The sequence below is a fragment of the Podarcis bocagei genome (genome assembly GCF_964188305.1).
Source record: "Podarcis bocagei genome assembly, chromosome: 8".
Classification (NCBI taxonomy): Eukaryota; Metazoa; Chordata; class Lepidosauria; order Squamata; family Lacertidae; genus Podarcis; species Podarcis bocagei.
This window is the reverse complement of record NC_138133.1, coordinates 31183438-31308606: the sequence shown is the minus strand read 5'-3', so window position 1 is coordinate 31308606 and position 125169 is coordinate 31183438. Positions and strand designations below refer to the sequence as shown.

The window sequence follows — 125169 nt, the reverse complement described above, 5'->3', positions numbered from 1 at the left end:
CCCAGGCAGCATGACCAATGGTCATTTGAATCATTAAATCATTGTGTCATTAAATTCATATTCCCATCTGCAATCCAGAGCTTTGCAGTGGTAGGTGCTGATTCTACACTCCCGATTTAGTTCTTCTGAAGTGTGAGACTATCCCTTCCATGATAGCGATGGTCTACAGTTTTCATGAATAATTTCTTTTCATTTTCATTTTGAAGGACACATCCTCTCCTTTGCCCCTCAAGCACTATGGTTCTTCCCTTACAGCAAGACTATTTTGCTTATAGGAAGACTAGGAACAGAAATTAGCTTTCGCATTTCTGCTGCTATGCAGCTGTTAAAAATACAGAAGACTGGACAATACTACTTCCAATTGCCTAGTTGGTCACTATCCTCTGCAGATAAACTTCTAAATTTTCAGGTTTCACAGGACACGCATGGAAAGACAGTTACATTTTGAACGTAAAATGTCATAAAGCAAGAAAAAATGTTTTGCATTTGCTCTCTCCATTTAAAGAGTGATCATTTTTCTGAAGGTTATGCTGTGAGGTGAGCTACATTTATAAATCAACATATATTTAACAATGCTGCTTCTCTTAGACCTGGCTTTGAAGTCTGCTTTTGCTTTCCCTTGCTCATCCAATAGGAAGACACACACAAACACTTAAAAGTCAACCAGCAGCCTGACCTAGAACAATAAACCCGCACCTCAGCCAAGTGACCCAGTTCTTCCATGTAATCACAAAGATGGAAGGCAAACTGGTGAGCCCACAGAGTGAAAAATGATGCCCATTAAGATAATTAAAAACACTGTGTTCTTTTATCTCAGTTTTCCCACTCATTCCCTGCTTCTTTCATTAGCTTGCTAAAAAAAATATATTTTTTAAAAGTCCTGGTCTGTTCAAGAGGCTATCCTTCTTTGAAGGGCTTCTTACCATAACAGTTTGAAAATATTTCTGCCATCGCAAGTAGAAGAGTTTGGATTTGATATCCTGCTTTATCACTACCCAAAGGAGTCTCAAAGCGGCTAACATTCTCCTTTCCCTTCCTCCCCCACAACAAACACTCTGTGAGGTGAGTGGGGCTGAGAGACATCAAAGAAGTGTGACTGGCCCAAGGTCACCCAGCAGCTGCATGTGGAGGAGCGGAGACGCGAACCCGGTTCCCCAGATTACGAATCTAAAGCTCTTAACCACTACACCACACTGGCTCTGGATCATAATCTGGATTCAAAATTCCATTCCATGCATCTGCCTAAAACAGGGAGGAGAACCATGTACACAATATTGAGATCTTTGGAGGAAAAATGGGATGTAAGTGTAACATACCGTAATTATCATTGAAGGCTGCTGACAAGATCTTCCAAGCACAGTAAATAAAAATGTGTTTCATGATGTAATGTTAATTTTGAGTAGCTATATCAGAGTGGGGAAACGGACCAGTTGTTTAATTTCAATGTTGCATAGTACATATTGTTTTTTAGTCTTAGCAGGAAAGCTGACCAACTACAATTGAATAGTGAGTGGAACTTGCATTACATGTCAGTTCCAAAACGCTGTGCTGTCGTTCTATAATGGGTAAAGACCATCAACACACCGGATTTGCTAAACCGATCAGTGAATTGGCCCATCTGTTCTATTTTCATGCCTTTACCAGTTGCCTTGGTTTCTTCTTTTCAACAAAAACAAAAACTAAACTCTTTTATATAGGAAGTTTCTTTTCAGTGAAACCCCTGATTACATTACTGTATACAATTATCGATTTTGCCTACTAATCTGAAGATACACTCCATGTGCACACGAGATCCAGATTTGTTTCTAGGAGCACATCCCTATCTCTTGTTTATTAATAAGTCAGGCCCAACAAAAAGCTAAGTGAATACAAAAGAATCTAGACGCTGAATGTATTTGTCCCAAACTAGGAATTATTCTTGAAAGGCAACATAAAAATAGTTATAGTAAATACTTCTTGAAATATTCAATACACGATTGATTTTCATTTCAGGATTATTGTTTTTACTCATGTGAAAGAGTTCAATGGTTAAAATACTTCCAGTATTTCTACTGTCTCTAAATTCATGTTGTTATGCTGAGCTTGTACCAAGATTTTTCCAACTTGGTACACTTGCTTTATACCCTTCAACAATGGAATGATCTGGGCAGTTGTCCATGCTTTAGTAACATCCAGGCTTTAGTACTGTAATGTGCTATTTATGGGAATGCTTTTTAAAAGGGTTCAGAAACTTTCAACTGTTCTAGAACATGGCAGCTGAGCTGTTGGCAGGAACTCACCATTGTGAATATATTACACTAGTTTTAAAGAAACTGTGCTATTTCCAAGCCCAATTCAAGGTCTGGTTTTCACTACAGGCACCCTGAAGATCACTGATTCCTGCATGAACCTTGTATGGCAGCCAAAACAGTAATCAGGGAACCTTACTTGAATGCTTGTAGTGGTTAAGTGGGTGACCATCAGCTACTGGGCATTTTCTGCAGTTGTGCCCCACCTGTTGAACTTTGGCAGGAAAATTTGCCTTAATGTCTTCTTCAGGTGATAGGGGAAGTCCTCTCTTTTCACCTGGCTTCCAATGTCTTCATCTGTTGGCTTAACTGAGTTTGTTTTTCTGGTACTACATTGGTCTGGTCAATTGCTTTTATGGGTCTGCTGCTTCATTCAGCATGTTTCTACTTGGACTATTTATTTTGTACTGTTATACTATATATTATTGCGATCTCTGTGTTTTTGTATTTCTATTAAAGATTTTCTTGATTTACAGAAGTATGTGTAATGTCTCTCTCTTGTATTTCTCCCATGTAACCTTTTTCATTATTATTATTATTATTAATTATTATTATTATTATTATTATTATTATTATTATTATTATTATTATTATTATTATTGCAATCTTCGTGTTAAGTTTGGGGAAGGGCAGAAAGCACAGTAAACAGTTTCAGAATGAACGTGTGAAGAAATCCTGTTATCTGAATTAAGTTTTAATGGAAATTGTGCAATGTGCTCTGACATTTGTAACGTAATGTACATTGAAGTGTATTTGATGTTGGAGGGTTTCTGTCTGGCCTGATGAATGTAAGTTTAACTGTCGCTTGGGGCCTTAACTGACAGCTGTGAGGAAGGGTTGGCATTAGAATTCTCAGTATGCAAAGTATATAAGGTTTGCATATTTTGATTGTTGGGGGCAGGTTTGGAATTTTCAGTTAGACAGTGTGGTTGGCTGGAACTGGAGGGGCCAGAAGAAGTGCTGGTCAGCAGAGGGGAGTTGGTGTTGCTGGTGCTTGTGGAGTCAGCCAGAAGAAGAAGATGGCAAAAGATGATTGGAGAAGACGGAAGACCTAAGATGCACATGGAGTTGGTTGGTAGCCTATGATTTGATGGGTATAGCTGAAGAGGCTAAGCTGTTTTAGGCTGAAGAAACCAGGGAGAACCTGCAGTGCTTAGAGGAGAAGTGAGAAGCAGTCTGGAGTATAGGTCACTGGTGTCTGGCAGTAGAAACACCAGAGGGATGACTACCACCTCCGGGGCAAGTACAGAAAGGCAAAGTTGCATTTCAATAGGTCAGTAAAGGGTTGGGGAAAGAGGCTTCCAGCAGAGCCCTCAGTTATGGTGTTGGTGAGGCTTGACTGGGGTGGAGGGGTGGGTAGAAAGGGCAATTTTTATAGGGTAACTAGCTGCTTCCTTAAAACCACCTTAGCTTAACATTAACAGTTGAATATAAGCTGTTGGCATATAAACTGACAGTAACAAGTTAACATAGTTCATACTCATTTAATCATACAGTACTATTTAAAATAGTCAGATAAGCTTGTCCTAACTTTGTAATAAACATACATACCTTTTGTTAAATATAGCATTTGTATATGACAGGCTTTGTACTATGCCTGTACCCCACAGTTACAAGGTTATTGGTAAGGGTTTAGCGGAAAGGAGAGAGTCTGAATGGTGGCAGTGGCACAGATTAAGTAGAACCATTCAACCAAGGGGGGTGCTTTGTTATTACAGTGCAAGTCAATACTCGCCTTCCCTCCATAGAGTGTAGGAACATTTTCTCAAGCATTCCTGTCTTCAGTGTTACTATGGAAAATGCAAGTAATAGGTCAACAGAGTAATAATGTACATACAGCACTGCACAATATTCAATATGTTTGAATACACTATTCAGTTATACATCTTACTCTTGGGCTTGGTAATTCCTGACCAGTCACTATGCTGGCTGGAGTTGTTGAAGTCCAGCAACATCTGAAGGACACAGGTTCCCCATGTCTGCCTTGCTTCGTGTTTACCAAGTTTTCACAGTCCCATATGTTTCTAATGAGGAGCACATCACTACTGAGCCAACAAGTTAACCAGTTTGGAAAATTTGATCCTTACTTTTATCTATTGCAATTCCAATGCTTTAGTTTTTCAGAAAAACTTTCATATCCCACCATGTGCTTTAATTCAATTGAACTAAAATTGACCATAGACAGGATCTGCCAGAACAGATCTTGCACAACTTGCATTCATTACTCTTGTCCAGCCCCTCTGCAGTTCTTGCTTCTGAGCAAAATGATAAACCTGGAGCACAAATGGAACACAAAGAGATAAAACTGGAACACTAAGTAAGAAGCTCCACACCAAATGGCAATTACGGTAGTCTACCTGCCCTTTCTGGAGGGGCACTATTTTTCCTAAGTTAAATGCAAGCCCTGTAAAGGACAGGAGTGGCATGAGCACCAGAGTTGGGGAAAGACTTCAACATCACATTTCCACAGCATCTCTCAGCTCTCAACGGAGACAAATTAATAGTTTGTACTGAAAATTTAAATGCGAAGTTAAAAGGCTTGGGTTAAAAAAAAATAAAATTGCTTTGCTCTCCTAAAATGAACATATGCATTTGGAATATGGAATAGAAATCAACTTTATAGATTTCACCACAGCAAAAGTATGTAGAAGTATGTAAACCTACATTATGCACACAAAGTGATGAGAATTCTAGGGAGATATAGATACAAGGAATTTAAATTCCAAATTAAATCAAGTCCAGCCTTTCCCAACCTGGTGACAACAAAAATTCTGTCATTCCTATAACTATTGGAGATGTTGACTGGTTCTGATGGATACTGTAATCCAAATGATCTGAAGGGCACTAAGTTGGGGAAGATACAGACAGTATATAATACTAAGCAAAAAGACCACATTATCCTGAATAATATATTCATGTGTAAAAGTTTATTTCACAAAGAAATATTCTGGCATCAAGTCAATCCATGTTTCTAACCTTTCTCTTTCTATATATATATATATGCAGTATAATTCTCAAAACACAGGTTTAACCATTACACATCTGTTTACTAAACCTGTGGTTTTCACACATGAACCTTACACACCATTTTGGAAAGTAAGAGACAATACATCAGGGCTTGGTAGCTGGATCTTTGCTTGCAATAAAGCTTGTTTAAATAAACAGAGAAAAGAAGCAACCTAAGTTGATTATCCAAACAACGCAGGATAAACTTTTTGGGTCCATGTGGATTAAGGTGCTTTAGTATCAGCACAGAAAGCAAAGTATAGAAAAGGAGCGGGAAAGCACAGAGGATCTCATTAAAAATGCCAGTGAAGCAATAAACTGTTATCCTTCCATCCCCATTTATATTTCAGAACCTCAATGCTTACTTGGGATCACAAGGTTCTGGAAGAAAATAAACATGATGCAGTAATCTAACACATACACACACCAAGACAGTGTTAAAGATAAAAATATTAATCTCCCCCACCCCTCTATAACAAAGTAAGCTTCTAATGTAATTCAGTACAATATTCTAAAAATCAATGTAGATCCCAGTGTTAAAATTGGTTACTTGGAATCAGGTCACACAAAATCCCCAAACTTCCATGGGACACCAGGGTGTGATTTTAAGCATCTTGCTCAAAAGTACATTCCACTGAAATCAATGGGATATAATTCTAAACAGCTACATACAGGATCATAGGTACTGTTAAGCTTAAATATGAAGGATTTATATTAACTAGAACTAAACCATAAGCAAGTAAGCTTTTTAGGGTATCTTGGTCCAGGAAGATATCTGTTTACAAAATATTCTTTGCCACTGGTTTATATTAGATGAAATTTAGTTGGAAGTGCTTGTACAATATATCAGCTTACAATATAAAGAGGCTTTGGATCAGGTTGCAGTTACGTAATTCTTTAAAAAAAACCCATTGTGCATGCAGCATATTGGCAACAACAAAAAAGAGGTCAATATCTTCAGTGCTTACTTTTTTGGCATGTTGAATAGTCACTCGTATTATTTAGCAAATCCTGCTTGTCTATTTTACTGCTTTTTAAATGTTGATTAAAATGTTAAAAGTAGCAGCCAACAATAAAGTCACTATACAGTAACTAAACTGGGGGGGGCATGTATTGAAGCAAACTAAGTACCATATTTTTCGCCCTATAGGACGCACTTTTCCCCCTCCAAAAATGAAGGGGAAATGTGTGTGCGTCCTATGGGGCGAATACAGGCTTTCGCTGAAGCTTGGAGAGCGAGAGGGGTCGGTGCGCACCCACCCCTCTCGCTCTCCAGGCTTCAGGAAGCTATGAGCAAGCCTGGGGAGCCCGCGGGAGTTCCTGCAGGGCTCCCTAGGCTGCGGATAGCAGCCTGCCGCCCAGCGCGAGGGGCGCGCTGAAGCAGAGCGCCCCTCGGGCCGGGCAGACATCGGCCAGCCCCACAAGCTCGGGGAACAGCGGGGAGGAGCAGCGCCGCCATACCGCTGTTCCCCAACCTGGTTTGGTTTCCCCGACCTGGTTTTGGGGGGGAAATAAAGGGGGGGAAATTTCCTTTATTTCCCCCCAAAAAAACTAGGTGCGTCCTATGGGACGGAGCGTCCTATGGGATGAAAAATACGGTATGTGACTTAAACTCTTTCTGGAGGCAGTGCTAACATTTCAGTCCCTGAAACGGGGATGGTTAAGCATAGAAAATGAGTGGTATTGGGAGGTGCCGCTACAGAAAGCCTGACGAAGAACACTAAGTGCTTACCCCAGCAAACTCTTACGGCCCATTCCATGTATTTCTTTCTGTTCGGGGATGTATCTATTCTGTATTATTATTGTTGTTATTTATTAAATAAGTATACCGCCCTATACCCGCAGGTCTCAGGGTGGTTCGCAGGCTAAAATCACAATATAAAAACATAGAATCAAAATAAAAACAAAAACAACCCAATAACTACCGCCCAAAAAAACACATTTTAAAAGGGCACTGAACGTCAGTCAACCAAAGGCCTGGTTAAAGAGGAAAGTTTCAGCCTGGCGCCTAAAGGTGTATAATGAAGGCACCAGGCGAACCTCCCTGGGGAAAGCATTCCACAAACGGGGAGCCACTGCAGAAAAGGCCCGTTCTCGTGTTGCAATCCTCTGGACCTCTCGTGGAGGAGGCACACGAAGAAGGGCTTCAGAAGATGATGTCAGGGTCCAGGTAGGTTCATATGGAAGGAGGCGGTCCTTGAGGTATTGCGGTCCTGAGCCGTTTAAGGCTTTATAGGTCAAAACCAGGACTTTTAATTGGGCCCAGAAACTAATTGGTAGCCAATGCAGCTGGACCAGGAGCAGAGTAATATGCTCAAACCATCTTGTCCCGGTGAGCAACCTGGCTGCTGAATTCTGCACTAAGTTTTCAAACCATTTTCAGAAGCAGCCCCACGTATTGCAGTAATCTAACAGTAAGATTATCAGAGCACTGAATTATTATTATTAATCATATTTTAGTTGCTTTCTTCGCAAAAGCAACTTTCAAAAAATCCCAAAAGTCTCTGCAGGCAGTTTGTACACAAGCGTCTCTGGGTCAGAGCAATTATATGCAAGTCTGTTCTCCTAATCTCAGTGGAACTAATTTTCAGGTAAGTATTTGAGAACTGTGACCTAAAAAATATGTTCTAGCTGCAATTCCCAGTTCTACTGCATTTTTTTTATTATTATTTAGAATGGCTTGCTCTAAAAAAAGGTTACATTCATCAGTCATTAGTCTACATATAGATATTCCTCGATAATAACACTAGGAAGTACTTATTAATATTTTCAAACTGTTCAAGACACCCCACAAAATAAGGCAATCATTCTAGTGAATTTTCCTACTACTGAGCTGCATCTGAGTTTGCTTTCATGCTCCAATGATCTCATCAGAACTTACTATTAATAAGATTATCACGACTTTATACACTGCTTACTTACCAAAATGCCTTCTAAGTGGTTTAAAGTAGATATGTATAAGACTGCACTATCTGCTTCTTAATTTCCCTCAATGAACTCTACCTTATTTTTCGTAAATTTTTGAATGGAGGCCACTCTCTTCTATCAACCAATCAGTGCCTATATAAAAAGCTCATGTATCTCACTGAGCTTTATTTTTTCCACTTTTATATCAAGGTAACGGCTAGCATGTGGTGGTTTCTAGTCTATTGTTTCTTTGGCATTTGCTTATGAACATGATATTTCTACATATGCTCGTAAAACATTATTATTTGGACGGAATTTTACAACAGCAGACCACAATAAAACCTGTCAATCTATTAAAGTACAATAAAATATTTACAATGGGTGTGATTCAACTAACCAGCCCCATCTGTGGAAGCCCTGTGCTAGGATTTTTGTTTGCACAATGGGGCTTTCCCCCACCCTCTCCCTGTGATCCCCAAAATTGGTTCTGGGGAGACCAGGAGAATTCCCAAACAGTGTGTGGCGTGGAGAAGGGGAGGCATTGTTCCGGCTGGCAGACTGGAACAATTGCACAGATAGAACGACTGGAAAAGTGTGATGTTGAATTCCACCCATAGTGTTTTATCAACACTAGTGGAAAGATAACTTGCAATTTAATTGAATAGTTTTTCACCTCTGAAGGAATGATGTCAAAAAGAATGCTTATATTTTTTCCTCCCTTGGTACTTGACATATAAAACCCTAGTACATTCTACTATAACTTATCATGCTTGATATGTTTATAACCTGACATTTTAGTTTTACAATAGCCCAGAGACACACAAAAATTTAGATGAGTGGGCTCTGATGTGCAAAATACAGTTGCCTGTGATTCCAGGCTATGTTTCTATCAGTATTTCAGTACTTACATTTGTTCTGAGGCACATTCTTTGGCTACATTCTGTAGTCTAAACAAATAAATAAAATGGCAGTGACTCTGAAGTAAAGACTGCATTATTTCAATAAAGTGACAATACTTTTTCGTAGGGTTGTGGGGTTTTTTGTTTTTTTGGTAAGGCAAGACAGTACAAGTCCTTTCAAGAGAGATGCTTTGTTATATCCATAAACGGTAAAACCCCAGTGCGACTGTAAGGCATGTAAATACTGAACCTGGAAGAAAATAAGGGGGAGAAGAAAGAATGCATATTGTCAGATTTTAATCCTTTTGAAAATGAAAGTCTGGCTAAAGAAAAGTATTTTTAACGCTTAATCATTTTACTTGGATCTTGCCTGCACTGTTAGACAACATGGAAACCGATAGGATTTGCATGATTCAGGCTGGATCAAGGGGGCAGGGGCAAGATGGGGCACGTGCCCCTGGCAAAAGAGTCGCGGGGCTTGCTGTGCCTGCTCTTATGTGTGTGCCCCTACCCTAGACTTTTCCTTGCACTAGTGTGGAAAGAAGATTAAAAGGATCAGCGTGGTGTTGGCTTTCCAAGCTTTCCAGGTGCACACAACAGCAGCAAAAGATGCTAATATCCAGATACTAACCAGAGGTATCCGTGTTCTAAAATCAATGGATACAACTCCACTAGATAATTAGTAACTCTTAGACACCAAAAGCCGTCACACTTGATACAAAGAATATGAAACACGTGCATATGAGTACCAGACAACTGAGACAGTTACTAAGCATCTGCACCATGACAGAACTACATACCTGCTAAATATTTAATGGTGTCAAGTTTGTGCGATTCAAGCATTGTTTTCAGGCCTGCAACTTCAGTGTCTATTTTCCTGTACGTCTGTGTTAAAGCTCTATCCTGTTGGGCATGCTTTAAAAAAGAAAAAAAGGGAACAATATCTCAATACAGTTTAAACACTGCATTCACATCTCTAAAAAGCAATACAGTACTGTAACTTTTAACAGAGTGAGACCATCTAACAAAATGTTGCTCCCCCTTCAGCATTCCAGCTCCTCCATTGCACTCTCTCTCACCATGATCTTCTGTTCCCTCTCTCCAACAGGCAGACAGTATTCCATGCCCACTAAACATGCTCAGTCGTCTTTGGGCTGCTTCTGCAATTTTCCCCTCCCCAAAACTCTTTTTTTCTGCTGAAGGCAAGGTTTTTATTTTCTGCAATACTCTGCCAGTTGCTTGTGTCCAACATTATATTATGGTTGGACACTTATTGGTAGATTCTCTCCAGTCCACTTGGGAATTAGCTTAAAAAGTCACTTCTGCTAAGACTATAATGCACACACAAACCTCACTTCCATGCTGTGCAGTAAGAAACGGGATTTCCTTCTCACCTTGCGGGATGGAAGCAATAGGCAATCAGGCCAGCAAAGCAGAGCAAAGCACTCTGTCGTTGCTTCACCAATGTGATCTACTTCTAGACGCCACTGCAGGAGTGAAGCCACTTCTACCACTCAACACTGAAGCTGACTGGCCTCACAAAACAGGGATAACACACACTGTTTTGCCAGCATGATAGTTAGAACAGGAACACTGAGGACTGTGAGCTGGGGAAAGTCCAGTATGGCAGCGTATCTTTAGCCAATGGGTCAGAGGCTCCCCCCGCTCCACTATATAGCTTGTGTGCCTAACCTAGTAGTATCATCCAATTACCTTTCTCGGAGAATACCCAAAAACCAAATAAGAACCTAAGCAGTTAAAATGTTTCTATATATGGATGGAGTAACACCCCCGCCCCAATGTGAATGTTGCTGTTATAGCAAGAGCACTTTTTAAGGGGAAGGGCTGTAGCTGATGGATGGAGGTGCATGTTACACATGGAAAAATGCCCCCGCTTCAACCTCCACTATCTCCAAGCTGAGCTGAAAAAAGATTCTCTGGGCAGGTTTAAAGGTTACACTTTTTGAATGTTTCATCTGCGCAAGCATTCCAGCTTTCATCCTTCCTTTTACATTGTTCCAGGGGCTCTCTAAATCCCTGCAAGCCAATTTTTTGGGGGGAAGGGAATGCAGGAGGAGAAGTGGGGAAACCCTGCTGTGTAAGTTTGTGTGCCAGGGTTCCTTAGGCAAATCTCACCTTCTGTCTGAAACAGATGCAGTAGATCATTTATTTATGGCTGCAATTTTAAGTCATTTGTTTTGGGCGTAATCTCTTTTAATCTCAAATGGGACATACTTCAGAGTAAATGTAATTAAAACTGAACCTGCATGCTCAGATTTTTAAAGAAAAAATGTTTTTTTTAAAAATTTTCATTGTTGGCTAGTTTGATTGTAATAAATGCTTCCTACATGAAAATACCGAACAAGCAGAAACAAGCCCAATTTGATTTATTTTCACACACATAAAAGCATCCTTCCCACATACTTAAAGCATCTCATGTTCAAACAGAGAGAGTGCCAAGTAAAGCACACTATCTGCAATTATGCCTCCTTCTATATGCCCCCAAAGGCTGAGTAAATGCAAAAGGAACGATGGTGGTGTTATTCAGGCTACAGGTAGCTCCCAAGAGAAAAAGGTAGAATTGTAAACAGTGCGTTGAGGCTAAGCCACTGACAACAGAAGCACACCAGATGGCTTATGCTTTTTCTCTATTCATATCTCAAAACATGGCTACTTCAAATAATTATATATTTCATTGGGATCTTTTATAGAAGTCAGGGTAAGTGTGTAGTTAGGTGACCAGCCACATTCACTTCAAATATTTTTTACTAGAAACCCTCAAAAATCTGTGAGGTTTTCATTCATATTGCTAGTGGATATACCGTATTTTTCCATGTATAAGACTAGATTTTTTCCCTTAAAAAACAATGTCCAAAATTTTGGGGCGTCTTATACATGGGGGCCATCTCCCCCCATTTTCTTAAATCGAAGTCCCCCCAAATAGGGGGCGTCTTATACATGGGGGCGTTTTATAGACGGAAAAATACAGTATGTTTGTATTATGAATTAATCTGGTGAGTTAAAATATACTTGAACATGTACAGTACTGCACTAACTTACTGGGCTTAATTCACAAGCAAATACCTAAGATATTTGTCCAAATCCAAAATTCTGAAATATACAAAAAAATTAAGGCTGACTGTGCATAAAATTAATCTTCTAGTTTTGCATGCTTCAATCCCATCTAAGCTTCATGTTTCATATTGAGTTGAATCCAGCATAGACCTAGGAGAAGTCCATTCTGCTCACACACCCAGCAGTGTTCGATTCAACCCATTGTGCTTACATGGTTTTAACAGAAATTCACTATCGAACTTTAAGCATCAGTTAACTGCCATTTTGCACTTATTTCTACTTCTACCACACAGATATTTTAATGCCATTCCCATAATGGTGGTATGCATGTAAGCCTATACAACAGATGTGAAGAGGACTATTACCCTGATTGAGCGTTAAGTTCATCATTCTTACCAATTCCACTACTTCTGTTCTCATTTTCAACTGTTTCCTCTCATTAAGCGAGTACTGAAATTTAAGAACAATGGATTACCTTCCGTGTAAAATAACCAACACCCTTCATTCATGTGCATCTTTCATTAACACTATGAATGTCAACCCACCTTCCAGTTTTACTGGAACAACTTCTACTGCTCATTGCAATATAGCTCAGTTGGTTAGAACATGGTGCTGATAATACCAAGGTTGTAGATTTGATCTCTGTATGGCTCAGCTGCAAATTCCTACATTAGAGGGGGTTGGACTAGATGATCCTTAGGGCCCCTTCCAACTCTACAATTCTCTGATTCTTTTGTGTCAGAGGTAGAAAACCTTATTCAGAGCAAGGGCCATGTTCCCTCACATGACTCACATGACAAAGGTGGCATGGCCAAAGGCAAAAGCGGGCAGGTCAACAGGTGTTTTGCTTTTTTATACAGCAGGCTACCTCCCAGCTAAACAAAAATCAGAAGTTTATATTTACACTCACCATCCAGAGAAGCAAGAAGACCTACAGTTAAAGGACACAATCTAGCCAGGCAAAAGTACTTGAGGAGGGTTGCTGATGAGAGGTATGGCTGGGGGGGGGGGAGAGAAGAGGGGCATTGTCTGGACAGAGTTCAATGGGCCAGATGAAGAGGTCTGGAAGGCTGCATTTGACCCTGTGTGTGTTTCTCTACCCCCATGTGATGGCCATGCAAACATAGCAAGTTAACCATCACCCAAAATATCAGCTGTTGAGATTTAACATTCAACGCTTACAAACCTACAAAGAATTACAAATGCTCCTCAATACGTGCCAGAGGTTATTTTTGGACATTGCTTGTTATGAAGCATTTACAGGTTGGCAAAAGACAAGTTTTTTTATTTAAAAAATGCAGTACTGACAGCGTTCAGTGTTACGAAACACTCATCAAGATCCTAAAATGTAAACGTCAATTTTTTTTTCATATTTTGCAAGAGATTGGCATTCTACAAATGAATCTTGTTTTAAATCCAGCATTATGTCTAAACACTCTACACTACACCACCATTCCCACAGATGACTGCTATAATTCTTAATGCAAAAAGGCTAACAGATTAAAAATAATACTTTGTCTAAAGTTATACAGCATGGCAGTTTCTGAACAACCTTTCCTGAACAACCAGTGTGGTGTAATGGTTAGTGTTGGACTATGACTTGGGAGACCAGGGTTCAAATTCCCACTCAGCCATGAAGCTGACTGGGTGACCTTGGGTCAATTACTGTCACCCTAACCCTACCTCACAGGGTTGTTGTGAAGATAAATTGTGTGCAGGGAGAAGACCACGTACCCCTCCTTTGAGCTCCTTGGTGGAAAAAATGGAATATAAATGTAATACATCAATAAATCTTAAAGAAAGACTACATACCAATTCTTTTGTTCTGCTCTTTTCCAAGTTGAAATCTAGTTTGCTATCTGTACGAACTTTGGAAACTTCATCCTACAGATGGATTAAACAACAAATAGACATACAAATTCTTAATTTCTTAAGTAAAGCACTACTGTTTTTAGCTGTCCATCATTGCCTATACAGTGGTGCCTCGCAAGACGAAATTAATCCGTTCCGCGAGTCTCTTCGTCTTGCCGTTTTTTCGTCTTGCGAAGCACGGCTATTAGCGGCTTAGCGGCTATTAGCGGCTTAGCGGCTATTAGCGGCTTAGCGGCTATTAACGGCTTAACGGCTTAGCGGCTATTAACGGCTTAGCGGCTTAGCAGCTTTAAGAAAAAGGAAACAAACTCGCAAGACGTTTCATCTTGCGAAGCAAGCCCATAGGGAAATTCGTCTTGCGGAACGACTCAAAAAACAGAAAACTCTTTCGTCTTGCGCGTTTTTCATCTTGCGAGGTACCACTGTACTGGTTTATTTCAGATGTTTGGGAGTGGGGAGGAATTCAACCCTACCAAGCTCTTTCTGCAACTGAACTCCCGCAATACCGAGGACCGCAAAAGTGCCTAACTGGGAACTATACTCAAATGTTTATAAAAAGTATAGGTGACTCTAGATCCTGGTATCAATACAGCTAGGGAGGGTCTATCTTTCTAACAAAAAGTCATCCAACTTTAGAAATTAGCTGCCATAATTCTGAGCTCAAAACACAGTGACTGCAGCTATTATACAACTTCCTGTTACCTCAGTTACAGAAACACCAGTCAGCGAGTTACTTATTTAGCAGCTATAAATGGTTCAGCTCAGTGAGATGGTATTTTATAGTTTAACACCTGAACAATGGTTCCAACAAACCGACAATGCCACCATAAAGGTGCACAACAGACTACACATAAACAGGAGTTCATGAAATTCCAGTTTTATACAATTAAAGTGTTTTCATTACCCAAACAAAACAAAACAAAACACATTTTGATCCCCAAAGGGGATACAGGCTACATTGATAACTTAACTGAAGAAAGTGGCGCGACAAGAGCAGAGCAATAATACTGCAAGGAAGACAAAGAAGTGAACTAAAAGAGGGCAAGGGAGCACATCCAAAGGGCATCCCTTCATGCACATGCTTGTCTCAAGAAAGATGGTTGCTATTGCCATGCTCTACCTCTCAACAATAACTACCCCAAACCTCAGGCCACAGGACCGCATGTGTCTAGGGATGAGAGAATTAGCTCTGTTTTATTGCGCTTTAAAATCCATTTCATTAGGCTTTTAGTTCTTTTATGATCCATTATCCTGTTTTTGTTGTATTATACTTTAAAAACAGCAACCAAAACCTTATGTAAACTGCTCTGAAAGGTCTGGTCTGAAAATCAGTATAAAAATACTATAAATAGAGATACTGCTGAAGTTCACCAGCCTCAGGCCCAGAAAGAAGCTTGGGTTAGTCTCAAAGGGAGAGACAAGTATTATGAACCCAACTTCTCCAGCTTGGATTAAAAAGAAAGCCAGATAAGATTTTTCCCATTTCGTATGTTGGCTCAAAAGAAAGCAGCTACGATGAGTCATAAGCCCATCCCCTGTAGTCGTCTTTTATGTGGTTCAGTTTTCTAGACTAATGCTGTACATAGGTGTCACCCAGGAGAAAAATCCTGAATCTAGCATTGTGCATGTGTTGTGCTCCTTCCTGGATTAGCAGGTAGCTAGTCGAGAACATCACCTTTGACACTTGTTCAAAAGCAGTGGTAGTCTTAAAATATTTACTTACAGAAAGATCAGACATGGTTAACTAGAATATTATGTTCAGTGTAGTTATATTATTCAAGTCCAAAAAATCTTACCATTACTTGCTTTCTTAGCTGGTAAAGTTGAAGTTTTATTTTCTTTTTTATTTTGCATTAAAAAGAGAGAGAATACATGTTAAAACTACATAAGTACAAAATACAAAAATACTAATGCATACATATTGGTTGTTTTGATGTTACAGAGGGTCTAAGCAAGTGGAGACTTTGGAATTCCAAAGATAATATCTCCATCATCAGTGAACAACTTTGCCTATTTTGCAAGGATTGTGTTCAACTCACTTTCTCTACATTGTACCCAATAAGTTGTTCCTGTTAAATTCAAAAGCCATCTCCACATACTGGTTTCTATTCTTGCTTTTACTGTGATATTTCCTCTTCCAAGCATCCCAAATGCTTTACTAAATCAAAGGTTAATTAAAATGCAGTAACTACAATATTTCCCCTTACTGCTAGATGTGGGTTGAGGGGGTTCACAATCTTATCCAATGCATGTTGGATAAATAGACCTGGATGTTTTACCAAGAATGTTTGCCTTTACCTCATTTTCTGCTCGAAGTGCTGAAAATTCACTCTTTTCCAAAATAATCATGTCTTTTTTCACACCACCAATATGAGACATTATCTGCTGAAGAGCAATTTCCTTTAAAAGAAAAAAATTACTTCAGTCTAATATCACCAATGCCAATAAGATGTTTTCCTCTACTGTACAGCAAATATTTTAAGCAACTAGTACTCCAGTATTTGCTCTGTCTGAAGGTTTCATCCAGCACCCAACCAAACTCAAAGAGAGCCCTGTTTTTCCCAGTCTTCCCAGCTAATGTTCAGAGGAAGAGAAGGATGGGGATAATATGGGTGGAAAGGTAGAAATTTTATTGTGCAGTAGCATCTAGACCATACTGCACAATGAACTAGGTCAGGTGTGGGGAACCCGTGGCCCTCCAGATGTCCATTGTTCCTCATCATTGTCCATGCTAGCAGAGGCTGATTGGAGCTTGAATCCAACACCATCTGGAAAGCTACAGGTTACTTGCACTCAGGTAGTCTATTCAGTTCATGCATGAACATTTTTACATCAGTAGCCAGACCATACACTGGTGTTGCTGAGGAGACCAATGATCAAGCCCCTCAGGGGATCCACAGCTGCTGGCATCCCACCTTGAAACCACCCCTTTCCAAGGGTCACTGCAGGCTACTGCTGTCAGAATCTTATTGCCTGACTGGGTGTAGTGCAGCAAAGGTAAGGGGGTTTAGCACTGGACAGAAAATGAAGTAATATCAAACTATTAGAAAGGACATATCGTAATTGCTAACAACAAAGGGATTTGTTTTTGCTCCAGCTTTTAAAACAGCAATTAACAATAAATATTTAAGAAATTTCCACATTCATTTATACCTGTTGCACTTTTGTGACCATGTCCTTGTATATCACATTCATGTTGTTATTTATGATGTTTATTAAAGCAGACACAATAATCTCAGACTGCTGAGTAGTGAATCCTAGAATACAGAATATTGCAAAATTTAGAAACCTCTATATGTTGCTAAACATTAGCTATATACATTTCATATATAACTAAACAGAAACATAACATTCACATAAACAAAGGCTGCTGTAGGAATTATTTACAGAACAGCCTGAAGTTTAAAATGGAAGATTGTAGCTTCTTTAGAGCCTCTATGAAGATTTGATGTCCTATACAAGTGTATACATATCTAACAGCATAATATCACGGACATGTACTCAAAAGTCCCCCATTAGCAGGGGTTTAGGAATGCAGTATAAATAAATCTAGTCCTCCAAAGAGTTTTGCAATATTGGAACATGAGGAAAATTCAACAGTTTCACAAAAATTACATGAAAGTACTGGCACAGACAAAAGAGGAAAATACAGTTATCGCATGGAAATATTTTTGTGAAGTTACCAGATTTCATTCAGTTAGAGCTAATGCCCATAATCAGAACAACATGCATAGAAAGTGACTGCACTTTTGATTGAAGAGAAACAGATTTTTTTGCGGGGGGGGGGGAATCCACAGTTACTAATATCAATGTTTACAATTTACATATTAACAATCACTGCAAAAGAATTACCATTTTCTTCTAGAAGGCATACAAAGGCATGGGTGTCAAAATAAAGCTTCCTGTTTCCTGATGGGGGGAAACTACTCTTGTTTTCAAGTTGTGGATATGATGCATGGATATTCACATCTAATTTAAAAAAAAAGGAAAATGCATAAAAGTAGTTAAGTGTCAACAGTAGAACAATAGCATACTGATATATGTAATTTACAAATCCCTCCCCTGGTTTACCAAACAACTCTACAGGATGCAACCCCAACCCCACCACAAACACCCAACATAGGCAGGGCCGAATTTAGGTTTGATGAGGCCCTAAGCTACTGAAGGTAATGGGGCACTTTATATGTCCAGCTGTCCTTTGTTAACAATGAATTGTCACTGTTTTTTGTGTTGAATTTCTTAAATTACTTACATCATAGGAGCCTACACAACAACAACAATTTATTATTTATTTCCCCCCCCCCCCAATCTGGCTGGGTTTCCCCAGCCTATCTGGGGAAACCCAGAAAACACTGTTTTCTGTATGTAGAAAATACTGTATGGGAAAACACTGTTGCTGTATGTAGGTTTTATTTGGTTTTTATCTTATATTTTGAAAATGTACATCCAGTTCCCCCCAATAGAGTGGGGCCCTAAGCTTTAGCTTCTTTAGCTTATACGTAAATCCGGCACTGGGTGGGCAACAGGGCCCTGAAACCAAAACACATTTCACAAACATTTACGTATTTTATTCTCAAAGTAAGCAGGGGCGGCGCTCAAGAGGCAAACGTTTCTCTCGAGTTTGACAGCAGCCCTGAGAACCGAGTCCCAGAAGTCGCCGTGAAGCCCCAGCCTCGCCCCTTCCCCGACCCCTCCGCTCCGGGCTGGCCTTTCAACCGCTCTCACCTCGCGCCCCAGCGGCTGGGCACCGGCCCCCCGCGCCCAGGCTGAGGAAGCGAAGCCCCGTCCCGCGCCGGCCTCCCGGGAAGGAGCTCGCGCCGCCGCCGCCGCCCCGCCCGAGTCCCGGCGCGAGGGAGCCGGTGCGCTTCCAGTCTCCTAGGCAACGGCGGGAGCGGGCGGGGCCCGGCGGGAACGGGAGGAGGACGAAGCCGCGCGGCCCTCGCGAATCCAAAAAGCCCTTCCTCGCGCTCTCCACCGCCGCGGCGGCGGCGGCCGCGGCCTGACCTCTGACCATCACCCCGCTTCGCCTCCCGCTCGAGGTCAAGGCCTAAGGGCTTCTTCGCCTTGGTCGTTTCGTAGCCGCGTCATTCCCTCCGTCTGGCTGCCCAACCCAGCGGCGCAGTGGTTCCGGCACAAACATGTTCCGCCCTCCTCGCCAGCCGCGGAGGAGACGGGCTCTTTTCGGAGGGTGCTGATAACGCGCCGCCACCCACTTCAAGTGGTGCTGCTTCTGTGACACACGGCGCTCCTCGCAGGGGTGGAGACTGGGAGGAGGAGGAGGAGGGAGGCGTTGCTCAGCTCGCTCACCCTCGTTGACAGAGGTTGACGTTTGCCAGGGAGAAAACTAACTCGCTGCTTGCTCCGGGGCGTCCGCGGGGCCCCTCCAGGAATATGTGCAAGTCGTGTTCCCATGAGCTTTAATGGGGGGGACAGCAAGGCTTAAACCTTTCCAGAAGGGAAAACGGACGGCCACTGTCTTCTTGGTTTGTTTCGTCTCCTCTCCCCTTTCAGGGTTTTTCGTATACAGTGCTTTTTTCTGGGGGTACGCATACCCCTAAACATTTTGGGAATCTAAGTTTGACCTCATTGAGGGGCAGTATTTCAACATGAGTAGGAAAATGAGAGTACCCCTAAAAAAAATTGGGGGGGGGGAATGCACTCTCTCTCTGTGTATAAAAAAATTATTTGTGATTTTCAGTTATATATGTGTACATATTTATAGACACATAGACAAGAACACAAAGTCTACAGAAGTAACTTCTGGGTTCAGTTTTAAACATTGGGGAGAAGTGAATTGCTGCGAAAGGTGGCAACGAGGATGAGAGTTTATGATCTTTCTTACTCGATCTTATTTCATACTGCAAACATGACCCCTGTATATTGCAAAGGTAAAAAGATATGCACAGGTGTGAGGAAGAATCGGTTTATTGTCTCTTTTGCATATTGAAACAATTAAAACATTTTTTTAAAAAAATTGTGATTTTCAGTTATATACGTTTCAATAGTTTTACAGTCATTTTAACAGTTCAAAACTCGACTACCTTCCTCCTCTTTCTGCAGTTCCTTAAATTTATATTTATCATTTCCTGCATATTCTAAATTAACTTAACTTATTCTTTTATTCATCTACTTTATTTACTCTCATGAAGCAGCAGGTTGTTGCAGTAATCCTGCCAATTTACAATTTACATTTTTTTGGGTATATATTCAATTAAAACATTTCTTAATACCATTAAGTAATGGCAGTAACTTTTGATATGTATGAGTTTTCATGTAGTTTTCTTTTTAGTCTGAGCCTTTTACTAGATGTTAGAAGATTTCCTTTGATATTTAGTCTTCAAAGAATCACTCACTGCTTGTGACTATAAAAAAGACATTTGCAACGACTGAAGCTCACATCATCTGCATGCTCTCAGATTGTATGCAAGACAGAGATGACAAACACAACAGCAACATAAGGTGGCCAATGTTTCTATGGACTTGTGACAGGCAAAAGTTAAACAGGTGAAACTTTTCCAGGAAGGGAAAGCTCAATCTATTGAATTTCTATCATGCAGAAAAAAGGGGAAATGTACTGTTTTGTTTATTGAATTTATATCCCACCCTTCCTCCCCAATGTAAAATGTAATAATTATAAAGAGAACTTCAAATTCTGATTCATTATAATGATCACTATCCATATTATCAATTGAAATACAATGTGAAGGCCAGTCCTGCTATGCAGCAAGTTGAAACAGTTTGCTTTAGGCAAAACTTCTCTATTGTTTAGGAATCTAAATAGTATATTAAGACTTTTTAGATTATTGACCTTTTTGAGGAGGGAGGCATTTGGATTCTGCTTTTGAGCACATACATTGCTCTCTTGAATAGCGGACTTAACTAACTAAATTGGTGGTGCGTACCAAGAGGTTCACTATGTTGGCCCTGACTCTCGCTGGTGGACATCAGAATTCTGGTAAAAACAAGGGAGATCCTGCAAGCCTGAATTCTGCCCACCCCAGCTTGCAGAAATATAGCACAGATGAAATATTTGTAGTGGAAACGTACCAGATGCAATTGTTTTTCCAAGAGAAGAGACAAGTGAAGAGAACAAAACCTAGTGGATTTGGTGCTAATCTGTCTTGTGTAAGCATTCAGTTGTTCCAAAACTTTCCCACCTTCCTCAGAAAGAATGTTTATATGCTGTCTCTCTGCTGCTTCTCCCTTCTCAACACATACTGTTATATTGGTTGTAACAAACAGGTTTTCCACATGGTATTCTGTAAAGAAAACTGATGCTTCATGAAGTAACTCACTTGTGAACCATGTATGGAATATATATGGTTTGCTATCATTCCACCCATAGATGGCAGCAGTTTCTTACAAAGCTGTCTCCTAAGGCTATTTCAGGTCAATGAATGTTTTGGATACAAAAAGTCAAACATTGAGAGGAAATTTCTAAATTGTAGCTTCTCACCTGAAACTGGTGTTCCATTGGTTCACATCACTTACGGTGCTGTCCAAGCAGATATTTATCCTGCTCACATTTCATATATAGATTAACCAAACAACTGCTTCTTAACCTCACTGCATAATTTTCCTAATTGCTACCATTACCAGGGACCATTGCTACCATTACCAAGGGACGTGGGTGGCACTGTGGGTTAAACCACAGAGCCTAGGGCTTGTTGATCAGAAGGCTGGTGGTTCGAATCCCTGCGACGGGGTGAGCTCCCGTTGCTCGGTCCCAGCTCCTGCCAACCTAGCAGTTTGAAAGCACATCAAAGTGCAAGTAGATAAATAGGTACCGCTCCGGCGGGAAGGTAAACGGCGTTTCCGTGTGCTGCTCTGGTTCGCCAGAAGCGGCTTAGTCATGCTGGCCACATGACCCGGAAGCTGTATGCAGGCTCCCTCGGCCAATAAAGCAAGATGAGCGCCGCAACCCCAGAGTCGGTCATGACTGGCCCTTTACCTTACCATTACCCAGTAGCACGGTAAACCTCCTGGTTTTCCTAGAGCTGATTGCCACAGCTTCCTATATCTCCACTGCTATATATTGTTAACATCCCTTCAAAGATCTTGCTGTACTCCTTACCATATATTGTTATTTCCCCCTCCGAGAATACCTTCAATTGCTCCACCACATCTACCGTATTTTTTGCACCATAACACTCACTTTTTTCCTCCTAGAAAGTAAGGGGAAATGTCTGTGCGTGTTATGGAGGGAATGCCTACGGGTGGCATGCCTACGGATTTTCCTCCTCTAAAAACTATGTGCGTGTTATGGTCGGGTGCGTATTATAGAGCAAAAAATACAGTATCTCAAGCACCTTCCCTAAAGCAGGCATTTGCAACCAGGTAGTAGCTGTAGGCAAGGGGGTCCAGTTTGGACTTTTTCAGGATGCACACTACCACCTCTTTGGAAGCAGCAGATACCTCTCCCTCATGCAACAAGGCATTTATCACACCTTGGACCCATTCAGCCATGCCGACCCCAGCTAGCTTTAACTGACCAAGAGGAACAGCTTGAGGAAGCACAGGTCAGATATATTAGGGCAAGCACCTAGACAATGTCCTCAGGCCACAATAGCCAAAACTGATCCCAAAACACAGGGCCAGATGTAGCATTTGGCACCTGTCTTGACAGCTGCGGCATGTGCACTGACAAGCGTGGTACCAAGATCATTGTAGAGATGAGCATTTTTATCCTCAAAATGTTCAACAAAAGATTCACAGCAGGCGGTAGGCTATGGTCCGCCTTCAAAAGCTCTGCTGGATAGCTACTTGAAGATGTGTTGGAGGAAGCAAAATAAGTCTTTTTTTCCATCCTTGCTGCCGTGCAGCAGGTACAATAATGTGCTCTAACATGTTTGGTCAGCTTCACACAGCTTCTAACCATCTTGTACATCATTCCAAACAGTAATGGTCACCAACAGCAGGGGTCAAGGGAATGCAGCAGTTTGACAACAAATCTTTCTGGATTCTCCATAATAATTGAGTTACATCAATGCCAGAGATCTATTACTATTGCTATCACTGCCCTCTCTGCAATCTACAGTAACACTGTAGAGTGGCCAGATGGAAAAGAGAGCAAGGCTCTTTTAATAGTTGTGCAGAGGGGGGAAATTACAGGAGTTGGAGCTTGTCATGCTGCAGAACTATCAGAGATACAGGAACCCTATACTCTTTTTCATTTGGCCAGCCTATTGAACTGTTGTAAGAACAGCTGAAACAGAGGACAGAATGTACTTTGAATACTCAGGAGTTCTATATAAATGCTACAATGATGATGAACAATAGTCTGGAATGGTCCTGAAATCAGCAAAATGGTCAGTAACAGCTAAAAGAGCTGTTATAATGGCACAGTGTTCATGCGCACTTACAGTGCATAATTACACAACTCCATCCATTTTACTGTCAAGGATCCTGAGATCCCAAGATCTGCATGAGCATCTTAGCAGATCAGGAGTTTAGTCATCTTCAGAAATGGTTACTCCATCACACGAGGCATGATAAGAGAAGCTAGCATAGTCCAGTTGTTTAGCTCAGCAGCACATGAAATTTAGTATAGCTTTACATTCAGGGGCTAGGAGATAAAAGCCCTTTACTGAGACACCCAAGAGAGCAGGGTACAAGATGCAACATTAGCTAGCCGAGATCAAGCACAGAATCAGCCCAAGTCCAAAACATGATCCGGAAGCAAGGCCTGGAAAACAACCCAATTCAGCAAGGCAGGGGAACCAGAAGCATGATCAAGAAGCCAGAGACCTGTGCTTTTTACAGCAACTGTAAAAAGCCCTATAAGGGAGGCCTTATATACTTTGGCCCCTTAAACCACCCTTTCAACCCAGCCTTTCAACAGCTGCTGACAGTGAAGGAGCATTAGGGATTGCTCATTCACAAGTTGGCTGATGACTCTGGAAAGATGCAGATGCACACACACACACACACACACACACACACACACACACGTACACATGTATATATGCCGTTGCTCTCTGGCCTGGACCCAAAGCTGTTGCTGCTGGTGCTCTCAAGAACTGGGGTGGTTGTTTCACCTCTGACAGTTCTAGGGGTTCTTCATCAGATAGTAACCTGAAGGTCCCCCCAAGGGATCATCAGCACTGAATTCAGGAGGCTCTGCCGGCTTCTCAAGGTCATCAACCTGTAGGGAGTGTCTGGTTCATCCTCAAAGGAATCAGTGTGGCATCAGGCCAGAGCTAGGAATGACACACACTGGGTAACTTGGACCAAGTCACACACACTCAGCATAATCTACCTTGCAGAGCTTTTTGTAAGAATAAAATGAGGGAATTGCATACACTGCCCTGAGTTCCTTGGAGGAAATTTGGGGCAGGAATATAACAAATATATTTTCTTTCCTCCAACCCAACTCAGGTTTCTTTTCCTTGGATAGCCTGATTATAGTAGATGAATGATCCGGCAACTTAATGCACATTTAATTGATGGATGTAATTGTGTGCTGGATGGCAGCCAGTGGTTTTATACTAAAAAATTCAAGCTGACTAAAAGCAAGGAACATCTTTATTAGGAAGAATGTGGCAGATCAAACAGAGATTTAGCCTGTCGTATTACATCCCAGAATGTAGATACCCACCACATCCAAAGCAATTCTGTAAAGACAAGATGTATCGTTTTAGATTAATGAAGTTCAAATTCATGTTTCTGAAACCTTGCGAGAGAGGCAAACTTTCCATTTTCAATATTTGTGAGATAATGTTATTCTTACACACAATCCAGTAATGTGTTCCTTGTACTCTGAGTGGATGCAATTGATATGACAGAAAATAGCTGAAAGAGAGGGGGAAATGGAAAAAGGAAGCCAATTAGGATGATACTTTCATGTTCTCTCCAGCTGGTTGCCCATCACAGAGAAATTTAAAAAGAGCCGTTTGATAAAATGTTTGAAGCCAAAAGGTCTGTGGCAACTGGGTGAGACCCACAGCTGGCTTTGCTGAGCTAGGAACTCTACAGTCAGCTTTGCTGGGAATATGGGACATGTGAATAGAAATCTTTGGATGACTCTATAGTGCTCTTTCCCAACCTGGTCTCCTCCAGATGTTTTGGAATACAACTCCCATCATTCTTGACCATTGGCCTTGTTGGTCAGGTCTGATGGATGCTGCAGTCATAGAATCATAGAATTGCAGAGCTGGAAGGGACCACGAGAGTCATCTAGTCCAACCCCCTGCAATGCAGGAATCGCAGCTAAAGCATCCATGACAGATGGCCATCCAACCTCTGCTTAAATGAAGGAGAGTCCACCACCTGCAAAGGGAGAGACTGTTCCCCTGTCAAACAGCTCTTACTGTCAGAAAGTTCTTTAGTCCAGAGCACCAAGTTGGGGAAAAGCTTACCTGCTCCATATACTTAAGACACAGCAGTGACTAGGGTAAGAAATATTTCCTTTCCCCAATGACTCTTAGGAACTGTAAGTCTGCACAGGGAATATGGATCTCCAATAGAGAATTTTCAAGAGAGGTGTTCAGCAGGGCTGTCCCAGGACGTTTTGCTGCCCTAGGCAAAATTAAAAATGCTACATGTATGCACATGCACCACATGCACACTGCCTGAGGCGGTCCGGGAAGTAAAAGGGGGTGGGCATTAGTGGCAGTGGTTGGGTGGTGTCATGAGGCATCGTGCAGATCCGCCGCCTGAGCCAATAGCCTCACCTCGCTTCATTGTCAGGCTGGCCCTGGTGTTCACCTTCATGTGTTGCATGGAGCAACACTGCCCTTGCTGGCTATGGTCTCCCATGGCTAGTGCGCCTGCTAGCCAAGCAACACACACAATAATTGTGTAAAGGGACTCACCCTATTCATGCACCAGGGTGAGTGTGTAGAGCCCCTCCACACAAGGGGACGTTCCTGGGCTAAAGGCCACTCCCAATTCTTCCTTTGTGGCCATGGCTCATGTTTGCTGCTTTTTGAATTGGGAACTTTTTCTGCTGCCCTGGACAGTGCCAAATTCAAGCTGAAGCTGTAAAGAATCACTTGATGTCAGGTGATGGAAGGTTGAAGGCCCTGCCCACTTGTTGAAGTGGTCCATGTCTGAACCTGGCCTTCTAGCCATAAGTGATTCCTCACCTTAATTTACATTAAGCTCCCCCAGATGGTCATTGGGTTATTTCCAATGACAACAGATTATCTTGATCCCTTCTGAATTGGCTACATGGCAATATATATTATGAGTGATCTGGGGGCATGTACTGTAGGGAGTGGGGATGTCATGTAGAGATGGCCCACTTTCACTTACCATGTTGACTACCAATTTGAGTCAGGGAAAGAATAAGCCTGGGATATTTTGGGGAGTCTCTGCAGAAGGATAATCAACCAAGCACTGTCTGAGACTGGCAGGCATGCACCACTGCTACCCAGAAGCAAAAGCAGCTCATCCCCTTGAGCTTTGTTGTTACAAATACCGAGTACTGGCAAGTAACTGGGAAACCCCCAGGCTACCAAAACCCACCAGTTAAAGAATCGGTGTGCTGAACAACCTCCCATTTGACTGGCAAACCTCCAGAATTCCTTCCTAAATGAATGTTACCAGAGCCAAGAGAGCCTGCTGAGAAAGTGTCTCCAATCTCTAATCAAGACGGCTGTAACTATTCAGAGCGAGAAGAGGAACAAAAATTAACTGGCAACCGCTCTTTCTTTAGGCAATGGCTTTCGTTAGAACCTGGCTTCTCTGAAAATTACACAAACATTCCCTAAAGCACACTAAGGCAATTTCTAAATGATTATTAATGGATTTTGCAGTGGAAGGAGGAAAGCTAACAGGCAGCCTTTTGTTAATGAACCATGTTGCAGCTTTTCATTTAACATCAAGTGTGTCTGATGGGGAGAAGAAAAGCTGAATAACAAAAGAATTTGGAGTCTAGAAAGTGATTTAAGGATGCAGATTTCAACCATATGAATGTGCAGATTTCAACCATATGAATGTGCAGCATACATACAGCCACACATAACAAATCCAGGTTTTTTCAGCTGGTACAAATGGTGTTTTTCAGATACTCAAACATGGTACGGGAGAGCCATCCTTGCTCATGGTATACATTGAGAGAGAGAGAGAGAGAGAGAGAGAGAGAGAGAGAGAGAGAGAGAGAGAGAGAGATATGAGGTTGTGGGGTGCCTGGACCTTGCTCTAATTCCTGGGTGTCAGACACTAGATTTAGCAAGCTAAATTCAAGCCAGACTGGCTTCAAGAGATCGCCTAAGTTGGACCATGAAGGAGAATAAAAGGCAAGTGATGAGCCATTAGGAATCTTTTCAGAGAGAGGGGCCCCTCCTCAGGAGTTAGTTAGCAGGACGAAGGCCAGTGTTTGAAGGAGAACAGTTGTTTAGGATAGCAGTTGGCTGGGATGAGAGCTTGTGGTGGTGGTGGGGATGGCAGTCTGTTAAAGTAAGCAAGCAAACGAGAGAGTCAGAACTATGTTTGATTTCTTTTTTAATCCAAGACTGCAGCAATGGGAGACACAGGACCCTCTTGGAGTGTTAATGCTATGAGCCCCTCCATCACAGGTTCAGGTTGTATATAAGTGTCAATAAACCATATATCCTAAAGACACCACAGCCTTCACTGTGCCTCATTTCCAAAAGGAAACATGGAGCCTGGGTAGGCGCCTGGAACCCCTGGATTTTCACATTGCTCAGACAATGGGGTGGAGTGTAACAATATATATGCCACTATGGTCTCCGTCAAATAGGTTTTGCCTGTTTGTAGTACTTCAAATTTTGAATTATGGTGCTGGAGGAGACTCTTGAGAGTCCCATGGACTGCAAGAAGATCAAGCCTACCCATTCTTAAGGAAATCAGCCCTGAGTGCTCACTGGAAGGACAGATTGTGAAGCTGAGGCTCCAATACTTTGGCCACTTCATGAGAAGAGAAGACTCCCTGGAAAAGACCCTGGTGTTGGGAAAGATGGAGGGCACAAGGAGAAGGGGACGACCGAGGATGAGATGGTTGGACAGTGTTCTCGAAGCTACCACCATGAGTTTGACCAAGCTGTGGGAGGCAGTGGAAGACAGGAGTGCCTGGCATGCTCTGGTCCATGGGGTCACGAAGAGTCGGACACGACTAAATGACTAAACAACAACAAGTACTTCAAATGCCAGTCAAATCAGTTTGACATAAGATGATAGTGGGACAAGGGAAGCAAGTATGTACACCTCAGCAACAATGGCTCTGTCATACTAATATAATCTCTGGAAAATGCTGCTGTCTAGTGTCGAAAGGATCGAGGATCTTAGCACTAGTTCAGATGGCAGACCACATGAGGTATCAGAGGGGAATCCAGCACATTTACGGGGGGGAATGGTGAGGTGGTGGGGAGGCACAAAGACTGCTAGCTCAACTCCATGGAAGCTGGGTGGCCAGCAGTATGAAGTGTGGGCTGCAGATGTAATTATCATTATTAACTGCTCCCTCCTGTGCTTGTAAGGGACGCAGGTGGCGCTGTGGGTTAAACCACAGAGCCTAGGACTTGCCGATCAGAAGGTCGGCGGTTCGAATCCCCGCAACGGGGTGAGCTCCCATTGCTCAGTTCCTGCTCCTGCCAACCTAGCAGTTTGAAAGCACGTCAAAGTGCAAGTAGATAAATAGGTACAGCTCCAGTGGGAAGGTAAACCGTGCACTGCTCTGGTTCTCCAGAAGTGGCTTAGTCATGCTGGCCACATGACCCGGAAGCTGTACGCTGGTTCCCTCGGCCAATAAAGTGAGATGAGCGCCGCAACCCCAGAGTCGGCCACGACTAGACTTGATGGTCAGGGGTCCCTTTACCTTTACCTGTGCTTGTACCTCTGCACTGCCTCACAATGCCCTCTAGGTGCAGCAAGCTCCCCTTCCCTCTTATTGGGTAGAACATGTTAAATGCCGCCATCACCCACTATATCCAAAGCCAAACTGAAGCTCTCCATGACAACACTTGAGTAAAAGAATTTTAAAAAATGCTGTGAGATCCAAGATTGCCCATTCACACGTAATTTATTCCTTAAGCACCGGTGTGTGTTGTTTTTTTACTTAAGTGTTTGCCTATTAACAACGACTGATGTTTCTATGACAAACATCCTGGTGGGAACAGGAGTCTAAAACATATGGAGGCCACCAGGGTGCGGAAGGCTCTTCTTAGGCATTTGTTGTTGGATGTTAGAAGACCAGACTTGGAGCTTGGGTAGTCTCAAGCAGTTCAATGACAGTGTGTGTAACTCAGCCCATGTACACTACAATAAGCTCATTGGGGGAAATGGTGGGATGCAAATGCAATCAATGCTACGACTGTGCTGTCCATGCACATGTTGGCAATTGTCATGTGCAGGTCAACAGGTGCAGCTTTTATTTAGCATGTATCCCACCCTTCTTCCCAAATAATATATTCCTTAATTTAAAATCCCCTAAAGTGAACCATTGCATTTCAGATGTAAAACTTTGGAACAGTTAAATATTTGTTACAATACTCCAATTATTTTCGATTGAGACTTTGTAGTTAGCCAGGGGCATGTGCTCCATCAATATAATTATATCCCCTTTGTGCCATGTGCCCCCTGAATGTCAGTGCCCCAGCAATGGGCCTGGTGAGCATACAGACAGAAGCAGGAGGGAGACATGAAGTCATGCAGGGAGAGAATGACAGCTTTAGGCAGTCTTCCCTGAATTTGAAATTCATAAGCCATAATCTAATTAGCACTCAGCTGCTTCACTAGAGTGATGATTAAAATGCTGCTTCTACATTTCTTGGATGGTTGGAAGTATGAGGCTGAAGTCACCAGCAGCTTACTAATGGAGGCTCTGCCGTGGGCAATAGCTGCCTGCCTGCTAAACAATCCCTTTGTCACCAGTTGGAGCACAGGAAAGATGTGCAGGGCTATGAACTGATGGCTCACCCAATCACTCGCTGTGCTGTCACTGTCGCTCACAGAGAGTTTTCTTTACTACTGCTGCTGCATCAGCCTGATCAGGAACAGTGTCGGAGTGACTTTCCCCTCTGCACTCCCAAATCGGCAAAACCTTGCCAACACTGACAGATTTCAAGTTGTCAGCACTCACTCTTGTCCCTGGTTTAAAGGCAAGATTCATAACAAAGGAAGGGAAAGCCTTTTTTTTTTTTTAACACAGGCCCCAAATCTCCAAGCTAGCAAAAAGAAGCACGGCTCGTTTGCCCAATAAGCTTCATTAAGTGGAGGCTGTAGTAGTGTCTTCATGCATGTGGAAATTAAATCCTCTTGATTTCAGTTCAGCTCCCAAGAACTGATGATTGCTACCAAAGAACCAGAAAGTGTTTAGCAGGTGCTGATTAAAACTGGAAGGCCAGGAGCTGCAAAGGGGTTTGAACTCTGCAGTGCTCTGTGTGGTTTTGTTTATTCCAAAGCCACTATTACTATTACTGTCCCTGTTATCACCCTGATTGACTCAGTGTGGAGTTTTTGTTCTTGAGCGTTTGTCTGAAAACCTTTGCTGTGTTGGCTTTGAAGTCCACACAACTGGCACTTGAAGGTGTGATGCTTACTGACAGGTGGGGACCCTTGTCCGCCATGGGGCGGGGGGGGGGGAGGATATAAGCATCTGATCTGCCAGCCAGAAAAAAAATTCCCCACCCCCTGCTCTTCATGGTTGCTTTTATCTGTAACTACCACAGTCAGGATCAGTTTATAAGAACTGATATTTATTTAAAGGAGTGACTTGTTTAGATGGCTCTCAAAAACACATATCCAATTACATGCACAGAGGTAGATATTCAATCTCTGGAATCTTTAGGTAGGGTTGGGAGTGTTATAAACTCACCAGGGAGAACTAATTTGAGTCATTCTACCAGCACTCAGAATTTCCCGGGGAGGGTTCTCTGCCAGTTGGGAAGAAGCGAGAGACTTGCAACCAAGTAAGCAAGTAAGGCGGCTAGTAAGCCAGATCTTTATTTGAAATGCTGTTGCAACAGAATCCCCACTCACAACATGCAGGAAGGAGAACCATAGGGGGTTTCATATTTTAGGCAACCCTTGTTTTAAAGCCTATAGGTGCTGCATGTTTGTCAACTTGCTACAGTGGTACCTCAGGTTAAGAATTTAGCTAATGGGGCCTCCCGCTGCCACTGCACCGCCGCGGTGTGATTTCTGTTCTTATCCTGAAGTAAAGTTCTTAACGCGAGGTACTATTTCTGGGTTAGCGGAGTCTGTAACCTGAAGGGTCTGTAACCCAAGGTACCACTGTATATACTTTCATTCACCTTCATTAAAAAGATGGACAGACAGCTGATTCCATCTTGAATAACAGCTAGATTAGGCATGCCCAATGTGTAGAATGTACAAGAATGCAATGGGTACAGGTTAGTTTTACTGTATCCTTAGTATAATCAGCTGTTTATTGAGCTGCAAGGGCTACACGGCTGTGCTAAAGTGGCAAGGAACATGTTTTAGGAAGTACTGCAGTGCTCGTATCTTTGAAAGGTACCGTAATTGTTCTCTTCGTTGTGACTGCAGTTTAAAACAAATCAAAGAAAGCTCCCTTAAGACTCATTAAGAGGCTTACCGCCAACACATTAGTGTATTGTGCTAAATATATTTGCTGAAACTGATGTCAACAGCAGCTAGCATTTAGGAAAAGCTTATGCAATATTAGAAAGAGTTTAGAAATATTAACATGTTTCATTTAAGAAAATCAGTTTATGCTTAGCAGCAATTAAGCATCTGCGGTGGCAAGCTATCAAAAATTAACACAGCCCAAGTCTGAACAGTATCACTAGTGTTCATATATAAATTGCTAGTTGGCTGATTTTCGAAAAGAAATAATATTGTTTAAACAGATGATTGTTAAACACTTGAACGATCCATGGATTACTGTTTGCCTCTGCCTTGGCAAACTACATGTTATGCTTAATACACAGCATGCAGCTATAGCTCTTGTTTTTCTTTAATTAATTACAAGCATGGGGGGCAATTATTACTGTGACTGAGTGCACAAGAAGATGAGGATTGCCCCTTTCTTCTCCTTAATAGTGACTACCTGAAAACCAATCCCTCTGTATGGCTATGAGACTTGGGAACAAGTTTGTGTTGGCACCAATGAGAACATTTTTTTTCAAAGCCACACAGCTGCACACCACAGTTTTTGGCAGAGGGGGTGGTTGCTGGCAGGGTAGAGAAGGGAAAAACCTCCCTCCTTATACGCTGTTATTCCAATAGCAATCACCCTTTCACGTGTAATTAAAAGGAAAGCAAGAGCATTGAGTCTCAACATGCAATTTGGCCCTTGACTTCTTGGAACAACATGTTGTCTTGGAACAATAGCCAAGGTGTAATATAGAATGGTCAGAAACCACTACTGGCTTATACAAGTTTAAACCCAATTGATTCCATAACTGGGTGCACTGGATTGTGACCAAATGTGTCCAAAAGCCTTTTGATCAGGTCTGCAGACCTAGAGCCAATGTGTTGCAGTGGTTAAGGGTGTTGGAATGGGGTCTGAGATGCCAGGGTTCAGATCCGCACTTGGTCATGAAGCTCACTTGGGTGGCCTTGGACCAGTCACTGTCTTTCACCCTAGCCCAACTCACAGGGTTGTGAAGATAAAGTGAATAGGTCATGATGGCAAACCTTTTAGAGACCAAGTGCTCAAACTGCAACCCAAAACCCACTTATTTATCGCAAAGTGCCAACACGGCAATTTAACCTGAACACTGAGGTTTTAGTTTAGAAAAAACAACTCATACATTAACATCTTTTGTCTTAAAAGAAAAACACAATGACAGAGCTTTCAATGATACAAACCACTTTTTATTGAAAGGTAAAAGTTTGCATTTGGCATGCTTTTGAACAATGAATGTGAAACCTCAACCTCGCAGCAGCAGCAGCAGCAGCAGGAGGAGGAGGAGGAGGAGGAGGAGGAGGAAGGTGCCTGCTGGGAGCTCTCAGCGGACCACCAACGCAGCAGCACAGCTCTGAGCATGCACAGAGTGCTGCACCCTCCTCACCCACAGTGGAGGCTCCCCAAGGGAAAATGCACGCCTTGGGGGTTGTGGCTCCATTTTGCACCCATCCGAGGCACTTCTACTCGGACACAAGTCCCAGGATCCACGCCCAGCCTCTGAAAACAACATGAGTGCCTGCTTGGGGCGTATCCAAATGGGACCAATGCCCCACCCGGAGCTTCCCTTTGCGCCTCCCTGGCTACGAGGGCGCCTTCTCGGTCTGGGCATCCCACGCTGAGCGGCTGAGCAAAAGGAGCCTTAAAGGCACTGCTGCAGACAGGCCAGTTTGGGGATTTCGGCTCTTTATTGCCCTGCATCCAAAACTGAGGGCCCACCATAATCATTGCTGGTGCTATTTCACAACCCGCTCATGCAAAATACTAATTGCCACAATATGCTCCAGAAGCCTTTGCACAATTGGGCACTATGAACTCGGGCCAAAGAATAGCTGCGACCTCTGTTTTGGAGAAAGTTGGCGCCCTGACAGGCAGCGCATTCTGCTCCTGTGCATATGGCACTCCGGCTACCCAAGTTGAGCTGAGGACTCAACGTAACATCCTTGCCTTCTGCCGGCTCTGTGCTGGGGTGATGGAGTGCGTGCCCACAGAGAGGGCTCTGAGTGCCCCCTCTGGCACGTGTTTGCCACCACTGGGACAGGTGAGAATAAAATGGGTTGGGGTGGAGAATCATGTATGCCACCTGGATCTTCATGGAAGAAAAGTGGCATTATTATTACTACCTGCTAATTGGAATGCAGATCACCAATCATGTATGGTTGGCTGGATGCTCAACGAGCCATTCAGTTTCCACTGTCTTTTGTTTTGCTTTTGAAGTCCTGGGAAGACAGTAAAACACAGATTAGTTAACTCCTTATAGAACTGTGGGACCTTACCACAGATGATTCAGTTTGGTCCATGAAATATACAGTGGTACCTCTGGATGTGAAAGGGATCCGTTCCAGAGCCCCGTTCGCATCCTGAGTAGAACGTAACATGCGTCTGCGCATCGTGTTTCACTGCTTCCACGCATGCGCGTGACATCATTTTGAGCATCTGCACATGCACAAGCAGCAAAACCCAGAAGTAACACGCTCCATTACTTCCGGGCCGCCGCGGAGTGCAACCCGAAAATACTTAACATGAAGCTACTTCAACCCAAGGTACGACTGTACTCGGATTCCTGCAGTGATTTCATGCTCTTTATTGCAGCTTGTAAAACAGTGATTGCATTTCCCCCCAAACCTCAGGCCTTTATATATATTATTTACACAATGAGTCCCGTCTGACTGGCTGATTCTGCTTCTCTCCTGCTGCCTGATTGGTCTTCTCCTGCAAGCCAATCAGCTGTTGCATTCTAGGATCCTACCTGCCTATTGTTCTAGGATCCAAGCTTAGTACATAACAGTCCACCTGATGAGTACTCTGATGAGGTCTGACTGGAGTTACATTAAATATTTATTTGAATTCCATGCCTCAGATTCACCTTCTGTTTTTTTTAAATTCCCCAGCTGGACCACAACACAGGGGGAAGAAGGTCAATCCTTCTCCTGGCTTCATTTTTTTTACACACCTACCTGTCCCCCTGCCTGCCTGCCTGCCCTGGTCATTGTTATTTGCAGCAGAAACTTCCCAGGGTCTCTAATAAAGATTTCAACCAAGATCTTTTAAAAATAACTACTAAAAGTTGAAGGCTTGTTGCTGAACAGCACAAGTCCTGCTTGTAGACTTCCCATAGGCATCTGCTTGACCACTGTGAAAATAGGATGCTGGACTAGATGGGCCTTTGGCTTGACCCAGCAGGGCTCTTTTTATATGAAAAACCTCTGCTCCACCAATTGGACCCCTGGCCAAAGCTTACCTTTTGGGAGAAAGTTAGTGTCTTGTGTTGCTGCTCATAATAGCTAAGCATTTTGAAAGTTGCCAGGTGAATCTGCTTAAGCAGGTTCTGATTTTCTGTTGCATTGACCACCTGCAGTTCCCTATGATTTCCTCAATTTTGCCCAATCAAGCCTCAAGTCAGTCAAGGTAGGAGGTAAGAGGCTCTCCCCCTCCTTTTCAGTTTGATTAAATGTCAACCAGCCAGGGGCGGAGGAATCATTTAAAGGGAGCACGTCTTGAGCTGCTGCTGGTTTCCCTTGCTGAGAGCTCTCTTTCTGAAGTCTGCCACTAAGGTTATGCATTGGTACTATTCATTTCTGTTTCCCTGCTACAGTCAAAAATAGAAGGATGGGTTGCAAGGGACTTTAACGAGAAAAGCAAGTATGGGGAGAAGGATCACAGCGCAATGGTCTGCTAGGGTTGCCATATTTCAAAAAGTAAGATTCCTGAGACCCGCAGGTGTTCAGCTTTGTAAAAACCCCCTACCCAAATTGTTGAGTTTTTTGGGGGGGCAACTTCCACCCAAAATAGACATCCAGGTTTTCCCTGGCATTTTGCCCCCCGCCCTGCCCCGGCCACCATTTTTACACCCAAAAACAAGGACATGGCAGGGATTTTCCAGATGCATGGCAAGCCTATGGTCTGCTGTCTGGAAGCCAATGCTTGGTTGACTTATTAGCCAGTGTGGAGTGGTGGTTAGTGTTGGACATTAACTGGCAAGATTCAAGCTCAAATCCCCACCAAGCCATGAAGCTTGCTAGGAGTCGTTACCATCTCTCAGCCTTACCTACTTCACATATATATTGTGAGGATAAAATATTGAGGAGTACCATATACGCCATCATGGGTCCCAGGAGGAATGATGGGATACAAGTATTATTGGATTTTTTTTAAAAAAAATTGATAGATGCACACAGAAACTGATAACATTTTTGATTTGGATTGCTTTGATCTTAATATCTGTTGGAATGAACTGTTGTTTTTAGTTTGCTTGTATTTTTTAAAGGACTTTTGTTTATTACTAGCTGCCCAGAGAATATAAATTTACATTGACGGCATGAGCTACAAAGTATGTTAATAAATGAAAATAAACAATTTGTTTTCTAACTTCCCTTCACCTTTGTTCTAACTGGGGATGGAAGGGTCTATCAACTTCTCATTTCTCCAATCTTAAATTTGGTTCTCCACATTTTGGCAGCAATTTGCAAATTTTCTTTTTAAAAAATCCTCATGAAAATTCTTCAGCATTTTAATGCTAATTGCCCTTAACAAACCCAATTTTGAATACAGTTTCAAGTAATAGACATTATTTTTGCAAGCAATGTCTCCTAATATAATGCAATTTTAGGATGTCATTTCCACAAATATATTCATTTTTATGCACACTTTCCCCAATATTTGCATTTTTGCAAACATTTTTTTGGTTGGAGAAATCTATAGAAAACTTCAGGTAGGTGCACACCTCAAAGGATGGCAGTGTTTTAGGGCCTGTCCACACTTCTGCATGTTGCACCACTTTCCCTCTGAGAAAATCTGCTGCTTACCACTGAATCAGAACAAGATAAAAACCAATGCACAAAATGCATTTCATTTTAAATAAAATGAGCAGTGTCACTTAGAATGTATGGGCCTCCTATTGAGAAAAAGAATAGCATATTCTGGTCACTTAATATTGTATAAGATTGTGCCATAGATCTCTTCATAGAACTGGGGGAAAGCCAGCAGCTTGAGTTATTTTATTTAAACACCAGACTAGGCAAAAACACTCAGATTGTGGCAGAATACATAAATTGTCATAGCTGGATACAAGGAATTATCTGCTTCTATTTTTGCTAAGTTCTGTTCAATCTGTCATAATGACATCAGCACAGTTGATGGAAATACACCACACATGACCAAGAGAAAAAAATATGCTATAGTTAGTAAGTAAGTAAGTAAGTAAGTAAGTAAGTAAGTAAGTAAATAAATAAATACTCTGCTCTTCCACAGTGCTACAAGGAGTAGCAAAAAGCTACTCACTCTCACAATGTTGTTGCCCTTCAGTTTTTTCCTAGACTTCCAACTAAGATGTGCACCATTTTCTGTACTTGAGAAGAGTATAATTCTTTTGTACAGTGTTGTGGGAAGAACTAAACTGGTGACATCCAATCTGACCTAAGGCACATTTCACCGATCTCACTTTTGTCCATCAGTCACTTATGTGGGAGTGGGATCTTTGTTATTGTAAATACACATGAGCTTCCTCCACCAATAATTTTTATTTACATTTTAAATAATGACTTTCTATTACATACCAATTTATTTCCCTTTTCCTAACAAGCACCCAGAAGGCAGATATTGAAATCAGAAAAAGTTGCTTTTTCATTCCTTTTTTGTTTCTTACCATTTCTGTCTTCTTTCTTTTGCCCTCCAACGCCTTTCTTCCTCCTCTTGCTTCCTCTTTCCTTTTTCTGTTTCTAATTGGCCCCTCTAGGAACAAACTTCTGAAAAACAAACTACCAAGACATCTGAACAATAAACCAGGCAGTTGAGAGACTGGCAAGTAGACTAAGGCCATCTGAAGCAGAGCTGGACCAGAATCAGATACTTTGACTCTGTGGTTTTATATGACCAGGTTAAATACCACTGGCATCTCATGTCACATGGCCCCTGCTAACACAATGCTTGTTGTGCAGTTTTGAAGGGTTATCCTTTAATTTTGAAGCTACACCCGCCACCCCTACACAGAATGGTGTTTCATGTCAAGGAAAAAATGGTTTGGCTCTTTTTGTTATTTACATAAAGGACAGCAGAAACATTCAACTAGATTAAGATTCCAGGCACTTGAGTTTTCCTTTTTGAATCTAAAATTTGCCTGGATCTGCGCTGCATTTGGAACCACAGATGTATGGTCCAGGGAGGAGCCAAGTTTATTCCGCAGAAGAAAAAACAATCTGGCTCCTGTAAGGTATGTCTGTATGCACCCAAAGGTGGATGATGCATGAGTGCAATGGAAGAAATACATTACAATTATAAGAAGCATTTAATAATGGAGGCAGAATTGTGCTTGAGGTGATGCGAGTTGAAACCAAAACTCCATCTCTGATGCTGGATCTCTGGTGGTTGTGTTACGGATCCAACTCATGACTTCACATTGCAGTTACAGAGTGATAAACTCAAACAAGGCTCGCTCTGTCAAGTGTCAGTGGCGTAGTGTGGGGGGTGCAGGGGGGGCGGCCGCACCAGGCGCAACATCTGGGGGGGGGGCGCTTGCACTCGCAGCTCTCTGCCCCTACCTGGCTCACTCACTCTCTCTCACTGCAGTGCTGGCTGTGCGAATCTGATCCGAGCCGCTGGGTCGCCGCCCACTGTGGAGGGGGTGGGTGCCAGGCGTGCGGTGCGGAGAGAGAGCGAGGGACTATCTAGGGGAGGGACAGTGCAGCGGCCGCCCAGCGCAGCGCTGAGCGTGGGAGAGAACCACATCAGACCAGCCCAGGCAGCAGCAAGAAGAAGCTGGCAGTGGTGGCAGGTTAGGGGTTAGGGGGCGCAAATTACTTGCCTTGCCCCGGGTTAGGGGGAGCAAATTACTTGCCTTGCCCCGGGTGCTGACAACCCACGCTACGCCGCTGTCAAGTGTTCACTGCAATTTCAGAGTATGTTATCAGGCTGGTATTGCAGTGGCAACTATGGCAACACTATTCTGTCATAGGTGGCAAAATATTTAAGACTATGCAGTATATCAAGGATTCTGAGCATTCCCCCCTATACTCACATTCATATTATCAGACTTCTGACTTCAGTGCACAGAGAATAGTTTACTCCCTTCTCTCTATTCCGATCCCTTATCACTGTATGTCTCACCTGTACAGTGTCTACGATTATGATGATGGAGAAAGACTACTTTAGCATCTCATGATAGGAGCATCTGAACACACCTCTGCCTTCAGATTTGTTTACACAATCCAAAGGCCATCCCACGGGATGTCATGAAATTGAAAGGGAAGGGCTTTTGACTCATTCTGCTATTCAAAACTAGTTATGCAGTTTGTAGAAAGGAATGCTGATACTGTTATGTATTAAAAAAACAATGCTTCAGGAACTATTTGGGGCAGAATGAGAGGAGAACTATAATAACAAGGTGATGAGGTGGTCTTAGGCATGTCGTTATTTTCTCAGCTTCTGCCTGTTTCCCCAATCTGCAATATAATACTGTGATAGTGCTGGCCATAAAGAGTTGTTGTAAGGCTATGTGAAGACTTTTAGCACTTGAAATGAATTACAAATATCAAGTATTATTTCTGAGTAGACATTATAAACATTTGACATGTGTTAAAACATAAAAAGTATGTGTACTACATCCATAGCAGATCTTAAAAAAACATACAGGTTAAACACAGACTGATAGAAACATCAGAGATGATGACAAGCACAGTACACAGTCATGTACAGAAATGATACACATTTATACCTATATTCCATCCTACGTCAAGAACTCATTTATTAGGAGATAGTACAGCTTGGACAATTTTGAATGTGAATTCCCTACAAATATATAAATTCTTGTAACATGTATGCACACAAACAAATTATACAAATGTTACAGACACTATAAAACATATATTTTCTTAGATGGACTTTTTCGTATCTGATGGAGTCACAAATTAGTTACACTTTGTGGTTTACTGGTGCTGGCCATGCCACTACCCATGCCTTGTTGCAAGCACTTTAAAGTAGTAGTAACAGATCATTCTATGAAATATTAAGTTTTCAATGCTAGCCATTAGTAATGGACAAAAGTAACACTTCTTTAGATGTGCTTTGAGTGCTTTCTTTTGTAAAATACAGGGGGTTTTTTTGGGGGGGGGAGAGTCCTAATGGGACTTGTTAATTGAATCCCACCAGTTATTTCCTGCATCAGCTATTATGCACTACTTGCCTTTTCTCCTTCCATGACATGCTGCATGTCATCCCCAAAATTATATGCCTCTTATGAAGTCCTTAAAGATTTCTAAATGTTAATATCATTTGGCTTACTTAAAATAAAAAAATAGGGCAAACAATTATACAGCTTAATGCATTTTCACACTTCAATACGTCATTCATCTTGGATGTAAACAAAAGTGAGACTATGTTGCAAAACTGAAACCACAGTTTTAATTGCTATAACGAGATTTGGTTTCGATTGTATAAACCATGAGGTTTGTATGGCCTCATAAAAAGAAGTTCAAAATTATTAGGTTAAGTAGGCAAGGCTGTGATCCTCTTCCAACCTGTTTTCTAGGGAAAGCTTAGTTTAAACCAACCTAAGCACTTTATAACAACCCTCTATCTGTTTATTATTATTATTTTAGCTTATGCATATTACAACACCACAACTGCAATCCAGACGTCCACAAGTGGCAGAATAAGAAATGTGCATGGTTGTGTAAGACTGTGCACAAGCTATGGGCATACTAAACAGGTCACCACACAAGGAACAGACTCTTCAGGATGCAGCTAGATTATTCTTGCACAAGGAAAATAGCAGCTCTTCGTATTTCTGCATGCAGAAGATAGTCACAGGTAAGGCTTTGTAATGCTTTTAATCAAAAACATATTTGAGAAGAAATGTTAACAGTGAACAAAGATACATCCATGTATTGTTGTGGCGCATATGCCTCCTTTACAATTTTCTACCTATTCGGTTAGTTAAAAGCAACCATCCATTCCTCAGTCTCTTTCACTGTCTGGAAGCCTGGCAAAAAGTTATGATGTGATGGTAGCACCTATTTTCTTTGTGCATGTTAAAGATCAGAGGCACCGATGAAATGTCCAATTACCTTGTTAGATCTCTGTTCTTGCCCCGTTTCAGTGGGACTTAATCATTAGAGGGTCACAGCTGATTAAATCCCAGAGCAATGTTACTCACCCACGTAAATAAGAGACATTTAAAAATATTAACAGGCATTTCTTCTGAAATGACTCCAGTAATCTTAACTGTTCTCTTATATGAATAATCTATTGAAAATAAAAATATTACTGCAGCATAGGATCAGGCACCCAGTTAGGTGGTTGTACTTGCCTCACCCTCTTTCTATTGCTTAGACTTAAAAAAAATGATATTTGTTTATTCATTGGTAATACAGGCTAGAGCAGAAGAAACCAACCATTCAATTACCCTTTAAATAATAAAAGGACCACAAAACTTGTCAGCACTCCTATTTTCCTTGAAGGATAAAAATAAAAAATACAAGAAATTTAAGTTAACAGTGCTACATCTATGGCAATTTCACATGTTTCGTTTCAATTGCTATTAAGAAGACATACAGTCCAGAAACTCATGACATATACACTGGCAAAAGCCATAAACCATGAGAATAACAAGACTCGAGGGAACAAGACTGACAAAGACTACCCCAAGGGTGACTTTCTTTGATACCAGTAAGTAGATCCCTAAAGGCAAGGAACTAAAATATAGCAAGCCTAGCAACCAAACTAGGACTCGAATTGAAGTCTGGAAGAGCAAGGATGTACAGTTCCACACCGTCCAGTGTTGAGGCACAGATGCAACAGAGTCAAAGCTTGTGGGCCTGTAGAATTCCACAACAGGGGTTGAGTTCAGGGTTGGAGGGCTCTCTCTCTGAACCTCCATGATAGTTATAACCAGACAGTTGGAGGAAGTGTGAGAGGGGCTAACGAGAGAGGCCAGCCTTTTGGGAGTCAGCAGGAGTTCTGTGGGATTGTCTGGTAGGCACTTCTTCACCTTGCCTCCATAAGCCAAATTTACAAGGATATTGTTGTCATCAGGAAGACTACTGACCTCATCATCGGGCAGGCATGTTTCAAACCTACAGAATGGACAAACAATGACTCCCTGAGGAGAATCCCCAAAATCTATGATCTTGCAAAGACATTTGGCACATACTCTGTGGCAACACTCCAGTACTTTAGGTTTTCTCTGTCTCATGTTATAGCGGTTGTAACAGATTTTGCATTCAAGCTCATCTGAGCCCTGGGTCTCCACAGTATCTTCTGGAAGTAGGCTGGTCATTTCTTTTCAATGTGCTTTAGACTTGTGGTGATGTCAGACAAAGGCTGTTGCTTTGTTTTTCTTTCTTTGTGAAAAGAAAGATGTTTAGAGTGCCTTTCAGATTACCACAGTACTCAAATCAATCAGGGATGGGAGGAGTACCAACAGTCATAATTTTCAACCTCTTGCTAGGACTATCTGCTTTTTTCTTCAGTGTCTTTCATATACATAGCTTCCATATAATATGTAGTTTCTGTAAAGGGGAAGAAAAATAAATATATGAATTCAATTCAAGATGTTCCATTTTATATTTTAGCTACTTATTTTTCAAGGTTTTGCTCTTTCAGTCTCATAACAACTTTCAGAGTAAGGTTAGGCTGAGAAGTGGTGACTAGATCAGGGTAACCAGCTAGCTGTCCCAAGGCTGAGTAGGTATTTCTACCCATGTCTCCCTAGTTGTTGTTGTTGCTATTATTTTATTTCTGTTTAAAGACTGCTTAGGAAAAGGCAATGGAGCTGAGGTGGGTAAATGAAAGCAAGCAAACATAAGGTTGTATCCAGCAAACTTATACAGTAGTACCTCGGGTTACATACGCTTCAGGTTACATACGTTTCAGGTTACAGACTCCGCTAACCCAGAAATATTACCTTGGGTTAAGAACTTTGCTTCAGGATGCGAACAGAAATTGCGTGGCAGCGGCGCAGCGGCAGCAGTGGGCCCCATTAGCTAAAGTAGTGCTTCAGGTTAAGAACAGTTTCAGGTTAAGAACGGACCTCCGGAACGAATTAAGTACTTAACCCGAGGTACCACTGTACTGTTCATGCAAATACTTCTGCCTGTGCAATGGAACTTCTTCTCCTCCCCGCTGCACACCACCCTCCAATATTCTTCTGCAGTTTTTCCAAACTCTCTGGAGCAGATTGAGGGATGGAGTGCGTGTGGAGGTGTGAAAGAAGTCCTGTTGCACAAACATGTCTTGTGCAAATGGGATGTAACCCATGGGCACAAATTCTTTTTTTTTATAATAATATTTATTAAAAGTTTAAGAATTAAAGAAAAAAGTAAAAAAGAAAGAGAAAAAATAAACAGTACAAATCAATACATTACAATACATATAAAAAAAGCAAAAAACACAATACATCAAAACAAAAACAAAAGCAAAAACAGTTAAAAACACATCCAATATTTCCATATCTTTATCTTTCATTAACTTGTTTCATCGACCTCCTCACACCTCCCTTTTTGTGTTCTAGTTGTTAATTATTTCAGCAAATCCTTTCCATCTTTCACTGTTTTCTGTCATTTAATTATCTTAATTTATTTTAACCTTATCTTACCATTAAAACCCTAAAACTTACTTATAACATTTCTACTAAAACCATATAATTTCATTCCAACATTTTTCTAACACTCATTAATTTTGCAACATTTCTCTAAATAAATTTTTTAAAAAAACTTTTTTCCCAATCTTCTTCCACCGTCTCTTCTCCCTGGTCTCGGATTCTGTCAGTCCTTTCTATCAATACCATATAGTCCATCAACCTGGTGACGTTCTGTCCGAGGCTCTTAACTCTCTTCCATGTCCCTTCTGCAGATCTTCTTCATATTTATACATGCACTTTACTTTATCTTCTGCTGATCTTGTTCTTAATTTCCTTCCTTTGGCACTGAGGAGTAGATCTCGGGGAAGCTCCAACCTAACAATGTCTTTATTCCTTCTCGACAGGTCAGCCCATTCTCCATAGTCAGAACTAAAGTCCAAAAGATATTTCAGAGCGCCACTCTCCCCCTGACCCAAATCCAGATCCCAAAGGCCAGAGCATCCCTGCATAGGAGGATCTATCCAACTTTCCTTCTTCAATCCAAGCAGGGCTCCATCCCACCAAATCTGGCTTTCTCTAGATTCGATCATAAAGGGCAACAGCTTATGTTCATCAAATTGCCTCTGTGAGGCCGGGGCTCTCTCCACTTGAATTACTTGAGGTTCAACAACAACTTTCTCCTTCGTCTTCTCCACAGCTTGCCGTGTCAAAACAGATTCCTGGGTCAATTCCTGAGTAATTTCTGTATAGGTATTCCCTTTTTGTCCCAACTCAGCCATTTTTTGTCCCAAATTGTCAATTTTAATAATCATCACATCCATCTTCTCATGAAGCTGTTCCAATAAAGCACTTGTCTTGCAAAATGCAATCACTAAGGCTTCTTCTGTCAACATTCTTGTCCAAGGTCAGACTCTGATTCTCACGCTCTTTAATCTCTGCAGCTGGAAAATTCCCCAGCTCCACTCCTGCAACAGTTTCAAAAGCTCCCTCTAGGGGAAACAATTTCTATTTGTATCCATCCTTTTAAACGCAGATCCAGCAACAGAGTTAGTTTCGATTTTCACTTACTTTTTTTGCTCCTTTTTAAGTGTAAAAGGAAACAATGGAAACAATGTATTTCTCTTATTTAACTATCTGTCAACATCGTTTTATTCACAGTCAATGAACTTTCCCAAAATGTCAATCTTACTGGCAGTCCGTTCCCAGGTTCGAAACGGTGGTGATTTATCTTTCTTCACTCTCTCTCCTGCAGGCTTAAACAATCTAGAATTTCCCCCCTCTTCTCCTGCTTCCAAGGGGGGTTTAGTTATTTTAACCGATGGAGATTTAATCCTTTACAAAAGACTTTCCAGGCTTTAGCTTGCAACGTCTTTGCTTCAAACTATTTACAAAAGAGGAAGGCGGACTTCCTGTTTGAAACCTTCCCGTTTCGATGCCAAATTAAGAAGTTTAGATATCCAATTTTCCGTTCTAGTCACGGGTAGTTGTTTAGAGTCCAATTGTCCACAGGAAAAAGTCAGCGCTCTCCGGCAACAGCAATGCGGCTTCACTCCGTGAAAGAAGCAGTCGATTCGAAGCACCGCGCCGCTCACCCCACGTCGCTCCGGATCCCCGAAACCGGGTTTCCCCACGAGTAGGGGAGGCGCAAAAGGTGCCAGCCGAATTCCACGTCCACAGGCTTCTCCCGCCTGTGGTTTTTAGTGGGTCTCTGCCTTGCCGTGGCGGTCAGACCCTGATTTCCACGGAGCGGATTCCTCCCGATCAGAGGAAATCCGCCATTGCCGGAGGCGCTAACCCGGAAGTCTGTCCCATGGGCACAAATTCTTAAAGTCATAGAGGAGATTTTTTTTAAAAAAACCTATGGTATATGAGTTAAAAATATTCATTTAATAGTTTCATGTATATTCACATATTTATATATAATATTTACATAATATGATGCTTATAATTCTAGGTGAATTATAAGCATGGTTTATTAGGCAAATAACTAAGATAATATCAACAATCAGCAGCTCAATCAATTGTGAAAAAGGAAAGGAAAGAATCTAAATCAGTTTAAATTAAGTTAAACCAAACATATGATTGACAATTATCTTGAAATTTCAAGTTCTAGTAACTTATAAACAAACTATTTAGTTTGATAAATTTCTTACCACATCATTTCTTACACCTTTTATAATATATTAACTTACTGAAAATAACTATATTCCAGATTTTCATATACCACTACATTATATATGGCCTATTAGATTTTCACTTACCCAATATTACTAGTTTCATTGCTATTAATAATGTTGTATGAGTTCTAGTTCTACATCATTAACAGTTCCTTGTGAACAACCAAGTAACATTTGCTTTGGATTTAATGCTATATTCCTCCCAATTATATCATTTATTATATTTAAGATCTCCAGAAGGGCTTTACTTGTGCACCATTCTAAAATATGTGCATCATATCTGTTCTGAAATCTCCAACATGTATCCTGCTGAAGATTACAACTTTAAAAAAATAAAAAGTAAGTGCCTAATGCCATCAGTACTGTATTTTGCAATTTAAGTCTTACCACAGACCCTGAATGGATATGGGGCAGGGACTAAAGAACAACTTTAGAAGATTCCTCATGTGGGCAGCCACTTCTTTAGATGATATCCCAGTCTCATTGCTATCTGCAAAACAAAACAATTCATTTACAATAGGTTCTTTCATCTAGAGCTGTGTCTTGTAATATGTGTGTCTGTGGCAGACCAGAAGATGGGTCAATTGGAGCTGTGGAATTGACAACCATAAGAGGCACCCTGGACTACATGCTCCCCTCCCCTTTCTGACCCATTACATTTTCCACTCTCTTGATGTGACATGGATTCAGGTAGTCTGACTACATAAATTGCCATAAACAAATTCATAAATTTGGAAGCTCCCCAAGGTACAGTAAGTGCAGGACAGGAGTCATTCTCTAACTTCCATGGCTGTTTCTCTTACACCTGGCAGAAAATCCCATTGTTTAAGATAGCAGAACCAGTCATTTTCATTAAGTGTCAAAAAATATTTTCTTCCAGCACAGAATCACCTCATAACCAATAACCTCTTCTTTCACATGAGTTTGCTGAGAACGAAGTGCTTACTATTTAAATAGTAAGATGGAAATTTTGGATAATTTTTTGTAAGCTGCCTTGGGAGGCCTATCCTGAAATGCAGAATATAAGTACAGTACTTTAAATAAACACACATACATATATCCCATACATATGTGCCATGCTGCTAAACCCTGCAAATGTCCCAGAAAAAATGGGACATCCAAATTTTTCTTGCGAGAGAATGATGGCCATCTTGCTCAATTTTGCACTATGATTCCCACCCCCCCAAAAAAGCACGGGGGAGGGGGGCTGCAATCTTGCATAGCACTCCAAAATGTGTGGTTTTTTGGTGCCATGACGGAAAAAAGCCCCTTTTCAGGGAGAAATCGTGCAACATCTATTGTGTCAGTAATAATCTCTGGATACAATTATCTTGATGTTCACCTACATCTTCAACTCTGTAATCAGAAGCACCATTGACAATTGAAACAGTCATGGGACTACATTTAAGTTAGGACTATCACCCAATTAAAGAAATCTTAGTTGATGGTTTCAAATGTCTAATAGATTAATTGACTAAATTTGTACAAATTAACCAATGGTTCTAAAAAAAAGGGGGGGACCCTCTGTTTTTAGATGATACACACCTCCTTAGTCCAAGCCTATAAAAATCAAAGTCTGATATGTTTGGGGCACATGGAGATTGCTGCATTCATGATCAAAAGTCTTACCTGATTCAGAAGGAAAAAAACCACACTGTGTTACTAACTTTTAAAGCTGCTTTACTCATCCTGATGCTTGTATATACACATTCCTAGCAGCAAGTGCTTGCTCAACCTGTTTCATGCCACATTTTCTGCTAGCTTTAGTCAGCTTTCGACAATAGGCATTTCCCTGTCAGTTTTAATCAATGTGTTACATTGCACTAAAGTCACAGGACATGGCATATTGATCTGCTTTTGGTTCATAGTCAGAAGGAAAATGGCCTTATACATTCTTCGCATGATAAACAGATTCTTACTGGCAGAAAACAGTAAAGGATTTTTTTAATGCCTTCAAAAGAGCACCCAAAATATAATGCACATGGAAGAATGCAGCATCAGTAGTGTGTGCAGCAGAAGTGTTACGTTTTATTACTGTGTCAAAAATACTTAATATTGCTAGGTTACTGAAATATTAAAACAAATCTGATGGGACCTGAACTGGCAGAACACACCATTTTCTATGGTCTATGGTGCATGGATAACAAGTTTGGTGATATGGTCAGCAATGCCTTTGCTTTCCCTTACCCAATGGATCAAACTATTGCTATTAACACCACCCTGGGTAATATTAAGTGCATTGAAACTGACATTTCATGGTACATAAAGATATTTTGGTTAATTATCCTTATGTCAATAAAATAAATGTGTATGTTACAAAAATTCCAATCAACATGACTTTCTGATGGTCTTGTCAGAAACGGGCAGTCTCTCATAAGGGTAAAATTAACCTGCAGTTCACTAAAGAAAAGCTGCACCTTATACATCATTGATATTACCTTTTTCATCATTGGGAACCTGAAATATTGAGCATAAAAATACTCAAGATGAAGGAAGAGCCATATATAAATTATATAAAAAGCAGAGTAAGGAACACTCAGTCAAATGAAGTCCTCTTCAGCTTCCAGCTTCTCAGATATAATTAGCACTTTTGAGTTCAAGAAAGCACCTTCTTACAGCTTTGTCACTAGTCCCTCATTGAGGTGTGTGTTTGGGTCCCACATTATCCCAACACGAAAATAGGCATATTAGTATCACTGTACCTTTGCAAGCATTCTGTTCCATACCCTCCACCTTTCTCTGATGAAAATAGGAACGTCCTATTCCATGATGATAGTGATAATGATAATTTTTATTCATTATACCCTGCCCAGGGCTGCCTTCAGATATCTTCTAAAGGTTCTATAGTTACTTATCTCCTTGACTCAGGGGTCACATAACTCAGTTACCTCCAACTTTTCTTCAATGAAAATAGGAAGGTCCTACCATACACTCCAACATTTATGTGATAAAAATAGGGATATCCTAAGGAAAAGTGGGACATTCCAGGATCAAATCAGAAACCAGGGTGGCTTCTGTAAATCCAGTACTGAGCCTGGAAAATAGGGACACTTGGAGGGTCTGCAGTTCTCAGCCAATAAAATTCATTGGCAAGATTAAAAACGTGTCATGTTTCAAATAGCAATCCAATTTATACTATATAATGATTTTCAAGGTTTAAAGGAGATATGTTGCATGAAGGTTTGAACTATTAATTCAATTTAGTTTACTTCAACCATTTCTAAATCCCCCTCATGGCTATACCAGCATACCAGTTCAGGAATGACATTTGTTTAAATGAATGTGTATTGACAGAAAGACAGTTGTGATTTCCTATAATTCCGGGTTCACAACAGACATAGGGTGTAGTCTGCACTCTACTGAAGCCAATGGCAAAGCTCCCATTGATTTTATTTTTATGCTAATTCAGATACAGATTAGGAATATATGGTTTACAACCAGATTTGAATACTGAATGCTGACAAAGCTTGTAGTACACAAACTGTGGCCTACAATTGTGTGTGGAAATAAGATAAAGCAGTAATTGGTTCGCATGAGACACACAAAAACATGAAAGCTAATTAGAAAAATGTTTTATTTGCTTGTGCAGTCATAATCTACCATTACCTCAAACGTGCAGTGTAGCCTCTGGCAACAGACATTTATATCAAATAGGGCCTACCTAGTAAATGAACACTTTCTTAAAATTGGGATCAGATGCAAGTACTTTCTGAGAACAATTATAATTCATCACAAATTATTAGCTGATAAAGCTAAGATGGTAAAATAAAGTGCTGCATCACTAGTCCTAGGATTGTTGGAGTGTTGCCGTGCTCAAATTAATGCTGTGTTGGAATTTTTCGGCCTTCAGGAGAATTTAAACTTCGTTGCTTAGACTGAACATATTCTGCAGTACAGAAATGTGATGGACTTGTTCAGTAAGGAAGGAACACTGACTGCAATTGTAAACTCAGACTATTCTTTTGACTCTAGCAAACATGCTTTGATATTAGACAATGGACTCCTTAGTTCAACTGAAGGCCAGGTTCCTCACAGGATTATTTTTTATATATAGCGCCAAGGAACCCGGTGATTCCACTAGCCAAGCCAAAAAGTATCTTTGACTAGAATGTGATTGTTTGAATGTCCCCAAATAGGGGTAGATGAACCAGCATCAACATAAGCACCTCACTTAAGCATCTATTGCAGATATAATACACTGTAGAAAAGGCAGAGCTGGCCTAGCCATTTGGTGAGACCACCACTGCATCAGGTGGTAGAACACCCCCCCCACACACACTTGCCCTGCTGCTGCTGACATAGTTACTAGTTTTGGGCAAGATCACATCAATCGGTGCCAATGATAGCAGCATGTAGCAGGGGGCAGCAGAGCAGGTGGTGGCAGGAGCAGGTAGGTGGTGGCAGGAGCTTCGATTTCACCTCAAGCATAGAATGGGACATGCCACCCCTGAGAAAGGCGCAACCACAATGACCAAGGGGCTCGAGCAGGTTGCAACATCTGGTGCTTTTAAGGTTTAGGATAAAGGGAAAACAAGAGAGTCAGGAAAGAGGTGTGTGAATGGATGGTTAATTCCCCCCCCCCCGCTTTCTCATGACTCAGAATGAAAATTCAGAACGGACAAAAGGAAGTATTTCTTCTCTCAGCTCATAGTTAAACATAGTTGCCTGAGCTCTGTGAGTGCAGTTTTCTCCCAACTGAAGCACACAGTGTTTGAGGACTGAGACATTCGCAGGGAAACCAAAATGCTCATTTACAAAGCTATTGTACCACCATCTTTACTGTACACTTGTGAAACAGACCATTTATAAACGCCATCTCCAACTCCTCAGAAGAGTCCATTAATGGTGTCTCCAAATAATTTTACATATCCCTTGGGAAGACAGGCCAACTAATGGTAGAAGCAAAGATCACCAGTGTCAAAGCAATGATTCTTCAACATCAACTTTGTTGGACTGGCCATGTTGTTCAGATGCCTGATTATCATCTTCCAAAGCAACTACTCTATTCTCAAGCAAAATACCAGTGGACTACAAAGGAGGTTCAGAGACTCTCTCAAGGCAAATCTTTAAAAATGCAGTATAAGGACAGGTAATTGGGAAACACTAGCTTGCTAGGGCTGCAACTGGACAATAGCCTCTACCAAAGGCCTCATGGACTTTGAAGAAGCACGAACTCAGGATGAAAGGGAGAAATGTGCTAAGAGGAAGGCACACTTGACAAATCCTCACCATGATCAACTCCCACCTGGAAACCTATGTCCCCACTGTGGAAGGATGTGTGGATCCAGAATTGGCCTCCACAGTCACTTACAGACACTGTCACTTAAGACCATATTCATGGAAGACAATCTTACTTGGCTATGAGTGAGCAACAAAGAAGAAAGAAGTTAAACAATGCAATTCCCTTCTGCAATATGTGGATGATGGCCGCTAGAGTAGATGGCTTTGAACTAAAAAAAATTAAAAGCATAAACTCCAATTTAAAATGCTGTTAAATGTTGGTCTGCACTCTGTCACTCCATGCTTCATAATATTGTTGTGTGAGTTTGGGGAGTCAGACTGTATGATGCCGGAGTCCCTTCTAATTCCTGAGGTCCTGGATACAGCAAGTGTTAAAATCTAATGTAGGATTCCATTGCTGAATTAGCCAGGCAAGGGTCATAGTTACCACCTAAGTATGATTGTTAGTCTGACAAAGGAAATTGCTCTGTACCAGAGGGCAAATGGGTGGGCCTCTTCCCTCATCTGGCTGGTAGTGAGAAAGATAAAAGTCAGAGTAGTGTGTGAGAGCTGAAAGCTGGGCTAGACACAGACAGAAGCCAGAGAATGAGAGCCACGCTTGATTTCTGCTTGAATCTACAGTTGTGGCTATGGGAGACTGTATATATGTGTAAATAAACCATATACCATAAAGACACCACAGTCTGTGCTGTCCCTCATTCCAAGGAAACTGAACCCTGTGTAAGTGCCTGGAACCTCTGGAATATCCCACCACTCAGAGATTGGGGTGGCGTGCAACAATATCAGTATGAAACGGGAAGGACATTCTGCTTATTCCATCAGTGTTCTGCAGAGTTGGATGTGCTATAGAAAATGGTGCTCACTTTCATAATTTGGAGTGAAGAAACACGACAGGCAAGAGATTGGTGAAATCATTATGAATTCTTGAATTGTGGCAGCTCTTTTGGCAAGGCTTCAAGTCTGAAGGACTCTGTAATTCAGTATCATCTAAATGAACCATTTAATACTCCTGTGTTGACATTGTATTGTGCCTGAAAAAGCCATTATTCTACACCCTCAAACACATCTATAAATTCACTATGTGAAATATACAATGATTCCATTTCTATGTGGGGTCTGAAAGGCATCCAACTGATGGCAAACTGCAGCAAGGTTATTGATGTAATCTTTAGTGTTCACTGTTTTTTAAGGCTGAATACTGCAAGTTATTTAAAAACAGCTATACTAGAAAAACTCCAGACTGTCAGCTGTTCTTAACACCATGGATCAAATTCCAATTAGCTTTTTAAAAAGGGAACTAGCAGCTCATTTCCATAGGAGTGTTGGGCTGAACAGAAAGGCAAGTTATAAAGAAAACCCTGTTCAGGAAGCTAGTTTCACTCCTACAAGGTTATGTGGTACACAGAGTATTCTCTGGTAAAACAGGGAAACCTAATTGAGTCTCAATCATAAAGGACGAAAACCTTTTCTCTTCAAGGAATTACATCTGCTGAGGCAATTATTTCTGTAGAGCATCCAATTTCTGTAGAGGTCTTTACCCTGAGTGGTCTAGTGGTGACTGGCCTCATAACCTCTTTTGTATAACTGTACAAGTGTAATAGGGCAAGGGTGTAGGAGAGAGAATATCCCATGATTTATATTTGAGATTCAGTGAGGTCTCCGTGTTTTATTGGATAATACTGCACCACAAGATCCTGTAAGAGTGAAACCATTTTCTTAAGATCCCATAACAGCACATCATGTAGCTCCACACAAACCATTCTTTACAAATAGAGAAATCGATTAGCCATTCCTGCAAGCATCTTCTAGTCTAATCCATTTCACTCCTGTTCACACTTTAAAAAATATTGTTATTTTTATGGACAGGATTCATTTAAATGTTGAAAACATGGAGCACATACTGACCAAAGAAAAACTGATTTTAGAAATAAAATATTATTCAAATCATAGGAACTAGCTCCTAGGGGCCATGGGGTTTTTGGCATCCACAATAAAATGTTTGAGGAGGCCAGGCCCCCACGAAGTTGATGGGCATTGATGCAGTGTGTGCACTGCATCAAGTTATCGATTATGTGAAGCGGGGCTTACATGGGCCCCCACAATACTTTATTCAAGTTGGCACCCCTGATTAAAATGGTGGGCATTGGGGGGGTCACATGGGGACCTTTGTTGATAAGCACCTTTTGTTATATTCTAAAATCAAAAAGCTTTCAAAGCATTTTCAAAACTTTTTTGGACACTGAGGTTAGTGGTTGGGTAATATTCATCTTGTGCACAGTTTATTAACCACATGTTATATATTTTCCATTTCTTGCCCTGGTAGTGGATATTTTGACTCAACCATGTGCATAGTGATAATTTCTGGCTTTTGAATATAGTACTTGAATGACCAGAATGTGCTCTGTCTCTCTTTAATGTCCCATTCCCAAAGCCTGTAATATCATCAAACTTATTTCACCACAATCCTCCCAGAACTATTTGGAATTGAAAGGATTAGAGGCTTAGAATAGGATTTCCTTCAATTTTGCTTCAGTTGATATTGCTCATGTGTAAATAAAATAACACTTTCAAGGCAGAGAAACTGCCTTTCTGAATCAGCATTTTTAATACTCTTAACCAGTGAACTCAGTCAAAATAAATGCATTAAGGATGTGAAAAAGCAGGAGATTCAGATCTTAGGGAGGCAGGGAAGACAGTGGAAAAGTATTGTTAAACAGTTTCCCAGTTGTAGATTACTATTTTATAGTTGTGTAGTGGTGTGTATTTTCTTCTGACCTCAGGTATCTAAATATACTGTGATATCTATCACTTTGTGTGAAATTACATGTCAACCTTGAAATATTATAGGCATACAAGGGTTGAAAGACATGAGATATATTGGCAGATACGTGTGCAAATTTCAGTCTCAAGGCTACATCTCTGATCTTACCAGTAAACATTTATTTTGTATTAAAACTACTTGTGAAAAGCTGTGCACTTCTTCACCCCGCCCCATTCCTCCTTTCTGAACAATCCAGTGATTTGTATGTAGATGTCCACTTCTGCCCCAGAATAGACAATTTATATTATCTTCTGTTAAAAATGCACTGAAGGCATAACTTATAATTCATATAACATGAGGTGAATGATTTGAAAAAAGCCTTCTTGGCAGTCCCTTCCTAATAGCATTTTACTAACAAGACTGCAGTGACTCACAATCACTGAGACGCAGTAGCCTCTTTCTGTGCATGACTGTGTCACAATGCAAGACTAAATTTAGAGTAAAAAAATGGATATATGTCTAAATTTAGTCTGAACAGTATATATGTATAGTCAAGAACAATATCATACTAGAATGCATTAACAGAAGTGTCAAATATAATCTCTGTAAACATAATATACAAATTTAATAAATATGTAAGAATTTACATTTCGGAATTGGAGGGAGCTACAATGTCGTCTAAAGGAATTCCTTATGGTTAACAATATTTTTAATGGGATTCCTATTCCATTAACAGTTGGGTAACAAACTAACTTCACTGGAAAAGGTTTTCCTACCACATAGATGCAGTGAGGGGAAAAGCTTGGCCAGTTAAATTTCTACTGGTTACACAACTGTGAAAAGGCAAAGCAGTTCTGCCAGAAAAATGCTGGCAACTCTACCTCTGCTCAAAGGCAGGACTGTTGCCATACCTAATCATCCTATGACATTCAAATGACACTGTAACAAGCAGGTGCACCACAAGAGGTACCTAGAGAACAATACCACAGGATGGCTCATGCAAACATGTAGCCATGGTTCACAAATAGCCAGGGTCAAAGGGAGGACATTGATTATGATACCATAAAGCACTGCGTCCCAGAGCTTTTTGCTCACCCCAAATATTATGTGTTGCTTGCACTTCATTAATCACACACCTACTACTTTGAAACAATTGACAGTGTGGAAGATTAGGTTTCCAAGTGGTTTTGTGGCAAATACCAACTTTCTTAACCAGCAGTTAGGTAATGCAGCACATCAGTTCTTCCACTGTGCCTCTGGTGGCAATCCTATAGTCATTTACCTGGGATTAAGCACTATTGTACTCAATGATATACTTCTAAATAGGCATGGATAGGATTGTATTGTCTTTTACAGATATCGCCCCCAATTCCATTCACTACCTGTCACACAGTGGCCTCATGCATTCCCTTCTGAAGAGATCCCAGGGAGTTATAATGGGCTACTGTTTTTCTTCCCTGGATGTATACTTGCTCGTTTTCACAGGAATTAATTTCCCTGAATTGCACTGATATGAGAACTTTGAAAACACAAAAGGCCAGCTCTAGTGCATAACACTGCTGCCAAATTTAACTTAATGTGAAACTGGATGCAAATTTGGAGCTTCCAACTCAGGAAAAGCATCAAATAAATCTTTCACCAAAACTAGATGCATCTTTCAAGGAAGGTGGGGGTTTATATCACTAACATATAGAGTTATCTCAAGTTATATTGCCACTCCAGGGCAAAATTAATTTTGCTGCCTATGCTCCATATCATGCTTTTTAGTAATGAAGGAGGACTGTGTTCCCCTTAAGGATTTTCCTTTTCAGCTCCTTTTCCTTGCTTTGTATGTGAATGGAGCAAACAGAATAAGCAGCAACTGGGAACACTACAGGGTGAAACCTGCACCAGATTGTTGTTCTGAGATCCTAGGGTAATGCCAATAGTGTTCCACACTTGAGGGTTTTCCAGAGCAGTCTAATTGTCCAGCCACCTATGCTACTCACTAGGTTGTCCTGCCCTTGTGAATGTAGTATATTAGTATCATATAACTTCATGTCATGCAAAAACACCTTAAAGACAGAAGAACATATTCAACAATCTCTTCTAAACATAAGCTCTACTGCAGGGGAGCTTGATGGAGGCAAATGCCCAGCCAGAATAAGTTCTACTCACTCTTTACCCTATTTGTATATTAATTTTATTTATTTATATATCCCACTTCTCTGCTGCTTAAAGTGGCTTATCACATTCAGTAGTTTCAGTCTTTTCAGACCCAAGACCCATCTCTAGCCCGAACGTCTTGGGGTCTTACATGGTAAAACAAAACAAAAAACACAGATGTCTATGTATGGTGGGAATGCTGCTGTTGCAACCCACCTTTCGGTTAGGTAATGGCCAACAGTGAGCACCAATCAACCAAAATATCAGGTCAGTTTATCCTCTTGGCTAGAGGTGGGATGTTCTCATTTGTGCGCATGAACTAGCTCAGTGGTTTCTGGGCAGGAATTATTGAGAAAAAGCAGAGCTAACAGCACCAGCCTAACAATGTCTACTCAGAAGTAAATCCTGCTGAATTCTATGAGGCTTACTCCCAGGTAAGTGGAGTTAGGATTGCAGCATAAATACCCAAGACTAGTCAAGCACTCTGTTGTTTTTCATTACATTTATCAGATCAAAATGTCAAAAATGAGAGACACTGTGAACTTGATGTTCTGTAGAGATGTAATTTTCTGAAATATGGAACTCTTCTGGAACAGTGATGTTTTTCATTAAGGGCCATTTCCTTAAAATATGAGATGCCACTAAATTTAAGACACATCTGGTGTTCAGCAAGGAACAAATGGTTTCAGACATGAAATCAGAACAGAGCAGTGTTTTAAAACAGGGACACAAGCTGATTCTGTGTCTTATTTGAAAAATACCTTATGATGCAGCTGTATATCAATAGCTTGTTGCTGCAGCATCATTGACTAAATAAATAAATAAATAAATAGGTAGAAGTAACTACTCTTCAGAATGTCTATAATGGCCACAGGAGATTTTCCTGAGACACCTACTGCTAGGTCCCATCAGTGTGCCATAGCAACAATGAAATCACAGTCTCTAGGGGGTCATTGGTAAGTGTCTGAATATGTGTCTGAAGTCGCTTCTGGCAGGTACCCAAATCTTCAGGAGGATACTGAATTTCTAACAGCTACTTTACATCTTTCTTACTGACATTTCAAAGCCATGCCTTCTTCTCTTCACCCAAACAGATTGTCAGGTGGATGGGGTCAAGAGGGTATAGAATAGACATTTCAGAATATCATGGATAAGATGGATATTTTACTTGTATCCTAAAAGATATAGATAGTGTACAATAATGTGAAGTACAGAAATTAGGTACATTCTGAGCACCATATTGTTCTTATAGCTTGAAAAAGTATTGGGCAATCCTACATACTGCATACGGTTCTTGATATCAACTAGCAATTTTACCATATATGTAATATCTGCTTTTATTCATATAAGCATGAATTATTATACACATGCAAGCAATAAGCTTATAATGATATCACTGAAGGTTTGCTTCATTTTCTTTCTGGGTTTTCATCATGCTTGCTTTTAAGACCAACAGAGCTTTCAGAGCTATTACTCTGTATAATTGTTACAGTATAGTAGGTTGCGATCCTGTGCACACTTACCAGTACTTTTGAGTAAGCTCCCATTGAACTCAATGAAAATTATATTTGGATAAAGAAGCACAGAATTGGGCTGCTGTGATATGAAAGGGGAGGCTGTGGCTTTCTTTTGTGTTTTTAAATATGAATTTTTATTAGGTCCCTATGTTTTCCTTTATTTGTGTCATGCAGATGGTGAGGGCCATGGTTTAGTGAAAAAACATACACTGAGCTGTTTTTTCACCATCCGGATATGCACATTCTGTTTAATATCACTTTTAGGAAAAGGTCTAGCAACATCATGGCCTTTTGTGCTACAATACTAACACAGGTCATTGTTGCAATGAATTTTACAAACACAAAAGGTATCACAATGTTACATAAGAACAAAGGGAACTGGAAAGGAAATAGCTTTCTCAACAAGCCAAGTGCACTAATGATGGACAATTAAAGAAAATTATCATTGACATAGAGCATGCTACAACACAAAACCTATCTTACCAAGTGTATTTTGTTCTCTTACTGATCAGTATTTCAGCAGTCATAATTTCATACGTATTTAAAGGAAGGATGTGACATCTTTAAACTGGGGTGTACTCATGTATAAACCCTAATAATTATTCTTTCATAAGAAAACTCACTTAGGATTGGCATCTCATTGAAACAGATAAACTCTTAGGCCACAATTCTATAAATATCTATCTGGAAAAAGTCGAACTGAACACAATGCGGGGTTACTTCTAATTAGTACTTTTAAGTACAGTGGTACCTCGGGTTAAGTACCTAATTCGTTCTGGAGGTCTGTTCTTAACCTGAAACTGTTCTTAACCTGAAGCACCACTTTAGCTAATGGGGCCTCCTGCTGCTGCCGCCGCACCGCCGGAACATGATTTCTGTTCTCATCCTGAAGCAAAGTTCTTAACCCGAGGTACTATTTTTGGGTTAGCGGAGTCTGTAACCTGAAGCGTATGTAACCTGAAGCATATGTAACTCGAGGTACCACTGTACATATATAGGACTCCACTGCTTAGCTGATGCCCATGCTACTAACTGCTAAATAAATATTAGTTGCCAACTTTTAGGAGTGAGGATAAGGTTCTAAATTAGAGCTCTATTAGAGCCTCTAATACCCAAGTGACAAACAAAATTCAACAGGTGAAATATTACATCATTACTACATTTCCATACTAGAAAAAGCTTCAGTTGCTAAACTGATGCTTGTTGTCATGCAACCTTTAAAGATAAAGGAATTCTGACAAATATATTATTATATATTTCTTGCCTTGGATTATGAACAAAATTACTGTACACAGAATTCTGGTTCTTGGGTTGATATTTGCTATTAGCTATCCTTTTTGCCCCATGCTGTCTTCTTCTATATTATATCTACCACATGCATCCAAATATTCAGGTAGGTAACTGGTAAAAATTTATTCTGGTCCAATAAAACTCCCCTAAATCAAGAGTTGTCAACGAAGTGCTGTCCAGATATTGGTTGCACTACACTCACTACACTTCCCATCAGTGAAGATCATTTATCATGCTGGCTGAGGCTGATGGGATTTGGAGTCTAACAATACCTGGAGAGCAGAAAGATGGCTGCCCTTGTCCTAAATCATAGTACCACTGAACCATGTCATAAATGATCACAGTAATGTAAAACTACTTGGTATATGATCCAGTGAAGTATTAAATTATTCAGTTCCAGTTGGCTTCCAGTATTAAGCACTCCGGGATTTTCTCAGGAGTAAAACAGTAGTGATGTTAGAAAATGTTTACTGTATTATCAGAACTAACATACTGCAAACTTGTAGAAAGTTCTAAATCATTCCTGGTTTTGCTCCTTTTTGTCACTGAACAAATAACCCAGCTATTTCACTTTCCAGGTGGCAAAGTTATTTCCTTCTGGTTTGACTTCATCCTTTTTAAAATAAAAATTAAATTTATGCATAAGATGGTATTTCACATAAACTTCCCAAATAGGTCTAAGTGTATATTTAATCCCAATAACTCAACAGAGTAATAAGGCACATCACGTTTCAGCCTTTCATATCTCTATGTGTTTTGATTATACAGTTCACTTCCAACCACAATACACTTTTCATAAGATCAAAAGTCAAACCAGATACAGGAGAGAACGTCCAGGAGGAAAACATGTCCCCCCACCCCCGTTTGACAGTCTATCGCTAACTTACCCCGGCATGGATGTTTAAATATAGAAACGAACATAGCTCCCAATAGAAAGGAGAGAAGCGAGGTCCACCAGTTGCAGGCAATGAAAATGGCACAAACCCGTCAGCATCACTCCCCTGGTATCTTTGAAATCATTGCAAGGACAGCAAATCAACTTGTTATAACCCTATCAGAAAAAAGTGACCCCCATCGTCAAGGGGCTGGAAGTGCACAATTGAAGGTGGACCACTGTCATCCTCCACACCCTTCTGGGAGGGACAGTAAAAAAAGAAAGCAAGCAACAACGGACCTTACGCTCCCGTTCAACGATTGCTTCCAATAAACCTGGACAAGCCACCCCTGTGTAGACTTTTCGATACATCTGAGGAAAAGCAAATTTGCAATGCAGCCCAGCTCCTGTTTTGCCACTGATTTCAGAGAGGGGCTGCGAGGAGTACCCACCCCACCTCTCCTGAGCTACAGCCTTTGAACTCCCCACAAAAACAAAACTTTCCTCACTTCTTTCCATCAAGGCTTCATCTTCCCCACACCCACTCCTAGCCTTAGTCACATTTATTTCCGAGGGGAGGGCTGCCCCCCCACCGCGACCCTACGAGTTTGACCCTCGACGACCAACAGAAAGTGCACGAGAGGCTGTGTCAGGTTGCACGTTGAAGGAGCCTCCGCCTCAGGCAGGGCTGTTTCTGCAACACCCCCCATCCCCGCCGCCACCATCAGCAGCCCCGTTTCGCGAGGAGACAAGATACTGGTGCAGTAATAAAGCAGACAGAGCTGACAGACTCTGCGAAATGGGGGGGGGGAGTGGGGGGCCTGACGGGGCGAAGGGCGCCGCACCGTACCTCGCTTGAGTCCCTGCCGGCGGGCGGGAAGGCAGGCAAGCAGGCGGGCTTTCTTCTGCAGACGGCGCTCTTTCCCCCTCGCCTCTCTGCTCCGCAGCAGCACCACCAGCAGCGAGTGTTTGGCAGAGAGCAAAGGGCTGCCAGGCTTTGCCGTTACTACCGCGAGGAGCCCCGGATCAGCGCCGTCGCCATGGCAACCTGCCCGCTGCCGCCAGCGACGCTGACGGGAGGGGGTGGGGGGGTAGGCGGCCTTTCGCCATTCATTGAAGAAACGTCCTCCCGCTCCCTCCGCCTCAGCCCAGCCCTCAAAACAGGGCGAGAGAGGAGGCGGAGGTAACGGTCGTCGTTCTCCCCCCCCCCCGCGCCCGTTATATATTGTCGTACACAAGCACCTCACACGACCGTTTGAAACGCTCCCCCCCCCACGACTTTCCCTCCTTGTCCCGCAGGTGCCGGGAAGCAGCCGCTGCATGAGGCAGAGGGTGGGGGGAAAGACCGTCCTCTCCCGCCACGCTCTCCAGTGATGGGGAAGAGAGAGGACCTGTCGTTCAACCCCAAAAGTATCGGCTTGTCGTTTCCCCGGCCCCAATGGATAGGCAAGGTCACATCTTGACAAGCAGTGTGAAAAACGAAGGTGACTGGAGGTGCCCTAAGGACCCAAACAGCCAATGCTGCGGAGTTCAGTTGTTTTCCTTGCCATGTGTTTGTGTTAGCTCTAGTTGTTGTTGTTGTTGTTTTGGTGCTCTCTATCTGATTACAACCCACAGCCCAGTGTGGTGAGCCAGAACGTCACTATGTAGAGCCATGATATACCTTATTTTGTTTTTTTGGAGGGGCATCCCACTTCTCACATAGGCTTCAAAGTGCCTTACAATTTCAACAATTCATCCTAATGTAAATGGCACGTTCTGCTGTAAAAGCTTCGAGGCGCCTTGTTCTGATTGCTTTCAATATATTCTTTTGGTTGGGTTCAACCTACTCTGCTGTCATTTTCATGTGCTGATAACTGAGTGTCTCCAGATACTGCAATCCCAACCGTGCCAATTTCACCAGTTTATGCTTCTACTTAGTTCCTCAAGGGTTCCCCCCTTTTTATTATATTTATTTAATCTGCATACCGCCCTATACCGGCAAATGTCACATACCCGCAGTTTTAACCTATCTCAAGCAAGATCAACTGATATTAAAATCACATATATTTTAGCAGAGTGGACGAATCAATTCTACCTCTCCCACCCCCACCCCCTTTACTCTGCGGACCATGTAAGATACTGCATGATAGGGAAGGGATAGCCTATACAATATGCTCCCTGGCGCACAGGCACCAACTCCAAGGGGCCAGATACCTTTGGCCCCCGCAATAAAATTCAGTGTCTGTTGCGCCTCTCTTTGTGCTCTGCCCGGAGCAGCCAAGGGGTTCCTGCCGCTCGGCTCTGTAAGGGTTAACAGCAGCAGAGGAGTTGCCGTTCCTAGAGCGGAAGAGAAGGCTCCGAGAGAGGAGCTTCTTTGCTCATTCCCCTGGGGGAGATGCTTGCAGTGGCTGCGTCTGTCCTTCCTCGCAGAGGCGCTGGAAGTGGGGTGGGGGTAGGGACCTGCCTTAAGAAGCACCATGAGAGCTTAACTTTTTTTCCAAAGACACCATAGCCCAGGCTCTTAACCACTAAATAGTTAAGCTCTGTATATGGTTTACCCTGCTAATCAATCCAGGATGTAACTCTTCTGGTTTCACACTCACAGCCACTAACTTGAATTACTGCACTCCACCCAGAAGCATTCCAGTATGCCAAGTGGTTACAGTATGTTAAAGTGCATACTACTCTATATTAAGGGACCTCTGGATATTTTAGGAGGGAAAAGTGTCTTACCTGTCAAATTCACTGGGATGCACCAGGGAGCAAATTCTTCATCATCAGTCACTTCACTGTCAACCCTGTGCTATAGTATTTATTAAGGGATTGCCCGCCTCCCCTTCACAACCACCAACATTTTCTAGCAGCAGCTACTGATGAGTAAGCACTTTTATTTACATAAGCAAACAAATGAATCAGTTCCCTCCTCCTATGCTCCCTTTCCAAGCAGGTAGGTTCATTTACACACACACACACACACACACACACAATTTTTTGAGACTACAGGATACCCATTCAATAACATTTTATAAAGATCTCATAATGTGCTCCACTAATTTATAAAGGTCTCACAATGTGCTTTACTAATTTGTTTGTACAGGAGATCAGAGTCATACAAGGGCAATAAAAAGCCAGACATTTTCACTCATTTGGTGCAGGTTTATGGATTTGAATCCATTTACTCTTTGAGCGAACAGAGCTAGTAATGTAAACATGGCTTTGAATTGACACGAGGCCTGGTATTGACTATAAGCTAGTGTCTGAAAATCACACATTTATTTTGTACCTATTTTATAATGTATTAGTGGATTGGACCATTACAATTACTGAAATAAATATCAATAGAATATTTACATTCATTCAACTTTACTAGCAGGTGAGACTACAACTTAAATATTCATTAAAATAATTACAAAATGTACCTTAGAGATATCAGTTTCAATATCTAGAAGTAACAGGGAGTTTAAGCAACCCTCCCCCCCCCAAAAAAAAACCCCCACAGACAGAAAGAAAATGAAATGGACAGAAAATAACTAAATAAAACAAATAATGAAAAATGTATCAAATAAATAAAAAGCAAATATGCTGGCATTTAATTTAAGGGAGCTGCTACTGCCACTGTACCTTGCAAACAAAATCACAGGAATACCTGGAACTGATGTGTGAAGGCTATAGCAAACTCCTAAAGGGTTAGACTTCTGAATAGCTTAGACTTAAAGTGTAACCTAACGTGTCTCCTGAGTTATTTGTGCTTTTCCGTCAGGTATCTTCCTTTTACCTAATTTCATTGCTCTTCAGTTGTGTGTACAAATGCACACGGAGTATATTTTTTCTTCTTCGGTCTTTAGTTTCCCCCTCACCGTTGCTTAATTTTATGCTGGCAGCTACATATCAGGATCTGGTCTATTTGATTCCCTTCCCCCTTGCTTCTTCTCTCCGAAATAGAGGTTGATAATAATCCTTTGAGGAAGATTGATACCTCTCTCTCCTGCATCCTTTGCTTATATTGATGAACTGCTCTCTCAGCATTGTACTGATCAGAGTGGGAAGAAAAGGAACACACACACAACACAACTCTCAAGGTGCATTATAAATCTTAGCTGCTGCTGTCACTGAACTCAGTTACTGGTGGGGACTGTTAAGTAGGAGCATTTCAAGTCACTGCAGAGGAATTGATTCTTTGCCAAAGGCTGCTTGTGGACTGTAGATTATGCATTCCTTCAGTGCATGTGGCCAAAATAAGGAATGTTCCACATGCCCTCTAGACCAGTGTTTCCCAACCTTTTTTGGGCAAAGGCACACTTGTTTGATGAAAAAAATCTCGAGGCACACCACCATTACAGCACCGTGACGTCAGCGCGCAGCGTCACGCCAGGAGGGACGCACGAAAGTGTAAGTTTCAATTTTTTCCCTCCCCCTTGCCGGGGAACCTCCAAGCTTTGGGGGTGGGGGGGGGAGGAGGCAGCAAAGCGAGGCAGGAAGGAGAGCGCGGCTTGGCTGGGTGAGCTTTGGCAGGGGCAGGGAATGAGAGCCGCGAGGCGGGCGCTGCGGACGGAGGCGCTGCCCGCTGAGCTCGCAGGCAGCCAGGCAGGCAGACGGCGAGAGCCCCGCGCTGGGCGGCCTCTCCTCGCTGCCGCCGCCCCGCCTCTCGCCGCCCAACTCGCCCGCCTCCCTCCAGGCAACATCTCGCGGCACACCAGGCAACATCTCGCGGCACACTAGTGTGCCGCGGAACAGTGGTTGGGAAACACTGCTCTAGACAGCACCTGGCTTAGAACAAAACTTTTGGCATATTACAAAAGAGAAGCACAGCCTGAAAGATACCTGTTAAGTGGCAGCAGCCAGGGTGAGTAGGGTAGCTGCAGCAAGGAAGGAGATCCTACTCTGACCAGCTGTCAGAATGGGAAGAAACTTATTATTCAACTAACTAAAGGCCAATAATAATGAAGGGCGAACATATGGGCAGAGAGAGAATCTATGAGATTCCCTCTACTCAAAAACGGAATTAGCAGAATGAATACCATATTGACCCAAATATAAGCTGCACCCAAATATAAGCCACACCTTTAAAATTGGAGGGGGGGGGCTCCTGGCTGCATACTTGGGGGGGTGCACTGTGTTGCCAGCGGCCTTTCCCCTTCCTTGCTCTCTCCCTTCCCGCCCTTGTGGGAGAGGCCGGGGAACCACACACGGGGCTGGCGCCGCTTTGCCGCACTCCTGGTACTGTTTGCCCACACTCATGGCTAGATACCATAAGGTCATGAATATAAGCCGTACTTTAACTTTTCACGGTCAGAATTTGGGGGAAAAGTGAAGCTTATATTCAGGCCAATACGGTACTAGAGGAAAAAATATAGAATGCTTATACTATGGGCACTTCCATATTTGACCCTACCCCATAATAGTGATGATGATGGTGGTGGTGGTGGTGATGATTGTTATTATTAATTTCATTTCTATACCATTTTATATTTTTAATTAAAAAACCTCAAAGTGGTTTGCAACCTATATTAAAAGATCAAATAAAACAATCCAGAATTGAACATTACTAAAGAAAGTTAAGTATACATTCAAAGCAATAATTAAGAATCATATACTAGCAAATTCAGGTTACCTAATTTAAATTAATTTGGAGCTCTTGTGCAGCTAACTCACTTTTTATATAAGGAAAATGAAAAGCTGCAATAGCCAGGCGACCCTGGTAATGGCAAGCTAAGTATGGGTCACTAAGGTAACAAAGCGAGTGACTCTGTGCCAGAGAACAAATGGATAGGCCTCCCTCTCTCAATTCTCTGGTAGTTAGGAAGACAGAAAGGCCAGAGTGGAGAGCTCAGTTACACGAACTAGAACTCAGCTCTCCAAATTGTGTGTCATGACACGTTAGCGTGTGTAGGTGTGTCGCGCGAATGCTCCCCACGGGACCGGAAAGGGGTTCATTTAACCTCCAGTTTCCTAGTAAAACTGAATTACTGTGTTGCGAAATGAGGCACGTCTAAAAAGTGTGTCACCAACATGAACAGTTTGGAAAGCTCTGAGCTAGAAACTGGAAGCAAAGCCGCAGCCTGGAAAGGCAGAGGGAGAGCCAGGCCTGATCTCTGCTGGGATCTAAGGCTGTGGGAGAAGCAAGACCTTATTGGGGTGTTCATGCTGTGAACCCTTCCAATCGCAGGCTCATGTTGCATATCTGTGTAAATAAACCATATACTGTAAAATAAGCTGCATTTAAGTAACATGTTAACGAAGTGCATATTCATTTAAAGCAGGGGTCGGCAAATTTTTTTAGCCACGGGCCTGTCCACCGTCCCCCAGACCTTGTGGCGGGTTGGAGAAGCAGCATGGGGGGGTGGAGAGCTGGAAGAAGAGGCGAGAGGGGGCAAGTAGTTCTCCTCTCCACCCTCCAGCCCCAGCCGCTCCGCTTACCTTCCCTGGGGTTGCCACCACCACTGCTGCTTCTTGTGGGTAGGCAGAACGAGCTCGTCTGCTCCGCTCTCTGGCTCTCAGGAGCACCAGGGTGGCGGCGGTGGAGGGAAGATGAGCAGCATGAAAGGGCTGGCTCCGGAGAGGGCTGCTTAAAATGGCACTCAGCCCAGGTCCCTTCCTCCTCTAGGCAGGGCGGGGAGAAGCCAGGAGGAGGGTGGGTGGGTGGAGGCGCCACCACGGTGTGCGTGAGGGAGAAGGGGGGAAATGGAATGGTACGGGGGGGGGGAATGGTGCAGCCCAAACGAACAGTATCCCCACACCGATCCATGGACAGTTTGCGGGCTGGATCTTGAAGGCAATTTGGCCTGATCCAGCCCGCAGTTTGCCAACCCCTGATTTAAATAGACAGCAGTATATTCAAGTAACCACATAAGCTTGTGTAATCTTGTAATAAATAAACATTGATTTCTTTATCATATAAAGTAACTATATCTGGCTGGCTTATATCCCACAGTTACCAGTGATATTAAATGCTGGCTGCAGTACATTTTTAGAGAGAAAAAACAAAACACTGGAGGGTGGGAAGTTGAGTTTTGTTAATAAAATAAGTAAGGGGAGGGGAACCCTCTCCTGCCACAAGGACTCAGCATGTTCAGTGCTCAAGGTCACAAAATGCTGGCTCATTGTGTATGGCGTGTCTGCGTGTGTGTAAAAAAACCAGGAGGAAGAGGGAATGGATATCCTGAACAAGAGCACTCTGCACTGCAATATTTTGTAGGGGCCACGTGTGACATCTGTAAGGCAGTGAGGCTAGATTCAAACTCAATAGGAGGCTCATTTGCATAAATTTCATTCCACAGAGGTCGAAATAGAGTCGAACTGTCTGCAAGCTGAGGACACTTCCGTCTGGCTAGATCTACTGAGAGGAAAGGCAATCTTGGAGTCTGCACTATTAAAAGCATTTTCTTTTCACACAGGGCCCACAGTATTTGTCTGCATATGTGATTGTTCTTAACAGTGTTAGAAAGCCGAAGAGAAGAAATGTAGGAAGATTACAAATTGGATAGTAAAGCAAGGTCCAGCTTCTTACCCATTTGGGATGTATTTGCCTTATATCTTTTCTTAGGGCTGCGCTCCCAGGGCTGCACATTGCCCAAACTGTGGATTATTAGCAAACAAATAAGGGCATCAGAAGTGATTCTGATTGTCAGTGGATGTGGGTTTTAATTTGTAAATCATTTCCTAATTTATATTAAGCTACAGTAGTATCTTTTGACTATTTTGCTTTCAACATAAAATAGTAAATTGTTTCCCTTCAAGCTGTTCCCTGGTACAAAAAAGGTTGTACAATAATTAATTGAAATCAGGTCAAATTTGTGGGGCAAATGGATTATAGTAGAACGATAGGTGGGTTCTTTTGTATGCGTCTAGAAGACATCTAGAATAAATGTGTTGGGGAAATTACTGTGGAATTCTCCTAGAAATTGGCTGTACCGCAATGAATTATCCCAATTCAGCTGTTAGCAGCTAATCAGACATAACCAGTGGCGGCCCGTGATGCATATATCATCCCCATTCACCTCAAAAGACTCATCCTACCACTTCAAGAAGGGCCCTAATGAGACAGGAAAATTGGCTTCCAGGTGGAGAAATCAAAATTAGAAACAGAATTGTTAGAGCCCAATGCTAAGAATTTGTCTAGAATGTATAACTTGTTGCTGAAATGGAATACACAAGATGAAACAGTTAAGTCAGCTATGATTAAGTGGGCACAGGACATTGGTCATAACATTATGTTTGCTGACTGGGAACAGTTGTGGACCACCGGTATAAAATTTACGGCATGTAATGCCTTAAAGGAAAATATTATGAAAATGATCTATAGGTGGTACATGACCCCAGTCAAGCTAGCAAAAATCTACCATTTGCCCGATAATAAGTGTTGGAAATGCAAAGAAACTGAAGGTACTTTTTATCACCTTTGGTGGACGTGCCCGAAGATTAAGGCTTTCTGGGAAATGATATATAACGAAATGAAAAAGGTGCTTAAATGTACTTTCCCTAAGAAACCAGAGGCCTTTCTCTTGGGCATTGTCGGCCAATTGGTGCCAAAGAAAGATAGAACTTTTTTTATGTATGCCACCACAGCAGCAAGAGTACTCATCGCAAAGCATTGGAAGACTCAAGATCTACCCACTCTGGAAGATTGGCAAACGAAGGTGATAGACTATATGAGACTGGCTGAAATGACTGGCAGAATCCGTGACCAGGGGAAAGAGACGGCGGAAGAAGACTGGAAGAAATTTAAAACTTATCTTAAGAAACATTGTAAAATTAATGAAAGTTAAAATGTCGAGGTTTTAGGGGGGAAAGGGGGGTTTACAGCTGTAAAAGATTAAGTAAAAGAAAAGAATAAGGGATAAATCAGATAAAACCAAGTGTTAGGATTTGCTGAAATAATTTTGGAAATTGGGATGCAGAAAGGGGAGGTTTGGGGAAGTCGACGAAGTAAGGTTTATGAAAAAACGGATATGAAATTATACATGTTTTTGTTTATTTGTTTGTATGTGTCTATAAAAATGTTTTGAAAAACCAATAAAAATTTTATTAAACAAACAAACAAACAAACAAACAAACAAACAAACAAACAAGAAGGGCCCTAATGGCATTGCAATGTATTTTCAGATCCACACTGGCAGCACAAGGGGAAGACTTCTAATGCATGCAGACTTCTCTTCCTGCACCTGGGCAAATGTGTTTCTTTCTGGATGCTCTGTTCCTTTAAAGATAATACCTAAACAGAAGCAATCAAGAGGCAGGAAGAAAAGGTACTTGGGGGGGGAGAAAGCATTTTATCTGACCTCCAAAATTACTAAACAATCAATTTCTCCTAATTTGGCATTTGCCTTAACTATCCTTAGATCTGAGTCCAGATTCTACCCTTAAATCTTGCCCACATCTACTGGTATTGTGCATTTAACTAACACCCCCACTCCCCCCAAAAGAAATCAAAATTCAGTGAGTAGTAACTAAGAAGCTGGACTATTTCAATTTTCTTTTCCTTCCTTCCTTTATTATTATTTTGATGTCATGACTTCTGGAAAATACTGTGGTAAACTTTGGAGGCAGCACCGATGTTAAATAAATTTTTATGCATACACTTTGGGATCAAGAGACAGGCTGCATAATAATATAACTAGATTACCGGTGCCATGAGACATGCAGACAGGTTGAAATAATGTCACACCATTTTGATTATTTATGTAAATTGAATATTGAGCTATCTGTGCCATTCCCCAGAAGAATGGAAAGCTTTCACAGCCTATTACAACCTGCAGCTTAACTTCTCAGGTAGCTAAAGTCCTTTTCTAGAATCAAGGATTAACACATCTTTTCTGTTGATTTGTGATTGAGATTTGAAATATGATTAGACTGGTTCTGCTTGCTGTATGAGAAATGCAAAACATTCCTTCTTTTTCTATGCTCTTACAAAAAACAAATTAATTTCTCAGCAGTGGTGGAAGTAAAATTGGTTTGGAATATTCATAGCAAATCTTTCCTGATAAATATTGCCCTCAATACTGATTTTATCTGTGTATTATTTATAATTGTTTTATATTGTTCTATGTATACTGCTTATATATTTTCAATTACACAGTTTACATTTTTTAAAGTAACATAAATGCCAAATGATCATCAACAAGTAGCTAAAACAAGTGAACTCCTGATGTTTAGCTCATTACGTTGTATTCATGTTTAAAACTCTACCTGCTGTCATTAGTTCTTTTCTTCAGCTGACCATAAGAACAATCTTACTGGCTCAGATCAAAGACCCATCAGGACCTGAGTGTGACAGCATTCTCCCCATCTGTGGTTCTCAGCAATTGGTATACAATAGAGGTAAACCATAGCCATTATAGCGAGTAATTTCTTTTCTTGATAAGCCAAATATGATTCAATCTTTTCCTAATAATCCCTCACATGGAACTTGCCTTTTCCACGGCTGAAACACTGGGTTGGTGCTATTCACTACCAACACAAGGTCTCATTCCTGGTCAGGCACCAATTTATCAGTTTTCATTTTGTCTTCGCAACTCATAGGTTTGTAAAGAGTTATACACACCCTAAAAGCAACAACTAAGGGACATGGGTGGCGCTGTGGGTTAAACCACAGAGCCTAGGACTTGCCGATCCGAAGGTCGGTGGTTCGAATCCCTGTGACGGGGTGAGCTCCCGTTGCTCGGTCCCTGCTCCTGCCAACCTAGCAGTTCAAAAGCATGTCAAAGTGCAAGTAGATGAATAGGTATCGCTCCGGCGGGAAGGTAAACGGTGTTTCCGTGTGCTGCTCTGGTTCGCCAGAAGCGGCTTTGTCATGCTGGCCACATGACCCGGAAGCTGTATGCTGGCTCCCTCGGCCAGTAAAGCGAGATGAGCGCCGCAACCCCAGAGTCGGTCACGACTGGACCTAATGGTCAGGGGTCCCTTTACCTTTACCTCTAAAAGCAGCAACCAGTTTTGTCTACATTGATATCAAGTTCTCTTTCTCATACAGTCTCCTTTCAGTTAACCAGAGCTGGCTTTGAATTCCTGAAGTTCTAAAGAGTTTATTTAAAATCAGGTCAGCCTGTTAAGGAACAAGTTGGTTTACAACAAAGCAATCCTTATACAAACAAAGCATATTTAAGTTTCTCTGTCTAGACCAGCCTTTGATATCCTGGTGCCCTTCAGACAGCTCTGCTGGAGCTGATAGAAGTTATAGTCTGAAACATACTGAGGCTATAATACTATACCCTGCTGCTGTAATCCTATATATACTTGGGAGTAAACCCTGTATATCTAAATGGGACTTCTTAGGAGACACACATTGGATTGCACTGTAACTGTGTTAAAATAAGGTAAAACCATGAGAAAATTACCACCCTTATTCACAGCCCTATATGCACTCAGATATGCACAGAGATCTTTTCCATGCATGGGCAAAGGCATATACATACACACATATGTGCTTCCTCCATTGAACTGAATCAAACTCATAGAACTGCAGATCCAAATTTACTGTTTATTTGAGTTCTTAGCATAATCACACATTAATCCTACAATACTTCTCATTTATATGCTAAATGTGGGGGAACTGCAGAGAAATATTAAACATGATTCTATTTTTACTGCCTTTGCAAAGTATCAGAATCTACTGATATTTACCAGAAGCTTCTGAAGATGGGGTTTTCCTGAAAAGTTCTGTTAGCTCCAGCTTTTATAAGACAGCTGTTATATTATGGCAAAAGTATACAGTGTGCTGTTGCCATCTAGAGTTGGTTTAGGGTATTTTTAAAAAAGAATCTTGATAACTCCCCTATTTTTAAATATCTCAGCTAACATAGAATCATAGAGTTGGAAGGGACCCCGAGGGTCATCTTTCCTATTAATTCAGACTAATATTATTAATTGGCATTTTATAATGGGAAAATGCTTTTGACTTTTGCCCAATACAGATTACAAAGCTTTTTTAAAAAAATAACAATACTACCAACACAAAGTATGAAGGCAGACACGAAGTACAATACGATTGCATCTTATGCACATTTAACTTGCACGATTTCAACCATATGCAGTTGAAGTTATGCTGGCTGAAATTGGGCAAGTTAAATCCAGTCAAGGTGGAGAACTTAAAAGTTATCCATGCAGTGGGTCCACTTGGGTTCTTGTGAGCATCCCAGAGTGAAACTTGCTTGGCACATGGGCTTCGGGGAGTACAGTGGACTCTCTCTTCCCTCCTCTATGCTATTTTTGTGTATATGTTGAACCCGTGATGGGGTGAGCTCCCATTGCTTGGTCCCTGCTTCTGCCCACCTAGCAGTTTGAAAGCATGTCAAGTGCAAGTATATAAATAGGTACCTCTCCGGCGGGAAGGTAAATGGCATTTCCGTGCGCTGCTCTGGTTTGCCAGAAGCGGCTTAGTCATGCTGGCCACATGACCCAGAAGCTGTATGCGGACAAATGCCAGCTCCCTCGGCCAGTAAAGTGAGATGAGCGCCACAACCCCAGAGTCGTCCGCGACTGGACCTAATGGTCAGGGGTCCCTTTACCTTTACCTTTAGGAGCAGAACCCTTGCATAAGATGCGGTTGTGCTGTATTCAAATGATTACACCAGCAAGTCAAACCTCCTTGCCCAATTGTAGTTTGGATTAAGGTCTCTAATTACTTTACTCCAGTCCTGATCATATGCTTGGTTGGTTTTTTGTTTTTATTACAAAATGTGTTTATAGTACCCACTTCTTTATAAATTAAATGTTAATCCGCCCACATACAGTCTCTGTTTCCAAAACCACCTACGTAGTCAGCAGTCAGTGCTTCTCCTTTAAAACTCTCACATCACCCACTCACTTAAGCAGAATTTCGCTAACAGTGTCATTGGTCATAAACTGTAACTGTTGTTATTCACTGCTGTTGTTCAGTTTTTCTGTCCAGTGGGTGGGTAACTCTGTCACCGTACATACCAGTAGGTACATAGGCCAAACTCAGTCACTGAAATATCCTGCACATTTTTATCATACCCTCCAACATCCTGAGAAGGCAAATCGGGACATGACCTCCCCGCCCCCACCATTCTGCCGCCACTGCCACCCTGCACCATCCCTCTGCCACCTCACCCCCCCCCCCCCGCACTATCCCACCACTGGCTGCCCTTATGCACCACCATCGCTGCCTCCCCACACACCATCCTGTTGCCAGCTGCCCTTACACGCTGCCGCTGCCTCCCCCTATACCAAAATAGTCCAAAATACATGGAAGGCATGTATTGGCTATCCCTGTCCCAGAACTTTTAAGTATGTCATATGGTCAGGTCCTTTGAGGGTGTGCTTTTTAAAAAAGCGTTTAAACTGTGTTTTGAGTTTTTAATAGTTTCTGTAGTTTTCTATTGTATTTTAATTATTGTTCAGTGGTACCTCAGGTTACATACGCTTCAGGTTACATACGCTTCAGGTTACATACGCTTCAGGTTACAGACTCCACTAACCCAGAAATATTACCTCGGGTTAAGAACTTTGCTTCAGGATGAGAACAGAAATTGTGCTCCAGTGGCGTGGCAGCAGCAGGAGGCCCCATTAGCTAAAGTGGTGCTTCAGGTTAAGAACAGTTTCAGGTTAAGAACAGACCTCCGGAACGAATTAAGTACTAAACCCGAGGTACCAATGTATTTGGTTTTTATTAAGTTGCCCAGAGACCTTATGTTACAGAGTATCTATATAAATGCAGAAGAAAGAAGGAAAGAAAGAGAAAACTGACATTTAAGGAACATTTATAAAGCAACTCATTCCACACCTAAAAGTAAGCTCTCTTGAATTGATTGGGCTTATTCCCAAGTAGGTCTAAGATTGCAGCTCTAGTATTCAACCACATATACATGCTATTAACTCAATGTATTTATAAGTCTCTAGCTACCCATTCCCCTTCTTATTTAAACTGCTATCTGCCCTTAAAGGTGAGATTGTAGCAAATAGTAAGCTAGAGGATGTTGGGGAGAAAACAGCATGAGCAAAGAGCTTGAACTGAATGCCACCCCAGCAGCTATTTCTAAATGGAAAACAAACTTAGTCTAGTCCTAGTCTTTATAATTACTAACTCAATTAGGGATCAAAGCTGGCCTTGTTTTTGAAATAAGTGATTTTGGGCTATGGGAATCACTAATCAATCATGCGTGTATGTACTTCTATCTGGAAAGTACAGTCTAAACATTACCCAGAGGGGAAAACCCACTTGTGGAAATTTTTCAGAGTTAGATGACCTCATCACATCAGCCAAATGACTTTCATTTCCCTTTTCCTGCATTGTTTGTTGCCCTGATGATATTTCATGCAAGAAGTGCTCCATTCATTCAAAGAGAATATATAGTGATTATACTTGCAATTGGTTTTGAGGAAAAACAGAAGGGCATCCGAAGAAGGTTTTGAAATGTAAATGCCTTGGTGGATAGGGTTTTGCTATAATGACATCATGTAGCGACAGTCCATGCTACAAAGACGTTTCTGCACAAGCAGTTTGAGTGTTTACAAAAAAGGGATTGAATCGTGACATGAAATGACAGAATAATAAAGACACACACACAAAAATCTGTGTAGATTTTCTAACAATATAAGAGCGCAGATGATGAAACATCTCAAGGTCAAACTAGGTATTTGTGTGGTGAATTGCAGCATGTGGAGTGGGGTTGTCAGGAGTGCAGGTGGCGAGGGGAGCTTTAAATCTCCCCTCCTCAAGCCGAGCCAGATTTAGGGCAGCGTGGCTGGTTTCCCCGCACTGGGTGCTGAGCCAAGAGGGCACTGCAGGGCACCATGACTATGACGTAGCGCATGCACAAAATGGGAGGGGGAGGGGCTGAATTTTGGCCTCGCACAGGGTGCCGCTGAAATTTGAAATACCAGATCAAGCACTGTGGTTCCAATTACCCCAGTGGCCGAAACTAAGGGGAAAACACATGGGACTTCCCCCTACAGCCAGAGACCTTCAAGACTTCCTTAGCTGGAGTGTAGGAGAGGGGGGATCCCCAACCATCTGTTTCCTGAGTTGACTGCACACAGTTATAGGCATAATCTCTTTCACTTCTTTTCACTTACCATCTCCTGAAAAGAGTAGATAGATCTCAGCTACTGTGTGCCCATGGCATCCATATATTGCTATCAGCTTGTCTTCCTAAGTCAAGGTAAATATATATATTATTTTTTCTAATTTTCGTCACCCCATGACTTCAAGGTCTGTTTTTGCTTCAAGATCCTGCTACAGCTGATCATCTGAGTGGCGTCCCCATAAATAGCCTGTCTTTGTGTTTCCCCTCCTGTAGTCTGGCATGTGGTTCATGGGGTTGCTGATGCTGCGGAACAGGTTGTGGCAACGTGCGGTGAAGATGTGTCGCTCCCTTGTAAATATTTTCAGGATATACAAGTCTCAAAAGGGGCAGTCTCCTGGTATAAGGTAAGTACCTGTTACTTTCATTCCCCTTAGATTTCCCATCTGTATCTGCATTTTATTTAATCTGTAAGTGTGGTTAAAAAACGTTGGTGGAGACATTTGTATGGATGTTGTGATAGGTGAATCAGATCTATCATGAACATTATTCAGCTGTTTCTTTGAATTCATGTGAGCAAAAAAGGAAGAGTGTGAGGAGTGGGCATGCAATCACTGCCCCAACATCTCTGTTTAAGCTGGCTTGATTTCAAACTACTGCATTGAGAGGGAAGGTCTGAAGGGAGATTTTCAGTATGTTTGGCTGAGCATGCTTAGAATGCTTTTTCAGGGTTACCAGGGTTATGAGAATTCTTGGCATGACAACCCAAACACACTCAGAATCTCACTTCAGATCTTCCTCCTCAATGTGGGGAATAATAATAATAATAATAATAATAATAATAATAATAATAATAATAATAATAATAATAATAATATATTTATACCCTGCCCATCTGGCTGGGTTTCCCCAGCCACTCTGGGCAGCTTCCAACAAAAGATAAAAAATACGTTAAAACATCAGTCATTTAAAAACTTCCCTAAACAGGGCTGCCTTCAGATGTCTTCTAAACATCAGATCGTTATTTCTTTGACATCTGATGGGAGGGCGTTCCACCAGGCGGGTGCCACTACTGAGAAAGCCCTCTGCCTGGTTCCCTGTAACAGATACACAAACGCCGATTGCGTTCACTTCAGGATGTGAATGGGGCTCCAGAACGGATCCCGTTCGTATCCAGAGGTACCACAGTGCTGGGCCAAGGCCATTTAGGGCTTTAAAGGTCAGCACCAACAATTTGAATTGTGCTCGGAAATGTACTGGGGTTGCGTGTGTGCTCCTACACCCTCCCCAATTTTAGCACAAATGTGTTTGCTCCAAGTGCCTGAAGAAGGTCATGAATAACAGCAAAAATTATTGTGGAAGTTGGAGAACGTCTTGTTGCTATCACAGGAATTGTTGCTAATTATAGCAATGATTTCCCAGTTCACATGTTGTCAGGGGCAGCCCATCTCGTTTCACCACTTGAGGTAAAACGGGAAGGTGCCACCTGCCACCCCCTCCCCCGAATGCTGGCTTACCAGGGTTGGTTGGCAGTGGCTGGTGGCGCAATCTTACTGGAAGCTGCTGCCGCCACCACTTCCTGGGTGCGGTGGGTGTGGCACCCATGAGGGTACCGCCCAGTGGGATTCTGCTACTGAGACAGCTCCCTCTGTCTAACTTGTGTTCTCGTTTGAGAACATATGAGTACAGAGTGCTGTGAAAGAAAACATTTAATGTAAATTGCTCTTGAGATTCTAACATTCTGGGCAGAGAAGGCCAAGTTCAAGCATGTTAAACCATAGTTTAGCCTGAAAAAGCAGGAATGACTCTTGGGAAGCCTTGGGCTCATGCCCTCCCTCCACCCCTTTTCCTGTGTGGCCAAAAGAATGAGACTGGAAATTTTTGCTTCCGCTTTTGCTTAACTCTGGGTAGTAGTGCCTTCCAGACCACAGTTACCACAGCGCATTCAAACCACAGTTACCAAAGCTGGTTCCCTTTAAGTTCAACCACAGTTATGGGCCTGGATGTAATGGTGAACTGTGCTTAAGTGAAATGGAAGCTGAAGCTTTCGAATTTCTGGCTGTGCCAGAGATGAAAGGAATGGGCAGGGCAGGGCAGGGCAGGGCATGAGCCCAAGATTCACTGTGGCTCATTTCTGCTCATTTGTATACAACTTAACTACAGCGCTTAACTATAGTTTAGCATGACATGCAAAACCAGCTCACATGTCATTTCTGCATTTTGTAGTGTGCTGTAATCCAGTAGCCACCAATTAAATCTTAAACAATTAATAGCAGTTGTAGAAGTTCAGAATCATTCAAGTTTCAGTGCTCTGCAATGCCTCTTCCTTTCTTTTGCATAACTGACATTTATTATTATCACTGACAACATTTCGGACAAGCAGTGTGAAGATGACAGAGCACAGCTAGGCAACCGAATTGTAGAATTAATCACTTAAAAAAAAATCTATTGAGGGCCTAATCAATAAACAGTATATAAAGCCCTCATGGGGCCAATTAAACAGTAATTCCAACAAATGGTATGACATTTTGGAATGTAAAGTTCAAACAGCTCTCAGGTTAGATCTTTAGCACAGTGTCATGTTGAACTGTGTAGTAAATGCAAACAATTAACCTCTGACTTCTGCTGCCCCAAAAATTATGATGAGGATGTGACTGTGCGGTGTGAATTTCTGTTTTTGTGAAGAATTAATGATCAGATTATTCAGCCAACAGGGGGTGATAAGCATCCTCAGGTCATCTTACCACCCCCACCAGCTACTGAAATCAGGATTTCAATTCTAGTCTTGAAACTAATTTGAAAAATAATAACGACGAAGTGCAAAGGAATGTAAATTCTACCATGTCTCTCTCAAGTATAGTAAATCAGAATTGTGCACGCAACTATATCTATGAAGGGCTTAGAAAAAGACAATATATAACTATTTGTTTCACTTCACATTCTCATGCAACTCATCCAGGGTACATTCATACTTACAGTTCATTATTAGCATAACCCCTCCAAACACCCCCCCCCCACATTCTGAAGCCAAATGATCTGAAATTCTGCACTGAAATCCTGTTATGTAAATAAAAACATTGCAAAAGCACAAGTCTAGGCAATTTTCATGTTGGCTTTGAAGAAAGGCAGTGTTTTGTTGTCATGCAATAAGGCTATTTGAAATGCAGTGTATATTCATTGAATTTGCTATCAAATGGCTTGGCTTTCTTTTTTGTTTTTAACTTTCCAGCCCATTTCCCCAACTATAACAAAGTAAAGCGTGCGCTCATTCATTACATTGTGTTAGAATGGAGACTAGTATGTAGAAATTCATTCACTGCATGCCATTTCTTGTCAGCAGCATTTTTATTCTGTGCCACTATTGCCATGCATTTATTCTCAGTGCAGTTGTTTCAGCTGATGCCTAGAGGCTCATTCCACTTGGAAGTTGAGCTATGTTTTCAGCCTCTGCCTGGCTATAACTCAAAGCAGCATTTTGAAACTGCTGTCCCCTATTCCCCCCCCCCTAAACGATCCATTTAGGATACAACCCCCAGAGATCCTGCCTCTATGTTTTGTAGCATACACAATTTACTGGGGGTTTTTTTGGTAAAATTTTTGTATGTTCTTCATTATTTATTTGTGGGTGCCATTCCTATTTTATATAGGCAAAAGGTTATCTGGGATTTCTTCCCCGACCACTAGAAATCTTTCTGGACTGATCTATGCCTACAACTGAAGGAGGGTTAGTTGGTTCTTTAGTCAGTAATGTTGTGTAATGTACAGTGACTGAGTATGAAATGAGAGTGTCTGATAGTGAGGTGTGTTGCCATGGCCCTAACCTCCAAGCAGCGGCATCAATGTCATAGGCCAGGACAGTGCAAAGGCAGGGCATGGTGTGTCCATTTAGTGCTGCCGCTGATGTGCCAGAAGCATCCTATCTGAACTGCCATACCTTTCCTGCACCTTTCTAGTCTGTGGCAGTGACATTGCTGCCAGGAAGCCAGGTCTGCAGCACTGCCCTCCCTGCCAGCTGCTCCCGGCATGGAGACACTGCATTTCATGCGAAGTTTAGATTTTAATTATTATTTTTAAAACCAATGGTTGACTACAGTTTGCATAGTTCAAAAAGTAACAACAACAACAACACCTCTCGATCCAGAAGCAGCTTGGTTTAATTCTCCTAAGAAATTTTAGGGTTTTAGTTTTGCAGTTCATTTACCAGCAATTAATTAAAGAATTTCCCTGCTAAACCCAAGTGAAGATCAATCTTTCTATCAAATCAGCAATTTGCCACTAGATGTCTCCACAGGCAAAATGTTATTTCTCACGTGCTCACGAAGGAATTAGTGATGGGCAAATAAATCCCATTAGAAATTGTCATTAGCCAAGTTATGAATCTCATGTTACAAACTTAGATGAAAGCTATCCTTTATTTTGAGATTTTGAAATATCCATCATGTTGGTATTTTTTTGCATGCACATTACCAAAAAGTGCTCCCCCCCCCCTCTCTCTCTCTATATATAAAAGCTCATGCATCACAACATTATGTGTCACAGTGCATCCTTGCATGGTGGCTGTTTTCATATGTGCTTTGTTTACTACAGTGGTACCTTGGTTCTCAAACCTAATCCGTTCCAGGAGTCCGTTCGACTCCCGAAACTGTTCGAAAACCAAGGTGCAGATTCCGATTGGCTGCAGGAGGTTTCTGCACTCAAGCAGAAGCTGCGTCAGACATTCAGCTTCTGAAAAACGTTCACAAACCAGAACACTTACTTTCGGGTTTGCAGCGTTCAGGAGCCAAAACGTATGAGTACCAAGGTGTTTGAGAACCAAGGTACGACTGTGTAGTCAAACACCATGAAGGCAGAGAGAAGTTGAGATGCAAGCTGAACAAGCATCAGAATGAGCAGAAGCACCAACAGACACAATGCCTATTTGTTACAGCAGGACTCCTGTTTCTTGGCATCAATCTGTCTCGAGAGACACTGGAGTGCGCCTCCAGGGGTGAAGTCAATCTGCTGTGTTTGCAGCACCAAAGTGACTTCGCCGGGGCGCAAGCCTGGGCAGTGTGAATGGAGGTCCTGGGCTGCCCAGAATACAAGACCCCCTCTCAGCCTCGCTGATGTGCTCCAAAGGAAAGCAGAGCAATATGTTTGGCACCAGCTTGGCTGCAGAAATTGTTGGAAGGAGGTGTGCAACCATCCAACCATCTTAGGGACTCTGCTCCTGATTTGTGTAATGTTTACTCCTTTGCCATTTCTTCTCCCGAAGATATTCCACAAGGCAGTGGAAGTTTAGGACCAGAATTTTCCTTCTCCTAGATGGGATACCTTCCCTGATTGATGAGCCCCATCTGCCCCTGGGAGGGGTAGTACCTGTGGTGGGGGGCACGCTGTGCTCCTTCTGGAGTAGTTGTCCACCTGGGGTCCGTACCCTACACTAAGCTCTTACCTGTGACTTCCTAGAAGTTGCCAGCATACGACAATGAGCATGCCCTGGGAACGGAAGACTCCTGCTGCTGTTCCTATAAACCAGAGGTTGCTGGACTACAAGTCCCATCATACCATACCATTAGCCATGCAGGCTGGGGGCTGATGGGAGTCAATCAACCTTCTGGAGGGCACCATTTTGGCTTCCCTGCTTTCTAAATGCTTTAAGCAGAAACATTCTATGTGCAATGGGACTTTTTCAATTTCTTTGGGAAGGAAAGGGTTACAGTAGCCAACGTCTGAGAATGCACAGAAACTGGCAGAATTTGAATGCTTAATCATGCTGGCTGCACAGGCAAATAAAACATAAATTTAACTTGAAATCAATCTTGGTTTGAATTATGAAGATACTAGATTTCACTGAAACAAAACCAGGGCTTTTTATACAGTTGGGAAGTATGACTCTTGCAGGTTTGAATTATGAACTAACTAATTTTGAGTTTTGGCATTCACGAGAAGTTGTGTGTATAGCAAAGAAGAACATTGTGATTGAAATGTATTCAAAAGGGCAGTAAGGGAGCTTATCCAAACTGTAAAACATTTGCAAGAATTCAGAATGAGATCATTTAGACAGACATTTCAGCATTTAAATGTATAATGCATTTCTTCAATAAATTAGGGTGTATTGGGGATGAGTTTCCTGCCCCCTTTAGTCTAGATGTATCATCTACTTGAACAGTTCATATTGATAAGTGGAAATAAATGATGACTTCCCATCTGCTTTCCTCAACGAAATTAATATGAGCAGTTCTCTTAGACTGCTATACACCCAGTCATCTCATGGGAGCTAAGCAGTGGGCATCTTCATCATGGACAAGTAAACTTGCCCACTGGGCAAATGAGGTTTGTCTCAGCACCACTATGCTTAGAAATTTAATCACCAATGTTTCTTAGCTTTCTGCTATTTCCAGTTGTGTGCTCCCATTCTACAGGAGTGTTAGGTTGCTAGGCAACTGTAGGAGAAATTCCCTAACATCTAGAAGGAGGAGAGCAGGAACTCTCATATGCTCCCAGTAAGTCCCAAGGGAGTCACTACTCCATGGCTTCTAAGTCTCTTTCCCAATGCCAAATGGGCACTTGCCCTAGAGATTCCTTGCATGACCCTTTCCTGCAAGCTCTTGTTTTCTGAATGGAGGAGCATGCGGAGGAAGGGATGGGGTGCAATTCTTTTGCTCTCCTATTAGTACCATAGTTGTCAGTGGAAATAAAAGAAGCACCAGTTTGTCACTGCTCTGCTCCTTCCAGAAAATAAAATGGACCTCTCCCTTTAAAAAAGTGATTCTGTCCTTCAGCTGCTCATGTTCTTCAACAGAACTGACCCTATAAAGCAGAACCATAAAAGTGTGACATACTGCTACCCTGTATTTGCTTAGGACTGGTGTATATGTACATTCTGGTTGGTTGGCAGCATACCACCCACTCATATGTTGTTGTTTTGCAGACTGATGAAATTGGTGAAGAATGGACAGATCTGCAATATAATACAGAACATAAATATTCAAGAGATCTTAACGACTCCTCAGAGGTCTCTAACAGCACCTGGCATTATCTGAAGATTAAAAATACTACAAGTCTTAGCAGTGGGACATATGCATGCATCATAAGATCACCAGTCAAAAAAGTTAACCAAACTAGTACAGTTACATTAAAAGTAACAGGTACAGTATGATGGACTGTTTTTTAACTTCTATTGCACACAAATCACTCAAGGTTCCATAAATTAACTATCTATTTTGCCTTCCAGACTGTCCTGAAGATGCAAAATTTCAAAAATACAGAACAGAACTTGTGATGTTGTGCTCTCTTGGGTTTTTCTACTTGCTGCTCATCTTCTTTGCTTGTGTAAGTACTTTCAGATTGTTTCCAACATCCCCTTTGGGCCCCATTTCAGATGCAGTCATCAGTGTTGTCACGAGGGGAAGTGTGAGTGGGACTGTGTCATAAGAGCTTTGTGGTTTGCGTGATGCAGTTTAGGGCTGCCCTGCAACATGCACAGGCCATGCTCTCCCACACACCCAACTCATAACAGTTTTATTCTTACTTGACGGGAAAATACAAGTGCAAATTGTATCATTGTGAATGCTGTGTGGATTATGGCTGTAATAGAAGAAGAAGAAGAGTTTGGATTTGATATCCCGCTTTATCACTACCCAAAGGAGTCTCAAAGTGGCTAACATTCTCCTTTCCCTTCCTCCCCCACAACAAAAACTCTGTGAGGTGAGTGAGGCTGAGAGACTTCAGAGAAGTGTGACTGGCCCAAGGTCACCCAGCAGCTGCATGTGGAGGAGCGGAGACGCAAACCCGGTTCACCAGATTACAAGCCTACTGCTCTTAACCACTACATCACAGTGTCACAGGCACCTGATGGATGGGGCCAGTGTGTCACTGTGGCAACTAACACAGGTCTATCCTCTAACATCAAGTCAGGAGAGATGTGCAGCTAGAGAAGGCACAAGGCTGATGACTTGGAGCCATACAAACAGTCAGTTAGTCCAGTAAGGAGAGGCTGTCTGAGCTGCAACCTTTACTCTGACAGAGAGGAACTAGACCAATCAGCAGCTCTGTAGGGCCAAGCAGGATACGATTGGTTCCCTGTATCACCTGACGCCCTGGTTCCATACCCATTGTTGGATTATATTCTGTTTATATTGGTAGATAATATTACACAAAAGAGAAATGACGAAGACAGTATCTTACTGTCTTGGAACTACAGCTTTTCAGAACTCCACTTATAACCTATTATTCATTTATAAATTGATGATTTGTTACCTCTGAGCTAGGGCTCTCTACTAGTCAAAAATAAACTTGCTGTAAGGTTCATTAGAAAACAGTAATTCATATACAATACTTTTTCATTATCATGACCCCATTTTGAAGCCCTGGAGGGCTAATACCAGTCACTTTAGACAATACTGTGTTAAATGGACCAATGGTTTGACTCACAATAAGGTGGCTTCCTATGTTCACTGAAATAAATGTTTTCTGGTGACTGTGGTGAGAGGATAATATAGTTTGGCTAAAAGATGCCTTTCATACACATTTGGAGGAGCAGCTGAAGTTGCTTTTGCTTTGTTTTGGATACTCACAAGACTTTGGCAGTAATTTGTGCTGAGGTGCTAATCTTGAAGGAAGTTGCTAAATTGAAAACAGAGGAAGAAGCAGAAGATTGATCTCTTTGGCTCTCTATTGTGAAAATTGCTAAAATCAATAACAAGGCCTTGTTGTTTCTCCACATATAAAAATTATAAATTCCCTTTGCTGCTGAAGCTTTGTGGGTATTTTGGTGTGCTGTTTTTTAAGCAGAACCTTATGCTGCAGATGACCATTTCAATGAAAAAATTAATGTGACATATTCCCTGTATGGGAATAGAGGCTCACAGACACTAAATCAGTTTTCATTAATGTTTAATATTGCCTAAATCTCAAAAAGGAAATGTTTTACTGTTTAATATACCCATTGCTATTTCTGTCTGTTGACCTTCCGATGAATTTAAAGGTACAAATGTTTATGGCGTAAGTTGGAACTAGATATTGATACTGTTTCAGAACTGAAGCAAGACTTTGAATCTCATAATGGTATATCTGCAGTCACATTTCAGACACCCCTGTTGAAGGGGTTGCAATATATTTCAAATAAAGAAGAGGTAAGTGTTTGGGACAACTGGAAAAATAAAGGAATGAGAATCAAAAAGCGAGAATCTGATAAGGTTTATCAGTTTATGACTAGTGTGAAGGGCAAAGAAGAATTGCTTTATCTAACTCAGATCACTCATTACAACTGACTGACAGGACAAAGAAGAGGAAGTATGTGTTTATACAACACATAATTCACTTTTGGAATTTGCTACCATAACAGATCACACTTCCACTCTTGAAGACTACTGTTCCGTGAAAATGAAATGAAACTGTTTTTTTTTAAAAAATGCAAGTTTCAATGGGGGGAAATGAATGAAAAGGTATTCTGGGATTTTATTGCTAGATTCTTAACACTGTAAGACTATAGTTAAATATGCATTTTCCCTACAATTCTTATAAATGCTCATTTCAGCAATTCTTTCTTTCCTAGATATGCCTAAAGAAGGATGGATCTTCAGGTTATCAAAAGGCCAGAGAAAAACACATAGACAACAGTCGTTACCTCGTCAGTATCTGTTGAAAGGATGGCTTCCAGTGCCCAATATGGAACAGCACCAGCAAAGATAAACTTCTTCAAGGTTCTGTCCTCGCTGATTTTGTTGAGCGCACTGGGGGTTCGTCAACAGTCATTACTGCAAGACTATTGGGTAGTGTGGACATTTAATGCACTGTTTCACCAGAGTATTCGGAATGTTTTTAAATTGCTCACTCCAGCTGGGGAAGTTTTCAGAGAACATAGTTTCATTCACAGTTTCATTCACTACAATATGAACTTTTAGCATCAGCCATACCATTGTCACGGAAGATTATAAGCCTAATATTGGCATCCCGTCTTGTTTATGTATCTTAATCTCTTTTGAGTCTTTGTTCTTAATATGCAAAAATGTGCTATGGACTAGGCTTGGCCCCTTAACCTGGCACATAAATTATTGATTGAACCAGCTCTTTCAATAGCCACAGCTATTGCAATATATATTTTAAGAGAATAAAGCGTCTTCAAGTGATCGAACAGCCAAATGAGAGGAAACATCACTGGAACCTCTGTCTCAACTGTAGAGCTGATAGTCTGCATTTACATGTATATCTACTGAAAATTATAGAGTGCACAGAAATGATTTCTTAGACGAATCTTCATTTAAAGAGAGGGTATCTGAGTATTACTATTTTTATTTTATTTATTACATTTGCATACTGCCCTTCATCTGAAGACCACAGGGTGGTTCAGAACATAAAAAACCAAAATACACAATAAAACAAAGGCAAACCAATAACCCCCCTGCCACAAACACATTTAAAAGACCACAGAACGTTATTCAGCCAGAGGCCTGGTTATAGAGGAATGTTTTCGCCTAAAGATATGTAATGAAGGCGCCAGGAGAGCCTCGCTAGGGAGAGCATTCCACAAACAGGGAGCCACTGCAGAAAAGGCCCATTCTCATGTTGCCACCCTCCAGACCTCTTGTGGAGGAGGCATATGAAGAAGGCCCTTGGATGATGGTTGCAGGGTCCAGGTCGGTTCATATGGGGAGAGACAGTCCTTGAGGTATTGTGGTCCTGAGCCGTTTAAGGCTTTATAGATCCAAACCAGCACCGGTGTAGTCAGGCCAGGATCAGTGTAATATACTCAAACTGTCTTGCCCTGGTGAGTAACCTGGCCACTAAATTCTGCAGCAGCTGAAGCTTCTGAGCCATCTTCAAAGGCAACTGCACATAGAGTTGCAGTAATCTGACCTAGAGGTTAGCAAAGCATAGGCAACAGAAATTAGACTACCCTGTCCAAATAGGGACACAGCTGGGCCACCAGCCGAAGCTGATGGAAGGCAGTCCATGCCACCGAGGCCACCTGAGCCTCAAGCAACAGCAAAGGATTCAGGAGTACCGCTAAACTATTCACTCCACTGGGGACACCTCTACATAATGAAGAGAGTGTAGCTTTCAAATAGCCACGCACCACTCCCAATTTTTTTAAAAAATATATATTCTGGATCTCTCATTCATGCATCTGAAGAGTTATTTAGTCCACACATATACTGTTGTGAGCATGACAGAACGGAAAGCATTAAAATGTTGTGCCTATTTGATTGAAGGTTTTAAATCTTCACCAACTGGGAGCAGTATTAAAATTTTGTAAAAATCCCCTGGTACTTAAACAATTCCCTCCAGAAATCCTGTCTTTTTAGAAACTCTGAAAATATCTGTTTATTCAATCCATCACTGTAAACAGCAGATGATTTTCTTTTTTCCGTTTCCAAATATCATATGGAAGCAATTGCAAAGAATGTAAATGTGAACAACAAGGGACAAAGCAGAATTTCAAATATGCCCTATTGACTATTTGGAGAGACCATGGTTCAGAAATGCAACTCATAATAGATGTTGCTAGGGAAAAAATGTGTAAGCTGCAATGGGAACTTGTTGAAGGGTGGGGTATAAATCTCTGAACTTAACAAAAATAATCATATGGTGGCTCCAGTCCTTCCTGGAGGATCAATCCAAGAAGGTGGTGATGGGGAAGTTCTGTTATGCTCCATGGTTACTGGCTTATGGGGGAATAATTCTTTTTAACATCTGTAAAACTGCAGAGGGAGATCATCTGGAAGACTGGGCTATGATAATACTAATATGGGGATTACATTTGGTTCTACCTCTCTTTTCCATCTTCAAAAGGCAGGAGGCTGTGGGACTTTTGAACTGGTTTTAGGGTGGATAAGGGTGAACAAGCTGAAACCAATCAGATAAAGCCATGGACTGGGAAATCAGCCCAAGTGGATAGAGGTGTGCACTTGGTCATGGATGAGGCTGTACTGTTTCTGTTCCAAGCTCACAGCTTTGTGGTTCTCCAGGAGAGCACAATCTATGGAAGTGCAGGTGGCATTGAAGGCTAGCAGTGCCGTCTATCAACTTAGGCTGCTACTCCATCTGTCAGACCTAGCCATGCGCTTGTTACATCTAGGCTAGACAACTGTGATGCTCTCTGTGTGCGGCTGCCTTTGAAGATGGTTTGGAAACTTACGTGGGTATAAAGAAATTTAGTTGGTGGGGTGGCGGCCAATCAGTTATGGAATTCACTCCTCACTGAACTACACCTGGCCTCTTCTGTGCAAGGCTCTAACGGAACTTTAAAAAGCTCAAGTATCCTAGCTAGGTTTCCCATACCTGGGCCCAACTTTCTTGCCACTGTGCCACCTGTTCTCCACTGAAAAACTGTTTCCTCCAAAAGGTCACCAGAGTTCTGTTACAACTAAACATTCCATGTGATGTGTGTGTATGCTCCAACTAACTACCGTGTTCCCGTCATTCATTGGAGCTGTGGTAAGAATTATCCGCATGTCTAAATCTGCATTACGAAAAAAGCTTTTAAAATATGAGACAATCCTTAAAACACGCAACATCTGGCAAACTGTGTGCTAGCTAGGAATTGAGGAATTTGACCTTTAATATGCTTTTCATGTATGAGTATCCCTAAGGTTTATACTGAACTATATAGATTATATATTAAAGATTTGCAACTTCTTGATAACCTGTAAGTCGCTTGGAACACCCAATTTATTTTTACCAGGCTCCTTCCCAAATGAGAATAAAGAATTCAGCTTTTCAGATTTTAAAGGCTCTCCTCTCAAATTGGAACACATCAAAACTGCTTCCTGAAAATGTTGGGGAATAGTTGCACTGTGTTCCCATGTACTCTTTGGAGACCGTCACAACGCATCATTATTAGGTCACTTGTAAGACAAATGCCTGGAGGGAAGTATGAAATGAATTGAGTTTTGTAGATTTAAATTATTGTGTGGGATCATTCTGGTTTTAATATATACCCAGGGGAGGTCTCCTAGAGGAACATGGGGACTTTATAATAAGAATCATTCCTTGGCTAGAGATCTTTATCTCATTATAGAAATAATTCACTAGGGTGTGTGTGTGCGTGCACCCTGAGAAAAAGCGGAGTTACAATGAAAGGAAAACTTTCAAGGCTGCCAGATGAAATATCTTCATGGAGCCGTGTACAGAGATGGTCAGCCAAGATAAATAGGCTAGGGAGGTTAACTGGTTTAGCATCAGACAGGCCTAGCAGGCAACACCCAGGAGGTCATTAAGATCAGAATCTGGGTATATAAATATATACACATTGGGCAATGCGCAGATATTGGTCACAATATCGAAATGGAGGCATGGGAACAATTGTGGAATACTGTATGGATATAAAATCATTTTACAGCATGCTATGGAAAAAGAGAAAATTATATGAAAAGGTTATAAAGATGGTACCTAACACCTTGTAGGTTGGCAAAAATGTATGAATCAAAATTAAATAAATGTTGGAAATGTAAAGAGAAAGAAGGTACTTTTTTCCATATGTGGTGGTCTTGCAATAAGGTTAAAGCTTGGTGGGAAATGATATATAAAGAACTGGGGGGGGGGAACCCAGAAGCTTTTATTTTGGGGATAATGGGATCAGAGCTGACTGCGTTCTGGGAGACAAAAGACAAACAAGTGAAATCTTCAATGATACATTGGGCAATAGGTATTGGTCACAATATAGAAATGGAGGCATGGGAACAATTGTGGAATATGGATACAAAATTTGCCACAAGCTATGGTATAAGAGAAAATTATATGAAAATGTTATATAGATGATACCTAACACCTAGTAGGTTGGCAAAAATGAATAAATCAAAAGCAAATATGTGCTGGAAATGTAAAGAGAAAGAAGGTGCCTTTTTCCATATGTGGTGGTCTTGCAATAAGGTTAAAGCCTAGTGGGAAATGATATATAAAGAACTGAAAAAGATGTTCAAGATAACATTTGTAAAAAAAAACACAACCCGAAGCTTTTCTTTTGGAGATAATGGGATCAGAGCTGCCTGCATCCTGGCCGTCAAGCTAACTGATGTGTGTCTATGCCTAAATAATGGAAATCATAACGTTTATCTGAAGCCCAGAACTTTGCAGTAACCCACATTCTAGAAGAAAGGAAAGCCTCCCATGACTGCATTCTGGGATGTTATTCAAGAACTGAAATACGTACAGTTTGTGCATAACTGTCATAATGTTACTTTATGATATACATGTCAAAAGCTTCACTACGACTGAATCTATGACATCAGTGGAAATCAGTGGGAGAGATTTTCCAGTTTTTGCCAGAAAGTTCATGTGGCGACTAGAATAGAGCTTCAGATGTTCATTTTCATTTGAGTGTTCATTAGGTTAGCAAAGCATCCCTTTCTATCAGGGATTTCTGAGCTACTCTGACACACTCCAGAGACATGTCCTGCCCAGATCTCATGAAGAGTGCAATGTGATGAGTGTGGTGCAGACCTTGCTTGCTTCTTATAGCTTTTGAAATAATGTCACAGGAAATGAATATCAATTCCTTTAAATGCAATTAGATTTGACAAGATTTCTCATGGTGAAAGACTAGGTTACAACACATGGTAAAGTTCCCATTCAGTTCATGAAGCCGTAGGTAGCTCTTCATAGTACAAATTAAATTAATCAAAATGGGTAAAAAGCTAATGATCCACTTGGGAGCAAAATTAGCTCCTTAATGAAAGAAATGGAGTTAAGAAAATTATAATAGAATGTTAGCAGATGTGCCCCTTGGAAATTATAAATTTGCAAAAACAGATCCCCTTATGTAGATTAGTTGAATTATCACTAAATTTCACCCTGGAGATGTGACGTGAACATATGCATTAGGATCTGTTCAGAGATGTGACCATTTCCACTGTTGATAGGCCCAAATTTCTGAACAGAAATTATTCTGAGTTAAAGGCTGCCTATGAAGAAAGAGTAATTGTTTGTTTTCATTTTTCCAGGGTGGTTTGTGTATGGTACACATCATTAGGGATTGGCACTCAGGTAGTCACAATGCAAATTTACTAGTTTTACACAGGTAGTTTTACACAGGTGACTGTATTTGGTAATAGATGTAGCATTCAAAATTATACCACAGGTGCTGTTGACACCCTTCCAATAGGTTTTATATGAGCAAGGAACATATATGGCACAAGGGGAAACATATTATGTAACTGTATATGTGAATAATGAAAATGTACGACTGGTGTGATTCCTTGATCCATCCACATTATATAGCTGGCGGCAGAAAATTAATTTTTAAAGCAAAGGAAAGCAGTGATATTCTGCCCTACAATTCTGAGGAAGGGAAAATTGGTGGGTACTCTGCCAGGTGAAAAGTTGGAGGCCGTACAAATAGTTCATTGCCATTAAAAGGCTGAGGGGGACCACAAGGTATTTGTCTCAGACATGCCAGTAAAGTGGCTCAAGAAAGGAGCCAGGCTGGCAGGGAGCCAGGCTTGCAGCCGGGATGCCCATCCATGAGGGCAGCAGATCCCAAGGTAGATCTTTACCCACCTCCTTGTTCCTGATGAACATCTTCATTCACCACTTCTTCCCTGGTGGTGGCCCGGGGTGTGTGTGGACAGATGCCATTCTGTTGTTTATCTCAGGCGCCACAATGTTTGGGCTGGCCTTGACTTGTGTAGGACAATATTATATCATATTTTTGAAAGCATTTTTACTCAGGAGTAAATCCCACTGAGTTCAATAGGGCTTACTCTCTGGAATGTGCCTGATCATTAACACAGTTTCCATTATTATTATTATTATTATTATTATTATTATTATTATTATTCAGACAGTCATAATACTTCATAGAATTTCTCAAATGAACTATTACTCTCTGAGGAGATATACTTAATGTTGAATGAAAGCCAGATACACACACAGAGAATTTTACTACTTGGAGAGACTAACTCTTTCCCAGCCTTTTTCAAACTCCTTTTTATGCCCTTAAAGAACAAATGTGTTGAGGTGTGTGTGTGGGGGTGTGTCTTTGCCCAGGATGACAGAAAACCTAGTTTTGGCCCTGAACAGGGCCCATCCATCCCTGCACCCCCCTCAACATGCTCCAGAAGGTCTCCCAACCCTCCTAAGCAGATTTTGGAAGATGTGCAGGGGGCTAGAAGTGTGGTGGTGGCCAGGAAGGGGGTCAGAGAAACCAGAAGTCCTATTGTGCAACTGACTTTCCATTGTGAAAGTGGACAGACATTATTGGATGCTGCCCTGAGCAAAGCCTAGATAAATAACTATGTTTCTGACATGCATAGAATTACAGTTCTATGGTGCAACACTATCCATGCAGTGATATTTGAGCTTATCAAGGGGACCATATTTTCCAATAAAAATGAACATTTTGAGGAAAGTGGAAGTTCTGAAGTTGAACGTCTCTGAAATTTCCTGAATCCAGGCAATATTGCCCTTGTTTCCCACAGTCACACTGAAAGGATAAACACACAATGCAATGCTTGTTACTTGTCTGGTATTTCCCCCTTTTACTGCCACTCAGTAAACGTCTGTAAAGAACTGTGTTTTATTTTGGGATGTTTCTTCATCTTAGAGTCTCTTTTTATTGTTTATTGGAAGTTTCGTCTGCTGTTTGGATTTTAAAACCAATAAATGATTATACAGATTCAGAAGTCTATTAAATGTTTTAAGTAGTTTAAGTAGTGGAGTAGAAGGAATGTATTTTATTAAAATCAACACTGTTTCTTAGAAATCACTGGACCAAAGAGACAAAGCCTTTTGGATTCAGTCTGAACAAATAGATTACCATGTTGGCAAACCATTCCCGGTTTCTGTTTGTTTGCTGCTTTATCTTTTGTGGTTTTTATTAGTGCATTTATTTAATATGCCATTTATTATGTTTGTTATATGAGTTGGTTTTTAGCAGCCTGGCTGGTGGGAGATGCATTTCCAAAACATCTGGAGGTTACCAGGGTTGAGGCCTCCTTTGTAACATCCACACAATCACTCCCTGCACAAAAGTGATTGTGAAGTACAGCAAGTCCACGAAATATAGAAAAGATTGTTGGGTGCAAAGGAGCATGAGTGGAAAGCAAAGAGTTACTAGCGCTCCTCTGGCAATGCTTGCAGAAGTGCTAGAGGAGCCTGTGCAGTACTCTTAACAGGCCAGTTCTATAGCAGTTCTCAAGATGCTGCTTATGCAAGAAGAATAAGGTTTTTGGATTGAGGGCAGGATTCCTAATTCAATCTGCAGTTCAGTCCATGGTTTCAGAAACCAAACAGCCCATTTGATGTTACTCCTTTAAGTCTGAAGTGACCCAACCCAGTTTGTGTGGGTATTGGGTATTGGAGCTCCAACCCTCACAAGGTTTACAGTGGCCCCACAAGCAAACCTCTAGCTGAGCTACAAGCAGTGGTCCAAGTTTAAGGTGTCCAAAATGAGATTAGTGAGGTCACAACTGCACAGAAGCAACAGAGTTGTCCCAATGGGGCAGCATGACCACCCACCAAGGTTTTATAGATGTAGCAAGGTGTGCTCATATGCAACACTCTCATGCCCTGCAAGACTGCTGAGCATGCAGATACTCACTGTGTTAGGGAGGAGGCATCTATTCCCAGTGATGGGAGTGCTGCCAGGGCAACCAGGCTGTGTGCTCCTATTCTGACTCCAGTTCCTCCATTCTTAGTGGTGGGCTGATGCCCTTCCTGGATTTCACTGCTGTGCGTCTTTCCCTAGGAAGGAAAATAGGAGATGAGGGTCCTGCTTCCCCAGCTGGGCACCCAAATCAGGGGAGGGAAAGCACTAGCCTCCTCCATCCCGTCCCCCAGTGATCCCCCTGTTCCCTCTCCTTGTCTGTCTCTGTCTGCCACGCCATTCTTGAGCCCAGTGTTGCCTTAGGACCCAAGACAATACCACAGGAAAAGCAATAGGCCTCAGAGCAGTTTGGGAGAGAGACATAGAAGAGGGGATTTCACCTAGTCAATGGGATATAGCACCTGGATGCTGAAGGTTCTGTAGTTTGTTTCCGGGAGAGTACATTAAAAGCAATCCATAGATGGTAGCTCTACCATCTGGCCACTCACCATCTGGCCCAGGGCAGGGCCTGAAGGACTCACAGGGACTGCTGCGCTCTGCTGCCCAGGAGGACTCTCCTGTGTGAGTGTTTGAGGGCCCTGCTCCTTCCTGCCACTCACCATCTGGCCCAGGGCAGGGCCTGAAGGACTCAGAGGGACTGCTGCGTTCTGCTGCCCAGGAGGACTCTCCTGTGTGAGTGTTTGAGGGCCCTGCTCCTTCCTGCCACTCACCATCTGGCCCAGGGCAGGGCCTGAAGGACTCAGAGGGACTGCTGCGTTCTGCTGCCCAGGAGGACTCTCCTGTGTGAGTGTTTGAGGGCCCTGCTCCTTCCTGCCACTCACCATCTGGCCCAGGGCAGGGCCTGAAGGACTCACAGGGACTGCTACGCTCTGCTGCCCAGGAGGACTCTCCTGTGTGAGTGTTTGAGGGCCCTGCTCCTTCCTGCCACTCACCATCTGGCCCAGGGCAGGGCCTGAAGGACTCAGAGGGACTGCTGCGTTCTGCTGCCCAGGAGGACTCTCCTGTGTGAGTGTTTGAGGGCCCTGCTCCTTCCTGCCACTCACCATCTGGCCCAGGGCGGGGCCTGAAGGACTCACAGGGACTGCTGCACTCTGCTGCCCAGGAGGACTCTCCTGTGTGGGTGTCTGAGGGCCCTGCTCCTTCCTGCCACTCACCACCTGGCCCAGGGCGGGGCCTGAAGGACTCACAGGGACTGCTGCACTCTGCTGCCCAGGAGGACTCTCCTGTGTGGGTGTCTGAGGGCCCTGCTCCTTCCTGCCACTCACCACCTGGCCCAGGGCAGGGCCTGACAGGCCTCACAGGGACGGTTGCTGTCACTGCTGCTGCAGCCCAGGGGGATCCGGAGGGGCGCAGAGTTCTTTTTAAAATGTTTTAAAATGTTCCTTTTCCTTTTCCTTTTATTTTTTTGTATTTGCGGGGACGGGGATGGGGGTGGGATGGATGTTTAGTTGGGAATTTGTTTGATTTTAATGGATTTGTAATTTTTATAGTTTTTCATCTGTATTGTTTTTTGTTTTCTGGGGTTTTTTATTGTTTTAAGGTCTTATTTTGTTCTTAAGGGGAAGGGTCAGGGCTGCCGGGGAGTGGGTCCCAGCCAACAAAATGGCTGGGGCATGTTCCACAGAGGGGGATGCGCTGGGACAATCGATCTCAGTGATCACGGGTAGGAGGAGGAGTTACGCTAAGACCAGACCATGTCATTACAGAGGAGGCAGGTTTAGTCGTTGTCTGAGGACTATCCCTGCCTCCGGGTCTGGTCTTGTCCGGACGGATACTAGAATCAGCAAGGGATACCCACATAGCCTGAAGGTGCTGCTGTGCAATGCCAGGTCAATGATTCGTAAGACCACTGCCATCCATGACTTGATCATGGATGAAGGATTTGACCTGGCTTGTGTAACAGAGACTTGGTTGGATGAAGCAGATGGGCCTGTTCTTGCCGCTGCTTGTCCACCAGGTTTCTCTTACGCACAGCAACCCAGGCCTTGTGGGCGGGGAGGGGGGGTTGCAGTGATTTTTAGGAAGTCATTAGTTTGCACCAGGCGTCCTATTGGGAAGACCCAGTTTTCTGAGTGCATGTTCTGGAAGTTGGGCAATAGGGGCAGTACAGGATTCCTTTTGGTGTACCGACCTCCCCGCTGCACCAAGGATTCCCTGCCCGAGCTGCTTCAGGTCGTGGCGGATGTTCTCCTGGAGACACCTAGTTTGGTTGTCCTAGGGGATTTTAATATCCATGCCGACACGACCTTACAAGGGGCCGCTCGGGACTTCGTGGAAAGCATGGCCTCCATGGGGCTGTCCCTGAATAAGTTTGGCCCAACCCATAGCCGCGGACATGCCTTGGACCTGGTGTTTACCTCCACGGATGTTGGTGTTCTGACACTAAGTAAAAGCGAAACAAAAGAAGTGCCATGGTCAGACCACTTCCTGGTGCAACTTGACTTCTCCGCGACCCTTCCCCTCTGCAGGGAGGTGGGACCGATTCGGATGGTCCGCCCCCGCCACTTAATGGATCCAAATGGTTTCCAGAGAGTGGTAGGGGATGCTTTATCCCATGTTGATGGCCTTTCAGCTGATTCCCTGGTGGCCCGCTGGAATGTGGAGTTAACCAGGGCTATTGACTGTTTGGCTCCGAAGCGCCCTCTCCGATTGCATGGAGCCCGGACAGCCCCGTGGTTTTCCACGGATCTGAGGGCAATGAAACAATCGTTGAGACGGCTAGAGCGCCGGTGGCGGACGACCCATTCTGAAGCTGACCGGACACAGGTTAGAGCTCAGTGTCGAGCCTACCAAGTGGCGGTAGCGACGGCGAAGAAGGCTTTCTTCGCCGCCTCTATTGCATCTGCAGAAAACAGCAGCAGGAGACTTTTTCAGGTGGTCCGCAATTTAGCGGAACCACCTGCTACATCGGGGCCCAGTACGGGCCACATGATCTCCTGCAATGATTTTGCAAAGTTTTTTGCAGATAAAGTCGCTCAGATTCGGGAAGAGGTAGACGCCACCGTGGGAGCAGGGCCGGGGCGGGAGAGTGCTAGAGTCCTGTCTAGTCAAATTGCGTGGGATCAATTCCAATCTGTTACCTCCGAGGATGTGGACAGGCTGCTTGGACGAGTGAAACCAACCACCTGTCTCCTTGATCCTTGCCCATCCTGGCTTATAAAAGCTAGCCGGGAAGGGCTGGGCGATGGGCTTCGTGGGGTGGTGAATGCTTCCCTCCGTGAGGGAGCCTTCCCAGACCCGCTGAAAGAGGCGGTTATTAAACCGCTTCTTAAAAAACCATCTTTAGATGCGGCCACGATGGCCAACTATCGCCCAGTCTCAAATCTTCCATTCTTGGGCAAGGTGATTGAGCGAGTGGTTGCTGAACAACTCCAGGCCCGCCTGGAAGAAGCGGACCATTTGGATCCCTTCCAATCGGGATTCAGGCCTCATCACGGGACTGAAACTGCCTTGGTCGCACTGGTTGATGATCTCCGGCGGGCTAGGGACAAAGGTGAGAGCTGTTTCCTAGTTCTGCTGGATCTCTCAGCGGCGTTTGATACCATCGACCATAATATCCTTCTGGACCGTCTTGAGGGGCTGGGAGCTGGGGGCACTGTCATACAGTGGTTCCGCTCCTTCCTCCTGGGCCGTGTTCAGAAAGTGGTGGTGGGGGATGAGTGTTCAGACCCCTGGGCTCTCACTTGTGGGGTGCCTCAGGGTTCTGTCCTCTCCCCCATGCTTTTCAACATCTACATGCAGCCGCTGGGAGAGATCATCAGGGGGTTTGGGCTGGGTGTTCATCAGTATGCAGATGATACCCAGCTCTACCTTTCTTTCAAATCAGAACCAGTGAAGGCGGTGACAGTCCTGTGTCAGTGTCTGGAGGCGGTTGGAGGATGGATGGCGGCAAACAGATTGAGATTGAATCCTGACAAGACAGAAGTACTGTTTCTGGGGGACAGGAGGCGGGCAGGTGTGGGGGATTCCCTGGTCCTGAATGGGGTAACCGTGCCCCTGAAGGACCAGGTGCGCAGCCTGGGAGTCATTTTGGACTCACAGCTGTCCATGGAGGCACAGGTTAAATCCGTGTCCAGGGCAGCTGTGTATCAGCTCCATCTGGTACGTAGGCTGAGACCCTATCTGCCCGCGGACTGCCTCGCCAGAGTGGTGCATGCTCTGGTTATCTCCCGCTTGGATTACTGCAATGCGCTCTACGTGGGGCTACCTTTGAAGGTGACCCGGAAACTACAACTAATCCAGAATGCAGCAGCCAGACTGGTGACTGGGAGCGGTCGCCGAGACCATATAACACCGGTCTTGAAAGACTTACATTGGCTCCCAGTACGTTTCCGAGCACAATTCAAAGTGTTGGTGCTGACCTTTAAAGCCCTAAACGGCCTCGGTCCAGTATACCTGAAGGAGCGTCTCCACCTCCATCGTTCTACCCGGACACTGAGGTCCAGCACCGAGGGCCTTCTGGCGGTTCCCTCATTGCGAGAAGCCAAGTTACAGGGAACCAGGCAGAGGGCCTTCTCGGTAGTGGCGCCCTCCCTGTGGAATGCCCTCCCACCAGATGTCAAAGAGAACAACAACTACCAGACTTTTAGAAGACATCTGAAGGCAGCCCAGTTTAGGGAAGCTTTTAATGTTTGATGTACCATAGTATTTTAATATTCTTTTGGAAGCCGCCCAGAGTGGCTGGGGAAACCCAGCCAGATGGGCGGGGTATAAATAATAAATTATTATTATTATTATTATTATTACCTCAGTGATATTAACATAGCTGCTGGGTACAATGTTCCCAGACTGTTGGGGGAATCGTAGTCAATGGAGCACATATGTTCATCTGTGGTAGGAGTGTCTGCAGGCAGTTAGGTTTTTAGGATGAGGTGCACTAGGATGAGTTGTAGGACTTGATTAGTTACACTGTAGTTTCTGCCAGTCATGTCATGACACAACTGTGACAGAACAACAGGACTTTTATTATAGACCTCTCATACAATGAACGTTGGAAAATTCTTATTGCAGAGAAGCATAAGCATCAAGTCCCTGCCACCAGACACCAAGCTAAGCAGGATACCATTATTATTATTTTCCTTTTTCAGAATGGAGCTTTACTATTCATATTAGTAAGACAAAGTATATTTCCAGCTCAATATTTGGCAATTTGGAAAAATAATTAATGATTCAAGTGTTTGGAGAATCAGAATCAACTAATGTTGTGATGGCTTAAGTCTATCTGTCTGACAAATATGGCCATAGTCTTCTATATTTGACCAGAAGGATAAATATTATTTTAGTTCAGCTTTTGTGCCACTGCAGTTGCTAGGCCCCTGATAGGGAACAGTTCTTTTTAAAAATTGTTTATTGGCATTTCTGTTCGATACATGCATCAAATAAATTAAGGGGCGGAAATCAACCTAGAATTTTCGTAAAAGTACTTCCCACTTCAAAGGCAAATTATGGTTGATGTTGCTTGTGGTGACCTTTGAAAGTAAAAAAAAAACACGCACCCAGATTTATGATGTAATGTTTGCATTACATTTTTTCTTTTCCAACCGAGATGCTTCTTAAGATTGACATCATTCTGAAACTAGAAGGAAAGGGTAGCTACGCTCCAAAGAATTAGAGAGCTGGAGCTCTTCTTGGAAGCAACAGACCACACCGCCTCCATCAAGGAGGAGACAGGGGACTCCCCAGAGAAGGAGGCTAGTTCACCAACACAGGAGCCGGATATATGGAGAAACGTGACTCAAAGAAGTAGGAGGCCCAGGGTTCGTTCTGATTGTTTAGAATTACACAATCGCTTTGAGGTCCTCTCCCCTAGCATGGAAGACGAAGAGCAGACTCCATTTGAGGATCTCTCCCTCATTTCTGTCGATCAGGTAAATGAAGACGAGCAGCAAAGTCAGTCCTCAGGGAATGTGCAGGCGACCTTGGAACGGACAGCTCATGGAAGAACCCCGACCAAACCTAAGAGGAGGCGTGTAGTGGTGATAGGGGATTCCCTACTGAGGGGAACAGAAGCAGTGATTTGTGGGCCTGACAAGATGTCTCGGGAAGTGTGCTGTCTCCCCGGGGCTAAGATCCAAGATGTAACTGAACGACTGCAAGGAATCATAAAACCCACTGACAAATACCCCTTCCTCTTGGTTCATATGGGAACCAATGACACTGCAAGCAATAGCCTCCAGAAGAGACTACGAGGCTCTCGGCAGGAAATTGAAGCAACTAAATGCACAAATTGTCATCTCATCTCTCCTCCCAGTTGAACGACGTGGCCCAGGGAGAGAGGGGAAAATAGTGGAAGTGAACAGCTGGCTTCGCAGATGGTGTAAACAGGAACGGTTTGGATTCTTAGATCACGGACTGCAGTTTCTTGAAGATGGACTTCTGGCAAGCGATGGGCTGCACCTCACAACAGTTGGGAGAAATGTTTTTGCCAAAAATCTCAGAAACCTCATCAGGAGGGCTTTAAACTGACTAATGTGGGGGAGGGAGACAGTGCTCCTGAAGGTAGGAGCCTATCAATTGATGAAGATGATCATCCAAATGTCATAGACCAAATGGAGCAAACAGCACACAGACCTAGTGGTGGGAGGAAAAAATCCTTAAATAAGAGACACGGGGGAATGATTAATGGACTTCAATGTCTGTACACTAATGCGCAAAGCATGGGAAATAAACAAGATGAGCTTGAGCTCTTGGTACAGCAAACTAAATATGACATAATAGGCATCACTGAAACCTGGTGGGATAAGTCCCACGATTGGAATGTAATAATGGGGGGATACAATCTATTTCAGAGAAACAGACCAGACAAGAAAGGAGGAGGAGTGGCGTTATATGTCAGGGATGTGTATACCTGTGAAGAGATCCAAGATTTAGAACATCAAAGCCAAAGTGAGAGCATTTGGGTCAAAATTAAGGGAGAGAAGAATAACAGGGACCTCATTGTGGGAGTTTACTATAGATCCCCAAGCCAAACGGAGGACATAGATGATGCCTTCCTGGAACAGATGGCCAAGCATGCAAAAGGAAGGGAGATAGTAGTAATGGGGGACTTCAATTACCCAGATATTTGTTGGATGTCAAACTCAGCCAAGAGCATAAGGTCAAACAGATTCCTCACTGGCCTTGCAGACAACTTCATTGTCCAGAAAGTGGGAGAAGCAACAAGAGGAACAGCCATTTTAGATCTGGTCCTAACCAATGTTGATGACCTGGTTAGTGGGGTAGAAGTGGAAGGATCATTAGGCGCGAGTGATCATGCTCTTCTGAAGTTTACTATACAGCGGAAAGGAGCAGCCAAGCATACTAGGACTCAATTTCTTGACTTTAAGAAAGCCGACTTCATAAAACTTAGGGAAGTGCTGGGTGAGATCCCATGGACAGTAATACTAAAAGGAAAGGGAGTTCATGATGGCTGGGAGTTTGTTAAGAGGGAGATACTAAAAGCACAACGTCAGGCAATACCAATGAGAGGGAAACATGGAAGGTGCCTAAAGAAGCCAGGGTGGCTATCTAAAGAACTTTTAACTGAGTTAAGATTAAAAAAGGATGTGTACAAAAAATGGAAAAGGGGGGAAACCACCAAAGAGGAATTCAAACAAATAGCCAGCACGTGTAGACACAAAGTCAGAAAAGCTAAAGCACAGAATGAACTCAGGCTTGCTAGAGAGGTTAAAAGCAACAAAAAAGGCTTCTATGGGTATGTTCGTAGCAAAAGGAAGAGCAAAGAAACAGTGGGGTCACTCAGAGGAGAAGATGGTGAAATGCAAACAGGGGACACAGAAAGGGCTGAACTCCTCAATGCCTTCTTTGCCTCAGTCTTCTCCGATAAGGAAAACAATGCCCAACCTGAAGAATTTGGAGCAAATGATTCAGCAAAGGAAACACAGCCCAGAATAACTAAGGAGATAGTACAAGAATACTTGGCCAGTTTAGATGTATTCAAGTCTCCAGGGCCAGATGAACTGCATCCAAGAGTATTAAAAGAACTGGCAGATGTGATCTCAGAACCACTGGCAGTCATCTTTGAGAATTCCTGGAGAACAGGCGAAGTCCCGGCAGACTGGAGGAGGGCAAATGTTGTCCCTATTTTCCAAAAGGGGAAAAGAGAGGACCCAAATAATTACCGCCCAGTCAGTCTGACATCAATACCAGGGAAGATTCTGGAGCAGATCATTAAGCAAACAGTCTGTGCGCACCTAGAAAGGAATGCTGTGATCACCAATAGTCAGCATGGATTTCTGAAAAATAAGTCATGTCAGACTAACCTGATCTCGTTTTTTGACAGAATTACAAGCCTGGTAGATGAAGGGAACGCAGTGGATGTAGCCTACCTTGATTTCAGCAAGGCATTTGACAAGGTGCCCCATGATATTCTTGTAAAGAAACTGGTAAAATGTGGTCTTGACTATGCTACCACTCAGTGGATTTGTAACTGGATGACTGACCGAACCCAAAGAGTGCTCATCAATGGTTCCTCTTCATCCTGGAGAAGAGTGACTAGTGGGGTGCCACAGGGTTCTGTCTTGGGCCCGGTCTTATTCAACATCTTTATCAACGACTTGGATGATGGACTCAAGGGCATCCTGATCAAATTTGCAGATGACACCAAACTGGGAGGGGTGGCTAACACCCCAGAGGACAGGATCACACTTCAAAACGACCTTGACAGATTAGAGAACTGGGCAAAAACAAACAAGATGAATTTTAACAGGGAGAAATGTAAAGTATTGCACTTGGGCAAAAAAAATGAGAGGCACAAATACAAGATGGGGGACACCTGGCTTGAGAGCAGTACATGTGAAAAGGATCTAGGAGTCTTGGTTGACCACAAACTTGACATGAGCCAACAGTGTGACGCGGCAGCTAGAAAAGCCAATGCAATTCTGGGCTGCATCAATAGGAGTATAGCATCTAGATCAAGGGAAGTAATAGTGCCACTGTATTCTGCTCTGGTCAGACCTCACCTGGAGTACTGTGTCCAGTTCTGGGCACCACAGCTCAAGAAGGACACTGACAAACTGGAACGTGTCCAGAGGAGGGCAACCAAAATGGTCAAAGGCCTGGAAACGATGCCTTATGAGGAACGGCTAAGGGAGCTGGGCATGTTTAGCCTGGAGAAGAGGAGGTTAAGGGGTGATATGATAGCCATGTTCAAATATATAAAAGGATGTCACAAAGAGGAGGGAGAAAGGTTGTTTTCTGCTGCTCCAGAGAAGCGGACACGGAGCAATGGATCCAAACTACAAGAAAGAAGATTCCACCTAAACATTAGGAAGAACTTCCTGACAGTAAGAGCTGTTCGACAGTGGAATTTGCTGCCAAGGAGTGTGGTGGAGTCTCCTACTTTGGAGGTCTTTAAGCAGAGGCTTGACAACCATATGTCAGGAGTGCTCTGATGGTGTTTCCTGCTTGGCAGGGGGTTGGACTCGATGGCCCTTGTGGTCTCTTCCAACTCTAGGATTCTATGATTCTATGATTCTATGATTCTATGAAACCACTTAGGTTGTTTCTCATTATTCTCTCTCTCATGAATTCTGGTGCCTTCTGACAACTTTGATATCTTTGATCTGACATTCTCTTGTAAACTATTTACATATTGACTGCTGACAATCAAATGCTTTTAAAAGATAGGAATTAGGTTTGATTGTCAGCAACCAATGTGTAAATAGTTTGCAGGAAACTGTCTGATCTAGGATATAAAAGTTGTCTGAAGGTACCAGAATTCAAGAGAGAGAGAACAATGAGAAACAACCTGAGTGGTTTCAGAATGATGTCAATCTTAACAAGAACCTGGGATGGTAAAGAGAAAATGCAATGCAAATGTTACATAATAAATCTGGATGCAATGAACCAAGAGAAAGAGTACATTTTAAGTGGAACAGTAATTCACAGCAAGCGGACCAGAAAAAGAAATTTGCTCCTGGGGTTATTTTAGTAAAACCCTTGCAACCATTAGGACAATGTATGACTCTTGTATAAAAGCCAAATAGGATAGTGGAGTGAATAAGGGAATAGAATATAAATCAGAAGAAATGATAATGTTACTGCACAAGGCACTTCACATCTTCATTGGGAATGCTGCACTCAAGTCTTTCTCCCCTCTCCTGCAAAGGACATGAATACCCTGGAGTGAGGTCAACTGAGGACAGACTAAAACATTTCAGATTTAAGGAAGGTTTCCTGCTAGTGAAATGATGCTTTTCTCACCAGAGAAGACAGGATTTTTGTGGTGACTAAATAAAAGTATCCAGGAAGTAAAAAGGTCAGGCTGGCCCAGTCTCTCTGAAATTAGTCCCTGTCCCACTTTTCCCTGATGAATGGTTTTGATAAATTACTAGTCTTGTACTGCGTCAAATCAAATGCCTACATCTCTCAAGGCTGAATCTTAGCTATCTGTCCCCTGCCTGCCAATCCAGCTGTGGATATATAACCGAGTCACCAAGTCATTTGCTTTAGTCTTCATGCAAACGTGATGCCTGCATAGCACTTAAAGGATCTCTTTTGAATGTTTTCTTCCTCATATACTCCATCTTAAGACTTTCACCAGATGCAGCCATGGATGGCTTGAGCACCAGCCAGAATTTTCTCACACTCTGTCCTCCTTGTGTTTTTGTTACCATCCAGTCTGAGTAAGAGTTCTGAAGAACTCAATAGCTAGCATACTATTTCGTGACATTTTGGTTGGCCTAATAAAGGTATTGCCTCATACGTTTTTCTTATGCAATGGCCTGGTGTCACATAAAGCTAAGCCATGGTTTGTTCACACTATGATTTGTTTAATAAACCATAAGTTACCCACGAGTTGCCCACAGACACCACCTTACTAAGTCTTTCTTTTTCTAGTTTTCTGGATAGAGATGTTAAAGTTTTGTAATTCAGTGGGTGTGGAAGGCCCTGTTGCTCTTATGGCACATGACCTTGGCTCCAGAGCTAGTTTTCTGTGTTGAAGATTCTGTAGCATGCCCTTCACACCCACCGTATAAATGAATTGGGCTGTGAGCCTTAAAATCAGCTTCACCTGGCTCTACTTTTAGAAGCGAAGCAGGTGATGACAGGGAACAGGGCCTTCTCTGCTGTGGTACCCTTAGAATTCCCTCTACAAAGACATTTACCTGGTACAATTTTTGTTTTCAATGTCAGACACAAACATCATATTTATCCAGGGTTTTAATCCATTTTACTCAGTGCTGGTTGTTTTATTCTGTTGTGTTTTTTACTGCAATAAAACAAAAAAGGTATTCCTATGATTATCATCATTGCATGAGGAAATCTAATTCTCCATTGTAAATCCCTGTTCTAGACTCCTGCTTATTGTGGGCATATTTCATACACTAACCAAAGAGCTCTAGATTTATTTCTTTTATTTATTTCAGTTAGGAATTGCTTGCCACAAAACATCCCAAAGCAATTTAACAATAAAAACCGAGTCCAATATAGATACAGACTGGGATAAAAATCACTACTTTAAAAGTCTTGTTGGACAAAGGTCTTCTGTAGGCTCCAAAAAGGTAATAGAGATGGCATCTGTCTTGTATGTTACAGGAAGGAATTCCAAAGGGTAGGTTTTGCCACAGTAAAGACTGCTTCCTACATTGTGGGGAATGGACCTCTTGATAAGCTTGTGTTTGCAGGAGATGATGTACTGCAGAGTGAAGTGGTCAACTGCATAGAATAGTGTTGAGATTGTATTCTAAGTATTCTGATCCCAATCTGCATAAGGTATCTTAAATTTTGCCTGGCAGCTAACTGGCAGCCAGTGCAAACTTTTTAGCATCAGCAATGTAACATGGTGCCAATATTCTGGCCCAGCGAACACTCAAGCCACTGCATTTTGTACTAACTGCAGTTTCTGGGCCAACCTCAGGGGAGCCCCACAAAGACGATATTTCAGTAATCCAATGTAGTCGATAAAGGGATTCCTACTATACTTAGCATTTGTGGTTTACTTTTAAATAGTTGTGCTCCCACGCAGGGCTAAGCATAATGTTGGCACTTCAGTTGTACACATTTTTAAAGCAGTACAAATATTATGGCACAAATCTGCTTCCTTTGAGAAGTCAGGGTTTGAATAAGCGCATGTCAAAATATCTGTGCATAACCTGACACTTCCTTCCTTATAGGTATGAATGACTGTGTTTGGAGGCTGCATGAATGAAAAGAGCATTGGAGCCTGCCAAGTCTCTAGCCACTTTGAAGGGACTGCATTTTTTTCGGGTGGGAAAATGTCAATATTTTTTCAAGGTGACTATAGGGAAATGAAGGTCAAACTCTACACACTTCGGGTAAGAACAATATATGACCCTCCTGAACAGTACAGCAGAATACATACCTGTATGATAAACCTCCACAACACAGCCAGGCAGTTCCTGCTGAGATTTAAGAAAAATGGGCTGCAGATACAATCAACTTCATGAGAAAAAAGACATGAAATAGGAAGTAGAACAGTGATGGCTACGTTTTGCTAAGTGTGCCACAAATCAAGTTCAGTCTATGAGACAATGTTACTCTGCTGTGCTGTACAGTGCGAATACAGCCCCCTGCACCTCGGAGTATTGCATTTATTTATTTATTGCTCCAGCTCCAGTTAGCCAGGTGGTCTAGGAAGTATGTTCTAATGGTGCTTAAATGTGGCTTATAATTTTTTTAAATTAATTGCGAATCCTCCAGATGGGAGCGATACTAGTCTACCTTATGTGTATGCTGCAAGGATTATTGAGATAATGTACATTAAGTGCTTTGAACACTGGAAATGAACTATTTTTATCTTAAGTAGGGAGAGAGGAGTCTTTCATTTGTTTACTTTTCAGATTCCAAACTTTTCCCAAGGTTGTAATACAAGATATAATGCATTTAGAAATGTGTACATTGAGATAAAACACACAATTTAAATACATATTTTGTGATAATACATATTTAACTACTCATTACTGTAGGTTTTTCTTCTTCCAAAAAACATATTTATGTGGAGACAGCACAATATGGATTTATGAATGAACATGTACAAAATTGACATGGGATGGAAATAGACTGACCTGTCCACACCAATGCAAAGCATTCTGTCACAGGCATCCCTTGTTTTAAATGCATAATCCTTGTTCAGAAGTATCCCAGACTATAATAGTGCCTCATAGATCAAATAATTCCTCCCTTGTTAAACAATCACTCACCCAGGAATGGAAATATTAAACCTAACGTAGAAAAGAGTAATCACACTGAAAGGACAGAACAGGGTGGTCATGTTTCCTTACAGAGAACAGCCCTCTGTTTGAAGTCTTTCTTCCTTTTTTCCTAACTCACTGGCTGACCTTTGGCCAATCATTGTCCCTGCCTAGCCTGCCTTGCAGGGTTCTTGGGAGGATAAAACGAGGAGGAGCAGAACTGCATACACCACCTTGTGATCTTTGGAGGAAAGGTGGGCTATAAATGTGATAAAATAATATGTGGAGGCTTCATTGGTTCAGTTCTGGTCTAAATATAAAGAACGATAAGGAGGCAGAGCCCTTTCAGGTGCCTGTACAAAAAGATGCTAGATTCATTGCAACTATCCTCCTGCGCCTTCTTCTCCTACCAACCCTTTCCTCAGGAGTCACCTTGAAAAGCTAAAAGCAACACAGGCTCTTTTCACTGTCAGCTGCAAACCGTGAAACCTCTTGCATGTGCCGGAAGATGCCCTTTTCAACAGAGGCCTAACAGCCATTGCCAACAGCTGCTTACTTCCCTAATGTTTCCCTCCCTACAGATTTTCCATCTCAGGCCAATTTTGCACCTGATGGGAAGAAGTTTTGTGCTCATTTTTTTCTTTTAAGGCTCTCTTGAAGCCGCCTCTTCTGTCAGAACTGCAACAAGCTGCTTGGCAGCAGCTTTATTATTATTATTATTATTAAGAGGAGTGGGGGTGGGAAGTTATTGACAGAAACCCACACGTATGGGTCGTCACATTCTTCTTTGAGACACAAACATAAGAACGCTTCCCATCCCAAAGCTCTCCAAGGGAGAGGAAAAAAGACACACACTCCACCCAATCAGCTATCATGCTCCGTGCACAGCCCGCCTCTGACAGCCTCTTTTCTAACTGGCTGCTGCCTGTTGCTAACCCACGTGACCGCCTCGCGCCTCACGCCGCCTGTCTGTCTGTCTCCCAGAGCCAAGGCTTTGCTTTGCGTGGTGCATGCAGCCCGCTTGCTCTCCTGCGGCTGTCTATGGGCGCCGCCGGCCAGCCTCCACTCAGTGTTGCGAGAAGTTCAGGCGTTTGGTCTCACTCGCACAATACCTGATTTAGCCCTTGCAAAAGCACGCCGCCGCAGGGAAGTTGCTGTGCTCCTTGTGGACGGAAGATGGCACTGGAGGTCCTCCTTGGTTCAACCAACCGAGGTGGTTTCCCTCCGCCCCTCCCACTCCACTCCATGTTTCTGGTTTTTTTTTAAAAAAAATAAAAAATAAATAAATTAGCCCCTCAATAATAAAATCGCAGGGTCGACCCATTCATTCATACCACTTCTCCCACTTAATATGCTTGGAGATGGGCGCGAACCAGCTGTGCAAAACATCCTTGAATGCTGGGAAAGTTTTTATTCGGAATCTGAATCCAGGTGTACCATCGCTCTGTACCTGCGACGCAATCCCCGAGGAAGATAGTTCAGACTGTCTCCTGACTTAAAACAAGCTTTTTTTTTTTTTTTTTTGAGTGGCATCCTCTTGGCTCCGTAGCTCTGAAACCCATGGATACAACCCCTGGTGTTGACCGTGTGAATTTAGCTACCTGTCGGGGTCAGAATCTCCCCTAAAAGTTAAAAAGGTGTGCATCTAGCTTTGCTCCGGGGCAGACAAATAGCAGGGGTGACTAAGGGTGCTTATGCTCAGCTTCGCTTTTTCTTGACATTCTTGTTAGTTACATTATATATTTTAATAGAACTTTTTGTGTATAAGAAAGGTTTTTTAACACGCTCTGCCACTATTTTTCATTTTTTAAAAATAGATGTTTTCCTAAAAAAGGAAAGATCTCACCACAGTTAAGTATGCTGATTTTTGTAAGTTGTTTTGAATTTCCTTTTCTATCCCTTTATTTGTTTACATTTTTTATGTATTATATTCTGTATTTATTATTTTCTATAAAATATTATTTTATAGAAAATAATAAATACACAATAAATAATGTTCTGGTAAGCTGCAGTTTAGCCTGAGTGAACAGAAAGACCTTATTCACCTGGCCTCAAAAAGACCACCTTCTTCTTCTTCTTTGGCAATCACTCGTAGTCGAGTAAGATTGTCTTCCATAAACAAACACGGTTTTAACAATGAGTCCGTAAGTGAATGTGGAGGCCAATTCTGGATCCACATGTCCTTCCACAGTGGGGACATTGGTTTCTGGGTGGGAGTTGATCACGGTGTCAGGTGAATCTCCCTGCCAAGGCTATTCCATAACCTGGGTGCCAGTACTAAAAAGTCTCATAACTTGGTTATTTGCCTCCATTCTTTATTTGGTGGGGGTCTGGAAGTAGGGTTTGGAAAATCTTTAAGGTTCAGAGAGGGCCTTTCTGGTAGCCTGATCTTACGCCTTTTGTGGTTTGAAAGATTAAAACCAGCACCTTCTACTGCACCTGGAAACAGACTGAAGCCAGTGCAGCTGCAAAAGCAAAAGTGTACTATGGTCAAACTGTCAGGTTCTGTTCACTGATCATAATGTCATTGCAAGACAGTTAGTTGCCTTTTTGAGAGCTGTTGGCTGCTACAGCTTTGGGGAGACTGTGGTTCCATGGGAGCTTCTGGCTGGAGTCTTCAGGTGTCAGTCCAGAGAGGTGCTGGCAGAATGGCATCCTCCTGTGTTGAGCTTCCAGGGCAGTGAAGACTCTCATTCTTCCCCCAAATCCATAGCATTGTCCTCTGAGGAGGAGGAATCAGACCATGAGGTCGTATCTTGACACCATTATCGGCACTCGTTAGAGATGGCTATAGGGCCAACACTGTCATCTGCTTGCTCTGTCATGCAGCCAGATTATTATTTTTTCATTCCACATGGAAATGATAACCACTTTCCTCTTCCTCTCTGCTGAAATTCAATCTGGCCACAGAACAAAGTGTTCAGACAGCCTCGTGGCCAGTGCCAGTTGAGCACTGAGCTCACTGTGCAATCAGGACCAATTTTCAGTTGCACAGATCAACCATTAGTGAATTATGAATGCTGCCTAAAGCTTTAATAAAACAGCTGGTTTCCAGGCTAAAAGAAGCATTAGATAATTACATACAACATTCATTAAAGGTGCATCTTACGGTCTGACCCTGACTATAATTCCTCACAAACCTACACTGTGCAAATGTAAATTAATTTTTTAAGAGGTAGTGTGGGAAGGTGAAAGATTAAACCCCAGAATATTGTACAACTTTAAAATGTGATTGGATAAAATAGACAAAGGTGTCTAAAAGTCAGTGTCTGTGCCATCCATCACAATTATGAGCAAAATGAAAACTCAGTTAGTGCCACTTCTTTATAGTAAATGCCACTTAGAAGCAGAGTCATAGAATCATAGAACTGTAGAGTTGGAAGGGACCACGAGGGTCATCTCATCTAGCTCCCTGCAATGCAGGAATCTTTTGCCCACGGTGGGGCTCAGATCCATGACCCTCAGATTAACAGTCTTATGCTCTACCAACAGATCTATAGCAAGGTCCTTTTATTTATTGCCATAAGTATAAGCCACACTTTACATAAAAATACAGCAAGGCAGTACAGAACATACAAAATTACAGTAACTTCGATCAAACACCAGTAAAAGGAAAGATAAAAGCTGGTCAGGAAAAGTAAATTCATGTTTCTATTTCCTTCTTTATATATGAATAAATATTTTGACTGCTGAGTGTGAACCCTACATGCAGGTCAGAGGAGCATTCACAGAACAATGCACACCTGGTATTAAGCACATGATGAGACCCCAAGGATAGGAATGTGCCTTCTTATGCATCTTGCAATGTACAAGGGAATCCACATTCACATTTACTGTCTCAGGTGTCCATTTCTTCACAGTTTGTCGTGCATGGCTATAGGTGGATTGCCACTTACATGTTTACTTCAGATAGTGGCTATTAAAGCATTAATTGTATGGCAGTCTCTAACAGACACATCATGCTAGCACTTGGATTTGTGATCAGCAACTTCCACCCATCCACCGCATTGTAGTAAATAATGTTTGTAGTGATGTTCCATCTGCATCACTCACAATGTTGCACGCTAATGCTCAACCCATGTTTGTGAATGAGCCTGCATGGCAAACGCATTCATGCCCACAGGTAGTGGCTGACTACAAGCAGAGATCCTAAGGCTGTTTCTTTCCCTGTCACACCAGACAAAGACAGATTAATACCAGAATGTTCAGCACAGAAAGACTTCTGAAGAACCTTCAGGCAATATTTAATACTGCACCTGCCATAAGTATACCAGAAATAATAGTAGTAAACAAAACAGGCAAGTCCTATCAGCCAAAGACTAGGAATACGCATGGTTCCTGAGGCTGCTGTAATCATATGTACCATAGTGTGGCTGCAAAAGAAATAAACCAGAAGTGAACATGGCTACCCACTCATCACTTGTCTCGAAGGTCACATAAAATCATAGGCTAGCTAGTCTGAATCATTGCCAGTGCAGAAAATTCACTGCTACTCCATCCTTGATAGGTGCTTAAATGATTCCATGTTAGTTAGATGGTTACCAAAATATGTATTGACTGTTCATATTAAGCTGATGCTGAGCAGGTTTTGGAGGCCACAGAAATGCTCCTGAGACTTTCACGATCATTTACATGCATTCTGTCACAACGCTCCCTTTGGACATTACTATTGGAAATGTGCTCACAAATGGTAATAACAGAAATATTATTTATGAAGAAGAAGAAGAAGAAGAAGAGTTTGGATTTGATATCCCGCCTTTCACTCCCTTTAAGGAGTCTCAAAGCGGCTAACATTCTCCTTTCCCTTCCTCCCCCACAACAAACACTCTGTGAGGTGAGTGGGGCTGAGAGACTTCAAGGAAGTGTGACTGGCCCAAGGTCACCCAGCAGCTGCATGTGGAGGAACGGAGACGCGAACCCGGTTCCCCAGATTACGTGACTACCGCTCTTAACCACTACACTTCACTCTGTGGCTGCAACACTAACTGGGATGACAATCACAGATTGAACACCACAAGTAGAATTTTGGCATTATATAATCTCAAATTATCATTTTATTAGTGGGTAAAATATTCTAAAATCTGATTTCACTGATCACTACCACAACTCTCTGGAATGAGTTGCTAATATTCTTTAGCCAAGAGGAGAGTCTTTGCCCCAGGGATACCAAATAAGTCCAAGGCTGAGCTGCTGTTTCAATTTGCCAGACTTTCCAGATCCAAGACCAAAGCTCTATTTACTGGGCTAGTCTGGCTCTGTTCTACTAGTAATACAGATATAAGTTCCTGTTTATTGCAGGATGTATTTGCTGAATGACCATTTGCGCTGCTCAGTAATCTCTGCATATCCTGCAGGTAAATCCTCTGGGCCCAATATCTGTTAAATAAATCCATTCAAGTGAATAAACATTCCACAGACCTATTACTGAAATATAATTTACCTCATTGGAAAACAGAGAGATTCATTGACTTGCACACTACCATCCCCATTTTTAAACAACTACTGGGGAGAAATATGCTGCAGCGTGCAAGTTCCATGAGCGCATTATAACTCATGCTATTCTGGGGTCATTCGTATTGCTTCCAGTTCTTTTGCCATTGATCAACAGTGGATATGTCCACATAGTCGTTCCCCCATTCCATGCACCTGATCCCCACATGGCAATACCCTGTTTGTCTGCTTGGCAGATTAAGGGGAGCCAGGAACCTAAGGTGCAGACAGTAAACACAGTGGGAAAATACATAAAAACTTGCTCAACAGAGTCTTTTATTTCTAGCATTGCTTCCCAGTCTTCTGAATTTTGTGTTTAGGCGCTTGACAGGGAGTCATGGAACCTCCAGTGAGTACCTGTTTTAGAGCCAGTGCTGAGAGTTAGAAGGAACAGCCAGAACAACTTACCAAACCAATTTAATGTAGTTCTAGAAAAACATTTCATCCATATTTAAGAACCAGGCCAGTGGGAATGAAGTCTAAGTAGGTACAGCCTACATCTAATAGGTGAGCAGAATCACTTCATGTTCCAGGGGTGCCTTCCCTACCTCCAAGCACTCCAAACATCTACATGGTTGGGTTCAACAATTGCATAGAGGCCTATTACCTGCTGCATTGTGGGACATCTTTAGGAGAAGAAACAGCTAAGGAAGGAACCTGGAGTGGAGTCCCTAAGATGGTTGGATGGCATCTTGTACACTTCCTTATGACAACTCCTGCAGCCAAGCTGTTGCCAAATGTATTGCTCTGCTTTCCTTTGGACCACATCAGCAAGACCGAGGGGGGGGGGGAGTCTTGTCATCCGGGCAGCAAAGCCCTCCATAGACATAGCCCAAGCTTGTGCCCCAGGGACGTCACTTCGGTGCAGCTAACATGGGAGGCAGCAGTTATGAGTTACCCGTCTCTGCAGCTACAGCAGGCGCTGTGATTCTCAGTGGTTTGACTTCACCCCCGGAGGCACACTCCATTGCCTCTCAAAGCAGACGGGTGCCAACAAATAGGGCTTACTTGTCCAACAACCATATGCCCCCACATATAATCATTTCCCAAGTGTATTTAGGTTAATGACCTTGTATCTCTATATACATATTAATTAATATACTTTCCACGTCTACTATATATCTTGGAAAGTTGTTTATCTGTCCATCTGTTGTCTATGCATTTGGACATATGTTTGCCTAGGGTTGGGTGTCATTTTGAATCAAGATGGCGGAACATTTCAAAGCTGCATTGATTTGGACACCACTTAAGATATCGTAACTGTACAATCCTCTTGAGAGGACCTGGCGCTCCGTAAAGCAAATGTTGCAGAGGAGGAGGCTGTGTCAGTGGGCAATGAGACAAAAAAACAGGAGGATTCAGGGCATTAAGGGGTCACAGCACCCCAACCTCAACTGCAAGACACAGAAGTTCCCAGCAGAGAATTGGAGGTGAACGTTGAGTCTTCCTGCTTGCCAAATGGAACAATCTTCACTTTCCTCTCCCACATTTGTGTTCCAGTGTTCCTTTTCATCCTCCAGAGTGGATGGGGGGTGCAGGAGGAAGGGGGGGGAGCCTTGTTGTGCTAGTGATGTCCTTCTGGCCCTATAACTCCACTGTTCCTGACTCTGACCCACATTACTGTTTCCCACTATTTTATTTATTTTAATTTTTACCAATTATTTTTTATTAGTTTTCCAAATTGTAAACAAATTAATTTGAATTTGACACCAATTTAAAGATTGACTTTCTGCCCCCCTCCAAGATGCTTCTTTCCCCTCTCTCCTTTGCTGCTCAGAGTAAAATACTTTTTCTTCATTTCTAATACTTTTTCATCCCGTTTCCCCGCTATTTCCATATATCTCAGAATTATGGCCGCATAAATTTGTTGGTCTTTGAGGCACGGGTTGGGTTTGGTTTTTTGTAAACTTTCCGGATAATCCCATTCTTTTGCGCAGAAATCTCTTGGGAGAAATACTTTCAGAAATGGATAATTGCAAGGAGGAAAAGTTAAGGATAGCCATAAGGATCAATTAGCTGAGACCACATGAAAAGCGATGGCTCAGTTGGGGAGTTAAAACAGATTCTCCACCCACATTCTGCTTGCTGGTTTTGCATTGCTAACAGATACAGCAAGGAAGTTTCTCCCATTTCAAGCAAGAACAATTCCTACTCCAGCAACAGAGTCTCCTACTTTACCCTCCCCCATTCTCTGACATGTCAATGAGGAGACACCAAAGGCCAGCTGTGTATTAAATCAACTTGAGCTTAGTAATGTGGTAAAGCAGCAGTGCAGATCAGCCTTGGGCCATCAGCCGTCTTCTGTGCAGCTCAGTTCGCAAGAGTGAATTCATTAATGAACCCAAATTCATTTGGTTGCTATTTACTGCATCCTATTTACCTGTAATGTGGCTAAATTCATGGGAATTTAAGCAATATAAGATGATCAAATTTTCTCTCCAGTTTACCTTGATGGAGTTGCTCTGCTCTGCAAGCTGAAGCATGTTTTATGTCTATGTGATTATGCTTGTTTGTTGGCTACACATTAAAAGGTTATTGGGGTTGAGGGCCATCAGTGCCTTCAAAGAACTGTTGTAGTCTGGCAAAAATCGCTTCCATTCTTCTGTCTAGAGTGTTTTCTGAAATCCCAGCAAAATCTCCATGGGTGAACTCACTGGAAGATAATATGCTTACATATTTGTAAAAGAGAAATGAAATACAGTATGGACTAAAAGACCCTTGTAAAAGACTACAGTACAGTATTATTAAAGAGAGTGTAGCTCAACTTCACCTAAACAAAAGCTCAACAACTTTTGTGTCCGGATTTTCACTTTTTGAAATATGGCAACCCTAAGAGTGGTCATAGACATAGGAGCCAACTCCTAGGGGCCGAGGTTCCATCAGCCCCCTCCCCCCATAAAATATTTGTGGGGGCCAGGCCCCCCAAAGTTGATGGACATTGCCATTCAAATAGTGTGCATGTGTCGCATCTTGGGATTGATTGTGCAGGGCGGGGCTTAACTGCCCCCCCAATATTTAATTCAAGTTGGCACCTGGTCATAGCACCCCCACATCCCACAATCTTTCTGTAATTATAGCAAAAGACTCCAGCACTTTACCTATGATTCCTGACTTCAGTAGCCAGGGAAAGGGACGCATTTTGACTTCTTTAAATGTTGTTCCAGGCTGCAGTCCATTTAGCAAATTCTTTAAATTTCATCGCAAACTTCTGAGTGTCAAGCATGTGCCAGCTACATAAAGGTAAAGGGACCCCTGACCATTAGGTCCAGTCGTGGTCGTCTCTGGGGTTGGGGTGCTCATCTTGCTTTATTGGCCAAGGGAGCCAGCGTCCAGCTTCTGGGTCATGTGGCCAGCATGACTAAGCCGCTTCTGGCGCATGGAAACACCATTTACCTTCCCGCCAGAGCGGTACCTATTTATCTTCTTGCACTTAGCCGTGCTTTCGAACTGCTAGGTGGGCAGGAGCAGGGACCAAGCAGCAGGAGCTCATCCCGTCACAGGGATTCGAACCGCCGACCTTCTGATTGGCAAGTCCTAGGCTCTGTGGTTTAACCCACAGCGCCACCCGTGTCCCTATGTGCCAGCTACATAGTCCTGTCCTTTTCTGTTCGTAGCCCAGCCCCATGTTTGTTTTTATAGTTACACTAGTCTATATGCTACAGTTGTGTAACAAAATACAGATATTACGGCATTGTAGCAGATGCCAACGATGCTTATTGTCTGTGATCAAATGAACATTTATGTTGATAGTGAGGGGTGATAGAGAGTGTTGGCCTAGGAAGTGGTAGACGAGGGTTCAAACCCCTATTCAGCCATGAAGCTCACTGGGTGACCTGTGGCCAGCCACCACCTCTCAGCCCAACCTACCTCACATGGTTGTGGGAATTAAATGAGGAGAGGGAAAACCACCTTGTGTTCCTTGGAGAATAAGGTGGAAAATAAATGTGGGAATGAACTGTCAGAAATGCAGTTTGCTTTCCCACTGTTAAGTCCTGCTTTAAGAGAAGGAGGCATTGCAGCCCCAGGCAGGTGCCTAATATTTTGGGTCTTTGACATTCACATTCTCTGAGGGTGGTAAAGAGATGTTTGGAGCTGACACTTAACAAAGATGCGGCCTATTCACACAGTACAATGCTTGACACATCTACTCCCAGGTAAGTGTTTTGATATAAAATAGCTTTTACTGACCAAGAACTTGTCATCAACAAATAAATGAATCCCATACATTCATAATCTGCTCGGGGACAATATGTCAAAGGAAGAGAGCTACCCCAGTGCATAAATTAGTCTGTGCAAATCATTCACTGCTCTAATTAACAGGAGTTGTGTACTCCGCTTCCTCTGCAGCATGTTAACAATCTGCCCCTAAGGGCAAGTGGCACCAAGAAATGCATCGTTTTATTTTTAAATATGTTTCAGTACATGACAGCATAAAAAAACCTGAAAGAAAAGAATGGATGGAGGGGGGGGGTCACTCCAAACTACAGCCACCCATGAGCAGATTCAATGCCAAAAGATCATCAATCTGATAAGACCATAGAATAATAGAATTGTAGATTTTGAAGGGACCACAAGGGTCTTTTAGTCCAACCCCTGCAATGTAGAAAACTTTTACCCATCTTGGGACTTGAACTCACAACCCTGAGATTGAAATTTAACTTCACTTCTAGTGGAAATATATAAAAATCCATTGCAAGAAGATATTCTGGGGCTTGTTTTTGCAGTGATGCAAATGTTATCCAGGACTATACACGCCTTGCCTCACTAGCCTCTGAATAATCAAGTGAAGTAATCATCTCTAACTACTATCACAACTAGTTCTGTCACTTGGCCAAACGTATCTTTCAGTCATATGAAGAAGAATGCTTAAGCTTGCAAGGGGAAGAGAACAAAGGAAAGGGTGGAGGATTTATGGAGGATTTTCAAAAGTGGGGAGACCCAGTCCTCAGACTCCCTTTGCTTATATCACTTATAATTTGGGAGTCATCAACTTTCCATCAGTTTGACTTCACTCCAAAAGGTGCACTCCTTCATTGTCTCCTGAGACAGAAGGATGCCAACCTAATCTATTTTACAGATAGTGCACTAGTAATTTCAATAAACAAGGCAAAAACATAAAGAGAAAACATGGCTCAGGCTAAAGGGCAAGTGCACCCAATGTTTGGTTCTCAGTTTGCATCCATGTGGTCTTCTCAGACTGCCAGTCTGCCTCTGGCTTTTAATTGTTTTGTTTTACATACAGCATTGATATATCTATACACTAATCTGGTAGCTGAATAGTTACTATGTACATGACAAGCCATGCGGCAAATTTAATTCCCCATAAAACCTCACCCTATGATTATACACCAATGCCATCTTGTTCTGGTGTTCTTTGACTTCTCAGCCTGCTTGAAAATATACTCACATGCTTCCTGTTTCTTTGGCTGCTTTCAGCAGACTAGAATTCCGTTTCTTCTCTTCAACCAAAGAGAGTGAAAATGTCTAGCTGAGATTAATAAAAAGAGTACAAAGGGGAGAATCATTTCTGTCTCCCTGCAGCCTCATTGGGGGATTGGGAGAACCCAAAGTCACAGCATATTGGAAGGGGGGAAATAGGGAGAGGAAAGGCAAGAAAGGAAAGCATTATTTGAAAGAATCAAAATTATTTAAAAGGTGCCCGTTTACAGTACTCTGGAAGACATCAAAACAGTTCAGATTTATTTTGAACTTCATTGAATGACAAAACCTTGCCTCAAATGCAGATTTCATCACATAAATGAAGCAAGTGTTCTATAATTATGGAACTATGTGCCTTACCTGCTGCATGGACCAATTAAATTTGCTCAGAGATGAATGTCAGCAGCAAGTCATCTCTCTTTGGGGTTGTGTGCTGAGGTTCTTGAATGGTCTGGGACAGATAGGACAAGACTGGAGGGAACAGGTTATGTTTTGAAGGGAAGGCTGATGGACATGTGGATATAGTAGTAGATAGGTAGCCGTGTTGGTCTGCCATAGTCAAAATAAAAAAATTCCTTCCAGTAGCACCTTAAAGACCAACTAAGTTAGTTCTTGGTATGAGCTTTCGTGTGCATGCACACTTCTTCAGATACACTGAAACAGAAGTTGCCAGATCCTTCTATATAGTGAGAAGGTGGGGAGGGGTGTTACTCAGAAGGGTGGTGGGAATGGGAGATAGGCAGATAGCTGAGAGAGCCTCTTGACGACTCTTAACGACTGTAATAGGTCTTACAGGAAAAGGCAAGGGGTGGGAAGGTGAGAAATGGTTTAGTCATGTATAGTGAGATAAGAATCCAATGTCTTTGTTCAGCCCAGGTCTTTTCATGGTTTTAAGTTTGGTAATGAGTTGTAATTCAGCAGCTTCTCTTTCCAGTCTATTTCTGAAATTCCTTTGTAGTAAAACAGCTACTTTGAGATCTTGTATAGAATGTCCTGGGAGATTGAAGTGTTCTCCTACTGGTTTCTCTGTTCTGTGATTCTTGATGTCAGATTTATGTCCGTTTATTCTTTGGCGTAAGGTTTGGCCTGTTTGTCCAATATAGAGAGCTGAAGGACACTGTTGGCAATTGATGGCATACACAATGTTAGACGATGAGCAATTAAATAGTCCCGAGATGGTATGTGTGATGTTGTTGGGGCCAGTAATGGTGTTGTCCGGGTGTATGTGGCAGCAAAGTTGGCATCTGGGTTTATTGCAGGCTCTGGTGCCAGTGTCTGTGTTAAGTCTGGTTGTAGTATTATTGTGGGTTAGGAGTTGTTTAAGATTGGGTGGCTGTCTGTAGGCAATGAAAGGTCTTCCTCCCAGAGCTTGAGAAAGAGAACTGTCATTGTCCAGGAGAGGTTGTAGATCTCTGATGATGCGTTGTACTGTTTTAACTTGGGAGCTGTATGTGATGACTAGAGGTGTTCTGTTATTTTCTTTTTTGGGTCTGTCTTGCAGCAAGTTCTCTCTGGGTATCAGTCTGGCTCTGTTGATCTGTTGTCTAACTTCATCTGCTGGGTATTTTAGTTCTGAGAAGGTTTGCTGTAGATCTCTTAGGTGAGAGTCTCTGTCTGTAGAATTGGAACAGATGCGGCTGTAACGTAGTGCCTGGCTATATACAATGGACTGTTTGGTATGTTTGGGATGGTAGCTAGAGGCATGTAGATATGTTTGTCGGTCAGTTGGTTTGCGGTATAAGGTGGTGTCTATGCGCCCATCCTGTATTTTTATAGTAGTGTCCAAAAAATGTATTTCTTGCATAGATTGTACCGCTGATCTGAAGGAACAGGTCAGACCCCACACAAGAATACAAGAAAGAACTAAACAAGATTGTTAAGGAGCTACCCCCACACATCCAAGAACAGATCCTCACCAACACACCAACAGAACCTCGACCAGGAACTTTCTATCTTCTACCCAAAATACACAAACCAGGAAATCCAGGACGCCCCATCATTTCAGGTATTGGCACTGTTACAGTGGGTGTCTCCGGTTATATGGACTCTGTTCTGAAACCATATGCCATCAATGCTCCCAGCTATGTACGTGACACCACAGATTGTCTGAGGAAAATACAATCTTTAAATAATCTTCCCAACAATACTATACTAGCTACTATGGATGTGGAATCTCTGTATACCAACATCCCACACAACGATGGTTTACAAGCTATAAGGAACACCATATCAGATAAAACCACAGCGGACCTTGCCACCAAACTCTGCCAATTTGTCCTTACCCACAACAACTTCAAATTCGGTGATGACCTGTTCCTTCAGATCAGCGGTACAGCAATGGGCACCCGCATGGCCCCACAGTATGCCAACATCTTCATGGCAGATTTAGAACAACGATTCCTGAACTCCTACCCACTCAAACCTCTCTTGTACCTGCGATACATTGACGATATTTTTATCATCTGGACACATGGTCAACAGACCCTGGACACCTTTCACCAGAAATTTAATGATTTTCACCCCACAATCAACCTTACAATGAATCAATCTATGCAAGAAATACATTTTTTGGACACTACTATAAAAATACAGGATGGGCGCATAGACACCACCTTATACCGCAAACCAACTGACCGACAAACATATCTACATGCCTCTAGCTACCATCCCAAACATACCAAACAGTCCATTGTATATAGCCAGGCACTACGTTACAGCCGCATCTGTTCCAATTCTACAGACAGAGACTCTCACCTAAGAGATCTACAGCAAACCTTCTCAGAACTAAAATACCCAGCAGATGAAGTTAGACAACAGATCAACAGAGCCAGACTGATACCCAGAGAGAACTTGCTGCAAGACAGACCCAAAAAAGAAAATAACAGAACACCTCTAGTCATCACATACAGCTCCCAAGTTAAAACAGTACAACGCATCATCAGAGATCTACAACCTCTCCTGGACAATGACAGTTCTCTTTCTCAAGCTCTGGGAGGAAGACCTTTCATTGCCTACAGACAGCCACCCAATCTTAAACAACTCCTAACCCACAATAATACTACAACCAGACTTAACACAGACACTGGCACCAGAGCCTGCAATAAACCCAGATGCCAACTTTGCTGCCACATACACCCGGACAACACCATTACTGGCCCCAACAACATCACACATACCATCTCGGGACTATTTAATTGCTCATCGTCTAACATTGTGTATGCCATCAATTGCCAACAGTGTCCTTCAGCTCTCTATATTGGACAAACAGGCCAAACCTTACGCCAAAGAATAAACGGACATAAATCTGACATCAAGAATCACAGAACAGAGAAACCAGTAGGAGAACACTTCAATCTCCCAGGACATTCTATACAAGATCTCAAAGTAGCTGTTTTACTACAAAGGAATTTCAGAAATAGACTGGAAAGAGAAGCTGCTGAATTACAACTCATTACCAAACTTAAAACCATGAAAAGACCTGGGCTGAACAAAGACATTGGATTCTTATCTCACTATACATGACTAAACCATTTCTCACCTTCCCACCCCTTGCCTTTTCCTGTAAGACCTATTACAGTCGTTAAGAGTCGTCAAGAGGCTCTCTCAGCTATCTGCCTATCTCCCATTCCCACCACCCTTCTGAGTAACACCCCTCCCCACCTTCTCACTATATAGAAGGATCTGGCAATTTCTGTTTCAGTGTATCTGAAGAAGTGTGCATGCACACGAAAGCTCATACCAAGAACTAACTTAGTTGGTCTTTAAGGTGCTACTGGAAGGAATTTTTTTATGTGGATATAGTAGCATTTCAAATGTTTTAAAAGGTCAACAAGTGGTGATTTCACATTGCAACTAAAAGCAGATTTAGTGGGGGCATGTCAGCCTAATATCTTATCATTAATTGGTGGGTAATTGATCAAATTGCCTAGGGAATTGTAGCTATAACAAAGTTTTGTAAAACCAATGAAATAATGAGATGACCAAAGACTGTGCAATAACTTTTGCAATAATAGGTTTGTGTGATTCCTGTGGAACTATATCTATACACATGCAGAACCATGGCAGCTGGCGGATTTTTTGTGTGCTAGTTAGGTATTCACTTGCGGTATGTTCCTTCTTGAATGCCCCTTGAACCATTGTTTTCTAGCGTCCAGGTGTAAAGTACCCAGGTTTGCAGGTTGATTTTAGGGCCTGTCAATATCTCTCAGTCTGACCTACTTCACACAACTGAGGAAACATTGAGGAAGAAAGGCAGTATAAAATGTCATTCTTTTTTGAAAATTGTTTGGATTTTGGAAGGAGCGAGACGAAAAGCCATCACAGTAAAGTGGGCTCTTAATACAAGCATAGTAAACAACAACAACCCTGTTATACATGGTGGGGAGGCTGTTGCTTTTTATGATGACAGTATATCAGTTCCATCACCCACCTCCTGGATGACAGCACATTTGATAAAAGCCTGAGCCATTTATTTCTTCTTATACGCCTGTCTATATAGGCCTTGTTCTTTAAATGTTTTTCTGTTTCAGAAATAAAATAAAGGGAGGCCACAATGTAAGCCTGAAGAAACCACAGAAACCCCAATTCTGTCTCAAAGAGATAAATCTCCTGCCACCATTGTAGTTCCGACAATAAAATGAAAAAACAGGAAAACGTTTCAAATTAGCCATCACCTTACAAAAAAAGTGTAAACTAAACAGAAATATTGGTTTTATTATTATAATGCTAAGGCCTTTACAATTCTGGTAACCTTTTAACTTAACAGATTGGGATGAATGCTCAATCAACAGGTTGTCTAGAACCATGCACTGAGGAACAGCTTGCAGTCATGTGTACACATGTGTACCAATGAGCATGGCAAAATATCTGCCTGAGGGCTTTTTTGCAGGGGAGGCATAATAGGAGGAAATAACTTTAAATACATGTTTCCTGTCTTGTGTGCAAAATTAAAGGTCAGTGGTTGAAGCCCAAATTTCTATCCTTTTCACTTTGCTTCCTGATGATTCTGTGTCCTGTTCATAGTACGTCATATGGCTGAATTTCTCATTGGCCTTAATTTTCAAAAGAATCTCTTAAATGTTGACTACCAGCTGAAATGACTTGCATGAACAACTGACTACTTGCACAGAATGCTTTCAGCAAGTACAAAATATGGTGGCCACAGAGTCCACCATAAGCAGAAGCACTTTATATGATCAAGTTTAGTCGGCATCCCATCCCATAGTCTCCACATGTCAGGAAAAACTGGGTGCAAAGGAGACTCCAGTATATATACCAGCATATTGATCCAGAGGCTCCTTTGGCATAATTCTGATGCAGTCACAAAGCTTTCATGTTTTCCATTCATGGAAAACTGGCAACATCCTCAAATGCTTGTCACTATTACACCATGTTCAGGTTTGCTCTAAGCTGCATGGCATGAGCTTTGTGGGTGCATGAAGAAGACCCAAAGGCTGTAGTTCTGGAAAACCACTTCAAAGGCTGAGAGCCAAAGTAGACATGGTGCTGAATGCACAGCCAGTGCTGAAAATGGCAGCCAACCATTTGGTTCTCCCTTCTACATGTGTATCATCCAGCATATGTTGCCTGTGACCTCATGTCATGACATTCTGTGTTTCCGCACGCCACATCATTGGCTGGTGCTTGCATTACAATATTAGAACATTGAGCAAGCAACTAGATGCATGTTCCCAGCAGCCATGGCCAGTCTTGACACCCTTTTGAGCTTGAGGCAAGATGTGCCACCAACACTTTCCCCACAGATCCGGGGCCATGCCCCGGAGAAGTGACAAGAGCATGCTGCGCAAGGCAGGTTGCCTCAGGTCGCCTCCTTGGAGCACTGGTCATGCTAGGGCAGCAAGCTACCTCAGGGGCTGCAGGGCAGACCACTTGGCACACCTTTCTAGTCGCTTTCCACCCCTCCGAACCCGCCACCTGAGGCAGTTGCCTCACTCTACTGCCAGCAGCTGCAGCATGTTTACATTAATATCTAATTTTGACCCTAAAATTTCTTATAAAAGGACATAAGCAACAGGTTATGCTGGTAAGAATAGCAGAATACTAACAACACACCTTCCCTTTCCCTCTCTCATTATTCTTTAATTGCTTTTCAAATCTATGTGGAACTGTCAGTGAAGTGAAGTTCTGTTTAATATCTTTGCTTTCAGATTCAGCATGTCCTTGATTACCAAGCTCCTTAACAGCGAGCTCCAACACTTTGCCCTCAAAGTTTGATCATTTATTTTTGACATCTTGAAGGGAAAAGCTGTGAGCTACAAGATGGAGGTAATTAGGGTAATTCCAAGTTTAAAATTACTATATCTACAATAACATACATTTTCTCACCATTTATTATAACAGCTTGTTTAATATATATGGCCTTCATGACTTTGAATGCAAAGTCACACACAAAAGATAGACATATACATTTTAATGATGGCTACATTGGTTGGGGGAAACACTCCCACAGATTGTATAAAAGCGCCTGCAAATAATTTTAACTCCAATTATAATATGTTCATATTGAGTTAATGAGCTTTGATTAGGTACAAATCTCCTCTCCTCTCTACAAAGCCTTTCACAAGGACAATCCAGCTCACGTTCACGATGTATATCAGGGGTCGGCAATTTTTTTTAGCTGCGGGCTGGTCCACTTTTCCTCAGACCTTGTGGTGGGCTGGAGAAGCAGCAGGGGGGGGGAGAGCTGGAAGAACAGGCGAGGAGGGCAAGTAGTGTTCCTCCCCAGCCCCAGCCCTAGTCCCAGCCATTGCACTTACCTTCCCAGGGGCTGCCACCACCACCGCTGCTGCTGCTTCTTGTGGGTGGGCAGAGCGAGCTCGTCCGCTCTGCTCTCTAGCCCACAGGAGCACCAGGGCGGCAGCGGAGGAGGAGGGAAGATGAGCGGTGAGAAAGGGCTGGCTCCAGAGAGGGGCTGCCTAAAATGGCGCTCAGTCAGCTTAGCCCAGCCCCCTTCCTCCTCTGGGCAGGGCGGGGGGAAGCCAGGAGGAGGGAGGGAGGGGGTGCCATCATGGTCTCTGTGTGTGTGTCGGGGGGGGGGGAGAATTGAATAGCACAGGGAAAAAATGGCGCAGCCCGAACAAACAGAATCCCCACGCCGATCCACGGACAGTCTGCGGGCCGGATCCTGAAGGCAATTGGGCCTGATCTGGCCCACGGACCTTAGTTTGCCAACCCCTGATGTATATTGTCAAAAGATTTGGTATTCTTTTTTCCCTCACAAGTGATGAATGATTAAAACAGAATGTACACACCATTTAAAGTGGTAAAGAACCATGTATTGGGAAGTCTTGTTTAATGAGGGCCAGTAAAAACCGGTGTGCAATCCAGTGTTGTTGTTTTTAAAAAGTCACTAAAATGCTCAACAGCATAGAATAAAATATAGCTGTTTAATGTTTTCTCTAGAGCCTTCATTATGTCTACCTATATATCTTACCTGTAACATATCACTTTATATACTATTTAGATTTCATAAGAAATGCTAATTTGGCACTTTCTATCTATACTATAATTTATAATTTAGGCTGCAGTCCTAATCCTGACTCTGTGTTGATGGCTGGTGGAAAGAAGTGCTGCTGTGGGGGCGGCTGGGGGGCTCCATTGTGGTGAAGGGCCCTGTTCCACCTGAGAAGGTGGGAAGCTATTGCTGGTGGGACTACCACAGAACCCAGAGCTCCCTGAGAACCAGCCCTAGAGTGGACACGACAAAAATGGATGAAACCCCTCCCACACCCCTTCTGCTTTGACTAGCAGGAGTGACCAGGGCTTCAGATATGGTGGTAGCTCCACTGCTCTGATAACTCCTGTCCCCCATTAGGATCTGTCTGTCTTCCTGAGTTCCAGACAATGAGCTGGTGAGAGGGACATTGGGCAAGCCTGAGTGAAATCAAAGGCATGCATTGAAACCAGGCATGACCAAGATAATCAGGCTTCGGTTTGTGAGCTAAGTTTGTTCTACTGCTACTTTGAGGTTTTTAATGGACCTCAATTTCATTTTTTGATTTCACCAGATTGATTTCACCTATTCTTTTCACATTTTTGTATTGTTCTCGTATTGTTTCTATTCTTCTGTTGTTATGTCGACTGTATATATTTATATTACTGTACATGTGCTGATATAAATCTAATAAACTAATAAGCCTACATACATATGTACATCTCCTGATGTTTATTCTCTCACTCAAGGCCTTTGATATTTTTTTTTCATATACATGTACCATACTGTTGTATTCTATTGGATATTGAACAGAAACAGAATTTTAAATACGTAACAAAAATACTCATGTGCATGCCCAGAATAGAAATGGGTAGTGGAGGGCTAAAGAGAAGCGACTGAGAAGAGAAACCAAAAAAAGCCCACAGGATGAATTGTATCACACTGCACCTATTGGTGTGGACTGTATATGTCTGAATGTAAATTAATTCATAATGGCAGTAGAGAAGATAATGTCGTTGAGGATGTACACAGCGTGTTTCCATGACCTCAGAGTAGTTAGAGCCAAACCTCAAGACATAGAAGAAGGTGGTTGGAGCTTTCAGGTCATGGTGGGGCTTCTGGCCACCTTTGTTTTTACACATTGAGCCTCGTTTCACTGTTCATAAATGGAACACTAGATTGAATGTTTTGACATTCTGCTGGCTTCCAACCTGGTCAGTGAATTCTAGATTAATTTCTCTTAACATGACACAGTAAATCATTGCATGTAATGCACATCTAACAAAAAAACAAAGAGCTAGAAAGATCACTTTCATATTTCTCTCCCTCAAGACCATCAGTTAGAAGAGAGTGACAGGATCTGGCTGCTCCTTAGGGACCTGCTAGAGAATTAATGACTTCTTGGGGTTACCTCAGAGTATCAACTTCACTCAGCTGGTCGTTAATCATAAGCAAATGCCTCGAGTGCCGTTTATTCTGACTTTAAATATTTGAAAGTAGTCTTATTCTAGAGAGCATCTCTTTCTCTCCCATTTCCAAGATGAAATTTGAGTACTTTCATCAATATCAAGAGTAATATCTAGATGCCTTGGTAGAAGCATTTAGCATTCTTAGAGAGAATTGGTGGAGCTGGAACTTACCACCCCATCTGGTCCACATGTCAACATAACATGTGGCCATTTGGTGTTTGAATCCAATAGGACAATGGTCCCGTAGCTTGGGACACATTGGCAGGAATCTCTGCCTACCAGCACTGAAGTTCCTGGCAGATGCAGGGTCATCTGGAGCAAACACGTATACAGGTCTTTGAACTGTCTTGTTCAGTCCTCAGTCAGATCAGGGTGCATGTGATCAAGCGGAGTTGTTAGCTGCCAGTTCTTTAATAGTTCAGTAGAGCTTCTTCCAGTTGTGAAACAAGGTGGTAATGCGAAGCCTTTCCCACTGGAT

At 42.3% G+C, this 125169-nt stretch overlaps 3 protein-coding genes and 1 long non-coding RNA gene across 14 annotated transcripts; 1 reads left to right on the top strand and 3 right to left on the bottom strand.

The window, feature by feature from the left end:
- Positions 1-3756: 3756 nt before the first annotated feature.
- Positions 3757-19301, bottom strand: MCUR1 (mitochondrial calcium uniporter regulator 1). 3 transcript variants are annotated; one of them, XR_014011056.1, is made up of 10 exons: positions 18773-19301; positions 17900-18016; positions 17201-17304; positions 16346-16447; positions 15844-15885; positions 13988-14059; positions 12572-12625; positions 9901-10015; positions 9110-9350; positions 3757-4078 (listed from the first exon to the last, which is right to left on the bottom strand). XR_014011056.1 is itself a non-coding variant. In XM_081206580.1 (9 exons), exons 1-9 carry the CDS (start codon positions 19059-19061, stop codon positions 9295-9297), a joined length of 951 nt encoding a protein of 316 aa, XP_081062706.1. In that variant the 5' UTR covers positions 19062-19301; the 3' UTR covers positions 7961-9294. The 3 variants fall into 3 exon arrangements, 1 of the variants encoding a protein (XP_081062706.1); XR_014011057.1 differs by having other exon boundaries at positions 9218-9350; XM_081206580.1 differs by lacking the exon at positions 3757-4078 and having other exon boundaries at positions 7961-9350.
- Positions 19302-32947: 13646 nt separating this feature from the next.
- On the bottom strand, positions 32948-38053 carry LOC308593412. The gene is made up of 3 exons (XR_014010950.1): positions 37264-38053; positions 36343-36426; positions 32948-33838 (listed from the first exon to the last, which is right to left on the bottom strand). It is a non-coding gene; the product is annotated as an uncharacterized lncRNA (long non-coding RNA).
- A 1279-nt stretch (positions 38054-39332) lies between these two features.
- On the bottom strand, positions 39333-60356 carry RNF182 (ring finger protein 182). 5 transcript variants are annotated; one of them, XM_081206630.1, is made up of 3 exons: positions 60047-60356; positions 45756-45858; positions 39333-42121 (listed from the first exon to the last, which is right to left on the bottom strand). In XM_081206630.1, the coding sequence occupies exon 3, from the start codon at positions 41887-41889 to the stop codon at positions 41152-41154; it is 738 nt and encodes a 245-aa protein (XP_081062756.1). In that variant the 5' UTR covers positions 41890-42121; positions 45756-45858; positions 60047-60356; the 3' UTR covers positions 39333-41151. The 5 variants fall into 5 exon arrangements, with proteins under 5 accessions (XP_081062756.1, XP_081062760.1, XP_081062759.1 ...); XM_081206634.1 differs by having other exon boundaries at positions 45763-45858; XM_081206633.1 differs by having other exon boundaries at positions 45756-45854.
- On the top strand, positions 59880-86797 carry CD83 (CD83 molecule). 5 transcript variants are annotated; one of them, XM_081206622.1, is made up of 7 exons: positions 59880-59955; positions 68281-68423; positions 69377-69495; positions 74436-74566; positions 81073-81289; positions 81376-81473; positions 83698-86797. In XM_081206622.1, exons 2-7 carry the CDS (start codon positions 68314-68316, stop codon positions 83785-83787), a joined length of 765 nt encoding a protein of 254 aa, XP_081062748.1. In that variant the 5' UTR covers positions 59880-59955; positions 68281-68313; the 3' UTR covers positions 83788-86797. The 5 variants fall into 5 exon arrangements, with proteins under 5 accessions (XP_081062748.1, XP_081062749.1, XP_081062747.1 ...); XM_081206623.1 differs by lacking the exons at positions 59880-59955; positions 68281-68423 and adding exons at positions 60519-60680; positions 72811-74297; XM_081206621.1 differs by lacking the exon at positions 59880-59955 and adding an exon at positions 60519-60680.
- The last annotated feature ends 38372 nt before the right edge of the window (positions 86798-125169 follow it).

Bases quoted from the DNA above. Each gene is read 5' to 3' on its own strand.
- CD83 (XM_081206619.1), top strand. From the start codon at position 68,269: ATGTATTTTCAGATCCACACTGGCAGCACAAGGGGAAGACTTCTAATG. The intron at 69,496-74,435 runs GTAAACCATAGC...CCCCTCCTGTAG, and splicing joins GCAATTGGTATACAATAGAG to TCTGGCATGTGGTTCATGGG. The intron at 81,474-83,697 runs GTAAGTACTTTC...TTTCTTTCCTAG, and splicing joins TGCTCATCTTCTTTGCTTGT to ATATGCCTAAAGAAGGATGG.
- MCUR1 (XM_081206580.1), bottom strand. From the start codon at position 19,061: ATGGTCAGAGGTCAGGCCGCGGCCGCCGCCGCCGCGGCGGTGGAGAGC. The intron at 17,305-17,899 runs GTAATTCTTTTG...TCTGTATTCTAG, and splicing joins ATGCCTTCTAGAAGAAAATG to GATTCACTACTCAGCAGTCT. The intron at 16,448-17,200 runs GTATAAATGAAT...TTTCTTTTAAAG, and splicing joins TGGTCACAAAAGTGCAACAG to GAAATTGCTCTTCAGCAGAT.
- RNF182 (XM_081206630.1), bottom strand. From the start codon at position 41,889: ATGACCAGCCTACTTCCAGAAGATACTGTGGAGACCCAGGGCTCAGAT.